The sequence below is a fragment of the Mercenaria mercenaria genome, chromosome 2 (assembly GCF_021730395.1).
Source record: "Mercenaria mercenaria strain notata chromosome 2, MADL_Memer_1, whole genome shotgun sequence".
NCBI lineage: Eukaryota > Metazoa > Mollusca > Bivalvia > Venerida > Veneridae > Mercenaria > Mercenaria mercenaria.
In genome coordinates this window covers 110,478,226-110,616,230 of record NC_069362.1, presented here as the reverse complement: position 1 = coordinate 110,616,230, position 138,005 = coordinate 110,478,226, and the positions used below count along the sequence as shown (strand labels likewise).

The 138,005-nt window shown below is 34.3% G+C and overlaps 6 protein-coding genes across 8 annotated transcripts; 2 read left to right on the top strand and 4 right to left on the bottom strand.

The window, feature by feature from the left end:
* Nucleotides 1-16,532: 16,532 nt before the first annotated feature.
* Nucleotides 16,533-22,329, bottom strand: LOC123564897 (uncharacterized). The gene is made up of 2 exons (XM_045358813.2): nucleotides 21,364-22,329; nucleotides 16,533-17,765 (listed from the first exon to the last, which is right to left on the bottom strand). The coding sequence occupies exon 2, from the start codon at nucleotides 17,726-17,728 to the stop codon at nucleotides 16,703-16,705; it is 1,026 nt and encodes a 341-aa protein (XP_045214748.2). The 5' UTR covers nucleotides 17,729-17,765; nucleotides 21,364-22,329; the 3' UTR covers nucleotides 16,533-16,702.
* Nucleotides 22,330-24,952: 2,623 nt separating this feature from the next.
* On the bottom strand, nucleotides 24,953-38,313 carry LOC123564896 (uncharacterized). Of its 3 annotated transcripts, none has more exons than XM_045358812.2 (2): nucleotides 38,228-38,313; nucleotides 24,953-26,917 (listed from the first exon to the last, which is right to left on the bottom strand). In XM_045358812.2, the coding sequence occupies exon 2, from the start codon at nucleotides 26,907-26,909 to the stop codon at nucleotides 25,695-25,697; it is 1,215 nt and encodes a 404-aa protein (XP_045214747.2). In that variant the 5' UTR covers nucleotides 26,910-26,917; nucleotides 38,228-38,313; the 3' UTR covers nucleotides 24,953-25,694. The 3 variants fall into 3 exon arrangements, with proteins under 3 accessions (XP_045214747.2, XP_045214746.2, XP_045214745.2); XM_045358811.2 differs by lacking the exon at nucleotides 38,228-38,313 and adding an exon at nucleotides 30,723-32,247; XM_045358810.2 differs by lacking the exon at nucleotides 38,228-38,313 and adding an exon at nucleotides 29,021-29,109.
* Nucleotides 38,314-42,199: 3,886 nt separating this feature from the next.
* On the top strand, nucleotides 42,200-43,834 carry LOC123564895 (uncharacterized). The gene is made up of 2 exons (XM_045358809.2): nucleotides 42,200-42,714; nucleotides 42,892-43,834. Exons 1-2 carry the CDS (start codon nucleotides 42,413-42,415, stop codon nucleotides 43,832-43,834), a joined length of 1,245 nt encoding a protein of 414 aa, XP_045214744.1. The 5' UTR covers nucleotides 42,200-42,412.
* Nucleotides 43,835-44,841: 1,007 nt separating this feature from the next.
* On the bottom strand, nucleotides 44,842-45,950 carry LOC123564894 (uncharacterized). The gene is made up of 2 exons (XM_045358808.2): nucleotides 45,735-45,950; nucleotides 44,842-45,546 (listed from the first exon to the last, which is right to left on the bottom strand). Exons 1-2 carry the CDS (start codon nucleotides 45,828-45,830, stop codon nucleotides 44,842-44,844), a joined length of 801 nt encoding a protein of 266 aa, XP_045214743.2. The 5' UTR covers nucleotides 45,831-45,950.
* Nucleotides 45,951-58,649: 12,699 nt separating this feature from the next.
* Nucleotides 58,650-86,871, top strand: LOC123564892 (uncharacterized). The gene is made up of 9 exons (XM_045358806.2): nucleotides 58,650-58,682; nucleotides 59,060-59,219; nucleotides 63,056-63,195; nucleotides 69,492-69,600; nucleotides 76,058-76,244; nucleotides 77,566-77,681; nucleotides 78,481-78,605; nucleotides 81,525-81,657; nucleotides 82,840-86,871. Exons 5-9 carry the CDS (start codon nucleotides 76,188-76,190, stop codon nucleotides 83,081-83,083), a joined length of 675 nt encoding a protein of 224 aa, XP_045214741.2. The 5' UTR covers nucleotides 58,650-58,682; nucleotides 59,060-59,219; nucleotides 63,056-63,195; nucleotides 69,492-69,600; nucleotides 76,058-76,187; the 3' UTR covers nucleotides 83,084-86,871.
* A 10,218-nt stretch (nucleotides 86,872-97,089) lies between these two features.
* Nucleotides 97,090-114,233, bottom strand: LOC123564891 (ankyrin repeat and SAM domain-containing protein 4B-like). Its single transcript, XM_045358805.2, has 3 exons — nucleotides 113,732-114,233; nucleotides 101,755-102,045; nucleotides 97,090-100,098 (listed from the first exon to the last, which is right to left on the bottom strand). The coding sequence occupies exons 1-3, from the start codon at nucleotides 113,899-113,901 to the stop codon at nucleotides 99,108-99,110; spliced, it is 1,452 nt and encodes a 483-aa protein (XP_045214740.1). The 5' UTR covers nucleotides 113,902-114,233; the 3' UTR covers nucleotides 97,090-99,107.
* Nucleotides 114,234-138,005: the final 23,772 nt, after the last annotated feature.

Below are 138,005 nucleotides of genomic sequence, written 5' to 3'. Positions count from 1 at the left end.
AACCGGTCCAGATGCGGCATGACGTAATATCGAGAAACGACGTTTAAAGTTGCGCCAAGTTTACGCGCGCAGCTTTCTTACACATGTTTTAATTAGCAAAAGTTTGACCGTTAAAGTACGACTGCTTGTTACATGATTGATGACAGCCTACTACAGAAAGAATATTTAGACATCAGACCTGTAAATAAATAGTGGTATTACGCCTGAGACAAAATACTTCGTTCAAAATCAGTTGTTTCCCCTTCGCTACTGTATGTTTCCGGTTTCGGATTTTATCAGGGAAGCATGTGAAGTTTACTTTTGTTTAACTGCCTTTTGTTCAACGATGAAGGGATCTGAGACTTGTAGTACTGTTTACTGATTTGGTAAGTACTGTTTATAAACAGTTGTTAATGTAGATTCTCTAAAATATTTTAAACTTTCACTGAAATAAGTCTGTCTTTTTACCCGGAAGTGAATCCAAAACATACCGAGAGAATTTATGAAATTTTACTTGTGGCTGGCCACTAAACACAGATGATTTTCATTATGCCTGTGTATTTAATATAAATGGCCAGTTGGGTTGTCACAAAGATTATTGAAGGCAGGCAGCTTCTTACTCAAGGTGACCAGGATTCAACAAATTATTTCATTGTCCATAGTAAGCATTAGTATGGAAAAATACAAAATACATGTAGCTATGATAATTAATAAATTTGATGCAGTCTTATAGATGCCTGCCTATTTCACATCATTTCTCGAAAATTCCCCTCTCACAGCAGTAGCAAAGGTATTTTAAAAGGAAATATGTAGTTGTCCGGTAACCAGACGCCTACCCTGCATTCTAGCTGTCCGGCAACAAGACGACTAGCCTCTCCGCGAATGTTTTTCTAGCTGTTCGGCGATCATTTTATATATGAATACTGTAATGAATAAATTTATTGTATCATATATTTTTTGCATACTAAGGTTTGAATATTCACATGTAAGGCTTATTCAGACAATATTTAAAATTGATTACCAGACGCCTAGAAACCCCTACAGGATAAGATAGGCTAGGCGTCCTGTTACCGGTTGGCTAAAACATGGCTATATTATAGGTTTCTGGTTACCGGATGTCTAGACGCTTCCATTTATAAAATGGTAACTGTTTTTGCTGTGGGTCTCATAAGTCATGTTATTTCTGTCTGGTGACTACTCTCTTTCCATTATTGTTGATTCAGAATGTTTTGTAACAGGATGATTGTAATATGGATAGTGGGAATTTATGTTATATATAATGAAAATCTTTTTATTTTTTAAATTTTTGAGCCTTGCTGTGTGTAAAACAATTTATGATCCTTTAAAAAATAGATTCATAGTATAATAACTTTTATGTATTTTGTGGTAAGTTAATGAAACCTTTCACAATCACATTATTAATTAAGTATTCAGTTTTTGATTTTTAGTGATGTTTACAGTACATGTATTATATCTTCTTTCAGATAATATTCCTTGTTCCTTTGATGGTTCATTCTACTACAGCTGGTTCATATACCCTACAACAGCCAGGAAATTGGTCTGTTTACTTTAAGATCAGAAGAAAATGTAACATATTTTGGATGTGCTTGAGGAATCAGGTAAGTAACATGCAGCTAATGGCTCTATTATAATTTAATGCAATATATTATTTAATTATACCTCTGTCTAAGTTTGTTGGAGCCTATACAAAATAAGTCTACTTCTACACTAATGATTTGTACAATGTATGTACATGTACTATGACTATTGAATGGCTTAAACTGACAAAACTGGCATTATTGAAATTCATTTCAACAATCCCGGTTTTGAGGAGGATCAGTTTGTGAAAAGTCTTCATTACATTGGCTATTAGCCTGAGAAAAGTCTGTGGCACTCAATAGTACATGGATATTTGAATGCTAACACTACATGTACATGTGTATAAATTGATATCTCATTTAATTGTAGAAGAGTTCTAAATAATAGGAATTTTAATTAATTATTGAAGTAAATCAGTTAATTGTAATTTAGTTTAATTGTAATGTGATTTATTTTCAAATTTAATTAACCCGTTCTATGACTTAGAATTGTGATGTGATTGAATTTTTTTACCAGTTTTATTGCACCAAGAATATGGATTAGAATGAAGGCTGTAAGGTTCCTGAGATACATGAAGATAACAGATACTTTTACCAAAGACTTTTAAATCTTTTTTCAGGAGAGCAAGTGTTTCCTCTTGTTTATGAAAGAAACTCAGTTGGTTAAGGGGCAGACAACTTGTGAGCATGGTACATCACTACCTGTATTGGTATTCCATTTTGACAATGCTGCTAGCTAGAATAGAAATAACTCTTGCTGTGGTATGGTCTGTGGAGAGTTTTACTAGGTAACAACCATTTTTTATAGCTGTTAAAACAGTGTATACTTTTAACCCTTAGGGCTAAATGAGGCAGCTATGTCTGCCTTTGCAACCAGTGCAGATCAAGATCAACCTGCACATTTGTGCAGTCTGATCATGATCTGCAGTGTTTGATATTTAGTCAGCAAATTTTCTATGAGAACCCCCTATAAGCTATTAATGGTACTGTCTCGTATTTAAGATGGAGTAGTCCATTTTGCAAATTTAGCAGGTTAAGTGTTAACACAGTAAATGCAAAAAATGTGTTTTAGAACATCCTATTTGCAGTAATCAAAATTTACAAACAAAAGTACATTTTATATACTGACAGCACGCTGTTGTCAGTCTGTCAATATTTTAGAGCATTGGTTGTAAGAATCATCTATTATCAAATAGTGATAACTCTGCTTTTTATAAATAAAGCAACTCCCAGGTTAATTTTTTAAAATAAAATGTTTTACTTATTTGTTACAGGATATCACAGATCGATTGAATATTCAACAATGATCACAGACCATGCAAAGTTTGAATCTGACCTGCACTTTTGAATTTAGAAGAATCTGTGGAGGAGGGTGAATGCTGAGACCTTTAATAATACATGATATTGCTGACACAGTGTGTCAGTCATCAAAGAAAGGTCATAACATTGCGCAGTTGGTCAACAATGATTTAAATCCTGTCACATTCTACCAGTGGAGAAATATCTTATCACAATATTTTAAACTTTTGAAGAAGATAACTAAGTATTACCACTTTACCATGTCTGCAGAAACACTGGATTGTTAGTGTTAAAAGTGACAGTCAGTTGAGACAGTTAACTTACTAAAATATACTCCCCCTTGCCAAACGAATATTACTGACATGGAATGACACAAGCCTGACAATGGTACCTGTATGAACTCCTAAGAGAATAGTATTTGTCTGAAAAGTCAAAGGATTCTGTTTGTCCCAGACCACTTGAACTGAAAACTGAAATTGTGATTGACGAGGATTTTTCTGAGAACTGAAAAAAGGAAGTGAATATAAAGATAGAAATTGTTGTAGAATTCAAACGTTTTAATCACACAACACTTTAGCCTGTTTTGTTGTTCATATAGATGTGTTTAGCTGTTAAGGTTAAACATCAAGTAAAGGTTGTAGTTTCAGTTACCTACATTAAAGTATTGGCTGGAAATAAATATTTACTTTTCACCAGAGCTTGTAGCAGTGTAACCTTCATCAAAAGTTAAGCTATTGTGTTAATTATTAAAGTATTTTAGAAAAAAGGAATTTAGTATGTATGTTGCCATGGTAACATAATTCAAATTATATTTCATTGAAATTATGGATTTGTATTTCAATAAGGGATCTACAGTATATAATGTAATGGTAAAAGAATGTTCACTTTCTTCATATTGTCAGTTATAACTAGCCAGTGAAAAAAACAGATTATGAGGAAAGGGATGACTGAAATGTTTATTCTTACGATAACTACTTTTGTTACTTTTTTGTTTTGTTATTTTAATAGTTTTTATGTGAAATTTTCAGATTTCTTTCCTGAATACTTATACTTTAAAATATTTAACTTATTAGAAATACTTTTTTAAAATAAGCTCTTGTTTTTAGGTATTATTGTAGGAAAAGGGAATTTAAAACATATGTCGCCATGGTAACACAATTTTCTTAGAAAATATGGAAATTTTTTAATTAGCTGTACTTTCTAGTATTCTACTTTAAAATAAGCATAAACAATAAAAAAAATCAGTAGTAATATATGTTTCATTTATTTCAAAATAGTCATTTATTACCAACAGGTAAAAGGCAAGTTATGAAGAAACAATGACAGAAATGTCTTATTCTTATAGTTATTACTCATGTTACAAACGCTGTCATAAAACAAAACATTTTAATTTTTTAACATGGAATTTGAGATAATATTTTTTAATACACACCACTTGATAATATTCAAGTTATCTGAAACACTTTTCCAAATTTAGCTCTTTTTTTAAAGTATTATTATAGAAAATAGAATCGAATGCATATGTTGCCATGGTAACATAATTTAATAATGTTTTTATAGAAAATGTGAAGGACTTTAGCAGCTAGATGTTTGCACTTTAAGTGAATATCTAAATATTCTTTGTAAAGAAGATTCATCTATTTAAAATAGCCAGTGATTACCAATAAGTGAAAACACAAACTGAAGAAACAAGGACTGAAATAGTTTATTCTTGTGGTTATTACCCGTGTTACGAAATCTGTCATAAAACCAAACATTTTATATCTTTTCACATAAAAATTTTCAAATTTTACTTACGAATACATATACTTCGGAATATTTCAACTTATAAGAAACATTATTTCAAATTAAGCTTCTATTTTTAAGTTCTATTGTAGAAAAAGGAATTTAATGCATATGTTGCCATGGTAACACAATTTGAATAATGTTTTCATATAAAATATGAAAGATTTTAATTAGCTGTATTTTTGTGTTTTAAGTAAGCATCACAAGAATAAAATTTCATAGTAAAAGAAGGTTCATTTTTCCCAAAATAGTCATTTATTACCAGTATCTAAAAGACAATTATAAAGACACAATGACAAATCTAACTTATTCTTATGGTTATTACCCATGCTACAAAAACTTGTCATCAAACCAATCATTTCTTAATATTTTCATGTGAAATTTTCAGAATATTTTTATAATTACATATGCCTTCTAATATTTTACTTTTAAAGTCCTTACTTTAAGTGAACAAGTCTTTTTTAAAGTTTTATCATAGAAAGGGAATTTAATATATTTGTTGCCATGGTAACACAATTTGAGAAATATTTTTATAGAAATTGTTGTAGATTTTAGTTTATTATCATTTTGTGTAATAAGAAGGGGTCTAATATATATCATACAATTGTTACAGAAGATAAATTTATTTCAGAATTGTTAGCCATTACCAGTAAGTGAGAAATAAACTAGAAAGAAAGAATAACTGAAATGTTCTGTTCTTATTTTTAATATCTATGTTACAAAATCTGTCATAAAACTGACAATTTTGAAGATTTTCATCTGAAATTTTCAGGATTTATTTCTGAATGAGTAAACTTTCTAAATATGCAAAAACCTGAAAATGTCAAATTTCCTCATCTGGACCCATTTTCTCAGTCACGGTCACATATATAACATTGTTTGATGAACTGGCAGATGGGTTTAATTTAGCTCCATCCCACGAGAATATTAGCAACCGATATAATTTGATGTAGAAAATAATGTCAGCTGCAAATACTATAAAGAAGTGCACACAATTTTATATAAACGATATATCATAAATTTATTTAGTTAGATATTAAAAACAATTGTGTTATTTTTTGTTTTAGTACTGTTAACACTAAGCTCTTACCTATCAAAGTAGTCTGAAATAATATGAACACTTATTTATACATCTTTTTTGGTACTAGCAAAAATTACAATATCACCAGCATATAACCTCCAAAACATTTTAAACATATCATTACCTTTATTCCATCTATACCAGATATATCAATACCGATAAAAGTATCTTATAAACTAGGGATAAGCACTCTCCCTGTCTTTCACCTCGTGTACATTTTAGTTACATATATTTATGGAGTATGTATACTTACTACAGAAAACATCATGGATAATTGGATTACAAATCAATTTGGCGAGATATTCATCAGTTTCGTGACTTGATCGAGTGAATTTTCATGCAGTGGGTGTGATCAGTCAACATTTTTTAAACATTACCTGTCAGTTTCATCTATTATATCACCATATACACATATTTATGTTAGACTTATCGTTTAACTTAAATGCACATACAGTGTAAAGCCAAATAATGAATTTGAAGACGATTCTTACCTTTTGCGTGTCTGTTAATTGTTTTGATCACTCGCAAGAGGAAGAGGGGGAATACAGTCGTTTATAGAGTGTGGACTGCACATGCGCTCAATACCATCGCTGTAATTGAAAGATCAACCGTATAATATATATGTAGGATATAAAGCTTCCTTGTCAAACCTGCCAGTTAAAATGTAATGCTCAATTTTTTATGTGTCCTGTTCTGTTGCTATTTTTTTTTTTGCACATACGAAATGGGGAAAAACAATATTGATTTCATCCGAGGATGTCCATATAATGCCAGACCTGGCCATACTATTTAATGTGTTAAACAAGGTCGTAATTTGAATACACCTTATAGTTTCTAAATCATTAAATGATGCTCCAAGATGAGAGAAAACAGAACAATATAAATTCGTAAAGCTATTAGTCCTTCATGAGGGGTAGAATGAACTTATTTCAGTCGAGGCATGTAAATGAAAGTACTCTTCAAGCGCATTTTACAAGCAATCATAATTCAACTGTGCAGCATTGGACACAATATAAGATAAATTGTACATATCGTTTTAAACAGATTGAGCTTATACCAAACTGAACATCGTCCGATATGAATAGTAATACCAATCAATATATAAATTTAACATGAGAAAAATGCAATTATTCACAAATGTGATAACAAATACATGTATACGTGTACAAACAACTAAATATAACATTATATATAACATTGTTTGATGAACTGGCAGATGGGTTTAATTTAGCTCCATCCCACGAGAATATTAGCAACCGATATAATTTGATGTAGAAAATAATGTCAGCTGCAAATACTATAAAGAAGTGCACACAATTTTATATAAACGATATATCATAAATTTATTTAGTTAGATATTAAAAACAATTGTGTTATTTTTTGTTTTAGTACTGTTAACACTAAGCTTTTACCTATCAAAGTAGTCTGAAATAATATGAACACTTATTTATACATCTTTTTTGGTACTAGCAAAAATTACAATATCACCAGCATATAAACTCCAAAACATTTTAAACATATCAACATCTATTCCATCTATTCATATTCAAGGTATATCAATACTGATAAAAGTATCTTCTAAACTAGCGATAAGCACTCTCCCTGTCTTTCACCGCGTGTACATATTTATTCATCACGAGCACGTCGCGGAGAAGGCACAGGGCATTGACGGATGAATACCATAATTGTATTTTGATGCAGCCGTCAGTGTCCCGACTAAGACCGGAAGGAGTGGCTCTACTAACGCCTTTGGACGATGACGATGGGCCATACAGACTCTCGATGGCTCTGCACGGCGGAATCAACTATATTTATATTGTCACAAAAAGGCTTCGATCACCCGCTTTCAGTATGGTGTGGTTCTATCGGGACTCCTATATGGCAATAGACGGCACAAACAACGATGAACGCGGCGGTGGACATCTTCACAGGACACCTCGAGTGGCACGGATGTGTTCTCCGGAAAGAAGACCTACCAGTTCACCGGCGCTTCATCAGACGGCATGCAGAGAAATCCTCAGCCTCTCAAGCCCTACGCTTAACGTGGGGCGTGAGAGAATGGGCATAAACACCAGCGACGAGGGACCAGTCTCCGCCATGTTGCGACCAACCGCACTTGTAAGGGCGAACTTGCTTCTCTTACCTTCTATATTATCTGCAACCACACCTCGGATCTCTGTCGTTTATGGTGTCATTGTCCGTTACAGTGACCCACATTTGGCTTTAAAATTACTCGAAGTTTTGGATTATAGTCTACGGAAATTGCGTAGAGGTAAATTTTCTTCACCGTCTGGCTGCCCCACTGTGTTCCTTTGTTTGTTCGTTTTGTCCTTGTGTGTTGACTTTGTGTGCGCGCGTGTGTGTATGCTTATTGTTCGTCTTGTCCTTATGTGTTGGCTTTGTGTGTGTGTGTGTGTGTGTTGTTCGTTTTGTCCTGATGTGTAAGCTTTGAGTGTGTGTGTGTGTGTGTGTGTGTGTGTGTGTGTGTGGTACACGCGTTTGCGTGCTGGGGGGTTCGTTTTGAGGAGGCTGCGCTTTTGGTGCGTGGCATTCCCTGTTTGATATTTTTCTTTGTTTTTTTTGCTTCAGACATTCTCTCTAACGGCATGGCTGTTGACATTTCGGGGACCCGTGCTCTTACATAGCTTAATTGCTATATTGTGGCTGTTATAGCCTTATGGACCTTTATTAAACACGAACACTCACTCACTCATTATTTTTTTCTTACTCTTAATATTACTGATATAAACATTGAACTTATAATATTTAAAAATTGACTACGTATTCCAAGCTTAATCATCTTATACCACAAATTGTCTCTAACAGTGTAATCATAAGCCTTTGTAAAGTCAATGAAGCACAATAGAGTTGTCTCCCACCTTTATTAGTCATAGGCTAATTAAGCCATGTAGCCATACTCGGCCTAAAATCTGCCTGTGCTTCGACGTGGACACTGTATTTTTTATTAAATATAAAGTACAACTTTTTCATATCACAACCTTAATCTGCCATTTCGAGTATATATAGCACAAGCATCTACCAAAACTATTTAAAAGAACTATTAACATTCAGTTAAAAGTAAGCTATCTCGTGTAGATTGATTGGACATATGCAATTCAATTCTTCCTACACCACTTAGCGCCCCAAGAATGATTAAGAAAGGTACACCTTCGCATTGTAATCATAGAAGCAGTGCGTGTATTAAATTTAAATTCTATATATCTTTACATGTCATTTCTGATTATTGCAATGCGTTCCTTTGGTAACTGTTACTTGTGTAAGGGATTCGCCTGGCGGGGAGTAATTCAATTTACACTGTCTTGTAATATTGGAACATGGTCGTGGCTAAAGAGTAAGGTTTGATGCAAGTAAACTAGTTTCGATTCCCCAGATTCAAGGCGGCACCCTGTTGTGTTCCTCCTTCCTCTATGTATGTGTCTGATTATGTAAATTATGTTAATGTTATCGCATTTGCTTGAGTTGATGTGTACAAGTCCGCTGCCGCTGTTTACGTATATATTAAGTTTTGCATGGGGATATTGTATATATATATTGGGGTCACGGCCAACCTTCGTGCAGTTATGAACTCTTTCACCAGAGAATGTTTCAAGCCTAATAAGAATGCAATTCATAGAGTAGCTTTGGTGACAAAATGATTGAAGGCAATAACCATTCCAAATTAAGGAACTCTGCCCTGGCGGCCATCTATGGGATCAGGCCATACTTTGTAAATGTCTGAAGTCAATGCACAGCCAAAACAACTAATAAACCCACCAAAGATTCCGGTGATTCTCGAACTTAGTTTCAATGGTATGTACAGAACCTATACATAATCCATTGTTACACGTGTCAGCACGTTTCTAATTTCGCAATTATTTTTCAATGTTTTTAGTTTTCATATTGCTTTGAAATTCAATACACATTCGTTGCCAGTGACTGTAAGCGCATAACCAGTATCACTAACCTTTTTTCAGTATCTTACGGGAGATAAATCATTTTTGCAGCTTAAACTCTTGACACATGTATATAGATGAATAAACAACAATGAAAATAATACGTCCGTAATGTAACACTTATGACGCGCTATATAAAAGCACGTTTACCCATCATCATTTAAATTGCGCCAACCATAAATATTTCATATTACGTATTGTTAGAATAATTGTTTTTATCTGTTTTGAGAGAAATTAAAACATTTTATTACATGGATATCTTGAAAGCTGATTAAATGGCAACTTAATTGAAATAATGTTAAAAGCTGTTGGTATTGTACTGCTCATGTATGAAAACAGCTGAACTTCCAAACCGCACTATGAAGCATGTAGGAGCTACAAAGTCCAACAATGGTATTTATGTGCAAATATTTACATTCGCAATATATTTTGTATGGAAATGAAAAAAAGTCTCTCTTCGTATACACAACCTTGGTGTTATAATATCAAACGAGATTGTACACGCAATCTGACGTCTTTCAAAATCTGACGCCAATACTTCAAAAAGAACATTAAATTATATATTTAACTAATTTTTCTTATTGTAAAGGTCAAAATGAAATTGACACGACTGTATAATTTTTTTAAACTGGATTTAACGATATTTTGAATAAAAACCAGGAACTGTATTTTCATCGGACGGCAAATTACAATTGAAAGTTGGCGTGTCTTTTTGGCTGTTCTATTTAGATGTTGTTAAGATCGACTTCAATTTTCTGAGACTCATGGAAAGCAAATCACTTATTTTATAGCAAGCTACCGCAAAATGTGAATAAAAGACTCGAATGCTACTTTTTATGCGATTATACGGATATAAACCACAGTGGGACTTCTTGCAAATCCTCCAAGAATCGCTACCCGAAGAAGTCCCGATGTGATTTATACCCGTATAAACGCATAAAAAGCGTTTATTCCTAAGTAGTATTTATTCCCAGTTAAGAACAAACTGAAATGTTTATGCTGATTTATTTTATCTTAATTATGATGAAAGCTTCAGGATTATTGAACCACTCTCTAGTCCGCTTCCTGGAAAAAAAGTACTGCTGTCATATGAGAAAAAGAAAAAGGTGGTAAAAGAAAAAGGAAAGGACAAATAAAATGTTTGTAAATATTGTAAAAGAAATCAGTAGTCGTTAAAGCTTTGTTCAGAATGTCATAAAAGATGGTCTTTCTACACCCGCGATCTTTTACAAAGGTTAATATGAAGTGAAAGTTTTAATTTCGGAATAAAACAGAGGTCTATAAATTCAGATGTGGTATGTTTTTATGTGGCTTCCAGTAAAAACAAAAAGCTATGCCTTTGAAAACCAACAGGTGGTCATATTTGTAGGTAGTTTTTATTTAGATAAACTGTATAGAAAATAAAATAGAAATAAAAGTTTGGAGATAAATCGTTATACAAAACTTGTCGTTTTGGAATGAATGCCTTGGCCCTTGAAGCAGATGTCCACCTGCGCTGCGGGCAATAATGTGAAATGGAATTACTTTGGAATGCTTTGTCTATCACATTATAATTATACAAAATAATAAGTTCAAATAAAAGTGAGAACATGGTGCACTATGAAATTTGCTTTGTTATAATTTCACATTGAATTAACCATTACTTTGTAACATCTGGAAGCTTGTAAAATGTTTAATTAGTGACACTTTCAAATTAATAGGGTAACACATGTGAATATTTGAACTAATAACGAAATAGAACCGAATGAAAGAACAGAGCAGAGGTCACTCGGAATACTCCATATTTACTGATGTTTCTTAAATATCATCACAATTGGTTCAGAATGTATGTATTTACAATGTGATAGGTGTATAATGTACAGCATGTCTACCATCAGTCATTTGAGTACAAATAAATCTTTCGAAGAGAGCAACTTTATATTTTATTAGCAGAAATTAGCATCTGTAGTCAATTTACCACTTTCTTGTCTAGTGTTTATAGCTGGAAAAATAGGAAAATGCAATAACCTACTGCTTATTATGCACAGAAAGTTCAAGTTTGCAAAGTAATTGCTCGTTGTGCTGTAATACGTTCGTGTTACCTGCATTTTTGACTGATTTGGAATATATATTATGTAATTTTTATCATCATACTTCGTATTTTTGTTCCATGAGTAATATTCTGTATATTGGAATGAATAATAAGGCGTTTTACACAGTCAAAGTCTTCTTGTAGGCCTGAATGGTTCAATGATTAATATATTGCACATACATATAACACAATTTTTTATTTCAATTTTAACACGCACGCTTAAGTGCAGACGTATTCTCGTCTCGTCTTTGGTTGCTTCCATCCTCCTATCCGCCGTAAAAATGCATTTTTTTTTTTGTCATTTGGGTTCATTTGTCAGGGCATCATTCACAAACGTAAGGGGCAAGTGGAACCGTCGTTGTTAGTGGAACACCTATATTTAATACAAAGTGAAGACAAAATCGATTTACCTTGTTGACAAATCCCCCAAACCGGGTTGAATCGAAAATATCGACGCTATGTTTTTCGTACTTTTGATCATTTTTTTGCACACGACACGAATATCTTTGCTGCAGTGTATTTAAAGTACACCTTTGTAAAGATGTGCAAAACGTATGGAATTGAAAAAAAAATGGCGAAAAAAAAACGATTGTGATAGTAGAGTCACCGTGTGTACTTTCCTGTACTAACGTTATAGCATGGATTGGAAACTACATTTTTTGCACCATAAGTCAAGTTTTTTTTACTTACCGTAACAAGGCGGTGTCTCACTGTGCTTCTTAATGACATATATTGTTTCTTTTGTCTGTCTAGGGTTTCTTTATATATGTATTTTACTTTGTCCATGCATTTTTGTGTACATGTCTGCCATTCATGCATCAATTCATACACTGTTGTAAAGTACTGGTCGGAGGGGTCTGCGATCCTGGAACGTGGCTGTCCAGTTGGATCTTTGTTGTCGTTTCCTGTACGCTGGAGATAGCTGTATATAGATATAGTTCGATACCTAACAGAAAAGCCCAACACTCGTTACATTTTACTTACGGTTGCAGCTGACTTCCCGATATGTGTTCAGAGTGACAAATAACACTATTTACTGAGCTTGGTAAACATGGTATTTCTAATATATTTATATAGAATACTGGGAAGTATCAACTAAACTTTTTGTTACATACTTTTTACAGGTGAATATATCTGGTACTAGTAAAGTACTGTCAAAGTTATTTATCACTTATAGTCACATTATCAAAGCTACAAAATACTTTTGTTTAAAATCATTGGATAGGCATGAAATAAAGAAAATTGTTTGTTCCTGTAAGATCAAAATATCATAAACAAACGTGAATTTAGTGCATTTGGTGTTCACTAGAAGAATATTTTAATCTCACACGGAAACTAACAAGTAATCTCTCTATATATGTAAATATTGCAAAGAATTGTTTGGACATTGAGGAAAACTTATACGGTTCTACAACTTCTATTTCATACTGTCGACATCTCATTCCTGACTGTATCTATCGCCACGTTGGTTTAAGGCATAGTTTTGTAGACGTATTGTTAAGAGGCAGTCAAGGGAGTTACTTGCACTTTTTCGTGACTTGTAAAAAGTCTCCCCGTACTTTGATTCAGTGTTGTTATATTTTCTGGTCCTTTAGGATCATGGAGTCCATTTAAAATATGTGTAATAGAGTACCGCTTAAGCTGGTGCTAGGGGTCGTGAGAGGTGTTGCATATTTTATTACTTTCCTAAGCAGACTCAATCAAACCGAGTCTGCTATTATTCTTATTTGGTTGCATTCTTTGCTTCCAAGGGATCATTTTACAGATTTTATTGATTTACATTTTTTTTTACTTTTGTACTTCTGTCATAGGGTGAGAAAAATGTGCATTTTGTCCGAGCCTCGAACCCGGGACTCCTCGCATTGCGAGTGCTCAACTGAGCTAACCGGCTGCCAGACACATTTTCTCTCCTAGAGTGATCAAGTCCGTACTGTGACATACAACCCCACAAATTGGAAATTCGTCCTCGAATTCCGGAGGTACATTATATTGCAAGCGTCGATCGACTAACCAAGCAAGCATGCCACGGCCCTACGTTTGGCGCCAAATAACACAGGGTAAGAAAAAGAATCGGCTCGAACCCAGGACCCCTCACTGAGAGAGCGAGTGATCTACCGACTGAGATAACCGGCTTCCCGACACATTTTCACCCCTAACGTGACCAAGTCCGTACCGCGACACTTCCCGAAATGCTAATCCAGTCTAGTATTTAATGATAAAGAGTTCAGCAATAAAGTGACAATATTTAAAGCAACTAAGACATATGACTGTTTGTAGAACACATGAAACAAATAAAAATCTAAAGATCAGTTTTATGTATTAACGTTGTTAAATTTTTCTTTCAGGTTTGTTGGTGATATTTCTCTTTGCGATAGGTTTTTCTGTAAATATTGGTAGCGACTGTATTTTTGGCTTTGAGCTACGGCTCCAAATATTGTTTTCGATTATTTTGCCTCCCAATATGTAGTCGTGTCTACTATAACAAGCCGGGAAGCAGAATATATCCAAGCGGCAGGATGTAAGGAGTCTACCGATCGGTCACACCTACATTCTTCGGTCCAACAAGTGTTTTCGTTTTATGATAGTCTATTATTATAACTCGATGGTGTTTCACGAACAATAATATGGTAACAAGATGTGAATCAATTACATATATTCAGATTTTATTGAAAATGAAGTTCGTTTCATTTCTGACCTTACATATTTCAGTTATTTTAGTTACTATTGTAAAGAATTTATGGAAATTTAGACCTGTCATAGTAAGCACACCCCTGAAATAATATAATCTACCAAATGGGTATCTCAGAGGAAAATTTGCCACCAGTTTCTGCGCTTATTTTGTGGCCGGGTCCATTAGTGTTACTAGGGATATCTGTTTTTAGACTGCTTCTTTGCATGTTTTAACTGCTTAGTCATATTTTCGAAAATGACAGAGAAGTCGACTACTTCCTGGTTTCGTCGGATTAATCATTTGGACTATAATTAGAAGAAGTGGACAAATCGAATGTTTTTACACAATATTATGCGAACTGTTTTTGATAATAAACTGCTATACTTGCAGTCTTCGATATAGTTTCTAGATTGCAAAACTAGGCAAGCCTTTCCTTTTAAAAGGGAACTTTATAAGACTTTACGTGGGCAGCAAATCGGACGAAAAAGGCGAGTACGTCAGGTATTAAAACGATTGTTTTCCTGTACGCGCGATGTTTTTCGTAAAACACAGAAATCCAGGAGTATGTTTTTAGTTCACACTTTTTAATGAAAACAACACCCTTCATAAAATTAAATAAATGCACATATTGATATATTGATAACATTAGATATGTGACATAATATGAATTATTATAATACTAAAAGTTTGTTAGTGTTATGATACGAAAATATAACTTAACCTAAATACATGTCCATGTGTAGTCGTACATCTCTTATATACATAGTGCTCCAATTTTCCTTTTATCTTAACGACACGATAAACATGGCACAAAGATTTTGCTGACGTATGAAAATCAGTTTTTGTTTCGTTTTCTGCATCACATTTGTATGGCAATTACTAATTCCTACGTAAGAGATATAAGTCCAACGTAGGAGACAGCATGTCCTACGTAGGAGATACTATGTCCTACGTAGGAGATATTAAGTTGTACGTAAGACAAATTTAAATCTCTCTGCTGGCACCGGGACGCTGCAATACATTTGTGTCAGTTGATGTTAGATTATAGTGTCTATTTTGTGCTGCTAGTTATATCAGAGTGCTGAATTTTGTATTCTTTTGTTTCCAGGGTGGTAATTATTCAAGATATATATCGTATAATTGAGGAATAACATTAACACACATGCCGCTTTTCTGGATGTTCGTCCCTCCGTTTGTGTGACACGTATCTTAAAAAGTATTTGGTATTATGAAACATTAGTATTATGGAAATGTTATTTATCACATGAATTGGTGGTTATTGCTTTTTTTTTCGGTGATTTCACTCCGCCAAGCCAAAGTTACGTTCCTTGACTTAATCAAAGATATGCATAAGGGCTTAAAAGCTTGTGTCGCAAGTATATCAAAAAGTATATGACCTGGCTTAATGAAACATTATAGAAATATTTTTTAGGATGTGAGATGGGAATGTTTTGTTTTGTTTAGGATTTCCCTCAACCAGACCAAATTATGGTGCTTGAGTTTGTCAAAAATATGCTTAAATTGCCTTAAATGTATGTGTCGCACATATCTCAAAACGTCTTTGACCTAGAGTCACATAACTTTAAAGGATTATTATTTAGAATATGAAATTATGTACCTGATATTTTGTGTTTTTATTTTTCTCAGCAATACCGGAGTTACGACCTTTGACTTGGTAAAATTATGAATAGCCTAAAAGTTTGCGTCGCGAATATTTTTAAAAGTATTTTACCTGCTTCGTGAAATATTAAAGAAATATTTATTCAGGATGCGAAATTGTTCACCTAGGGGTTTGCCTTAGAGTTTACTCAGACAGACCCTGAGACCATAATTACTAACATTTTCTCTCTGTTCACCGTTATGAAAGTAAAAAAGAAAACAATGTATAAGTAATCAATATTGTTGAATTAAGACCAATAAAACCCCGATGAAGCCTTTTTGGCATGCGCGGAACTTCAATTATGGGCTCTCTGAATATTGGTTTCTGGCCTTGTCTATGGTATACTTCATATAACAGGGGCTCCTATTTACTTGTATATTTTCAATTTCGCTTTGTTTGGTATGAGAGCTGGTGTTTTCACCAATCATGTCTATCATGTGCCTGTGCTGTACGTCAGCTAGAAAAGTACAATATGTTTAGGTCTTTGAGCATTACTCATTCGGCTAAACTTTGAAAAGCCATAAGACAAATATTCAGAAAACTGCAACAAGGTACACGGCTGCATTATAATATCAATGAATGTACTAGTTAAACACATATTTATATTAACGCTTGAATTTTAATCCCTCCATCGAACGTTTTAAACGACGCCGATACTGACGTCTCCTTTCTAGCCTTAGCCAACGTCTAACATTAATCACTGGACGTAGCGGCAGTTTTTCAGTTACCAGTGCTAAAACTAACAGCAACAAGACATACAAGCTAATGGCAAATCCGAGGAATGAGAGCTCACTTCCATTAGGTAAATCAGAGCCATAGTTACTGCTCCAAAATGAACCGGAGTATCCATTAGATATAAGTGATATATTGAGTTGTTTCATTTTCTCAATAAGCTGTTCTATCTCATATTTTAAGTAATTCGTGTAAAAATCGTGATCACGAAACACAAACACTGTAAGAAGAAGAAATGTGAAGATCATAATGAAATATACACAGTGGCCTGTTTGCCTCATCATTTGTTCTTCAGGTAATGTATGTCCTATGAAATTTGAAGCATTTTCGTTCGTAGTACTTTGTTTCATAACATTTTGATTTGTTGATATGTCTTCTTCTATACTGCTTATTGGTTCTACGGTCTGTGTTCCTTTGTTAATGGATTTGGTCAACCTTGATTCATCAGTTTGAATATACCTGTTCTGTAAATTAATGTCATTGCCTTTTGTTTGTACAGCTATATTAGCGGTTTTACATCGTTTGATCTGTGTTCCAAGCGTGCGAGTCTTTTTCCTTTCTGTTTTAGTTACTGTTTGTGTATGTTTTTCAGACGACTTGTTCTTGGTCATAATGAATGGTTTGTAGATATCTTCTCTTCGAGTTTCTAACAAAGTGCTAAGCAGGTAATTTGTTGGAAACGAAACGTCAACGTCATCTTTCTTTTCTAACAAAACTTCATGTCTGCACAAAGGACAATGAAATGAATGTAATCGTCCGATAACACATGTTCTTTTCTTTTGAATAAAAGATAGGAGGCAGTCATTGCAAAAGCTGTGTTGGCATGGTAACATTTTGGGGTTTTCAAAAACGTCCATACATATGGAACAGATTAGAATATCTTCGCCTATGGTTGCCATGTGTGTTACTCTTCAGAATGTTGCTGTTATGGAATACCTGTAAGTTGAAATTATATTTCAGAAAATAACCGCAGATTTGTAGTGAATAACGTAAAAAGTGACGTTTTGAGGTATAATACATATATGTATCAACAAAACTATTTCAAATCTACTCTAAGTGCAATTCATTTGTTTTATTTATAGCTTGGTGTACTCTCAAATTTTCACTGAATATTGAATAGATTTTGCAGCTTTAGGTCTAAAATACTTCTATAAAGTGAACGTTCCCACAGGGTCCCTTTTCACCCAAGGGCAAACTTGGTAGAGGACATCTAGGCAATGCTACATACCAAATATCAAATGTGGTTTCAGAAGAAGATCTTTAAAGTTGTCAGTAACAAAATCTATTTTAGCTCCTGTGACCTAGTTGTGCAATGGGCCGGCACTTAACTATCTGTTTGATAAGTTAAAATTTCGTACTCAAAACGGATTTATTGCGGCGGTTGTCTAGACAGCCGGTAATCGGAACCCTTGACACTACCTTATTGACATACATTCGCTTTATTTTTTTCTGTATAACATCCTAATGTAGTAATTTAATGCGCTAACAGTCTACGTCCTCACTCGCAACAAACTTAGTGGTCATTGATCAAGTAATTCGTGGCTGTAATTTAGTAGTATCTGTCCTAATCTCGTGAGTGTGATATCCGGGCATTCGATTCTGTTCTCTTCTGTGGTTCACATCACAATCTGACAAGATTTAGCTTACCAAAAGGTTCCTTCTAGGGCATATTAAATATTCTTTTTAAGGGATCTTTAATAAAATAATTATGAACTATGTGTTTTGCTAGTTTACGTGCATTCTTATCTATTCATTATAAGAATACTTACAGTTATTTCACACAACCATTTATTTAACTTAAAAAAAAAACACCTTTTGATGAGCGATCCTACCGGACAATAATAAACTGATAAATACCATATCTCTGTCAAAATTTCGGAAATCAGTGTCGACAGCTGTGCTAGTGGCACAGATCAGAATTTAGTCGTATGTTTCCCTGTTTTAATTAGCAATACAATGGAAGTATGCCAGTAATTGCATTGCATGAATGGATACAGCTCCAGAACCATTAAACCAGCAGAAAAAGGACTTTTATATAAGTCGGCACCAACAAACTGATGGATTTGAAAAAGTGCGTACAAAAAGTTCACAACTTAAAAATTAGAAAACAATTAATCAAAAGGCATGAAATTACAAAGTTCGAAATATTTATAGCTCAGTAAAGTGAAGAAATGCATTATACTGTTCTAGATAAAAACAAGGGAAGTAATTGAAATGTTGTTATCCGGTGACGGTACGTATCGTGCAATAGCATTCACAGACAAGTAAAAAATCTTGAATAACTTTATTAGTACAGTATGTTTTGATGGTTATACTTAAAATGTCAAAGTAATAAAGTTGGTATGAAATAAAATCGTAAAAAGAACCTCTGAAGGCAGCAAAGAATGCAACCGAGAAGAATAATAGTAGACGATATTTTTGGGCGGGAGTCTATTTTTAGATGATGAATATTCATTTAGTTAATCTCTATTCTACAATATGACATGTAAGATTTAGGAGTTAGATAGTTTAAACTAAATTATTGTTTTTTGGAGGTCTGTTTATTACGTAGTTGTATTTCACTAAAGATTGACTTAAAGATGCGTAAAAACACATTGGCAAAGAGGCTATTTCTAATGAATATGCATGAGTACAAAATGGCGGCGCCTACTGGAATTCGGATGCCTTTGATGATACCCTTATATTAATTACCTGCTCAGTCAAGTGTGACATGTTCACCCTAAGTGTTCCTTCTCATGAGAAGGAACAATAATGCAAGATGACAAAGTTTTCATTACCAACTTTTAGTAACATCTCTGAACCGATAAAGCGGGACAGGTCTACCTATCATAAAAATCAATAAAACCAATAATCCAATATCAGCGCTACCTGACGGATTCGTTGATTTCCATACTAATTGTTGTTGTTGTTGTAGTAACACGGGGTGGGTGGTGGGGTCGGGAAGGGGGAATCGATAATTAACAGCTTTGGTCATTAACTGATGCATTTACAGGCGGGCGGTTTGCTAAACGATATACTTGAATCAAGTTTTAATAATATTAAAGTGAAATCGGAACAAGTCGAAAATTTATATAATACTTTATTAACTGTCAAATAAAAGTAATATTTAAGAATATGAATATGTTACCTAAAATATTTAGAAACCGTTTAACTTAAATTTACTTTCTTTTTAATACATGAAACATCATGCTAACATATATCTATGTACAGAAAAGAAATATTTACGCACACGAAACTGTTGTAAATAAAATAAATATTCAAAAATATGAATATGTTATCTAAAATATTTAGAAAGCGTATATACTTCCTCTATACGCGCTTTCTTTCACATATTATGAACATTAGAATATGAGCTTTTGTTTCTAAAATATTTTCAAAATTCTAAATCACTAACGCTTTTCGATTTTCATCGTAAAAGGTAGTAAAAACAGCAAATTCTCATGTATTTCCGTAACATAAAGTATGTCAGTAATTAAGTATTGAAGCCTTCACAAGAAATATAGCTTTTTTTTTTCAAGATGTCTAAAAAGTATATTTTTGTTGTCGAACGATCTGGAGGCCAGTCGCTTTAAAGAAAAAGAAGTATAGAAATAAGACTTATACTTTTAAAAGAAAATACTTAACCATTACCATGCTGGACACGATTGGTTCTTCCTTTGCGATCAGTGTAGATTATGATCAGCCTGCACATCCGTGCAGACTGATCATGATATTCACTGTCTGTCATTCAGCCAGTAACTTTTTGGTATATGCACCCCGTTTCATAATTAATAGTACTCTCCAAATTGAAAGATAGACAAGTTCATTATTATAATTTAGCATGGTAAGGATTAAGTTTCTTATATCGTGCTTAAATAGAAATATCATATTTACATGACTTGAATAAGTGCTGCTGACAAATACTAATACCATAGTATACTTTAACTATAAATATATTGTTACAGGAAAACATTAAATAACAATAACTTCAGCAAAATCTCAATTTTAGAAAAGCAGACTTAACTAAGTAATAACTGAAGTTTTTTCGTGAAATTTGGGCCAGGATCTTTACTCAGTAAATATTTACGGAACAACTCTATTAATGATGTGAATTCTAAATTTGTACTGATATTTCCTACATTCATACGATTCATGAAATAAGGGTAAAAATCATAAAAAAAAATTCCTGAAAGGGAAAAGACTATATAAAGACAGAAGAAAGTGAAATATATATAATATTACAAAACAAAAACCATAAAACCATAAAAATACCTATCACTTGTAGTAAGTGGGGTAACACTTATTTTTTATGACCCGGTTTGAAAAAACACTGACCGGATATTGTTTACCCCTAGGCAATATTGTAATGCACAATAAAAGTCAAAGGGTAATTTTAAAATATTTGTTACAATTAAATTATTTTATGCTTTATGTGATTGTGTGCAATCTTGGGACTAAAACAAATAATTATAGATAACGCAATTTTTTAAACGAATGATTAGAGAATGTACCAAAAATATGCATTAATTTAAGAATACAGAATATTATTACATACTCGTTTCTATTCCCCGTTTAGTTCCACTGGTACCGGAAACGTCAATATTTTTCCATACACTGACGCCTGAATTTCATATCGGGTGCGTGACGTAATTCAGTGTTTGTTCTTGCACTATTTTTTTCTATTAAGTCCAGTATCGTCAATCCTATTCAGGCTATTGAACAAATGTATGATATTTGCATTATATTTATACGTGTAGATGTGTATGTAATAAAAAGGTTATTATCTTTGCATCAGGAAATATGCACTCGTTCTTCAGCGGAAGCATATTGCGCTCCTTCCGCTGAGAACTCGTGCATATTTCCCGATACAAAGCTAGTAAATTATAAATATATACAAAGGAGGTTCGGAAAGAAGCAGAATTATCAGTTCATCAAGGCTATCTTTCAAATTAAAGTTTGGTCATATTATGAATAATAGAAAATGATTTTTTTTTTCAAAATTTTTACAAAATCCCATATGAAGAAAAAAAGATGACCGCGTCGGGTATCGGACCCGGACCGCCGCGGCAATAAAAAAGTCTCCAGATCGTTCGGCAAAAAATAATATAGGTATCTGGAAATTAATCATCGCAATATTCCTCAAGGATGCTTTGAAACTCAATTACTGACAGACTATATTTTACGGAAACACACGAAAATTAGTTCTTTTAAGTATTTTTTTGCGATGAAAATTAAAAGCATTTGTATATTTAATGCGAACTGAACACTAAATCCTCCATAGCGTTATTTTAAACGACATACAAACTGAGAATTTGTTGAATAAACTAACTTGGAAACTTGGATCTAGGTTTCGGCGTTTCTGAGTTCAACAATAAATTTGTTTTAATTTGTCGAATTACAATCACAGTTCTTTTTTTGTCAATGTGAAGTTGCCTACAATTCATAGGCTTTTAGCTATAACAATTTGTACCGACAAAGTCAGGCTAGCAGACGACAATAATTTCCGTAACAGCTTCCGAGTACTTACGGATAACGGCGGAAAAAGCCGGATTTTTGAAGAAATGTTCACTGTACACACTAAAATGCAAAAAGGACCAAACAAACCATTATTAAATTTAAAACAAATTACACATAACGAAAACTGAATAATTTTTCTACATTTTTAGGGGTATCGATTTTTTGATTATTTGCGGAAAATATCTCATTTTATCTGTTATATTTGAAAAAGTCAGTTTTTTTACCCGTTTCCTACAGAGTCTATATGAACTGAGGTGGGTCTATTTAAAGTCAAAAAGGACCAACCAAATATTAAAATATTTTTTTTAAAAAGTATTCATAATATCCGGAATAAATTAAACTTTAATTTGTGGGGTATCGAATTTTTGATTTCCAAATAGAACTTTTTCTATTGAAGTTTAAGTAATTTTTTCCTTCTTTGTTTATATAGGCAAATTTATCGATTTTCCGATAGATCGATGTTACTAAAAGTTGGTAATGTTTTAATGCCACAATAGAGTAATTATTCGCAGTCTCCGGCCAAATAACAAAACCAATATGAAATCACCTAATTAATAAAGCTAAAACATAATTTTGTTTTAGATTATATACATTGCTTAATCATGTATGAAACGTTGAAATGTTTGTTATACTTGATTCATTTACTGCCTTGATTGGTTTAAAGATAGATAACTTTCATAAAGGCTTACATACAATTCAAAAATATAAGATATAAGAAAACGACCTAGCAGACAGAGATGTTGTCGTTCCCTTTAAGAAAGAATGTCACGTCGAAGTGAAGTGGAAGATTTCACTCAGTTTTGATTTATCTGATATAAAGTTATAGACTTCCATCTAGTACCGAACCTTTACATTTTCGGGTGTCTATATAAATGTACATACAATGTTTGTTTTATTTCGTTATCAGTTCATGAATATTTCAGTAGTAAGTAAATATGTACCGTTTTTACTATTTAACCAAAAAGATTCATTGACATTCATTGACATTCATCTGGCATAAAATACTTTAATATTTCGTCAATGTATTAAATTTGAATATGAACATAGGCCCAGTTTAGCATGTCAAAATCGATTTTGTGTTCAAACATGGCCCAAATTAAGCGAGTTACCAAAGATTCGACTAAAATGTATGACCCTATTTTAAAGTTTATGTTTTTATTGACAGTATGAGCAGTTTGAAATACAAACAGTTCTAAATAGACATAGTTATATGAGCATTTTGAAACATAATTTAACCAGTTATAAATATACTTAGTGTCACACCGACACAATTTAGGTTATACGACGACCTTTCCAGCTTTTGATGTTAGATGAAGGCCTCAATTGCCCCTCCGAGCATTGTTTAAAACATGGGTTGATACATGGGTAGAACCACCGCAATCTAACTGGATTACTTCCTCACATGACGAATTATACAACTAATGCGAGGTTTCCTATTGGGCAAGTGATTTGAAGTCAGCTGTCTTAACCACTTGACCATCTAAATAGACTTGATCCCGATTGTCTTGAACAAAAATGCATGTAAATTTTGTGTAAATTGCTTTAAATAGATTATTGATAATAAAGTGTAAATCATTTTTGTATTAACACATTAACACATATAACAATGGTTTAAGGCAACCGGTCCACAAATAAGCAAGTTCAATATAACAGTGCTATCAAAATATATCAAATGTTGATGTCTGGTAAGCTAATATTATTTTGGTATCATTTGAAAGTGTATTGTCTACTGAAAAGAAAATATAAATTACATGACAGAAATATGTTATAGTATTGTTATTTTTTTTACTTATAGTCTTCAATGTCACTTCAGTAGAAATCCAGTTATTACAGTGTAAGATATATCATTTCGCAGTCACAAAAAAAGGTGACTGTAATGATTCTTGCATATTATTTACGGTCATCTTATTTAATCATTCTTGTTCAGCAGACACAACTCTTTCAAATGATACAAAACATGGTGTTACCAGGCATCAAAATATTACCTTTTTGTAGAAAGGATACCTTAATTCACTTAAGAACCTTTGTATGTAAAATTAGCTACCAATTAATATATACCCGCCCGCTTAGCTCAGTAGGTAAGAGCGTTGGTCTACGGATCGCGGGGTCGGGCGGGGCGTATTACTATTTGTCCGTTACTATTTGATAAACGACATTGTGTCTGAAATCATTCGTCCTCCACCTCTGATTCATGTGGGGATGTTGGCAGTTACTTGCAGAGAACAGGTTTGTACTGGTACAGAATCCAGGAACACTGGTTAGGTTAACTGCCCGCCGTTACATGACTGAAATACTGCTGAAAAAAGGCGTTAAACCCAAAACAAACAAACAAACAAATTAATATATCCTAAACTCAGTTTAGGGGAGTTATTTGAAAGTCCTACCTCGTAAACAAAACTTTTTATCCGTTTAATACATAACAAATGAATTTCATCACTTTGTAAACTAGGACTGTAAACATTTGCTTGAGAATACATAATAACACGACAGTACATGCGCTAAAGAATTGTATGCAAAATCGTCGTAATGAAATGTTATACGCTATATAACTTCTTAAGGGTCATGTTCTTCAAACCTGGATAAAAATTTAACTTGAAGGGACAGAGACAAACGAAATTGAGACTGTAGCAGTTAAAACTTCATATTACACGAAATACAAAAACATGCTGCGGTTCAACTAATTTGAATTTACCCTTGTAACAAGGTATCCTACCTCCTTAATACAAACACAGAAAGGTTGATACAAAAACATCACCACATGATCTCAAAGGTTCTGAAAATGTATCAACACAGGAGACATTTAACGATAGCCACATAGCACTTAAAGATGTTGTTGTATAGCTAGCGTCCATGGAGATGAATTCTTAGTATGATGATGTCTTATCGACAATTTCAATATTTGATTAATGTATGCAATTTTCTTCAAATAAACAAACACATTACAAATCAGTATTTGTCTTAATTTTGTGAACATTTGTTTTACTGTCGAGTATATAGTTGTTTTATTGGTATTGCGTAAGCAATACTACTGTCCAATGACATACCGAGGGAAATTATTCGCCATTGTTCTCTAACACTCCTAAACAACTGGTGCATTATCTAATCATATTCCGTAACCTATGTGCCCTGTAACTGAAATTTAGTTTAACGGAAACTAACATGTAGAACAACAATATTATGACATGACAAACCAATACGTAGAAACTAATAAAATTCTTACAATTAACATTTTAAAGCGGTCGCGATCTCATCACAAGAAAAAATTTATAGCACTATTACACAGTTCTAGGTGTTTGAAGCTGGGTCAAACATTACGCAAATTACCAAGTATTGTAAGCAATAATTAGTAATATTTTTTATAATTGCTGATCATCGTCTGCGGCGTGCATGTACGACATGCATGTTGTTTCGTCTCCCTTGCTGATTCATCCACTGCCCTATGAAAGACCACAAGCTCTCAACACATGATAGCACAAGGTTAGCTAATGTAAATAGTCCTAGGACGACATACCACTGCTGTTGAATAAACCTATAAAAATCAACGTAAAATTCCCTACTCATAGCATTTGTGTAGACGACGAAATCCGCTAGAAGTTCCCCTAGTTCTCTTATTTTAGTTTCATTATCGATATCTAATGTCGTATTAAATTCCCTGACCTGTACATTCCCAAGCCGCCTTCCGTCGAAAAATACTGCTTTTTCTACATGGTGGAATCCATGCTTTTGGTATTGAACAAATTCGCAAACATAAACGGCCAAACCCAAGAACAATATGCACAATATGTAAACCGTAACAACGTATGCAATGGAAAAACCAGCCAGAGCATATATACGTTTCTTTATCATTGTTACATCACATTTCAGTCGTACAAAAACCACTTGCATTAAAATTGACAAAACGGAAATATCTATCAATATCGATTCCCATTCAAATACAATAGAGAATAAGCCTAAAAGCAGATACATCATAACACTGAAGATACACAACAGCATTGTCATCACTTTCCTCAGTCTATGGCTTTCAATTAAAAACAATGGCCCTATCAATTTCTGTAGTGCAAGTTGATACAAGTTTGGAACATTGTGAAAAGTGAAATATTGAGAACAGAAATCATTCTCCATTAAAACTAGTCTATTTTCTTTCAAATTCATCTTCTTTGGCGGATTTGCAAATCTGATTGTAGTTGTCTGGCGCACCCTTTCTTCATTATCTGTTTGTGTGGCTTTAGATCTTGTGAATAGTTTTTTCTTTATTTTTGACATTACTCCAGATGCAGTACCGATATCTTTAGGTAGCTTTTTCTTTTTTATTGTCTTCATTAACTCTTTTGAATCCAGTAAGGACTGGATGGTCAAATTGGCTGGAAATACCTCACCGTTAAATGGTTGTTTACTCAACGCTGTGTTAGCTCTACACAAAGGGCATACAAAACTTGGTTTTGTTTTCGGCTTATTTTTCGTATTGCTATTAATATAATCTGAGAGACATTTTTCGCAGAATGTATGTGCACATGGTAGCAGACGTGGCTTTTCAAACAGTTCTATGCATATTGAGCAAGTTAGGATGTGCTCTATATCTTCCATATCTGTAACTGAAAGTAGAAAAATATGTAAAGTGTATATCGTCATTATAATATATGGATTTTTTTAAATGCACTATCTAAATATTTTAAACGTGTATAGTGTTTTCAAATTATGACTCGGAATGATAAGCACTACTCTTACAGTTCATCATGTCATCAGGTTTTCTTCCGATAAGATGTTCGCGTTTTGGTATGAAATATATGAGCAAGTTAGTGTCCACGCGTTTTTAAAATTACATCCATGTATTATACCAAAAGGGAAAGTACTAAAGTATTATTTATTCTTTATATTTACGGTTATGTTTTCTTTATCTTTCACATCCTTTTAATTGGTCCAATGTTGTATACTGTTGAAATTATGACGATATGTCCTACGTTAACAAATGTTGTGATAGCTATGCTTTCTCCTCGTTCACTTATAATACTATTTGATAAGAACGCTTCCATTCAGGATACAATGACAATTATCAAGGTCACATATTACATGCGTCTGAATTTCTCAATTTTATTACTTCTAAGTCATGAACTGCATGCAGATCTGGAGAAGCTATACAGTCACATCGGCTGTAACCGAGAATAGATGAAATTTCATTTTATGATTATTATCTCAGTCTTAAAACTGCGATATAACTATTGTTACACATTCTTACAATTTCTAAAATAAAAACTGCCTTTACACGTATCTCTATTGATCAAAGTTTTGCAAAGAAACGTGTTTTTTCAATGTCAGTGATACCGGGAGCTTTTCACAATTTGCAAGAATCGTAATGTAATGTAGAGGTGCTCAGCAACGATACATTTTGCTTGATAAGAGAATTGCTTGCTTGAGGCAAGAGTTGTCATTATTTTGCGAACACAGTTATAAACTTAATATCAGAACTTAAGTTATGGACATAAACAAAACTTTCATAACATTTCTATTTGTAAAATTGTTTTGGATATTTGATGACTTAGAAATCGCTTTTAGTCTTTATTTAATATGTTCCTGTCTTTGAATATTCTATCTCTAACGAATGCTTAAGACTGGATCTAGTATTTCAACAGGTTTAAAATCAATTAAATTTTTTGCGGAATATGTGCATTACAAATTATTTCTGTTCTTGTCATGAAATATAACAAATATCATATCATTTTTATCGGACGGTTGGGCAGTAATATCATTAACATTCTATGATAAATTCTCATCCTCGGCTTCGCCTTGGTTGACCCATATTCAATATTTACTGTCCCACTCATAGCAGTGTGATATTTAAATAATTGCAGTTGCAAATTGTAAATGGCAGTGTTCCGTGAACATTGACTTTCGTTATTAATTTCGTTATTAAATAGTTGATTTTGACAATTGAATTGTGTACCTTTAAAAGCTCGAAATCTAGGGGCGTAGCCAGGAATTGATTTTACCGAAGGCAGATTCCCAATGTTGTCCCCCCTCCCCGCTAGTGATGTGAACTATAGTCGCCAAAGACTTTTGTTCCTGAACCTTTTCAGTTTTGTTCTTTCAACAAATATCAGAGTACAGACAACAATTACTTAACCCTTTAAAAAGTTTACTTAGAGATGTAAATTACTAACTAACTAACTGAACAGTATAATGTTTTAAACGATACTTTTTGGCAACTATCTGGAAACAGTACTTTTTGTTTGTGCACTGATGAAATATAATACATTGTTCTAGTAAAGATCTATTAATACTGAAACGAATATTCTTCAAGGCTACATCTACACACTGCTACATAATATTGTTACTGAAGTTACTGAAATTCCCATAGATTTTGTTACTGGAGAACTCTTATTTAAGTAGCCCGATTTTATCAAAAAGCAAGAGAATTAATAAAAACAAATAAACGTCAAGGCAAGTGCCTCCGTTTGCCACAGTGTGGCTACGGCCGTGTAATCTTTAGTTATGTAGAACACAACTACTTCCTGATACACTGTAATACAATACCACCTGAAATCAGCGTACTATATATTTCATTTTGTTAAACATGATGATCTCTTATACCGTGAAATTTTCCCTACACAGATTGCTTACTTATGTATAAAATTGTACTTTTGATTCGGTATAAAAACACATATCGGGTTTAAAAATCATAGAAACATAACCTTTCCTACCTTTATTACAAACCTCTTTTAAAGAAGTTCGATAATTTCCAACACAAATAAAACTTTTTATTGAACAACTGTATGGAAGCATGTGGCAACAGTGGCGTACGTAGGCTTACAAAATGAGAGGTAGGCAAAATTCAAACTTTTTCTAAATTTTTCTGCCTGTTTATATTTACTTGTGAAAATTAATACAAGCCGCAGTTTGACAGAATTCATATAGGAATATAATAAAGTTCAATACTTGAACTACTGCCAAGCTTTTCGTGATAATTCTTCTTTTCTGGTTTCATTTCCTGCGAAATCTATCGTAACTGCAATAACGCAAGAAATATTTAAACACACGTAATTTATAGTAACGTTTCAATCACGATGTTTGTTTTTGTTCTTGCTTCGTTTAGAGTCACTCTGACACAATTTAGGTTATATGGCGAGTTTTCAAACTTAAATGGAGGAGGAAGATCACAGACGCCATTCTGGACATTTAACAGGCATAGGAAAAGACCTGGGTAGAACCAACGACCTTCCGTAAGCCAGCTAATTGGCTTCCTAACAGGACAAATTCTACACCCCAAACGAGGTATCGAAACAACTCGGCCATGGAGGCCCCTTCAGTCATAATGTTTCAGCCCGCTATCTTATCTGCTTATATGTATATTGTTCATGTACGAAACCAGAATAAAATGACCGACCAGAAAATATAACGAGTAACATTCTATACACTTGATTGAATGAAACATTTAGTTTCACTTGGAGTAAAGTCGGAAGAATTATTTGCCTACACGATAAAATGTGTGTTTGTAACTGCAAAGGATGAATACTGACATAGTATTGACAAAAATAAAGATATATGTTGACCGTTTTTGTTAACAATATCATTAAAGTGTAACTGACTGAACGACCAACAGGAAACCAAAGAAGTAAATCAAACCTCTTGTTGAAAAATACTATTGTCAAATATCACATTCTCTTGTAAATACATGATGCTTAATATATTTTTTAGTGTGTGTGTGTGGGGGGGGGGGGGGGGGGTGGGGGGTGGGGGGTGTTAAAGTCACACCAACACAATTATACATCATATGGCGACCTTCCAACTTCTGATGGTGGAGGAATGGAGAAAAACTCCAGGTGTCCCTCCTTGTATTATTTCATTTCTGACGGGCACATAGGTGGAACCATCGGATGAATGGATTGCTTCCTCATACGAAGAGTTCAACTCGCTGGGCGAGGCTCGACCCAGTATAGGTGAGAGGCAAGTGATTTAAAGTGAGCGACCTTAACCACTCGGTCACGGAGACTCCTTGAAGCACAATAAAGTACAAAATATAATGTTTTCAAATTGTCTTTAATAGGGTTTGTTCGTCATTGCAATTGATATGTTGTTTATGATTCAAGCTGAATATTGTCCTGTACATTTCCTGTTTTCAGTCACTAGTGTTTAGTCAGAAACAAGAACATTTATCTATTCAAATAGCAAAGTAGTAACAGAAAATGCATAATGGGTAATCCCCCTTTACAGTATATTTGCAGCTGTACATCTTCATCCTGTTGTGAAAACTCATATATAAACTATTTTAGTCGAGTTTCATGTACCATTGTAAATTCAATTTGTATGGGTATCAAATTATAAAACTTGTTGTTCATTATTGATTATGACATAGGACAATAGGCTAATAAAAGTGCATCCACACTAAATGAAAAACATACTTACAGCCATAGGTAAATAGTGTCATAATCCATTCTTTTTATCCGGATATTCAATTTGAAAACAGAAATCACCGTGAAATGTTTTAAAGGTCATAATTGTTTTGATAAAAATGGCCGACTTCCTGTTTAAACTGAGCAAGGTCAAAATAATGTGTCTGCGTATTGATACTAGTATGCCTTCAATAACAATGACAATAGCCGAATAAAATAGTGTAACTGGTAAACAATTAGACCTGTGTGTTTATTGTTACAAATGAAAACGCACTTTTCTTTTAAGGATGTACTTCCTATTACCTATTGTTCTGATGATTAATTAGAAAAAGTGGAAACTCCACAGGTCGCTCAACACAACAAAAACGAAAATGTTGCAGGCTCGGTTTGATTGAGCCTGTTCATAAGTCATAAATGGGTCCCTATTTTTTCATGCTGTCACTGATAAATGATGTAACTTGATTACTGACATTTGTTTATACATATCCATTAAAATGATCAAACTGCGCTTCAGTGACGAGTATTCTAAAATGTCCTTTAAAACAAATAACTTTGAACTTGAAAAGCAGTGTGATACGTACTAGGAATCGGTGTAATTGTATTTTCTGGTGGAATCATCAGTGAAATGCATCTGTATAATGATAGAATTCCGCTTACACCGGTAAGGGTGGGGTGCGTGAGCGGTGTTCCACATTTCATTATCTTTCATTATTTGGTTGACTTATATGCTTCCAAAGGATTTTTTCATAAATACAATATAATAAAATCTAAAAGACGATTTTGGAACTAAAGAATGCAACCAAAAAATATAATAGCAGACTCGGTTTGATTGAGTCTGTTCATAAAGGTAGTTGGAAGTGCAACAACCTCACGTCCCATAACACCGACTTAAGCGGAATTCTATTACATAGATATTGAATGGACTTCATCATCCCAAATAACCAGTTTTACAACATAAAAGCCAAAAATAAACTATTAGCAAAATACACAGCTGCGTACAATGTTCATGAATTTACTAGATACTGGACCATTTATATACGCACTTAAATTTGAACTATATGAATTATTATCTCTCTTCCATATTTTTAACCATGAACTTTGAACTTAGGAAAAGGAATTGATTAAAATACCTTCGATTTGTAAGCATGTCAAGATGCATGACTACATCCCCTGAATTGTGTCAAAATTGTGGCCCATCTTAACTTCAATAAAAGAAACAATACATGTCTAACCTTATTTAGTTTGTATAAAACTAACAAGTCTGATGTCGAACATACCAGGAGATAAGAAAGAAATCTTTAAGTAAAGATATGTCAAAGCCAAAACATGTACAGCTATAATATATGTGGTTTTGTCATGCAATACATGTTACTAAATAGCGTGTTTGATAATTTCAAACTTCTTGTAAAACACTTAAGCGCTTATCAAAACGCTTTGGTAGGAATTTGTAATCATTTTCTTCAATATATATGAGACAATTTACTTGTGATGAACGAATATGACTAGAGTTCGTCAATGACCTCTGAGCTTGACCTTTTGACGTTTATCTTGAACAGGCAGTGAGATAGTCCAAGCAAATGTCATATTTTGTATGCAAAATTAGATATCTATCAAATTAGCAATTATTTAATGAATGAATACAAAATATAAGCTTATTAAGTACAATGGTCAGGTTTCGCATCTATTAAAACAGGTTCGAATCCCGTCCTGATAAATTTGCATTGATCGTCGGCGTTTGTTACAGTTTTTGTTTAAGGAGGTAGGTTACCTTGTTACAAGGGTAAATTCAAATTAGCTGAACCGCAGCATCGTTTTGTATTTCGTGTAATATGAAGTTTTAACTGCTAAAATCTCAGTTTCGTTTGTCTCTGTCCCTTCAAGTTCAATTTTTATCCAGGTTTGAAGAACATGACCCTCCAAATGTATTTCATATTGAAAGAAGAAGGAAAATACGGATATTTAACACTTTTCAGTGTATTTTAGTTTCATTGATATCCGTAGAAGTCAGCATAATCTATAATTTTACTAGTATGCACGTTAGCTTTCTAATATAAGCTTAAAATGTATATGTCGCGGGCCTCGTGTTTCCTTGGTAACGCATTTTCTCTCATTTTTAAACAACTATGTATAAAAATAGGGGTTTTCGACGGCTTCAGTGCCATTTTGTTAATGACCAACATGGAATATTTGGGTAATATTATTAGCAAAATACCAAGCACTATACATGGTACCCTATTTTTCTTAAAGTTTAAAGTAACCATGGCAACAGAGATGTTTAAAATGGCTTATATCTTGCTTTTTGTCGTAATTTCTTATAAAATAATATTGAATAAGATTATCTTTCTAGTTGATGTAGCGTTAAAACATATCATTTCTAACGTAAGTTATATTTTCGTGTTATCTGCATTTATTCAAACAAATTTCTAAGCTTAGAATACTAACAGCAGTACCCCTCGTCTGGCATTTTTCATGGAAAAATCGTTCAGCATGTACTATTATTCTCATGGATATTGTTGAAATGAAAATAAAAAGCCGAAGCTGTGTTTCTTAAATAGACTAGTGTCAACGCTTTTGAAATTTACATTTAGATGCATAGGTCACGGGCTTCGTTTCCATGGTAACATCAATTCAATTCAAGAAACCACAATTTTCTACTGAAATTTGAACAATTTTAGATTTTAGTTTTAGTATATAAGTAACAACTTATCAACGGAATCTGAAAAATAGGTATTACAAATCAAACTGCTAGATTTTTTATTTGAAAATGACCGTAACAAGTAACCTCTCACCCAACTATATTCCAAATGGCAGTGGTTACCATCATCCATTTTCTTACATTCCTCATAACATTTCAATATAACTACATAAAAGAAGTAAAATATTGATTATTATTCAGAGCAAAAGACTCATAAAAAATATTTCAGCAAATAATGGTTATTTGAAAATAGTTTGAATAAAGAAAATGCACAGAATTACGTACTTTCAAGATAAAAGCTATTAATTTTGCGCGGTAACTAACACGAAACGTCATGACGTCAATGACGTCATTTTAAGACAACATTGTTTTGAAGCGTTTCTGCGGCAATTTATTCATTATTTCTGCATTATTAAACCATAAAGCGTCAGATCGAAGACAGGTCTATGATTTGTTTTCAAAAGAATGAATATACAAACACATTTAGTTTGTCGTAAACGTCGTCGTTAATCGTCACGTTAGCTTCCGGTTGGACATGCGCACATACAAATATAAAGGTAACCTTCCTCCTTAAGACCACTTTTGCTCGAAACCTATAAGACCTGTAGCATTGAAACTTTGCTCACTTGTTTATTACCATGCGATGACTACAAAAACTAAAAACCATACCTCTCGCATTTTGTCAGAATCATGACCATAATAATTGTACTTCGAGAACTTCTTTGTTAATATTTTTGTTCAAGTTCTTTATTCATGAATATTTTACTTGTAATAGCATTGAAACTTTTCAGACTTGTTTATTACCATTAGATGGGTATGTTGGCCAACAACCATTTTGTCAGATTTATCACCCTTTTGTACTTAGAAAGTTGTGATTTCTCTGTTAAATGTTTGATGAGGCCGAATCTTTTCGTGAACATAAAAATATTCGTTTATTGTTATTTCCTATTTCTGGTAATTGTTACCCCAGATATGTGTCGTTGTTTAAATATTTGATTGAGGATGATCAGACTACGGAGCATATACTTCAGAAATGTAAAAGGCATGACCAGGAGCGAGCTGCGACTTGGCCGATAGATACCTCAACTATAGCAGTGCGACGTGTCACAAAAAAAGCTGAAAGATATTGACCCGGGCGGCAAAGAATTGTTAAATAAATTCGGTATCGGGCGGGAGACAGATCTTTAGCCCATGTAAATCCTTGAATAAACAATGATGTCAACATTGTATGACCGCTGAAAATGCCTTATAAAACTCGGTGTAAAAAGGAGATTACTTAAAAGTAAAGTAATCGGACTTGAAACTCCTGACAATGTGAACATGCCCATTTTAGGCTGAGCTTCGTTTTAATTTAATGTAAACTGTAAAAGTTGAAGGTAATTATAATACTGAAAAGTCCGAAAAAGGACATAACTAAAGAAAAACAAAAACGGACATGAAAGTCCTGAAAATGTGTTCATGATCTTTTAATGTCGATGAGGTACACCAAATTTCATTTGAATTATACAAAAACTGTAATTGTTACATTAAAAGTCAAAAAAGGGCATAATTCAGTAAAGAAACATCGGACATCTGACTGGATTCATTGACCTCAAAGGTCGACAATTTAACTTTTCATTAGTGTTTGCAATTATCTTCAATAAAATCTGTAAAAAGATCCTTTGGAAGCAAAGAATGCAACCAAGAAGAATAATAGCAGACTCGGTTTGATTGCGTCTGTTCATGAGAGGTAATGAAATGTGCAACACCTCTCATGCCCCCTAGCACCGGCTTAAGCGGAGCTCTATTACACATATGTTGAATGGACTCCATGATCCCAAAGGACCAGAAAATATAACAACACTGAATCTAAGTACGGGGAGACTTTCTACAGCCGTACACGGCACTTAAAGATTGCTTTTGTGATAGTTGATAAAATCTGTAAAAAGATCATTTGGAAGCAAAGAATGCAACCAAGAAGAATAATAGCAGACTCTGTTTGATTGAGTCTGTTCATTAGAGGTAATGAAAGTATACAAACCAGAAAATTAACATTACAAATTAACATTTTGTCTTAATTTTGTGAACATTTGCCAGTTTCTTTCAAACGTTCATTTGTATACTGCTACTTTTGTAGTATCTATCTGCTGTGTTCAGTGTACTTTTACAGTCGAGTATAAATTCTTTGGTATTACGAAAACAGTCAATAATATTATCCAGTTACATACCGAGGGAAACAATTTTCCACTGTTCTCTAACACTCACAAAATAACTGGTGCATTACCTAATCAATTTCATTATCTATATGCCCTGTACCTGGAATTTAGTTTAATAGGAAACTAATATGCGGTACAACAATATTATGACATGACAAATCAATACGTAGAAATTAAAAGTCTTACAACGAACAATTTAAAGTGCTTGCGATCTCATCATAAGAACATGTTTATGACACTAACAGTTCTGGTTGTTTGAAGCTGTATCAAATAATAAAAATAAAGAAAAAAAAACAGAAAAGAAAAGACACAAATTACTAAGTATTTTGAGCATTAATTAGTAATATTTCTATCATTGCTGTTCATCGTCTGCGGCGCACGACGTGTATGTTGTTTCGTCTCCCTTGCTGATTCATCCACTTCCCTATGAAAGACCACATGCTCTCATCTCAACACATGATAGCACAAGACTAGCTAATGTAAATAGAACTAAGATGGCATACCAATTTTGTTAAATTGACCTGTACAGGCCAATGTTAGATTTCCTATTCAAAGTATTTATGTAGATAACGAAATCAGCTAGCAGTTCCATTTGTTCCTTGTGTTCAGTTTCACTATCGATATCTAGTGTAGTATTAAACTCCCTGGCCATTACTTTTTTAAGCCCTTCGTTTGTAAATACACTTTTTTCCACAAGGTGGAATCCATGCTTTTGGTATCGAACAAATTCGCAAGCATAAAAGGCTAAACCCAAGAACAATATGCACAATATGTAAACTGTAACAACATATGCCAGTGAAAACCCAGCCAGTGCATACAGACGGTTTTTTAGCATTGTTATATCACATTTCAGTCGTACAAAAACCACTTGCATTAAAATTGACAGAACGGAAATATTTATCAATATCGATTCCAATTCAAATACAAAGGCGAATATGGGCTAAAACTAGATACATCATTACACTGAAGATACTCAACAGCATTGTCATCACTTTCCTCAGTCTATGGCTTTCAGTTAAAAACAATAGTCCTATCAATTTCTTTAGCACAAGTTGATACAAGTTTGGAGTATTCTGAAAAGTGTAATATTGAGAACAGAAATCATTATCCATTGTACCCGATTTATTTTCTTTCAAATTAATCTGTTTTGCCGGACTGGCCAATCTGGTTGTATTTGTCTGGCGCACCCTTTCTTCACCTTCTGTTTGTGTGGCTTTAGATCTTGTGAATAGTTTTTTCGTTATTTTTGACATTACTCCAGATGCAGTCCCAATATATTTGGGTAGCTTTTTCTTTTCTATTCCCTCCATCAACTCTTTTGAATCCGGTAAGGACTGGATGGCCAAAGTGGCTGGAAATTCCTCACCGTTAAATGGCTGTTTACTCAACGCTGTGTTAGCTCTACACAAAGGGCATACAAAACTTGGTTTTGTTTTTTGCTTATTTTTCGTATTGCTAGTAATGTAATCTGAGAGACATTTTTTGCAAAATGTATGTTGACATGGTAACAAACGTGGCTTTTCAAATAATTCTATGCATATTGAGCAGGTGAGCACGTGTTCTATATCTTCCATAGCTTTAACTAAACATATAAAAATATGTACAGCGTTATGTATATCGTCATTGTAATATATGGATTTTAATGCACTGTCTAAACATCTTAATTTCAAATCTTATCTCAGAATGATAATCACTACCCCTACCTTTCATCATGTTATGTATTCTAAATCTGTGGGTTTTCTTCGGGTAAAATGTTCAAGTTTTGGTATGAAATATATGAGCATAGTAATTTAGTGTCCACGCGTTTTTAAATTACGTCATCTATTTTTACTTATGTACGATTTAAACGAGGATAGACAAATTTTTTTATAATCATTATCTCAATATAAATGCAAATGAAAAACTCCGATATAACTAATAGTACACATTCTTATTATTTCTATAATGAATACTGTCTATACATGTATCTCTATTGATCTTCCTGTAGCGCAGAAGATTGTCAATGCATTTTTACTATCTGTGATACTGGATGTGGAACACTTGTAATGCAGAGATGCTCATTCACGTTATACTTTACTTGACAAGGAAGTAAACTAATAAATGTCTGTGCTCTTTATTACTTGCTTCAGGCAAGAGTTGTTATTCTTTTCTACGTTTTTCATATAATAGAGCAATTACGTTTTATTGGACGTTGGGGTCAGCAATATTGTTAACTCTCAGCTTTGACTACGTCTCTGTTGACACTATCAAACATTTACTGTTCCACTCAAACACAAACAGTGCGATTTTTACATAATTCCAGTTGCGTGTTTCCATGTAAGTGGACTGGACTTTCATAAAATATTGTTAAAAGGATGATTTCAATAACAAACTTGTTTTCCTTACAATCGTAATCTTTATACGCGGAACAGAATAACTTCTTGTTACATTGTAATACAATGTATCTCGTTTCATCAAATATGTACTAAAATTTGATATATTTCAAATACCGTGAAGTTTCACTATACAAACTGTTTACTAATTTATAAAACCGTACTTTCGATTTGGTGAAATATCACTTATCAAGTTTACAAGTCATATATTATATCAAAACCAAGAAACATAATCTGTTCTACCTTTATTACAAACCTGTTTTAAATCAGTTTGATAATTCCCGAATAAAAGTATTGACACAAATACATTTTTTATAGAATGAGTAAAACACAAACCATGTGACAACAGTGGCGGATGTAGGCTTACAAAATGAGGGGTAGTCAAAATTAAAACTCAATTCAAATTTAAATGTTACATATTTATTTAATTTAGAAACCCCTTCTGAAAATTACCAACAAGATATACGGCCCTAATTTGCACACACTGTCCGTTGAGCAACAGGATATATGCCCCTAATCTGAACACACTGTCCGTTGAGCAACAGGATATATGCCCCTAATCCGCACACACTGTCCGTTGAGCAACAGGATATATGAGCCTAATCTGCACACACTGTCCGTTGAGCAACAGGATATATGCCCCTAATCTGCACACACACTGTCCGTTGAGCAACAGGATATATGCCCCTAATCTGCACACACTGTCCGTTGAGCAACAGGATATATGCCCCTAATCTGCACACACTGTCCGTTGAGCAACATAATATATGCCCCTAATCTGCGCACACTGTCCGTTGAGCAACAGGATATATGCCCCTAATCTGCGCACACTGTCCGTTGAGCAACAGGATATATGCCCCTAATTTGCACACACTGTCCGTTGAGCAACAGGATATATGCCACGTACCTCAACAATTACACTACCCTTAAAATATATAGGCCAATAAAGCTCGCAAATGCTGTGCAAGAATATATACTCAAAAAATCTTCAAAGGACGGGATATGATAAGGACCAAAAATGGCCCCCACTAAATATGCATGTAAAACAACACCATTCCATTGGTAATTAACTATATTTTTCAAAATCCACCAAGATATAATGACCAGACGTCGGTAATGACCCAAAAATAATTAATTATTACACCTATCTAAGACTTACGCTGAAAAGATATTTGATCATTTAGAATGGGGGTATAGAAAACTATTTTGCAATATATCTTAGTTTATATTGCTGAACCCTATAAATTGTATGTCGTCACAATACTCAGTAATCCAACTTCTTGAAACGAATTTTTATTTTGTATTCTAAGACAGAATGATCGTGCAAAAACAAGGAAAACAAGGGAGATAACTCTTTCATGTAAGGACGACCGAAAACTCTTTTAAGAAATAAGATATTTTTTTATTTTTATACATCTACATAGGCTTATTCTTTAACTATTATGTCTGTTTCGTTTTATTTCGTATCAAGAAAATTTCTAAAACTAAAATCCAAAACTTTCATTTCATATGCGTTACCATAGCAACATAGAAACAGTTTTGCATTTTTTGGATTTGTAGTGATTTAGCGAGTTATTTCACATACTTGATGAAATATTAACTTTTAAAAAACATTTTTTGTTTGCTTCTGTATCTCCTTACATATTTAGTGTTGTTTTCTTTCTTTTTCTTTTTTTTTGTTTCGTATACGGAATGTTCTTCTTGTATAAAACAAAACCTCCGTCGAATAAATCAGGAGGCAGGACTTTGTCTTACAAGTTTCCATTTTTCATATTTTCGGTGATTTTTTATTTAAATATGTAATGAAGTATTTTCATCAAGCAAGTTGAAAAACGACAGTGCACATTTTACTTGAATAAATAATATACCAATTGCATATTATTATTAAATCCTCACCACATAATTATTTAAAACACGTACCCGCAGAAACGTAGCCGGAACCGAGTTAGATCGGTATTACAACTATGGAAGCATATGTATGTATTATTTAATTTCTTGGATTAAATCAAAAACGTTTCTTTTGACACGAAACTATAATATCGATATGAGAAGCACAAAATATACATTAGCGTATGTTAGTTCATTATGGAAGGACTGGCATGAAAGGCACGTGCAGTTTCCCGCCAAAATGCCCTTATATATGTAACGTAAAATGCTTCCGATTTCCTGCAAAAGATGTTTGGTTATAGATCAAAGAAAACTATTTGATTTTACTCCATTATGTTATATTCCGATTACAATTGTTGCATTTATATTATATATTGCGTTTATATTAAAATCAGTTTACAAGACGACCTGGGATAACCCAAGTTGTAACATTTGTATGCACGCATGAAGACATTTGATATTATTCTAATGGTATTGAACACAAATTCGTTAGAGCAGTAGGGATAATTTGTTTTTAAACAAAATAACAATAGGTCATGGTTGCACACTGAGAAGCAGATGGCCAGGCTTTTCTCTGGATTACCGCTTTTCCTTTCCTCGAATAGAAAGACAGACAGATTCGAGACGAAACGGCTGCAGCGATAAAGAACCGGCATGCCGAGTGTTATGTGCGCAGAGGTATTTTTACACTAATACGTGTGCAGATGTTTGATACTATTACGTGCGCACGTAACACGTAACGTAATTCTAATTACGTGCGCAAGTAATAGATATTACGTGAGCACGAAGTAACTAATACATGCGCATGTTTCAGTATGACAAAAACATCCATTTTTTTTTAATCATTACTGTTATTCTAGAAAAGAAAGAGAAAAAACACAACACCTGTATATGTGCCTTCATTTCAAAAGCGTATTCATTAACAGTGCAGAGAGCATAGCTAGTCCGGGCCCGCTTCGACTACGGGGGGTGGGGGCTGGTATTGGGTTTGATCTCCGGCCCCGTCATACCAGAGAGGTGAGAAATATTACCAGTAGCTCCCTTGCTTAGATGCTTGTCATTAAAAGGGAAACTGGTTTCTCTGCTCCTACCCTGATGATGGATTCATCAGGAATGAAATGTCGAAATTGATTTATATAAGTTATATAACGCTATATATATAAGTTGTAGAATTTGCTTCACAAGCTAAGTAAGGACACCGCTGATGCGCGATCCCCGGGCGAGGCTTTTCTCCTCCGTGACGATTTGATAGGGGGTATAGTGACTATAATCATTCGTCCTCCATCTCATGATTAAGTGGGGAAGTTGACAACTACATGCGGAGATCAGGTTTTTACTGGTACGAAATCCAAGAACTCTGGTTGAGTTAATTGTCAGCTACTGCTGAAAAAAACAGCATTAAAACGCAAAACAAAACAAATCACAATCAACCTATAATAAATTATTAAAAACAATAAGATGACGCGTCTTTCGGTGTTTTAGATATTCTTTAAACACAAATATAGCTTAGCTATTGTGTTTGAAAAAATGGTTATATAGGGATTTTATCTTTTAATCATAAAATAAAATATTTCACACCGGAATGACATGTCAGTGACATTAATTACTTAACATACATTTATTTATGAAACTTCGTATGGCGATGAAGCGGAATATTTTAAAATTGATGAAACAATTCTGAGTTGTTGACTTACTATTTTTCATATGTCATAAAAAAGAAGTATAAAAACACATGTTTATAACTTTATCACAGACATACATTAAAAGAATTATTGACTAATTATAGAAATAACGCGGTTAAATGGTTTAAAATATTTTAATTTGCGGCTAAAAATATAAAATCTAAATATGGTTTGCAACTCACGATCAAAGAATAGTACTTTCTGTCGTTTTTGACTGAAAAAATATTCTTGCAGGATTTGCTGGGAATCGATCTCGCATACCACTAACACCAGGCATAAAATGTCCTTTCAACCGTCGGGCGTACCGATTGCGCCACAGACACTTCTGTATAATGTACGTCATCATTTATACATAAAAGAAGTATCTACATGTGTCTACTAGTTGCGGTGTGCATGAGTTATCTTTTGTTGTCTCTATAACATTTATGTAAACAATAAAAAATTTCTTTTTAAACAACTTTAATTACACGTTATTATTTCTTTTGAAATGCCGCTTAAACAAAATCAACTTGCATATAATCCCGAAATACAGTTCATGTAGATCTAAAACACGTAACTGATCATTAAAATGTCTAGATCTACTTTCACTTTCACTTTTGCCGTAAACTTGGCTCTAAACATTTAATTTTCTTATAAAACAACTCTTGACTATACTCCGTATCGACAGCCCTATCACGTGATCTGAAACAGGTAAACATTCTCACTACACTGCAGAGAGAATGCCTCTACAATGAGTTTACAACCATGTCAGATTAATAACCACAGTTAATCTATTTCTTATCACTTGCTAATAAATAAACAATTAGACCCTCAACCTACACAGAGTCCTAATTAATCTCAGTCTTTACAATATTCTACAGAAAATTACAGAAATGGCCTCTAGTAGTTCTTTGAATTGGAGTAAAAAATTAAATGAAATTCCAAAATTTACTATTTTACAAATTGCTGATTATATAAAAGTAAGAGGAAAAAACAGGGCATTTGAAAAAGGATACAACTTTTTTATTGAAAGTTATGTACATGATGCTTTTGTTTGTAAAACAGACAGTAAATTTCTTGTCAAAGCAAAATGTTGGCGAAGTCAGAAGAAAAATGAATTGCCACATATATTATCGGCAGAGATATGTTTAAAAGAATCAAACGTTCTTGATGGACAATGCAGCTGTATTGCTGGGTGAGTGAAAATTATGTACTTTTTTAAATGATTGAAACTTAATTTGATTTTTGTGTATGAATTATTTTGTCTTGTATTCCATTAAAACTATACTGAAGTTTTCAAACAAATGTCACTAAAAGAATAATGAATATTATCAAATAAATTCTAATTATATGATTTCATTTATGCTTTCAGAACCGGAGGAGTTTGCAACCATATAATTGCATTGTTATACAATGTAAATCACTGGAGTAGCAAGAGAATGACAGAGATCCCAGCAGATATGTCATGTACAGAAGTGAGCCAAATATGGCATAAGCCACGTGGGGACAAAATTGAACCAGAACCAGTAATGAAGCTCACCTTTGCCAAAGCAGCAACTGACAGACAGCTACGTAAAAGGGAACCTGTGAAATGTTATTTGTATGACGGGCGTGCAAAAAAAAGTAAAGGAACTTTGGCACCATCAAAAGAGGAGGTAGCTACTATACAAGAAATAGTTGGAGCACGCAACAGTAACATTCCTATAGTGTATTTAACTAAAGACCACTCAACAACACACTCAACTGACACATTATTTGGAGAAGTTCCTACTGGTTCCCCACTCAGCTATCAACTCCAAGACTATCACAGCTCTAAGTCTGAATTTTCAGCGTACATTCCCAGCAAAGTTGATATTGTTTTGCAAGACAACCTTCGCTTCCCTGATATACCTGTACCAAATTCAAGTCTTAACATAGACTTAACTCAACTTGATGAAACAAGCAAAACATTCTTGCAATCACTGGACGTAACTAAAGCCAGGTCTGAGGAGATTGAACAAATCACTATCGATCAGTCTCAGAATAAACTATGGCATGAGATGCGTAAAAATAGACTTACAGCATCAAAGTTTGGCGACGTTATAAATAGAAAAAGTGAACCAAGTGAAGCTTTTGTCAAAAATTTATTTACATGCAAAGATTTATCAAGTGTAAAATCAATTTCACATGGCAGAGATAAAGAAGATACTGCACGAAAATTGTACACTAAAAAGATGAAAAACAATTGTAAACATAATGTGTCAGTATTTCGCACAGGACTCCTAATAAATCCAAGCGTCCTTATCTTGGAGCTTCCCCAGACGGCAAAGTTTTAGACAGGTCATCTTATGATCACTTCGGGCTGTTGGAAATTAAGTGCCCATATAAATATAGAAATACTACACCCGCGGAAGCAGCAAGAAATACAGACTTCTGTCTTGAAATAAGGGACGAGGAGCTGCATTTAAAAAGGTCTCATAGTTACTTCTACCAAGTGACTGGACAGATGGCAATAGCCGGTGTAAATTGGTGCGACTTTGTTGTTTTCACGAACAAAGGACTATTTGTAGAACGTATATTTTATGACAAAAACGTGTGAGCAAGAATTTTCCCAAAGCTTGCTCAATTTTACGTCAACTCAGCAGTGCCTTATCTTAAAAACAAGCAGACGGACGTTTAAGTGAGTACTTTAGTCATCGTCAGTTGAAGTTTTTGCAATAAGAGGGTCCTGGAAATTTGACAAAAGGCAACAATCAGTCCATATTTGGTTTACAACACCAGCAGATTTAATAGGTAATCTTCTGTCAAATATATGGAAGTTTCTAACTTTTCCTATGGCCCTTTCAACATGTATCCGATGATGAGCTATTACATGTGTATCCTGTACATTTGCAGCAGACAATCGTTTTCTTTTTCCAAGGAACGGAGGAATGTTTAGACGGAGACCTATCTCGTTCAATTCGTTTGCAATTGTAAATCCTTTATCTGCCATGATTCCGTCTCCACGTTTTAATTCGCCAGTCTCTATTTTTTGTTTTAACAAATCAAAGAGACCACTGCGTTGACAAATTACTTTGTCTGAAATTCCACCAGTGTATAAATGTGACACAAACATTATTCCTCCACGACTGTCTACTCCAACGAGGCCTTTATATGTTTTGCCGACTTGTAGTCAGAATACGTTTGTGACTTTCGTACTAACGAAGAAGGCATTTGTATTTTAACTCAGTGCAATCAATAATTAGCATTACATTTGGATACTGCTTTTTAAAATCATGTGTCATATGTTTTGATATTATATCACGATGAGGAAAAACTTTCATAGAACCTAGTCTTATGTAGATTAAATTTTCCATGTATTGAAAATTCTTGACACCATTGATAACGAAATTTGAAAACGGTTTGCCAAGTCCTTGTTAAATAACCCCAGTCTAAGTTTCATTACAGTCAGTAAGAATTCATCCTCCAAAGAAAGTTTGTAAGTCCTGGATGCTTGAGATGCATCAAAATCTTCTTCATCACTGCTTTCACTTTCTGACATTTCATAGTCACTTTCAAAATATTCAGCTCCAGATGTGTATGAACTACTTTTGCGTCGATCCCAGTATGTTATTGAACTTCGGTCCTTCTTTGGCACAATCAGTTCTAAAACGGTATTGAAAACTGCAATAGTTGCAAAGCCTGTATAAAAACGTAACAAATTCAGCTTAGGATTGGAATGTACGATGTTATTCATTGAGAATCTATGAGTACACGGCATGACTATATTAGCCTGTACTTCCTGATGCACTCTCTCCTCGCCTTCTGATGCAGTGTCTGTCTCATCGCTGTCCTCAAACTTTCTCTTTCTCGGTGACTTCCGCTTTGGTGTGTGAATCCATGTGAAAACAGATGGAACTGCATCACACTTTAAACGTTTCTTTGCTGCATCTGGGCAAACATAGTCTACAGATTGGAAATGTTTTGAACAGACTCTGGTGCTGGCTGTTACTCTAAAGTCATCCTTTGTAGCCGATGACCCTGACCTACGTATCCTGTCTTTCCACACCTAAAATTAAAAAGAAAACACTATTTATCAGAAGGCACTCTTAACAATACTTCACTTTTCCTTGTAACAGCAGCTGGGATTTTTTTTTGATGAATTCTGTATGTTCTTTAAACAAGCAACATTTCTATCTTAATATTTTGAACACTGAACTATTTTTATAAATAAAAAATATGAAATAGCTTTCTTACCTTAATTTGCCTTTCATCATTTGGAAATTTATGCATTGATACATTTTCATCAAATCCTGAAGATTTACAATTGGGAACACAGCAGTAAAACACCATGATTTCAAGATAATACTAGATAATCTTTGCAATGTGTACATGCGGTATGTATATAAACACACTGGCTGGGAAACTCTCTGTTTACCTGTTTCGGGTCACGTGATAAAATTTGTCGATACGGAGTATCAGTTTCATGATTAGAACAAAACTCCCGCGTATCTGTTTGATACTCGGTTGCTTAGAGATGAGCACGTTATCCTGTTTCCTTCAAATAAAAGTGGGGCTAAAAATTGCGAAAAAAGTGGAAAATCAATATGAGCCGGAGCGGGTGTCAAGCTGATTTTGTCTGAAAATGTATATTTTAGTAACCTTATTTTCTCAGCTAAACTTCAGCTTGACACCAGGTCCGGCTCACAATGAAAATCGAGCATGTAGTATGTAAATTGAGTGTAAAAAGGGTAAAAGTCACGGACCTCGACTATTTTAAAGGTCTGAATCGTACAAATAACTTGGTTTTGAAGTTTTTAAAAGTCATAGTTTTAACGATTATGGTCTTCTTTTTTGTTTTAGACAGTTAAAATTTCAATTATAGAGTTTTCATATTCTAATTATTTAGGGGGCCATTTCGCATATCTTATCATATCCCGTCCTTTTCTAAAGCATTACTTAGTGTTGCCAGTATCTTAAATTTTGCCTACAGATTGCATCGATAACCTAGTTGTAGAGCGTCCGCTTCAAGTGCGAGAGGTCGTGGGTTCGATACCCGGCTGCATCATACCAATACGTGAAAATTGATACCACCAGGTCCCTTGCATTGCTGTCAGCATACCCTCGTGGAGATGGATTCTATAAGGAATGTGGTGTTGAGAATGATTAATATGAGTTTTAGAACTTTCTTCACAATCGACCTAAAATAAATTAGTATAAACATTTCTGAAATTTGGCATAGGTTCAGTAAACTATATGATGAAGTTGATAAAGAAATTATAACAAAAAAATCTCATATAAATGTTTTCATTTATGATTACACTCCATCTTTAAAAGATCACAAAATACATAAACACATTGAATTTTATAAACAAGTCAATTTTAATTTAACAAATAAAATAATACAACATAAAACATAAGGTAACACCATTATTAGAAGTAAATTTTGGGAGGTGTAAGCGTCTACTTAATCAAGGTTCGCTGTTTTAAAGGTAGATGTATACACTTTCAGTTACTATATGGAAGTCTTCATCTGATATAGAAAATTTGTCCTACCCTCATAGAAGATATAGCGCAATATCGGGCTGCCTAATAAACTTTTCTTTATCTAGTCAGTGTCAAGATATCACTTTTGCGGGAACTTTTGAAATCACTTATTTTATCAAAATTTTGCATTTAAATCATCACCATTGTATTGGAAATGTCTGAACTTGGAAAAAGAGTGGTCAAATCAAAGTTTTTATCCTGAAACAAAAACAAATATTGCTATTTTTCACTTTTACAGCACTTCAGCCGGAAATTTTGAAAACCATTTTTTCCGAATTTTTCATTGAAACTGTTAACATTGTATTGGAAATGTTCTAAGTTCTAACTAAGAAAATAAGTGGTAAAATCAAAAGTTTTATCCAGAAACAAAAGAGTTATTGCATTTTTTCAATTTTCCTCAAACTGAATTACACTAGCAAACGTCATATTATATGACGTCAAGTCTGCACGCTGTTGCTCTTTCCAACGACATTTTCCTAATTTTCTGAACAGGTAGGATAAATAGAATATTAGATTACTGTCTGAATAAATTTAAATTTATTAGGCTTCTTCAACTCGCCTAATAAATTTAAATTTATCAGACAGTAACCTAATATTCTCTATAGATCTTACACTCAAAAATACCAATAGAAGTGAAACCTTGTAATAAGCGTTTGTCAAACACACAATTTTCAGATTATTCATCCGTTCAAAATAGTCTTGGGACGAGTAACCTCCCTTTGGCAATGTGGTCAAATTTTACAAGTTCATGTCAGAATAATTACTTAACATTCACATTCAAAAGGTATAAAGACCAATAAAACTTTTGTATATTTAAGGATTAATTATGACGGAAAACTTCGATACAAACTTCACATTTCCTCGTTATCCTCGTGTCTTCAAACATTTTTATATATCAATTTCAGACAGCCTATAAACAAGAACAGTATTACTTCGTCAGAATTGTATGGCATCTAGGAATGTATCTGTTGTTTCCCTAGCAACTTCAATGTCATCGTCACAGTTTCCTTTCTTTAGCCATGGCCTTTTTCAACTGAATTAGGCATGCGATAAGTAGATACATGTATATCCCTCGCTTTCAAAATTATAACATATTAGCAATATGGAAAGATCACCAATATATTCCAATACTTATTTGAGTGAGTGAGTGAGTTGGGTTTTACGGCGAATCGACACAAAATGGTCATATATCGCCGAGAAGAAGTCATATTGCAAACGCCAACTGTAAAGCCTAAACATTGATGTAAAAATGTAAAGAATACCTAAAAACATCCATGTAAAAATGTAAAGAACACTATGAATAATGTAAAACATATCTAAAAGCATCCATGTAAAAATGTAAAGCATATCTAAAACAGTAATGTAAAAATGTATGTACGTGTGTGTTAAAATATCAGCTGCAAACATAATAATATTGCAAGATGTAAATAAAAATAAGAAGTGTTAGATCTTTTGATATATTCCTATCTGCTTTAAAAACGATAAAATATTTCCAACTGAAACGTTGTCAAATAATTCTCTCAAAGATTGAACGTCATAATATGTAATACTTATTTGAACTACTTCCCTGCTTATAATGACAATTCTTCTTTTCTGCTTTGATTTTTGATCAAATCTATCGTAACTGCAATTAGGCAAGCAATGTTTAAAACACACATAATATATGGAAATATTTCGATCACAATGTTTGTTTTTTGTTGGGTTTAGAATCACTCTGGCACAATTTAGATTATATGGTGACCTTTCCAGCTTTGGTGGAGGTGGAAGACCCCAGGTGGGGCCCTTCTGGGCATTATTTCAGGCATGGATGGACATCTCGGTAGAACCACCGACTCTCGTAAGCTAGCTGGATGACCTCACATGAAGAATTCTACATCTTAAGCGATGTTATCGAACTAACATTGGTGAGGTGCAAGTGATTCGAAGTCAGCGACCTTAACCACAACGGAGCCCCTTCAATCACATTGCTTTGGCCCGCTTAGATAAATCAATATCTAATTGATGTGATAATTGTGCATATACTGAAAACTAGCTAGCGTGTTACCAAACAAATAGTTTGACAGCTTTGTTCAGGTAACTCCTAAAAACCTAGAAAGTCTGTTCATGAAAGATAATGAAATATGCAACACCTCTGTGCGTTTATTGTTACAAATGATCACACACTTTTCATCAAAGGATGAACCTTCTGCTTCTATTGTTAAATCATAAATAGGTTTTTACTTTTTATAATTGTTGTTTTAACTTGATTATTGACATTCTTGATACATATCTGCTCATGTGTCTTTTAAAAATGTTCAAGTTTCACTTTAAAATTGGTTATTCTGAAATTGTCTTTTAAACCTTAACAACCCGTAACTTTAAACTTGAAGAGCAGTGTGATAGCCGTAAAATGTATCGACGTACCAGGACGTTGCACATTTCAATATTTTCCATTACTTGGCTGCGTTATTTGCTTTCAAAGGATCTCTTTCTATTTTTTTCAATGTAATAAAATCTAACAGACGATTTTTGAAACCAAAACATTTAACCACGAAATATAATAGCAGACTCGGTTTAATTCAGTTTGTTCATAAAAGGTAGTTGAAAGTGCAACACCCCTCACGCCCCTAGCACCGACTTTAAAGGAATTCTCTTACAAATATATTGAATGGACTGTATTATCCCAACGAACCGGACAGTATTACAACATAAAAACCAAAAAATAAAACAAAAAGAACTATTAGCAAAATACACAGCTGCGTACAATGTTCATGAATTTACTAGATACAGGACCATTTATATACGCACTTGAATTTGAACTATATAAATTATTATTTCTCTTACATATTTTTAACCATGAACTTTATTAACTTAGGAAAAGGAATTGATTAAAATTTCTCCGATTTGTAAGCATGTCAAGATGCATGACAATATTCCCTGAATTGTGTCAGAGTTGTGGCCTATTTTAACTTAAAAAACACTTTCCTTGAAATCCATAACTTTGAAACTTTATGAATTTCTTTAATCATTAGTAGATGGGTAAGTAAGCCGAGGTACGCCTTTTAGGATCTCAGTGTATAAATACCTTTTTTCAAATTGTTTAGATAGGGATCGGTTCACAATATCTTTTCATTTCTTTCAAATATGAGCTATATTTACTCATTAAAGAAAGCTATGCCTATCCGTCTCTTATAATTCTGTTAAGAATGGCATATGTATTTTCATAAGATTATTTTATGTTTTATTTAGTTATATACATGTCATGAGACGAAAGGAAACTATTTTCATTGAACTGAATTGTAAAATGATAGAGAATTCTGTGACATGGTCAGTACTAATAGTATTAGGAAATTGCAATTTGTAAGTTGTGCTATACAATGGCTTATATTTCTATTGTTTTAATGAAATTGTATAGTTGTATTTATAGGTTAATATTTGATAAATGTCAATGATAACATGCAATTTATTATATACCTTCTCCGCCTAATATATTATTGTATGTATATACTATACACTGTCTTGTTGTAAGTCCTCCTTATGCAATATTACAAAAATAAACTCAGTAATCTTATAATATAGTGCAATAGAGTTGCTTTACAAACAAATGTCGAGTTTAAAATCAGACATATCAAACAAAGGAAATAAACATGTCTTACCTTATTTAGTTTGTATAAAAATTTACAAGGCTGATATCGAACATAGCAAGAGATATTGATTTTCTTTTGTTTTCCATAATAGTGACAAAATTAGTGCCAGTCTTTACAGAATCTGATATTGTCTCAGAGAAGTGATGGTAATGTTGGACCTAGGATAATATAGACTGGCTATATTCACAACTTTAAAAACAAAAATTAAATGAATAATATCATAGTCAGAAGCTAGTCAACGTTAGATGTTGCAGGAAATTTTAAGAGAGGACCATGGATATGCATCACCTTAAGATGTTAATAATATGTGGTTACTTTATTCTTTCAGAATATTCATTAACTCAAATGCTGCCTCCAGAAATACTGCATAAGCATAACCATGGTAACTATGGTTATTATTACATTTTAAACACCAACTCCCCACAACTGCAAATCAAAGCTTATATGCTGTTATATGTCTGCTTAAAGATATATATAAAATAGTACCTTTTAATAACTGCCATGTGAATTTAATTATGGTATCATACCTAATATCTGATAATCATTCTAACAAATGGTTACTTTTTTCAGTCTAAATGCCTGAAGATTTAGATTTATCCAGACATCTCTGTTACAGCTATAAGTTGAACTTGGATATGAATTTTAGGCTGCTAATATACATGCATTTTAACAATACATTTTTGATAATACAGAATTTAAGTATTTCAAACATTTCCAGGCGGACACGCTCTGACCCACCTAACAGAAGGGGTTACCCCCTTCCGTACTTAACCCCACTAGGCTCGCCGATGCCGCCTTCATTCTTAACTGGTGCCGCTCCCCCTACCCAAATGAAATATTTTTGGAACCATGTCTGTTATACATACACTTTATATTCTTAAAACGATAACTGACATCTAACATATTAATGTACTGTTTTATAATCTCAAATCTCATAATGCAGCTTTAGCGAATATAAATAAATTCTGAATTGAGGGTTTGTTCGAATAGAAAGAAAATTGCTTCTAAAACTCTTTTCCACTGGCTTAAAATAACTCTACGTTTTATAAGAGATGTCTGAAAAGTATTTGTTGTGTTTTCGTGTTTTCATGTTGGCGGGGCGAAACGCAAAAACTCGACAAATAAGGTATTTGTCGTGTTTTCGTGCCGGTGAAGCGAAAACACGACAAATAAAGGGCGCCAACACGACATATTTATACCCGCCAATACGGAAACTCGACAGACAAATTTGTCGTGTTGGTTACCTCTAAACGTCGACTTTTCGCGTAAAATGTGTCGTGTTTTCGTGTTTTCGCCCCGCCGACACGTAAACTCGACAAATTAGGCATTTGTCGAGTTTTCGTGTTTTCGTGTTGTCGAGTTGTCGAGTTTTCATGTTGTCGTGTTTTCGTCCTGCCAACACGCCAACACGAAATGGCAGAAATCAGCCACCATACTTATACCATGAAATTTCCCCTACACAAACTGTTTAATCTATAACATTGTACTTTTGATTTGGTATAAAACAAATACCTTGTTCAAAATGATATAAATCAAATGCAAGAAACATAACCTGTCCTAATTTCATAACAAAGGTCATACCTGTTTTAAAGTAGTTTGATAATTTCCTACACAAATATTGTTGATAGGATGACTGTAACACAAACCTGTGGCAACAGTAACGGATATAGGCTAACAAAATGAGAGGTAGGCGAAATTCAAACTAATAAAATATTGCAGATATGTTCAATCTAGAATGCCCATGTTTTTCTTCTGAAAATTATCAAAAATATATAGGCCACTTTTCTACACACACTGTCCGTTGAACAACAGGATATATGCCACATACATCAACAATTACACTATCACTTGTGCAACAGTATAGAGGCCAATAAAGCTCACAATCACTGTGCAACAATATATACTTAAAATCTTCAAATCTACTAACGCAACTCTTAATGTTGCCATTATCTTAAATGTTGTCACAATAGCCTTGTTGTAGAGGGTCCGATCGAGTATGGGAGGTCACGGATTCGATACCCGGCCGCATCTCACCGAATACGTGAAAATGATACAGTAGCTCCCTTGATTGGCGGTGAGCATACCCTCCTGGCGAGGGATTCTCTGCCATTACATATTTTTTCTCATTTTATGATCACACTCCGTTTTTAAAAGGTCACAACACATAATACGTTTAAAGAATATTCTTGAGAGAAGTAGGTATAGTCACTACAGCGTTGTGTCTATTAATAAAGCTACATGCATACACATCCGGTCGTCTTCATCTGATGTAGAAATTGTCTCTAATACTGGAAAATAGCGAAAGAAATGAAATGAAATCTTGTAATAAATGCTTGTCAAACATACATAAATGTTAAATTCATCCATCCGTTAAAAAGTGTCTTGGAACGAGTTACCTCCCTTTTCGTAATGTTGGTCAAACTGCACAAATTCATGTCGAAATAATTATCTAACATTCACATTAAAAAGTGTATAGGCCAACAAAACTCTCGTATATTTAAGGATTAATTGAAATATATTTTCTTTCAATGACGGAAAACCGATACGAACTTCGCATTTCCTCGTTATCCTCATGACTTCAAACATATTCATTTATCAATATCAGCCAGTCTATAAACAAGAAAAACATTACTTCTTCAGAATTCATGGCCGGACCACTTTTTTGGCCGAGTACGATATCGTCCGTACCTTTTTTTTCGTAAAAAAAAAATTCCAGCTTTTGCTTAGATTAAAAGTGCCGAAATATTGCCTTGCTAATTATCCGCAACGAGAGGTATCTGTCATGATTGCCCGCGGGGTGTGAAAACTTCGGCACACTTCGTGTCAAAAGTATCGACCCTGCTTGATTGGATTAATCATAATTAAATGCTTATCTGATATATCTTTAATCCGGTATGATCTAAAGGGCGATTTTTTATAATCTACATTAATTGACTTGATGGGGAAAAAATAGTCGTAATATTACAATTGTGTTTTTCGTGGTATAATAAAACAAAATTAACCGAAAGCTAATTTCTTCTAATTATTTTGAATTATCTTAAATAATTGCTTTAAATCAAATAAAATGCCGACGTACATCTCAACTATAAAGTAATATAAACTTCGTTTCTATCGACTCTAAATTCTGAAACCGTATGCTTAACTTGTTGCTTAACGTATTGCTGCAAAATGGACATACCTGAAATTCCAAATCAACCTCATGTGTGTAGACGGCAAGTTGTCAAGTTCGAATCTTGATAAAGCCTTCATTATAAAATTGACTGAAAATCTTAATGGAAAATGCTTTCAAGATGCAAGGAAAACGTACTTACGGGCATCCCAAATCTTAAAATTTTCTCGGGGGAGACCCCCCCCCCCCCACACACACACCCCCCAAACCCCGCTTACGAGAGGGGGAAACCCCCTCTCTTGCTCTCCCCACTCTCCTGCCTTCGGCACTCGCGGAACGCCTTAGACGTCCCATGGCCGGACCACTTTTTCGAAGCCGGCGACGGCCCTGCATTGTATGGCATCTCGGAATGTATCAGTTGTTTCCCTAGCAATTTCAATGTCGTCGTCTCAGTTTCCTTTCTACAGTTATGGTCTTTTTCAGCTGAATGAGGGTGCAATAAGTTGATACATGTATATCCCTCTGTTCCAAAATCGTAACATAGGCAAAATTATATTTCCATACTTGCTTCCGCCCTGCTTATAATGACAATTCTTCTTTTCTGCTTTGATTTTCGATCAAAACTATCGTAACTGCTATTCGGCAAGCAATGTTTAAAACACACATAATATATGGAAACATTTCGATCAAAATGTTTGTTTTTGTTGGGTTAAGAGTCACTCTAACACAATTTAGGTCATATGGTAACTTTCCCAGCTTTGATGGAGGTGGAAGATCCCAGGTGCCATTCTGGGCATTATTTCAGGCATGGGCGGCCACCTGGGTAGAACCACTGACCTTTCGTAAGCCATCTGGATAGCTGCCTCACAGGAAGAATTCTACACCCTATAGCGGAGTATAGAATCCACATCGATGCGGAGCAAGTGATTCCAAGTCAGCGACCTTAAACACTCGGCCATGGCCCCTACAATCACACTGTTTTGGCCCACTTAAATAAAAACAATATCTAACTGATGTGCTTATTGTGCATTGTACTAAAACGAATTCATCTGTTGCGAGGTACTCTTGACTTGAAACAGGCTACCGTGTTAAGCATATAATGAAAACAAATGCTGGATGCTACTTCATGTAAAATGGGTTTGTACTACCCAAAAGAGAACAGAATTTCTAGTTTTACGTTTAGCTTTTTTATTCATGTATATGCGAATTATCATGTATTTATACAGCCGTATGAATTGAGAGACTTTAAATTGTTCTCGTAAAATCAAATCATCTTTTGCTTGTACTTAGTTTAGTCTTATAGTGATGTTATCCTGATGTTAAACGTTTTGCACGTTATTTCATTTTTAAGTCACCAGATGTTATTTCTTTCATCTGAATAAGTTTTCGGATGTGATTCAGATTAGTCGAACTTCACTTGCCTGTAAAAAAATCTTGATAATCAAGATTACAAAGTTAAATATATGGTTGATGTAATGTATTAAGACTTTTGGTCAGCAAGCTGCCCACTGCTATGATAAGCCCCGCCTACTGTAACTGCCTCTCTGATACCAATATAATTGTATGTTGTTGAATTTTAGAATTAGAATAGATTTAGTAACTATCAAAGTGACTTGTGTCTTTCTAGTCCAATGACTATACAAGATTATGTCATATAAGAACCCACATGAACATTACAGTTTTAGTATTTCAATTGATAATCACAAATTCGCTTCAGACAGCTAAGTTTTTAGTAAGGATACATTTCCGTTTAGTTAATTTATACTAATTTATTTTAGCTGTGTGATGAAACCTCTGGTGTCAAATGAGAAGGTATGATTATTCATGATCCTGACTTCTGAGCTGAGCGGCCGACACTTAAAGCACCAGACAACCGCTCCAAGTAGGTAGAACCAACTTTGAAACTTAGGCTGATTTTATATAAGAGCCTCATGTAAACCTTTAATATACCTTAATTTGATTTAAAACAGAAAAAAGTGGAAACAAAACATTTCATAACTTAACCGGGAAGAAGGAAGTACAAAAATTTTAGGTGTGTATTTATGCATTCAACGAAGGCCTGTACCTCTCAAAGCCATTCAATACAGTGTGTAATTGGAAGTAACCGAAAACAAGGTAAACAATTAGTAATCCTAAGCTAATTATGATAATAACATACTTTAATGTATTCTTTTATTTCTTAAGTTATTTAGCTTTTCAATTTTTAAGTACGATATAAGATTATGAGAGTCATTACTATGAGTGAAATAGCTAAGTTTAAATGATTGTGCATATTTACGGTTCCCGTAAAATGACATGTGAAACATTTTTTATTTCGTAAAACGAAATAACATTTCGTAAAACAAACGAATTATTATTTCGTAAAAACGAAATCTTATTACGTAAAAACGAATTATTATTTCGTAAAAACGGATTATTATTTCGTAAAAACGAAATGTTATTTCGTAAAACAGAAATGCTATAATAAGAGGATTCCGTAGAAACGAAATGTATTTCGTTAAAACGAAATGCTACTTCGTAAAAAACGCGAAATGGTTACGTACGATAGAACAAAGGCTTTCGCAATGAGCCTTATCGAGGGCGCCGGGCGGAACCGATATGCTGCTCCAATCTATATCGCCGAGATTAAAGTCTCCACCTAGTTTTATGATACAGTTTTTATATTAATATTATTTCCAATTTTAAGTAAAGAATTATTCAGTTGATCAAGTGCGTGTAGAGATGATTTTGGTTAACGATATATAGATCCGACAGGTATCTCTTTCTTTGTGTCAGTAGTGACCTTCAACCATTTCAGTTTACAATCAACGTCAAGACCGAGACATACCTCGCAATCGTATTAGGGTTTACTAAAGCAAGAACTCCGCCACCTCCCTTTTTTGGAGATAAGATACGATCTTTACGAAATACTTCGTAAATATGATTAATATATTATGTGAGAATAATTCCGCATCATTGAAAGAAGGATTCAAATGGGTTTCATTTCCTAGAATGATGTCCGGTTCAAGACTAAATTATATGAAATTGCCGGTCAAGATATTGAAAGAGGACGGGTTGATTTTGTTTTGTCGTTAGTTGGACCATAATACGATTAGGAAGAAGATAGGTCCGGGTCATCACTAAGTAAACTGCCCACGTGAGATGATACGTTCGAAATGTTCATACTGTTATCTATTATTTATGGGGGACGGACTCGGCTTGACAGGTGTAGATATATATTTGGGTTGTCAGCAGAGGAACGATCGAAGACATTAAACTGGTTTGTGCTTTCAAAAGATGAAATATCTAGACATTTGCTGTAGAGACGTTCGGGATTCAGCATTCAAGCAGATCCATGTTTGACTCGATTTGCCATGATACATACTATACAAACTGTCAGAAATGTTTGTACACTTGTTATGATACCAAATATCGCAACCACCGCATTGTAAAGCTTTTGCATTCCAAGCAACATTCTTGGCACATTCACCGCACGGATAACGGACTGGTCCAGGCTGTACCTCTACATCACCACACTGGATTAACAACATATACATCAAGAACAAGGAAGAATGTTTACAGTTTATTTTCATTTTGGGTAAAGTTACAGACCGAGTTTTGCTTTTCACAGCCAAGCTGGACTGAAAACTAATTAGATCACTTGTTCCATGATTTACAGATTAAGGTACGATGTCCGATGATGACAGTAAATGTTCAGGATAATAATGAGAGACACTATAAAGACAACGTAGGTAAAAAATGAAGACTATATCTTCGGAACTTCCGATTGTTGCGCGAGCAACTCTACGCTGAAATGGTGGGTGGGGAGATGGTAAAAATGTTTCATTCGAACTTCAGTGAAATAGAGAAATTCCTGTTCCGTGTATATTCAAATCGGTTTCTAAATGTTCCCGGTTGGGTATTCAATAGTAATATCGGGTAAATATAATAAATATCACCCATTTAAGATTAATAAAATATTAAGAAAATATTGAAAATATCGACACTACGAAGAAGACAAGATTTAACTCTGCGCATGTGCAATTCCTACATGTTTGTCTCTGTTTGTAATTACTGTTATTATTATTGCGTTGGTTTGTGTTAATTTGTACATATGCTAAGATGTTGCATATGTGTATACATTTACACACGCACCCTTTTTCCCAAGTGGAGTGATCTATTGGCGGCTGCATTTTTTTAAAGTGGCTTTTCCTTTTGTCCTTGTTTATTTGCACAAGTTTTATGTACACTCAAACTGGCAATATGGAATTTTTCTTTCAAAAATGCAACAAATTTGAGATAGCCTTTGTTTTAGACAGAAAGGCGATTCCCCTTGATACTTTTCTCATTGATGATTTTTAAAAATATTATTTAAAGAATATACTTACGTTACCAAAAATCTTTAAAAAAATGCGGATAAATGATTTACTTTGTTTTTTTCCTTTTTAAATGTAATTGTTTATACAGCTACTTTGTGTAGGGATATTGCAAACTGCATCTGCTTCGGAAATATGTGCCAGTTACATTTGAAATATTTTTTTCACTTTCGTTTCCCTTCGCAAGTAGATGACATTCACAGTTCAAGATGGTGGAAGCACCTACATCAATAATTTTTCATCACCAATGAAAACACACATTCATTTGCTTTGAAAAATGCTACTTATAAAATGATATCGTTTCCGTTTGCTATCAGGGCTGTCATTGTGCAGTTCATTAATGTTTCAAACCTAATAAGAATGAAATTTAATGTACGGGAGGATGTGGTCGGCCAGATTTGGTTAATTACCAACAATAAATATGTCTTGAGTACAAGCTGACGTGACCCCCAATAACTGTATAAAAATGTTTCTATAAAACTATTAAGAATTTCCCCAAAAAGCAGTTCATGACACCGATTCTTTCTACGATTTCAGATGCCAGTGATTCTGGAACTGTTCCTCATTGGTATGTATGGAGAACCTTATAGTTTCAAGATAAATGTCCATTTGATATAGTTGTCAACATGTTTCTCCACCACAATTCCTTGGATTTTTTTTACAATACAATACACTTTCGTTACCAGTGGTCGTACATATAAACGCCTTACGTCTATCAAATTCCTTTCTGGAGATAAATCAAAATTTACAGCTTGAAACTATTTCATGCGACTTTTTCGATACATATATATAGATGTTTATTCATACATTAAATGTACAAACAAGGAAAATAACTTCCTTTTTTTTTTAAATTAAAGAGAGCTAATAACACCTGTAATGTAACAATAAAACAAATTATTATGTGGCGCCATTTACTAAAATAAGAACAATAAGATTTTTTTGTAGTAACGTGTTTGGTTCAGTCCTCAAAAACTGAAGTTGTTTGTGACAAGAATGCAACATTACAAGACTGGAATACATGTTTCAGCGTCTATGAGATGCAATTGCAATATCTTTATGACACTAAATTCGACGACGAATATAAATGGAAGAAGATATGCAAAAGGTAGTGTTTATCTGTCTGTTGAAAAAACATTGCAAAAGATAAAAATGAATTAATAAGTGTTATCGCGTGGAGCGGCAATTTTCCTTTGATCATTACAACACAATAACATAGTAATATACAATTAAGACAAAAACTGTGCTGATAGATAACAAACCTGTTTTGTTATATATATGCACGCTTTCTCTTCGTGCTTTAGCATTATGGGCTATCATAAACATGTTTTGTTAATTGTGCTCCACGGTACCTAAAAGGAGCCAGCCATAAACATTTTGATATCAAGTATTTGTTTTGAGAGAGTTAACAACATTTTATTACATAGATATTTTTGAAGCTGATCAATTGGCAACTTAATTGAAATAATGCGCAAAAGCTGTTGTTATTCTACTGTACACCAATGAAAACATCTGAACTTAAAGAAGCACTTTCGGTGAAGCACGTAGAAAGCGGGAAAGCCAGATAATGGTATTTATGTGCATATGATATTTATTCCCAGGAAAGAATAATTTGAAATGTTTATTTTCTGCTAATTTATTTAGTTTGAACCCCCTGGAGTCTGCTTCCTGGAGAAACCAGTACTGGTGTCATATGAGAAGGCGGGGACGTGATCCCAGTGGGGCTCGAAACCATGACCCTTCGGGTTGAGCGGCCGACATCTTAACCACTAAACTTCTGCTCCCCTTTCTTTCAATAATTAGAAAAAAGAACAGGAATGGGAAAGAGGAAAAAGAAGGAAAAACTATAATGTTTGTAAATGTGTAAAAGAAACTAGTAGTAGTTAAGGCAAGGAGGGTTCTGTTCAGATAGTCAAAATGTGTTTTATTTCTACACCCGCGGTCTTTATTCAAAGATTAACATGAAGTGAAAAGGTTTAATTTCCATATAAATTAGTGGTCTGTAAAGTCAGATGGGTTACGTTTAACTGTGGTTTCCAATAAAAAGAAATATCAGTCTTATCTCTAGGTGGTTTTTATTTACAGGCTTAGATAAACTGAATAAAAAAAATAAAATGTAAATAAACCTTTTAGAGATGAAGTCATATATAAAACTTGTCTTCTTTGGAATTAACACCTGAGCCTTTGAAACATGAGTCTACAGCAATTTTGATATGATAACAATAATGTGGAAGAACTAAACGTGCGTGTAAATAACGTGTAAGTCATAACAAAAACACAACTACTTGTTCTTCTACAAAGCGGTGATGGTATCAGGTTTGTCTTAAACACTATTGAACGTTTATGGCAAGCCAATTGTCCAATAATTACATGAACCCCAGTTCACGGTCGAAAAACTAGGATTAACGATCGATAAACTAGGTTTTTCGAACGTAAAACTAGGTTTTTCAAATACTAACCTATATTTTCGGGTGAAAACATCAGATACCGGGCGTAAACTATAGTTTACGCTCGTGAACCCGGGTTTACGTTCGATAAACTAGGTTTCTCGATTGAACTATGAATTTCGGTCGTTATCCTATGTTTACGACCGTAAACTTGGGTTTACGAACGTGAACCTACGTTTACGAGCGTGAACTATGGTTTACGACGTTACCCTATGTTTTCGCTCGAAAAAATAGGTTAGTATTTGAAAAACCTGGTTTATCGAACGTAAACCTAAGTTCACGCTCGTAAACCCAAGTTCACGTTTGTAAACATAGGTTCACGCTCGAAAATATAGGTTCAGGTCCGTAAACTATGATTCACGGTCGTAAACATAGGTTCACATCCGTAAACATAGGTTCATGGTCGCAAACCCATGTTCACGCCCGAAATTCAGTGTTGATTCTATAATCCTAATATATCGACCGTAAACTATGGTTAACGTTTGATAAACTAGGTTTCTTGATTGAATTATGAGTTTCGGTCGTTATCCTATGTTTACGATCGTTATCCTATGTTTACGCTCGTAAACCCCGGTTCACGCTCGTAAACAAAAGTTTACGAACGTGAACCTATGTTTACGACCGTGAACTGGGGTTTACAATCCTGAACCTATATTTACGAGCTATGGTTTACGGCATTATCCTATGTTTTCGCTCGAAAATATAGGTTAGTATTCGAAAAACCTAGTTTTACGTTCGAAAAACCTAGTTTATCGATCGTTAATCCTAGTTTTTCGAGCGTGAACCTAGGTTTACGGCCGTGAACTACAGTTTACCTTCGTAAAACCGTGTTTATCGATTTGTAACTATATGGCAAGCCAATTGTCCAATAATTACGTGAACCCTAGTAAATATAGGTTCACGACCGTAAACCTAGGTTTACGGCCGAAATTGATAGTTGATTTCATAATCCTAGTATATCAATCGTAAACCATGGTTTACGTTCGATAAACTAGGTTTCTCGATTGAACTATGAATTTCGGTCGTTATCCTATATTTACGACCGTAAACTTGAGTTTACGAACGTGAACCTACGTTACGAGCGTGAACTATGGTTTACGACGTTATCCTGTGTTTTCGCTCGAAAAAATAGGTTAGTATTTGAAAAACCTGGTTTTACGTTTGAAAAACCTGGTTTATCGAACGTAAACCTAAGTTCACACTCGTAAACCCAAGTTCACGTTCGTAAACATAGGTTCACGCTCGAAAATATAGGTTCTGGTCCGTAAACTATGGTTCACGGTCGTAAACATAGGTTCATGGCCGTAAACCCATGTTCACGCCCGAAATTCATTGTTGATTCTATAATCCTAATATATCGACCGTAAACTATGGTTTACGTTTGATAAACTAGGTTTCTCGATTGAACTATGAGTTTCGGTCGTTATCCTATGTTTACGGTCGTTATCCTATGTTTACGGTCGTAAACCCCGGTTCACGCTCGTAAACCATAGTTTACGAACGTGAACCTATGTTTACGACCGTGAACTGGGGTTTACAATCGTGAACCTACATTTACGAGCGTGAACTATGGTTCACGGCGTTATCCTATGTTTTCGCTCGAAAATATAGGTTAGTATTCGAAAAACCTAGTTTTACGTTCGAAAAACCTAGTTTATCGATCGTTAATCCTAGTTTTTCGACCGTGAACTAGGGTTCACGTAATTATTGGACAATTGGCTTGCCATATACGTTGACCACGATTTCAACATTTGTCTTTACTCTGTTGTTATTATGTATGAAGTATATATTAAATGGTGCATCATTTTATATAAACTCCTAACATAAAGTGACGTTCAAGGGTTAATCCCCAGAAATACCCACCTATTTGTGGAAAACAATTTCCTAAACAAAACCAAAACAGCTGAAATCAGGTAGAATCAAAAAGGTCAGCAAATTATTAAGACACGTGCATTATATTTTCAGATTGTCAGCAAATTATTCTTTCATGAAGCTAGTTAATGCAATAACACTATGTTAACATCGGATAATTCCCCTTTTCTAACTAAAAATTTAAGCAGTGACATAGAAGTCCATAGAAATCTTAATTCTGACAGCAGTACCCTCTTCCTTCAAGCAGGGCAATCATTTTTTACTAGATTAACACTTAGTCAGCATTTTACCTTGGAATGATGGCAAACGCCTAAACATTCACGCTAATACTCGGTCAGCAGTTGTTTCATATAGATTTAAAACAAATACATCAAAACCCAGTGCACCTTTGCCAGAAATGGGGTAAAGAAAATTCGTTATCCATAGTACATTTGTTTAAACAGCCGCACTTTGTCAATTTAGATACCATAATTAGGTATCTGTTTTATGAAATCGCACGAGCAGAAATGTCAGCCATTCAGCTGAGTGTTTCAGCAGAGCAAATTATACTGCGCTTTTACAATGAAATTCAATGGTACGATTATAATAAAGTTAAATTTGGCATAAAACTTTTCTTTTCTTTTAGTTCAGAATGCCTCATACAGTGCGTGACTGACGTTATGAGTGATTGTGTAAAAACTAAAGAAGTTCTGGATGGTGGTTTTGCTGAATATGATGCTGACAAGGTTAAGTTGTACTACAGGTTCGCTTGTTCAGAAATATCACGTAAGTTTAATGCTTAAAGATTATAAGATTCTTTTACTAGTTGTATGTGTAGATGGGAATATCTTGCTCGAGGGTAACTGTTTAGGCGGTAACGAGGCTCCGCCGAGTTACCGCGTAAACAGTTTCCCGAGAGCAGATATTCCCGTCTGCATCTACAGCCAATGATCGAATTTTTTTCTTGCATACCATGTTCACGAAATTATTGTAAACATAAAATCAATGGAACGACTTTCTTTTCAGAAATATTTATCATGGCTGCGTATTTAAACAAAGAGCGGGAAACGAACGTCCGTAAACAGGAAAAACGTCATGAAGTTTCAAAGACAAATGAAAAAGCTTAGTTCCGGTTTTGTTTTATCCGTTGCAGCGTAACGTTATGACTTTTGGATAAAATAACGTTTTTGAATCGAGAAATATACTATCACGAACAAAGAAGTTGGATTTTTATTCCGTTTTATGAAAAAAAGTATAAATTACTACATAAATCTTCTACATAATATGTAGTTCGTAATATGTCATTTACAGTACGAGGCATCTTACAGCCCGGAAAGTAAAATCATGGATTTTTCCAGCACCGGTAAAAATACCGGAAATCCCCGTGTGGTATGCAAGAAATGGTTAGGCCATAACGTCATACATTAACTCTGGTTCCAAACAATAAACCGAATTATTTGAGCCTCTAGAAGAATCGTTGGAACCAATTTTGAAATACTCAGAGATTATAGCATTGATTAAAACTAGAATCAACCATTTAATTTTAAATGAATTGGTATATTTCAGTTCAAGCAAATTTTCCTGTTAGCATTCGACAAAATGTTCAGTAAATTCACTAAAATGTGACAGGTTCAGCAAGCTAATCATAAAATATTAAATTTCTGCATCAAATAGTTAATACCTAGAGTGTATCTGTCCTTGTCCTAGAGACTATTATAAAGAATAATGGGTAGAATTAAAAGAACTCAAAATATACATATGTTGAAAAGTTTCCGCATGTCCAAATAACAGAGTTTTCTAGCTCTAGATCCTGTGGATGGCGCTATATACCACACAGCAACCTGCAACCGGATGCAAAAAGTGTGTGACGTCATTTCTTGACAGTCAACAAACTCGGCCAACGGTCCGACAAACGAAGCCACCAGTACAACACGTTACATTAAAATATGCATAGTTACATGTTTATAGTTTTGATTGATTTTATTATAGGAGGGATAAAGTGATTGCTTCAAATAGAGCATTTTGAAAAGATATTTCTGCTGTTCAATGACAGACTATAAAACGTTTTAATAATTTTTCGTATTTTATGAATATGTTTTTTTAAATTATTACATAAATAATAAATGTGGTGTTTAAGTGTCAAAGTTTGTCGCTTAACCTCTGTGCTCTTCATCAATGAATTAGCAAAGTTTTTTGCAATGAATAGATATGAATAAAACTAAAGAAACGAACCTATAAAGTTGAATGTACACGGTGCACAATCACGTGGTCTATGACGTCATGATATAGGTATCGCGCCAAGCATTTTTTGTCAACAAAGCGTCGATTCAAGAAGAAAATTCGTCGTAAGTATTTTGTTACGAATTTTTGTAAAATGTCTTTAGTATGTTGCAAGTCTTTTTATAGATGCGTACCTCCGATCACACAGCATCTGCCCGTGTCTGCTTTAGTTTGGCTGGAAAACGGGACAAACTGACCAAAATCTCAAAATCGCTCTTGCTGTTGCTCCAAGCTGATTCCAGAACCGCATTAAAACCAGCTTTCTCTTGCTGAAGTTTTCAAATAGCCGTTTTGTTTTGGTACTTTTTCTGTTCAAACATCCGCTGATTGATTATTTTTCATGTTAAAGGTGTTATTTTCAGGTAAAAAACAAGGATAAAGATATGATATTGCGGCAAGTTCTAAAAGATAAATGTTATCGCAACAAGCTGAAACTGTTATATACAATGACGGTGGCTTGAAAGGTTTGAGCTAGATTTTCAGGATAAAATAAAGGCTTTGAAGCATAATAAATATGTTTATGTGTTAATATAATGCGGTATATTCGCGAGGCTATTATTTTTTTTATATATGCGATTTTCACTTAAGCACACATTCAAGACACAAGCGTAATACTTATTTCTTGCTTAACGCCCCGCTAAATATTCAAATTTTAAAAATCTCGAAAAAATTACCTTCGCAAAATCAACCCTGTTTACAGCTTTAGTATTCAATTTCCAAGTTAGCTTTTTTCTCAATCATATTAAGATGGCTAACGGTGTTTTTTATTTGCAGATTCAAACGAATAATGGCTGATGTAGCTAGGACAAACGTGTGCAGCCAGCGTGGCAAGGCTTTCCGCCAGAGGCAAAATTTGCATACGCTCGAGAAAAATCACACAGAAACGTTTCCCTAGGGGTTTCAGCTCTCGATAGGCAATGGTAACTATTTTCTGTAATTTTATATCTGTGTAGCAAATGGACAGAAAATGGGCCATATATGCGAAGCTTGAACTTTTAGTTTTGATAACATTCAGAAGCTTTTGAAAATAATGTGCATTTTCTTAAAAATTATATCTTTATAAATTTTATACCTTGGACTCTCGAAGACGTGTGACACACTAAACTCATGTAGGAATAACTTAATGACCGAAGAACTGTAGAGTATGAATCAATTTATTACAGGAGAATAAATACTGAAATTACAGCTAGTTAAAAATGAAACTGTTTACTTGTAAAACAATGGAAAATTATCAATTGATCCTCTACGTGTTTTGAGTGTATTTACGAAATATTTGATCTGTTTATCCTATGCTCACTTGCATCAGCATCAGCAACATTCAGAGGACGGCCGCCATACAAGCTCTTGGCCTCTCCTCTTGTGAATACGACAATTCTGAAGAAAATGTCTATAATTTGGTATGTATCTACGACATGGTTCCCAAATATGCAGATAATTAAGAGAAAAGTGCATAATATATTTTATTTAGAATTTGGAAAGTATCACAGCATTATTTCTATTAATTTTCAGATGAAGAGAGCATAAGTTCACACTTAAACGCTCACGACAGGAGAGGGAACAATCCTCGGACTTTCAGTTCTGACATTTGCGGCTATCTGGTGGTGACCCGTTACGAACTCACCGAGCACAGTCATGAAGACAACCGGAGTCTGCCTGCATACAATGTGGTGCATTGAGTAAGCACAGGCCATTCCTGAATCGGGATATAAGGCAACATCGCAGGAATGTGTGTAATTTAAACCAGTGAATACTTTGAAAAATTGATGAAGACATGTTGATCTCGAATGTTTAGTGGTGCATTCTGGTCATTGTGTCAAATAGCATTTTTGGCATGATGCAACCCTCGTGCCTCTCTATTTTTTTGTTCTTAAACGGCTTTTAAATTCAAATATCTGTTACTATCAAAGCCATTGACTTGTAACATAAAATAGTTATTTGCTATCAAAGTCTACACCAATGAAACAATTCCTGCTTCTTTGTTTGAATTTGACAGAGTTATGTCCGTTTCAACTAAGAATGTTTTGGTTAAAGATTTTAATAAAGTCAAATATCGCTGTTACTATCTGATTTTCTGACTTTTCTGAATTTTCCGGACATAATACATTATTTTACAATCGTATTATTTTACATGAAGTTACATGTCTTTAAAAATAATAAAATTGAAGCTGACAGTTCTGGAATGTGTTAGTTGTAAAATGTTACAAATATTTAAACGAAAAGTTCAATCTACATCATGATACATGGCCTTAAAGGCTTAAGAGAGTTAACTGTGTAATAACTAAAAATTTCAACATAAAGAAATTCTTCAAATTTTGTCTGTTGACTCATGATAATGTCTGAAATCGAATTTTGAAAGAAACTTCCGATGTCAGCAGTCTGAATTTTTACTCGAAAAGACGAAATGTCAATACACACGCCAACATGCTGTGTATCATCAGTTGTCGAGTCCAATTCTTACGCTAATTTCATTCCGCCTTGCACAACTGTCACACGAAACACCAAGGGATCCTTTTAACAGCATTCCTGTCTATGCTCATAGTAGCTACCTTTTTTATGCACAAGGCCCTAGTTCTCTTTGAGCGATCAAAGTCGTGGTCCCCTGTAACAAACAAAACAGTAAAGACAAAAACTGGTAAGTCTTATAAGATTCAAATAAGACTTATTATAAATGCAGATATGACGTGTCATGTGCCTGTTATAACATGTCGCCACGTATTTAACCCCAAAACAAATGAATACATACATGTACTGCTTACGGCGTTGCCAAGGGCGTCGATAGTTTGTTTTGCTCATAGTTCCTTATGAACAAACTCAAATCGAGTGTTGGTGTTGTTTGTCTTGCTTTCGACTGGTCTCTTCAGAGTTTATTCAATTATTTTGTACTATGACGCCGTTTCCTATGAAGTTTGTTTGTTTTGCCGGTGCAAAGGTTATTTCAGTAAGTTTACAGACTAGAATTTCCCCTATTATTATCATTATAGATAATAATTTTGGTAATAGTATTATTACTATTATTATCATCATCATCATTATTATTATAATTGTTATTATTATTTCAAATGACTATAGGTTACAGTACAACCTCTCCTGAGCGGCTCTCTGTTAAGCAAAACCCCCTCTATAACAACATATCAAACTTTCCCTCAGCTGAAATATACTATCGAATTTACCTCTCCAGAACAACAACCTCTACATAACAGTCAATATTTGTATCCAAAGGGTCTTGCTCTACAGAGGTTGCATTGTATTACCTGTCTTCCATATATCAACGTTTATTAGTGGGCACACGTTGTATGAACCTGTCATCTTCTCGTCGCTCATATGTGTCCATCAGCTTGAAAACAGTCTCCCGGCTAGTTCGATAGTAAAAGGACCTGTAAAACAAGAATAGCTCGTATAATCCAATGTATTATATTTTCTTAAAATAAAAGTATTAAATACTTAATTTAGCATTTGCATTTAATTTATCATTTAACCAGCTTTGTTTTTTTCTTGGAACCCCATACATGTATCTTAAAATAATGATTTTCTCAGATGTATTGATTAGCCATTGAAATTTGTCATAATCTGTACAGTACTTTCTATGCGATATTTGATTTATATGACAATATTGGCTTAAGAAAGGTTTAAACCTGTAGCGATATCATTGCTCTTTCTCAGTAGCATAATCTTAGCTCCCTGCTTTTGCCTAAAAAATTCATTTCCAGTAGCTGTATTTCAGTGAAAGAGTACCAAGCGGTAATTGTGGAAATTAATGGGAGCAATGCCTTCAATTCCAAATTAAAATTTTAGATTGTTGTAACATCATTTATCTTTTAAAACTAGCCGCGATGGCATATGTTTTGCTCCGTGTTTTGCCTATAAACTCGCATTATACACAAGATAAATTCGACTGACAGATCGTGTTTAGATGAAAGAGTGATATGCGTTGATTTACGTATGAAAACTGATGGGAAAACGGACTTAAAATAAGATTATCGTTTCAGCTTGTTGCGATATCATTTATCTTCCAGAACTTGCCGCAATAGCACATCTTATTATCTTTGGTTTTATCTGAAAATAACACCTTTAACGTGAAAAAGTAATCAGTCAGCGGATGTTTTGAGACAGAAAGTACCAAACCAAAACGGTCATCTGAAGACTTCAGCAAGAGAAAGCTGGTTTTAATGCGGTTCTGGAATCAGCTTGGAGCAACAGCAAGAGCGATTTTGAGATTTGGGTCAGTTTGTCCCGTTTTCCAGCCAAACTAAAGCAGAGACGGACAGATGCTGTGTGATCGGAGGTACGCATCTATAAAAGGACTTGCAACATACTAAAGACATTTTACAAAAATTCGTAACAAAATACTTAAGACGAATTTTCTTCTTGAATCGACGCTTTGTTGACAAAAAATGCTTGGCGCGATACCTATATCATGACGTCATAGACCACGTGATTGTGCACCGTGATGTATTTCAAACTAAATACTTGTTTATCATTTGCTTAAGCGCCTCTCAGTCGATGTTGCTTCCTTGCACATCATTGATGGATACAGCAATCTTTGCAGCACTCCATCTTGACAAATGTATTCCTTGTACATCTCAGACAAACCAGTTCCATCTTATGCATTGTTTGTGTTCTGTAAAACTAAGACAGATTAGGCGTCGCTGCTGGTTTATCATTCAGACTAACGTCCTATTACTTCTTGAAGTAATGCAATTGATTGGACTATCTGCAATGGATGGAAACGACATTTTCCTCTTTGTACCTGTAGCCTGAACATCTCAATATGGTTAACTTACTGTTTTATTGTTGTTTTTCAGGTCTTAAGAAACTCAAGTTTTGTGCATTTAACCAAACTTGTTATGGGGAGTCATACAGTCTTTCAGAGTCCCAATATCTTGACCTATACAAGACAAGGCAGATATGCAAGTATGTTTCTTCTTTTATTGTAAAACCGGGTTCAGAATTTCTAATGGTTTATGCGTTTTTGTGGCGGTCGACATATAACAGTACTGGTCTGACATTCAAATTTTTCAATATTAGTAGCGAAGCAATATATACTTTTTACTGAGTCTTAGCCAATTATTTACTAGTATGTTAATTTTGGTTTTATAGAACCTTTATGAAAATATATATTTATACCTGCATTTCTTCTTGAAACACCTGTTTTTTATGAACTGCATACAAATCAAATGTTAGTAGTGCTGGGGTAGCCTTACTGATTTGGCTTATCAGGATGACTTATCTTATGATGTGTTATTTTATTGTTGTCATCCATCTGATCATCTGATGGGACAGCGACTGTCAAAAGATATCACGCTGTCCCAAAGCGTCATATTATTTGGACAAGTGCTGGGGTATCCGACTTCGACAATGGTAACGACTCCTGCATTCACTCTAAGTATGGCACAATGATCTGATTTATGTAATCAATCATAGTTTCTTAATAGCAGAGAATAAAAGTGAAATACATCGAGAAAAAATCCAACAAAGAATTTGAAAAAAGGGTAGTAGAAAAGAAATAATTCGATAATTCGCCCCATCCCCCACCCCATCCCCTCCCTCCCTAATTCGCCCCCCCCCCCCCCCTCCCTTCTCCTACTTCCTTTTCTGTCGATATTCGGGATTTTCTAAATAAAGTACGTTTACAGTATATTAAAATACTTAAAGTATCAAATATGCATGCAAAAATATAATCCCTGGCATAAACGAAAAATAATTATTCTTGTGCAGTTTCATACCCATAGCAATTGGGTGAGATTGCACAGTTCCGACAAGGAAAGAGCTTTTCCTTCTCCTTTTTATTATTTAATATGAAGTAAAATTTCGAATAACAGTCATTTTACCAATTTTTACCAAATGTTTCGGGACCATCTTTTCCTCTAATCTGAACGTGTCATGACATGAAAATGCTTCAAATTTGCCTTAGTTCTGCTGTAACGGCGTAGTCGTAACGCTTAATGAATTTTGTATTCTAGTAACCATATAGGTTACACTCTACCAATTCAGTTCCTTCTTTATTTCATATAAAACAATGAATTCTTGAGACCTCATTTTCAGTACTTTAGAGCATTTCAGTGATATGAAAACCATACATGATCATTTATGTATATAGTATGACATGTCTTCTTATCAAAAATAGAAAAATATTTACATGTTATGTTACATGTAAGAAAAATAATCTGTTCTGAAAAACATCACCCTCTGAAAATGCTCCCATGAAAATAGCCGTTTAGCAATTACGCGTATGTAGACATTTTCTCAAAGAATAAAACTAATACCTGGAAATTCACAATGAAAATGGTCTAGATCTTTTCTCAATACAATAAGCAATAAAACTAAGCCAAATTATAACTGCCAGATCCTCATATGACTCATTATACCAGATTTCATCAACAGCATGGAACTACATTTTGGACTACTTCACATGTAACACTGAGTAGTCACTTCCTGTTTGGTGTAATCAGTCCTGTACCCGTTGCATATATTGAAACATTAACAATCATAGCCACCCAACTCTGTTTTGGAGGGCCATTATGAAACATTAGTATACTGTACATGTACTTCATATTTTTCGTTGTTCTTGTTTCATATAGCTGTTGATACGTTTTAGCGCCAGTTGCACGTTATATATTATATTGAAATGTACTTAGATTTTACTTATTAATATGCCTTTCACCTCTGTTTTCACATTATAAGCGTCTTGTCATGGAACGAAATGTTTGTTGTTGTTTTGTATAAAGGTATTTAAGGACCAGTAAAACAATAAATGGTGCAGCTGCACACTGGATAACCGGCTAGTATCCTGACGCCCGCTAGAAATGTAACCCTGCTGGAAATGTAACCCAGCTGTAAATCGGTAGGTAAAGTTTTTCATTTATTTCTATTAAAACGAAGCCAATTCTTGCAAATCAACTTGACAGTTTTGTCAAGGAATGACCATGGCTTACATTTACAATTTCTGGGCCAAAAACGATCGTTATGTTTTGAGATATTCGCTAACAATTTCTTCAGCTTGAAAAAAAAATTGAGCAAAAATCCAAAGTTTTTTCCAAAGCTGACATGCAGTACTAATGCCCAGGTAATTTCAATTCGTTAGAAAGTGCTGAAAATTTACTCCACAATAGCAAAAAAAAAAGAAGTCCACGCGCATACATTTAGACGGGGTGACCCTGCGCGTGACCCCTGCCTATCTACGAATCAAAATACGGCTTTCGTTTTCAAGTTTAGCATTTCTACTTTCATTTTCTTTACTTCCGGAAATAGCTGAAGTTCGAGTGACACCATTTTATGTGTTGTCAAAAACATATATATACCTCTTGGCGCTCAGCATTAAGAGGGTAGTGCTAGGACTGGTCAGCCCGGTGTCAGTATAATGTGTCTGGGTGGGGTATCATGTCACGTGTCTACGGCGTGATATTCCAGTGAGGCAGCACTATAAAGTTGGGCATTGTGCTCACTGCTACAAGTAGACACCGTCGTTTATATGACTGAAATATTGTTGAAAAAGACGTTAAACCCGAACACACACACACACACACACCTAGCAGGATCGCATAAATATGTGCTGGCCGTCCTAAGGTTATTTAGAGTTATGGCCCCTGAAATATGCAAAAATGTACATTTTCACATTGTGACGCGCCTAGCTCAAAAAGTATTTCATATGAATTGATTAAACATTGTATGAGTCTTTATCATGATATGAACTTGTGCACCTCCTAATTTTGTCTGGCTCCGCTCCCTATTTTCAGAGTTATGGCCCCTAAAATAGTCAAAAATGCACATTTTCACTTTTTTGACGCACCTAGCTCAAAAAGCTTTTAATATAAATGGTTGAAAACTTGCATAGGTCTTTATCATGATATAAACTTGCACACCTCTTATTTTTTGGCAGGCTCCTCCCCTATTTTTAAAGTTATGGCCCCTGAAATAGTAAAAATATGCACATTTTCAACAAATTATGCGCATAGCTTAAAAAGTATTTAATGTAAATCCATGAAACCTTGCTTGAGTCTTTATCATGATGTGACCTTTAACACTTGGCATTCTTCTTGAGAATCTTTGCGCTTATTACAGAGTTATAACCCTTCAAATAGCCAAAATAGTGGATTTTTTGTTTGTGATGCTCATAGCTCAAAAATATATGGCCTAGAATAATGAATCCTTTTCATAAAATGTTTGTTTAGGCTAAACCCCATTAACACTGCAAACATTTGAATTATTGCCCCTTATTTGTGACAAATGTACCAATGGGGGGCACACCCTGTGTCCTACAGACACATTCTAGTTGCGATTTCTTTTGTCTTTCATTTGTGTAAAATGTGTATACTTGCAGTCAGTAAACAGTTTGTATATCCATATGTATGGTCCTTATTGTTATGTCGAGTAATTCTGGTTGATTTCATTTCAATTGTCCTTTTGGTTTAGGGTCTAAAAGTTGCTTAGTTCCTTTCGCCCGTCCGTCCGTCCGCCCGCAGTGTCTTGTCCGGGCTCTGATGCTACATGCATGGACTGATTTTTAAGTATTGATTTTTAAACTTCAAACATGTGTTACCAATCATACAAGTATTAGTTAGGCCCATTCATTAATGACCACCTCCATTAATCGTAAGATTGTAAACAAGCAAAGAAGAGTTCCGATCTACCTTGTTATATGTTGATTAAAGCTATATGTGGCTGCCATGTTAAGAAATAACTGATTAACAGTCATGTGAGATTTTGCAAAGTTCTGCTTATTTAGATTTGAAACAATCGTTTTCAATCGTTTGCCTCTATACATCAACAACTTGCAGTTTTAGACCATGAATAAACTGGTATTTGTTGAAAAGGTACTTATGAATAAAACAAAATAGCAGATTTACATTAGGAGCAATTAAATAATTATGTATGAGCAAATAAGATTATACACCTATCTAGCACCACACTAAGAACACTTTTCAAAACAAAAACGGGCATTTGAGATTCATTAAAGATACTGAAGTCTTCAAACGAAATTCAAAGGACTGACGACCAGAAGCAATCATTTGCACTTGCGAAACCCGAGGTGAAATTACTTTCTGTAGTAGCCCGGAGGCACCTGTAGTTGTTTTCCTCCACCATCAAAAGCTGGCAAAAAAATGGCAATATGTACTATATTGCTTCGGTTGAACTGCAAAAAATATATGGTTGGCTTTCGCATGGCGGAAAAATGGCAAGAACGCGTGAACTAGGTTAAAAGTCAGTCCGGGTGTGAAGGAATATAGTCCTAAAGCCTCTTGAAATGAAAGTGCCATTTTTGAAAATAAATAAGTTTCCGTCAAATCACTGCCAGTAATACTTTTTTTTTCAGGAATAACGTAGAACCCGGAAACTTCATACAGGTGTTCCAAAAGGAGACATCTTTTACAGCAGATGATAAGTTTTCACAGGTTGTTCATAAACAAAACAATTTGCGCAAAACTTTGGATTTTTGCTCGATTTTTCAAACTGAAGAAATTGTTAGCGAATATTTCAAAACATAACGATCGTTTTTGGCCCAGAAATTGTAAATGTAAGCCATAGTTGATTTGCAAGAATTGGCTTCGTTTTAATAGAAATAAATGAAAAACTTTACCTACCGATTTAAACTGGGTTACATTTCCAGCTGGGTTACATTTCCAGCGGGCGTCAGGATAGCCCGTTATCCAGTGTGAGCTGATAAGCTAAACTCAATGGCCGAATTATGATGTCTCTCGAACGTACCTGCAGACTGTCGAATTACGGCACTACACAAATTACGCATGGAGGTGGGAGAAATAAAATCACATGTACCGAAAAACTTGAGTCGGTGACCACCCAATTTTATTTGTCATTTGGACTCGGTATATATTTTAAAAACCATTTATTGAAAGAAAAAAAAATAATCAAAAATTTAATTCAGGGATTTTTAATATGCCAATTTAAAGCCGAAAAATGCAGCGAAACTGAACGTCAATTTTTAGACAAAAACGACGTTTTCCTTTCCATTTTTCAAATATTTGTCGGCGTAAAACAATAATTTTTATATTAGCATAAAGGAAAGATTACTTCTCAGCGGACAGTGTAGAATATAAGAAAATATGTTGGCTGGTGCCGTTGCAGTACCCGTAACAGTTGCCAAGGATACGCGGCGACGTCATTTTCAAAAACGGGCTTTGGTAGTCAACTTTGACGTCTCGTGTACAAAAAATGGTTAAATCTATTGGCATAAAATAAGCTACACAATGTTTGAAATGGTCAACTTCACACATGCCAAATTGCAAGACCCTACTCGAAAGTTCGTGAAGTGCCGCGTTCTACCTTAAAACACAAATACAATGTATACATTGTATTTAATTTTGCTAAGTACAGTTAGCTATGACACTGTATATTTTATTTACAAAATAGAACTGATGAACAGAACAAAATGTAAATTGCTATGTATATGATATCACCAATCCCAAACATAAATGTTTTGTAAACTATTAATAATAATCCAAGAGTAAAATATACACATGTGCCAGTGGACAAGGGATCATATCTGAGTTACATTCAAAGAAATAACCTATGAGAGCTTTCGTAATTGATTAATTTTCTTTATTAACAAATATTATAAGCGCAATGATTTTTATCTTTTCTAAAACATTTAATCGATTAGAAGAAGGCAGTAGCAGTAGCAGCAGTAGCAAAAACGTGAAGTTTGCAATAGCAGAAGAAGTAGTAGCAGTAGCAAAAACGAGACATGGGCAGTAGTAGTAGAAAAAAATAAGCAGTAGCTGTAAAAACGATAAAACTGACAGTAGCATTAGAAGCATCAGTTGAAAATAAACAGTATTAGCAGTGGAAGAATAAGCAGAAACAGTAGCAGTAGAAAAATCGTGAAACTGGTAATAACAGTAGCAGCAATAGCAGTAGCAAAGATGTGAAATTGTACAAGTATCAAAAAGAAACAGTAGAACAATAAGTAAAGCAGAAAATTTAAACGGTAGAAAAATCCGGAAACTGGCAATAGCAGTAGCAAAATTATGTAATTTGCAGTAGCAGTAGTAGGTACCGTCAGTTTCACGTTTTTGCTACTGATACTGCTGCTATTGTTACTGCCAGTTTCAATATTTTTCTACTGCCACTGCTGCTTATGATTTACCTAAGTATATTTGTTACTGCAAATTTCGCAAGTTTTCTACTGCTACTGTTTGTGAAAGTTACACAAATTTTTTTCTACTCTTATTGTTGCAACTGCTACTGCCAATTTCACTTTTTTAAATTTTTCAACTTCTCACTGCTACTACTAACTTCCTTTAAGCAAATGTTTGTTCCATTGAATAAAAATGCAAAATAAATTTACCCATTCGAGACCCTTGGTCTTTCTAGATCAGACGACCGTGTTATTTTAAAGTGTTTCTGGTTATAGGTAATATGCAAAGCTTCGTCAATGTGTGACAGTAAGCCCTTCAGAAAACTGTACTGAATCCGACGCTAGATCAGCCACAGTCCTTTCAAAAATTCAATACTCATTACGCACATTGTGTGGAAACGAGGACATGAGCCACATATACAATATGTACGATGGGGACGCTAGGTGTACTGATCCTAAAGTGGTGAGTGACGTCAAAATATTTAAAGAGATAGTAGTATGTACAGAGAGCAACACAATTAAGAATTATTTAATTATATCCAATGTGGGTTTAGAGACCGATTAAAACCTTCTACTTTTTTATACAATCTCTTAATTTGAGCTATTCGGGAACTTGTTCATAGAAGCCGGTGTTTGCGTAAAATTTCATGATGGTTTCCTATATCTTTCCGCCGCAGTTAGAATAACAATATACCTCTGCAATTGTTGTAATCAGTCTTGAAGTGCAAATTGTTGTAGGAAGAATTACACTGCAAGTTTTCCATCAGACTACACGTCAAGTGTTACTGTTTACCTTTACCCTGCTAAATTTCTAAAATGGACAGGTCCATCATTCAGCTTGTCAGTATCACTTATGATTCAAAGGAATGGTCTGACTGAATAGCGAACAGTTCAGTTCATAATCAACCTGCACGGACGTGCAGGCAGATCTTGGTCTGCACTGGTCGCAAAGGCAAAATTTCATGACGCCAGAAGGCTAAATGTTAATTAGATGTTAATATTTCCCTTGATATAGTTTTATTAGATGTTTCTGCTATTTAAACTCCATTAAGTCAAAAGAATTTACGACTAATGTTGTGATATAGAGATAGACCCTAAAATTTTAAATGATAGAAATACATTAAATAAAGTCTAGAAATTGATTTCTAAGTCCTTGAAATAACCAAAAATGATTTCACAAATGTGAAAATTATGATAGTTTTGTTAATATCAATAACAGAAGTTTCAAGATTTAATTTAAAGTTGTGATCCCCAAAGAATGACAACTCTTGCCTTGGGCTAGTACTTATAAGCAGAGATATCTATTAGCTTACTTTCCTTGCAGTTACACAGTTGAGTGGAAAATGAAAACTGTTTAAGACACAGTATAATACTTTTTTGCACAACAAAAGCATTTAGGGTTCATTCACATGTGCTTGATTTACCCATCAAAACCTGCTTCCTATGATTCTGTCAACTTACTTATGGTAAAAAAAATAACTTTTAACAAGCAGATATTAAAATGTAATACCAGTAAGTATTTTATAGTGCAGACAATACAGTTTGGCTTGTATCAAAATGTCACAATAGAAGCACTTTTGTAATACAGAACACCTGGTAGGATTAGTAAAGGTGCAATTATATTGATATTGATCTCTATTTCCTATGCCTACACTGTGATATAAAAAAGTACTTAATTTATAACTACATTGCCTGTAAATAAGACTATAGTTTTTTCTCTTCATACAAACTAAGTAAACTAGACATTTAAATATATTTATCAAATATAACTGTCTATTCTCTAGGAGAGTAAATGTTTTGAATCACGAGTAACGTCACGTATAACACGATGTTCGGCTCTCTCCTTGCGGACTCTTGTTGACCAGAGGTTGCCGCCAAACATTATCGACTTCTGTGATAGGTTAGAATTCACCTTTTAACTATTTATTGATTTAAAGTGGTTTTGCATTGAAAAGTAGCAGAATGTATGTTTTTTTATGACTTATTAATCTAAGAAAGCCATAATGATTAGCTTCAACTGAAACAATATTAACTCTAGTCTGCTATCATTTGACTGTGATACAGGATTACAAATAATCTTCTTGATATAGATTCAAAACAGTAGTCTTTTAATGATACGAAGCGGACGTAAAATTTGATCCTTTGGGAATGGGATCGTAACATTTAGTCCTTTGTGACTTAGGGTAATATTTGGTCCAAAGGGATCGCGCTGCTAACATTTGTTCTTTTGGAACTTGAGTCGTATTATTTGGTCCTTTTTGATTGGGCGTAACATTTAGTCCTTTGGGCTTTCGGTCGTAACATTTGGTCCTTTGAGTCAGTTCAGTGTAATGGTATACTTGTTCCTCTTAAGCCTCTGCTATAGGGCGTTGAATATATCATAAACATAATTAGATAGAAAAGCTACCTTCCAAACATGTATCCTCCCGCCTGCAAATAAAACCATACAGCACTTCATATACTTGAGCTAAGAACGTAAACATCAATCCCCTGAGGGATAACTCTGTCCTGACATACGATCCAGTAAGTATAGCCACAAACCAAGTATACTATTATTTTTACCGGTTGTGTTATCTTCTTCTAAAGGTTTTCCTTATGATGTGTTAACCTATGTACATGTACATGCAATATGATGACAAAACTTTATTCAATCATTTGATTTTAGAGTAAGGTGACTCTGGGTGTTATTTACATTACAGACAAGAATGCAATATAAAATGTTACGAGGATGCTGTAAGCCTCTGTAGCATGAAGGATCAGTATGTTGAGTTGGACCCAGTCGCTGTTAAAGTCTCATACAGGGTATCATGTGATAAAAAGGAAGGTTTGTAATATTGTGTAAAATCTCACTCCACTATTGACGTTCGGGACTAAAAGCCAACCTTGCGTCAGTGAAAAGTTAAATTCAAATTTAGATGTCGTCGCTTGACTTTTATAGTGATTCAGTTCATTACTAAAGCTTGACCAGACTTCATGTGAACAAAATGTAAGACGTTGCTTCAAATTTTGACAAAATGAAGCTACGTCCAAATAGAAATCCCTAACTACCTGAAAAGTAACAAATGTCAACTTCTATAATTGTGAATGAATGGAGCATATGTGACAGTACTCATTTTCAATACAAAACCTGCAAAGTAAAGGCTTAAGAATCTTTGATTATGTTTTTCTAACAAAACGAAGAAAGGACAAAGATCGCGACGCTGAATCTTAGACAGGAAATGATGTAATGCACGTACTGTTATAATTATATTGCGTTTGCTTGGCATGTAAGCGCGTTTGTATGATTACAACAATTAGCTTCGTGAACACAGTAACAAATATATTCAACTATCAATGTGTTTTTATCTTTGTCAAATATTACCTTTTGTGCTGTTAATATCGGACAAAATATTTCATAATTTGGTTTTAATTAAATGTAAAAATAATATGATGGGCCGTAATTTTACTTATGACATTAGCAGTGAGATAAGGCACCATAAAATACAAGACCACAAAACTTTCCTCTATCAGATGCCAAAAAGATGAATTCAAGTTATTATAAAAGTTCAAATATAACCCTTTAGTTGATGAATTTCCAGGATAAACAGTAAATATTTGACATGTGTTTACAAAACAACCGTCTATAAATTTGGTCACAGTATTTCTGGACCATCAGCTTAGCATTTGATTTCCTGGCTGTCAATAATTACAATGTGGTCATCCAAGGCTCTAAGAGGGAGCGTTAATGGGAATTATATTGCTTTGAAGTAACCAAAATTATATAGGTGATTTTCATCAGGATGTCTTAGTGGAGAGGCCTAATTATTTGTGAAGAAGTATTTATAGCGTTCAAACTCTCAACCTTTTAATACATGGAATGCAAGAATGAAGTAGTCTCATTCGTTGGCAGAAAAGAAAACAAGGGAAGTTCATGCTTTGGTGAAGATGGGGCCTAAGAATTTAATTCATATAATACATTTTCATCTTTTTCTCAGAACAGAAAGTCACAACTTGGTATGTTTGATGTGATTCAACTCCTGTATTCATAAAAGAAATTGCGTAAAAAATGTTTCTCGAAGGGTGTTCTATAAAATTGTATCACAGTTTTTTGATAAATGATACCATTCTTGAATTACATCACTTTTAATTCATTGAGAAGGAAATAGATATCCAAAAATAATTGATTTTTCTGTCATTTTGATATGCTACACATCATGTTTTTTCTTCAGCATTGTGTGGAGAAATATCATATTAAATCAGGTCATACCTCCACCCCTTATAGTGATAGTGTCGTTAATTATTATAAATACATTATTGCAATCACAAGCCTATTAATAAAATTTAAAATGTACATATGTTGAAAAGTGTCCCTTGACTAAGTAACAATGTTATCTAGCCCCAGGACAGCTTGAGAAAGCAAAATCTTTCACTCCTGTTGGCACAAATCGAACATACCACAAAGTGACCAGCAACCAGTAGTCTGGCTACCGACTAGATAATCTTTTTTTTTTTTTTTTTAGAAAAAAAATCTGTAAGGCATTCCGACTTCATCAGTCCTGGCTCTGATTATCTAATGTTTTGAGAAGAAAAGGGACATAATTATACAGAATTTGAATAGCCTCAAGAGTTCTCTCCTATGAACAAAACATTAGGTCTGAACACAGACTAAGCAACCAGATGCACAGTGTAAATCACTTTAGATTTCAAGTCCCTATATTGACAATCAATTTAACAAACGATGCTCAAGGTACAACAGGAACTTGATCCCACATTAAAAAAAAAAGAAAAAAAAGTAAAACACGCTATGAAAAAAGGGTACATGTAAATACGCGTGCACACCAACTGATTACATATGTATGCAAAGTATACTTGAAGCAGAGTTTAACAACATCAAGTTTACAGTTTGATTGTAGGCTAATGCCATGCCAATTGTATAAACTATAATTGAATAAAATCTTTCAGAGGACAATTTTTGTATCATAAAAAGGAAACATACACAACTTATTGTCGTTCGAGATAAAGAAAATATACAGCCTCATAATTATATATCTAAATCTGCTTTATTGTTTTTATATAATGCGTTTGTTTATTTGTTATAGATCGAACTCCAAAATATACATATATTACAAAAAAACTGTAAAGACAAAATCATGAGTCTTAAATATAAAGATCAAAAACTGAACTCTGTACAACCTCACTTGCATCAGGACATACATAATCTCAATCGCCAGCTGAAATGCGGTCAGTCTAGACTTAAATAACCATGAAACCGTTGGATACTACTAAACTGATAATTCATCCGCTGTTTTCATGGAACTAGTTTCAGTAGCGCGTTAACTTATTTTAGATGTGGCTAGAATTATGATAAGAAAATAGTAGAGTCTTCAGAAGTAAATCTGGTAGCGGATTAAAGACTGCTCCATCCCCATGTCCGTAACAAGCGAACACAAACATATATAGAAAGAACATAGCATGGCACCGCCTTTGAACGGTCGATGGCGGAATTTAAAGTACTTTACCGGTGCCATATCTCACTCTTTAACCTAAACCATAGTTCAAAATGTAAAACAAAACTTCATGTCAGCTGAATGTATATCCGAGTTTTATCAATATAATGCTTAATTAAGTGATGTTTACTTACCATGTCCAATTTTCATGAAAACAAAAGAAACATCAAAAAGTAAGGTTAGGAATTGCAGAAGTTGTTGGAGATAGAGGTTCTTTGAGAACAGAAAATATATTTTTATTTTCATAAACTATTCAGAACTCAAAACTGCGGTAGCAGAATGTACTATCCGGAACATGACATGCTCTGCGGATTTCCAAGACCTCCAGACAGAAGCAAACAAACTTCTGCAGCATACTAACAACACGGCATACAGACAAGCTCTCTGCAGGTATAGTATGACTGTAAAAAGGAAGGGACATGGATACATTTATCCATGACAGTGAAAGCGACAGTTCGTACTGTGGAACAGTGCATTATTTTTTTTAATAAAACGAATAGACGTATTTCTTAGTTATTTATACTCAATCGCTTATTATTAACGGTTCCCTTACATAAATAACTGTTGTACGCTTGAATCAAATTTCCTAGCTCCCTATATACGATCTGGTCTAAAAACTGTCAGGTTGCGTAAGTTAGCCCATCAATTCATGGAGATTCAGCTCAAATTAAAAAGAAAAAACGTTAACACTTGTGAGACACTTTTCACACTACCAGTTTTAGTCTTTTACAAATAATTCTAGATAGGTCTCACTCTGATAGTCATATCTCAATTATATGGTTTGTATACTGAATTGATAAACTGTTTTGTATATGTAATACATTAGCTCTACTCTATCTTGAAATTTCTTGAAATTGTATTTTTCTTTGCCAAGTATCACACAATATAGCGGACTTTTCAGTTAACTATTCCATGTCTCCATGCAAACTCCAACACAGTGTTACTTCCCCTTATCGGTACAGTTGATGATTGTTTGACAATATTCCTGCGCGGAGGTTGGTTCCCATGAGGAACAAAAGAAATATACTGGTATAGTTTAAACGGCCAGTCTGCCAGTAACATTCTTGTTTCTTACCTATCTCTAAGATCCTCCATGGTTTCGTCCAAACTTTTCCAACATTAAAGTTGCGCTGATATTTTGTATTAAATAAATGAATTAATACAATGTTTTTCAAGTTATTAGGTATTTACTGTCGTATCTCGGAAATATTTGGACATCGGTCTATTAATTGTACAGTTTTTGCATCACTAGTTAACGTGTGTGTCTGGTTCATATGCAAGTTAGTTTCAGTTTATGACGCTGTGTAAAATATAAAGCATATGTAATTCTAAAAGTAGTGACTTTTCAACCATATAGTTATGCATAACATCTATCTGAATAGAAGTTTTATCACCTTTAGCATGAAATCAAGAGCCTTATAAAACTTTTAATCATAATATCATTTTACAATCTTACAAAATACCTTTCCGCATTTTTCGAAAAAAAAAATATATATATATATATATATTTTGGTAAGGATCCCCCAATTTTTTGCAACATTTATTTCAAAAAATGATTATTTATTCATACAGGGCTACCTCGAAATTTCTCGAGTGTTTGGACTATGTTGTTGCTGGAAATTGCACTAACGAGATGGCGACATTAATGAAGGATATAATGACAGTTGCGTTCAGCTATGCTAAATGCGGACCACAAGACCACGCCTACTTTTCTAAATATGGCGGCGATACTAAATGCGTCACTTCCGGAAGCTGGAAATCCATGATAAGCATCTTGCTCTTTGGAATGACAGCGTTGCTTCTTGTACGACTTTGAACAAACAGTTTTTCATTTGGAATAAACATCACTGAACAAATTGTTCAGTGTCCAAATATTCAGAGTACAAAATAAGAAAATCAAGTACCCACAATATGAATATAACATGTAGTTATTCGATCTTCCAATTAGCACTGATCGTTGTGATTTAACAAAACCATTTCATTATCATGCATTTCACAAAATCCTGTGTACTTTTGTGCATTTGTTCAATTTTAATGATAAATTGGACATGATAAAGTATAAAGTCAGATGAAGAAAGAAGTGTTATAAGTTTTGACAAAGATTCGGTTATGTATGTATAGAAACCGGGGATTCGCGCTTATTGCTTTCAGACTATGCAACTCAATTCTATTCAAGACTTGGTATATCGATACACTAACTGCAAAAGTCCATTTCTTCTTTCATCACGTCTAAAACCGATTTAGACAATTTATCTCGTATTTTATATCTTAATTCATTTGTCAAGTTTGCTTTATGTCTGCATCTTTAGATCTTGATTCGTTTGTATTATTTTGAATGTGTATACGCATGAAAAAATGTTGTTTAACAATAATTATTCTGTTCCAACGCCAAACTTTGCTACTGTTGTAAGGAAACAAACTGGTATCAAAATGTTACAATTTTTTATCTAAATTCGCAGAATCATTGTACATTTAATTACTTCGAAGTTTTTGTTTGCAAAACATGCATGGAAAATCCATTTACAGTCGTTCTTTGTTTGAGACCCACAGAGCTTGCAAGTAGATCTAACATGTTTCCTATTGTATGTTTAACACAATAAATCATTGATCAATTCCCCATAATTATGCAATATCTTGGGAAATAAGCATGGAAAAACAAGAAAAAAACAGAAATTTATTTATATAATAACAGTGTTGGCACGACCTCATCACAGTCATAATAAAAATAACAATGGCAAGACGTATGCGATGCGAGAAAAAATGGTAACACTATTTTATCACATGTTTGACGTCGCTGGAGTGTAATAAAGCCATTAAATAAAAACGATAATACACTAGTGTAATTAATAAAGATTTGACGTCGACGTCATTTATAGTATAGGCGACGTCGGTCAAATTGTCTTGTTTATATAGTAAAAGAAAGTCGATTTTTAGCTCACCTGTCACAAAGTGACAAGGTGAGCTTTTGTGATCGTGCGGTGTCCGTCGTCCGTGCGTGCGTCCGTCCGTCCGTAAACTTTTGCTTGTGACCACTCTAGAGGTCACATTTTTCATTGGATCTTTATGAAAGTTGGTCAGAATGTTCATCTTGATGATATCTAGGTCAAGTTCGAAACTGGGTCATGTGCCTTCAAAAACTAGATCAGTAGGTCTAAAAATAGAAAAACCTTGTGACCTCTCTAGAGGCCATATATTTCACAAGATCTTCATGAAAATTAATCAGAATGTTCACCTTGATGATATCTAGGTCAAGTTCGAAACTGGGTCACGTGCCATCAAAAACTAGGTCAGTAGGTCTAAAAATAGAAAAACCTTGTGACCTCTCTAGAGGCCATATATTTCACAAGATCTTCATAAAAGTTAGTCAGAACGTTCAACTTGATGATTTCTAGGTCAAGTTTGAAACTGGGTCACGTGCCATCAAAAACTAGGTCAGTAGGTCAAATAATAGAAAAACCTTGTGACCTCTCTAAAGGCCATATTTTTCATGGGATCTGTATGAAAGTTGGTCTGAATGTTCATCTTGATGATATCTAGGTCAAGTTCGAAACTGGGTTACGTGCCATCAAAAACTAGGTCAGTAGGTCTAAAAATAGAAAAACCTTGTGACCTCTCTAGAGGCCATATATTTCATGAGATATTCATGAAAATTGGTCAGAACGTTCAACTTGATGATTTCTAGGTCAAGTTCGAAACTGGGTCACGTGCCATCAAAAACTAGGTCAGTAGGTCAAATAATAGAAAAACCTTGTGACCTCTCTAAAGGCCATATTTTTCATGGGATCTGTATGAAAGTTGGTCTGAATGTTCATCTTGATGATATCTAGGTCAAGTTTGAAACTGGGTCACGTGCCTTAAAAAACTAGGTCAGTAGGTCTAAAAATATAAAAACCTTGTGACCTCTCTAGAGGCCATATATTTCAGGAGATCTTCATGAAATTTGGTCAGAATGTTCACCTTGATGATATCTAAGTCAAGTTCGAAAGTGGGTCACGTGCCTTCAAAAACTAGGTCAGTAGGTCAAATAATAGAAAAACCTTGTGACCTCTCTAGAGGCCATATTTTTCATGGGATCTGTATGAAAGTTGGTGTGAATATTTATCTTGATGATATCTAGGTCTAGTTCGAAAGTGGATCACGTGCCATCAAAAACTAGGTCAGTAGGTCAAATAATAGAAAAACCTTGTGACCTCTCTAAAGGCCATATTTTTCATGGGATCTGTATGAAAATTGGTCCGAATGTTCATCTTGATGATATCTAGGTCATGTTCGAAACAGGGTCATGTGCGGACAAAAACTAGGTCAGCAGGTCTAAAAATAGAAAAACCTTGTGACCTCTCTAGAGGCCATACTTGTGAATGGATCTCCATTAAAATTGGTCAGAATGTTTACCTTGATGATATCTAGGTCAAGTTTGAAACTGGGTCACGTGCCTTAAAAAACTAGGTCAGTAGGTCAAATAATAAAAAAACCTTGTGACCTCTCTAGAGGCCATACTTTTCATGGGATCTGTATGAAAGTTGGTCTGAATGTTCATCTTGATGATATCTAGGTCAACTGGGTCAACTGCGGTCAAAAATTAGGTCAGTAGGTCTAAAATTATTAAAATCTTTTGACCTCTCTAGAGGCCATATTTTTCAATGGATCTTCATGAAAATTGATCTGAATGTTCACCTTGATGATATCTAGGTCATTTTCGAAACTGGGTCACGTGCGGTCAAAAACTAGGCCAGTAGGTATAAAAATAGAAAAACCTTGTGACCTCTCTAGAGGCCATATTTTTCATGAGATCTTCATAAAAATTAGTGAGAATGTTCACCTTGATGATATCTAGGTAAAATTCAAAACAGGGTCATGTACCTTCGAAAACTAGGTCAATAGGTCAAATAATAGGAAAACCTTGTGACCTCTCTAGAGACCATAGTTTTCAATGGATCTTCATGAAAATTGGTCAGAATTTTTATCTTGATAATATCTAGGTCAAGTTCAAAACTGGGTCACATGAGCTCAAAAACTAGGTCACTATGTCAAATAATGACGTCATACTCAAAACTGGGTCATGTGGGAAGAGGTGAGCGATTCAGGACCATCATGGTCTTCTTGTTTTATGTTTCGACAAGAAAGGCTAACATGTGATAAAAAGAATATTACATGTGTAACTTTCCACATTGAATTTATTAAACTCGTTTAATAAAATTGATAAAATGCTCGGCAGAGCCTCGCATTTTATTATTTTATTCAACTCGTTTAATAAATTCAATATAAAAAGACACTCATGTAATATCCTCAATATTTTTGTCAATCCCAGCATAATTATAAACTAAACAAAAATTGGTACTAAAACATAAATCTTCTCCATTTGAAAATAACTTCTACTGCCAATGAAGATGTTTGCTGACAGGACGGACACCAAATAATTTGCAATCATGCCAGATACTTTAGATAATACAATGGCGGCAGTTTTAAAAACGTCCTTATCAAACTAAATCAAATAACATATTTAAAAAAAAATGAACTAAGTAAAGTTATTTGTTTACTTTAGACTGACGAAATAGTATGTACAGACTGAAAACAAACTGATTAAAATAAAACAAACATATCATTTTTTGTTTGTTGTTTTTCTACTTTTTTCTCGTTTCTTTCACATTTTTAAAAATAAATAGATCTAGTTAATATCAACCACACATGTCTATTATTGCTCATTTATGTTGTGTACACTGATGTATTTTTTCTACATCAAATCCTCATGATATCATTTGATATTCTTTGAAGATTATATGTGTTTGTGTATTATAAAATATATCGTATATGCTTAATGTATGCTTTTGTCTAAACATTATGAAAAGATGAAGTTCACTTTTACCCAAATGGTATCAGTTTTAAAGCATAGAAAACGTCCTTCATGTGTGTCAATAAGCAAAGTTGTGCGCAACCTGATACATACCCATAGCCTTTTTCTGTGTACAGAAGAATAAAACATGAGAAACGGGAGTTACGGGACGTGGTAATGGTTGACAGGTTTTCACACGCGTCAGAAATATTTACAATTTTAAGTGTTTTAGGACGTTTTTGGACATATATTTGTCATTCAAAGTTCTGGAAATATGACATCTGACTATAAAGGTAGATATGCTGCTTTAGATGAAGGGTTTACGTCCGTCGTTAGAGAAAAGAAACGGAAACGACACTCTACAGGTGCCACGTCGGCAGGTCAGTCGCCATCTTCAACACATCGTTTTCCTTCCAAATCACAATTTGCCGATATGGATATGGACAATAAAATGTCTGCTATGTTTGAAATGATGCTTGACTTTGGCCAGTGTAATCGAAAACTTGAAATGTTGAACAATTTTTCGTATGCACAACACGCAGTGAATGAAGTCAGTGAGGCCCGTATTAGGCTATTAGAATACAAGTCGTTGGACTTAGAAACCAGGCTCTTACGGAGCAATCTCATATTTAACGGTTTCCCCGAGTCGAATATCGATGAGAGATGTCGTGATATGGTCTCTGAATTCCTGAAGGACAAATTTGGTCTTGACAGTGTTGCCATCGCCGACGCCTATCGTATTGGAAAAAGGAAAGTTGCACGTGGGTTTGGTAATGGTAGCCCACGTAGCAGAGCTATTCTTGTAACATTCTGTGATTTGCGCGATATTGAAACTATCATGTCTAACGTCAGAGTCTTGAAAGGCTCCAAATTTGGAATTTCTCATGACTATCCGCTGGAGATAAGGGAAGCGCGCAAGGAACTTTGGCCTGAGTTCAAAAGAGCCAGAGATCAACATGGTTTCCGCAACGCCAAATTCGTGTTCCCGGCTGCTATACTTGTAAATGGGACTGTGAAACGCGACTTATTTCCCGGCTGGCACGCCATTCTACGAGGTTCGCGTAATTCCAATGTCAGGGCCCGGGTGGAGGAGAGTTATCAACGTTCAACTCGAATCTCTTCTCCATTAACCAGGGATGAGCAGAGTGCGCCACCCTCCCGTCAGCCAGAAAACACTAATATTCAGATGTCCGATTCTTCTGAATCTTCAGATGACGAACCGGTAACCTTAGGGGAACCTTCTCAGGATCCAGTAGAAATTAACACTGCTCCTGGCTATTTACTTGGAGTCCACCCACCCATCCAGCAATCTGTACCTCCGGAACCCTCTGACAACGAAGATTCAAACATTGACAACAAAGCCTAGGATCACGTGGGGAACGTGACCTACTTCTGTGACAAATGTGTAAACTTGCCGTGTTCCTCCAACCAACTGTTCTGTATTCATCTTTCTGAAAAATATAAAAGTGGAATTAATTCTTTAACTCTTGGATCTAAAACAGTCAAAACTGGAAATGAGGAATTATTTGTCAATTTGGATTTAAACAAAAACTGTGAAAATGCATTCATCAGCAACTGTGAAAATCGTAAGTCAAAAGAAGCTTGTGAAAATACTTCCACTAACTTTGAAAGTGCCACACTCAGTCATGAAAACGTTTTAACTTGTAATTTATCCATGGTAAATTCTGTATCAAATAACTGTAGCCCAGCAGGTAATGAAAAACTTAAGATAGGCTCGCTGAATGTGTGCGGCCTTAAGGCCAGGATTCCGTGATCTTCGCGCGCCCTGCGAATTCGTCCAATCAAAACAGAGTATATGCAAACGTAGCTACTTCTATATTACACAACAAAAATAACGTGCCATATAATTTGAAAGCAATGTTTGTTTTTTGTTGTTTTATTTTTCAACTGCTATTTTTGCTTTTGTCTTTTATTTCTACTTGTTATTTAAATCTGACATTATGTTATTGATATTTTTCATCGTATAGTATCATTTTTTTCTATTTAAAGTGTCTTCTTGATTTTATCACTTCCCCTTCAGAAATTACCACTCCCGTATGAACTTTATCAGTTATGTGTATTTATTTGTTCACATGTATTTACACCATGTAAACTGTGACTCTGAATAAAAGTAATGACTTGACTTGACTTGACTATAGTATCATTTAAACCACTCTAAAACAAGAAAAAGTAAAGTATTTTTACCAGGTTTTCAAAAAGCCCGGTTATGCCGTTGCCCGGATGTGTAGGCGGGCGAGCAGCTACAAATAAACTAAAATTTTCACATAGTAACTTTAGTTTGGGTAAAATCTTGAAAAGACATTTGGCTTATATCTGAAGAAGCTTTCGTGTGTACGAGCCCTCCGTAAGGATTTTAATTTACCCAACATACAAAACTTTTTCACCTATATAAGAATATAGTTCGGCAACAAATGGAGGTTTTAAGATCGGTCGTAGAAATCTAGCGGTGTGCCGTAACCATGGAAACGGCTACAGAAGCTGATAATCGCGGAAACTAAAAAACTTTCTTTTGTCATATTTCAAAAAGCAATGGTATTAGAAACTTGATTTTTTCATATTTTTATTAAGTTATGAATACCTATTGTTTGCAGTCATTATATTCTAAATATCTTCTTAAATGTCTTAATTGTCGTCAGCACGTGCAATTTTAGTTATTGGCACGTGCATTCAGTTGAGAACCAACAAAGTGCCTCTTTTAATCAGAAAATGTTTTCTGGACTTAATTACAACTATGGCTGATTTTTGGCTTGAAAATGTTGCATAATACGCATGCAATTAAAATTCTAAACATTTTGATACTTCAGTTTAACACCATTTCATATATCAATGCAGCGGATTGCAATTGCATGCCATATACGTTATTCATTCGCTTCCTTTTTCAATACACATGGACAATGAAGTTAGGGAAAAACTCGTTGAATCTCGGCTTGGAATATTTAACATATATAATAAGAAAACAAAAAAAGATTATCAAATTAATTGTTGAAAAACATGTGAATAAATTATGTTTTTTATGTGACATTGTTACCTGTCAGTATTGTATAGATACGCTTAATATATAATGCATGCATAAAATTGTTCTTATTTTTGTTGATATTTTTACTATTACTGTAACGAATTCAAGTATTTTAGATTCCATACTTCTATCACTTTAATGATTAATCATATAACCGGACTTCTCTCCATAATTTAGCGGTACAATAATGGGAGTTAACTAGGCCTAGAGTAAAGACTTCCAGTGTGTGTAAAACGGTTCTACCAAGGTGATGCTAACGTACATGCTTATATGGAAACCTGGTGCGCCATATCAGATAACAATGCTAAATGCCAAACACCTTATGCAAAATGTTTTGAAAACGAAATGACATTTATTAAGTACTATGGAAGGCTATGGAAAGCCGGTGTGCCATGCTAATTGCCAAATGCTAAATGACAAACAGTTATTGCAAAATGCTATTTGCTATATGCCTAATGTCAAATATTGCCTATGAAATGGTACAATTGTAATTGTCAAACAATAAATGATAATTGTAAATTGCAAATACAAAACAATAAATGCCAAATGCGTATTGCTAAGTACTTATTCAGATAAAGAGCTGAATATATCAGTGTATAAATGCATCCTGTAAATAGTCATTGGCCTTTGTAACATAACTTTGTCTCTATTAAAAATATTTCTTAATATTTTAGAGTGAAAAGCTTCGATCATGTCATCTCATAACACTAAGAACATGTTATTGCTTCAAATCAGGCTGATAGAACTTCATATGATTTCACGTGATTAAAAGTAACATTCGTTAGTGTAAGGGATACAGATTATTCACTCACAAAGTTAAAGCATTTGACGAGTAGTATGTGTCATTTGGCAATAATTATAGGCATTTAGCACAAAGGATATGGCATATGGCATTTGATATGTATTGAAGGCCAGTGCGCCATGAATACAGTCAAATGTTAAATGACAATTATTTAATGCAAAATGCCAATAACTTAATGCTCAACCCCAAATACTTAATGCTAAATGCCAATCACTTAATGCAAAATACCAAATACTTTATATAAAATGCAACATACCAAATGCGATATGCCTATGGAAGGTCAATGCGCAATGGTAACACCAAAATGTTAATGCAAAATGCAAAATGCTATTTACGAACTGCTTAACTTCAAATATTGGCTTTCGAACGGTAATTGTCAATGATAAATGCTATTTTGATAAAACAACAAATGTCAAAATACTCATTGCTAAGTTTCCATTGAAATAAAGTGCTGAATATATCAGTTATATAACCATTGCTCTTCGTTACATAACTTTTTTCTCTGTTACATATCTTAGTCTATTATATGATAATCATTTTACAGCAAAATGTTTCGGTTCCATGTCCCTGTAACATCTGCAACGTTATTGCTTTAAATTAGACAGGCAGCACATTTTTTCCAAATGAGTAAAAGTTACATTCATTAGTTGAAGAGATAAAGATCAAGAAGATTGATAATTTGAGAATTACCATTTATCATATGATAAAAAGAATTTGTTTTTATTTTCTTCTTCTCGTTCGCAACTACATTGTCAGACCAGTAGCCTTGACGGTTTGCCGCAGATCCGCAATGCCCCCATACAGTTTCTGGTGCATTGAGGTACTATCGGCCAAGTCGCAGCTCGCTCATGGTCATGCCTTTTTACATCTCTGAAGTATATGCTCCACAGTCTGATCTTCCTCACCACATGAACAAGTTGGCGATGGTGCCAGTCTGTATTTCTTGTACATGTGAGCATTGAGCTTGATGTGCCCCGAGCGAAGCCTGACCAACATCACTTGTTCAAGGAGATGAAAAGCATCTCTATCCTTGGTCTCGTTAGTGCCTTGATGATGGTGACTTTCTTCTTGTAACTCACAGGTTTTGTTGGTTGTTCTGACTGGGCTTCTAGCTTAGCCAGTTGGTCTGTCTCTTCATTGCCTGCAAGTCCACAATGGATGTAATCCGCTAAAATGCTACTTTGCAGGTTATACTCAGGCTCTGCATTCTCCTGGCTAGTGCGGAGCTTTATTGTTGATCAGAACTTCCATAACAGACAGTGTATATGTGAGAAAGACGACTGAGGAGCTTTCTTCTGCCGAGTCTTCCACCATTGAGACAGCTTTTATGAGTGCTTCAGTCTCTGTCTTGTAATTGCTGCACTATTTTCCTGTGGCTGCATGTAGAGTTTTTATGACATTTAGTATTTTGTATGTAGCATTTAGCATTAAGTATGTGACATTAACATTACGCTATTGACATTAAGCATTGAAAACTTTTTATTAAGCATTTGGCAGTTAGCATAGCGCATCGGTCCCCACTAACTGCGCAGGGACAATGAGCCCCAGTGTTACGAAAAGAGAAGTTCGCCAAGCATGTAAGATTATGTTAGATGATTTGTTTTTGCAATTCAAAATGTAGTTCTATGTTGTTGATGATATCTTGTATATGAGTCAGATAAGTATGTGACAGTTATAGCTTTGGCTTAGCTGTATTTTTTATTGTATTGAGAAAAAGATCTAGATCACTTTGACTGTGAATTTCCATGTCTACATGTGTTTTTATATCATTGAAACGCTGTAAAGCACTGAAAATGAGGTCTCAAGATTTAATTGTTTATATGAAACAAATGAAGAATGTAACCTTGTACCATTTCGGTCTTTTCCCTATAAGCAAATTGATTCTAATATAGTGTGCATATTGATAAGTATCGGAACAGTCGTACAAAGTTGCAATAAAGAATAAATGCTTGCACTGAGACGTCTAAGATTTATTCAAGTTGCTCAATTTGAGTAAGTGGTTGTGGGTGGGGTGGGGGATCAGGGGTTTGGCCATCCGCAGTAACTGTTATTCATTAACACTTGAAATTCGTCCTTACACATAGTCCTATACTTACGTTCTGTTTGCTTTTTAAAACGAGGTTATGGTATGTGTATGTTTTTCAATGTTTAGAATGTAAGTCATCATAGTAAAACGATCATTTAGATTGAATGAACTGTAAAGTGTTTTTTATATAAAATAACTAGAAATATGCGACTTATTGAAGCAACGGAGCCGGACGAAAATGTATAAAGATAACATTGCAAACTGTAACTTTAACATATGTATTTTTTCTTTGTAACCGCATGCAGAGGATGTATATTGCTACTACAAATGTGCATGAAAGAAATACAGACATACTCTTTCAAAAGCATCGTATTTTCCTTGTAATTTTCCATCCGGTCTATATACAAAATATATAGTACATGTACTTGATAACATACCGATGGTGTTGATATCTCCGGAAAGTGTATTGCATAATACGAGATTTCAACAGAGTAACAATAACTGACCAACCCCGAAAAATAAGAAATACGCAAAACATTATTAATTTTTTCGCAAATTTCATCGTGCATTCTTTCTACATGTACATTAGCATCACTTTGGTAGAACCGCTCTACACACACTGGAAGCCTTTACTCTAGACCTAGTTTACTCCCATAATGGTTCCGCTGAATTATGGAGAGAAGTCCGGTAATATGATTAGTTATTAAAGAAATAGAAGTATCAAATCTAAAATACTTGAATTCGTAACGGTAATAGTAAAAATATCAACGAAAAAGGGAACAATTTTATGCTTGCATTATAATATGTTAAGCGTATCTATACTATACTAACAGCTAACAAAAGGCAATGTCACAAAAACAATTTATCCACATGTTTTCCAACAATTACTTAAATAAACTTTGTTGTTTTTCATATAATATCTATTAAATATTCCAAGCCGATATTTAACGCATTCTTAATTAACTTCATTGTCCATATGTATTGAAAAAGGAAGCGAATTAATAGCCTATATGGAATGCAATCCGCTGCATTATCATACAAAATGCTGTTAAACTGACGTATCAATTTTTTTAGAATTTTAATTGCATGCGTATTATACAACATTTTCAAGCCAAAAATCAGCAATAATTGTAATTAAGTCAAAAAAACATTTTCTGATTAAAAAAGACACCTTGTTAGTTTACAACTGAATGCACGTGCTTATTACTAAAATTGCACGTGCTGACGACAATTAAGAAATTAAATAAGATATTTCAAATATAATGACTACAAACAATAGGTATTCATAACCTAATGAAAATTTGAAAAAAGCAAGTTTCTAATACTACTACCTTTTGAAATATGACAAAAGAAAGTTTTCGAGTTTCCGCGATTACCAGCTTCTGTAGCCGTTTCCATGGTTACGGCACACCGCTAGATTTCTACGACCGATCTTAAAAGTCAGTTCTTACTTTACTTAATTGTTTTATCATAGTAAAAAAGTTTTGTATGATGGGTAAATTAAGTATGGCATATATTTTGAAAGATTCCTCGTACATTATAGGTAGCTTATATTAAAACTATGGTTTGGAATGCATTTATATGCACAGTATTCAAGGTCAATGCCACTGTTACTAAAAGCAGAAAGAAACAGTATCTGCTCAATGTCTAGCTTGGACTGATGTAATGTAATTAAACTTGACAAGTAGGTAGGTTATAGAAAAAAGGTTGGAATTGTATATGGGGGTCTATGGGGTCACGTTCAAGGTCAACATAACTTAACTAACTTGCATACTTTGAATATTCTACCGTGACGCAGTGGGCTTAGGAGGCGGTCTAATGTACCAGCGGACTGGTAGTTGCTCTAATCCCAGTACGACCAGAGTATTTTAGTAATTAAACAGAGTCAAGCAGATGCAATGGGGTAAAGGTCAAGGTAATTAAAGGTCCAATACTAAGGAAAGTGAACATTTTAATTTCTTTTAAAAAGCACAGAAACTATTTCATTTTATTGGAAAATGAAAGTTGGTATGTAGAAATTCGAAATAAATCGCAGTATATGTACAATTATTTTTCTATGAAGTATGAAGAAAGTTAAAAAGACCTGGGGGTCATTCTGTCGATTCATTGAAATTTCAACATAATACACATACATTTCTTTGAGTTCCAAAGACCTTCTGTAAATTTTGACCTGCCAATCTTCATTATTTAGTGTCTTGCAGAAGTCTATGCAGTGGCTATGAAAAAAATTGCCAACTCACTTTCCCTTAGTAATGGACCTTTAAAAAAGATTGTTTATTTAGACTCGATCACTCAAGAATAGAAACGTTCTTGGCATATACTTATGATGGACGTAGGTCAGCAATTCGAACGTTTAATGAATTTGTCATAAATATGTATGAATATGCATTGTTGAAGATATTTCTTCGTTAAAGGGGTCATTCTTGGTTTAATGTTTTTATTATTAGAATGTAATGACAATTTTCAAAAGTAAGATGCTGTTCAACTTCAGTTTAGTTCTTTCACTTGTTGTAAATGTATGAACATTTGAAACACGGCCACCATGTCAAGTCTGAAAAAGAAAGGGCAACACGTGGGAATTCAATTGAACTATATGTTTTTGTACGTTACTTTTTTTTAGTAAAAGAGAATGAATACTTACGTCAGAAGAATGTAGACTAGCGAAATGTCTTGCCCTGTTCATACCGGGTCAATGTCTTTTGTAGATAAACAAGGTATCAAAGTACTTAATACGTGATAAAACAGTATTTCCGGGCTACAAAGAAGCCCTCATATTACACAGTTTGAGTGGTATTTACATGAGTTATGTCAGCAAGTTGCTGCTATATTTCATTGTGTCGTAGGGTAAATAGTGGTACCTATAAATCCTTAATGTTTTAGTTGTTTTATTTCATTTTCCCCGTTAATGTCCTGTCTGGTGTTCCGTACTTTTACCAAATCCTCCAATATTTATATATAGTATAAGGGAAGTAAATCATCGCCTCCTTTACTAATCTTACTAATATTTATGCATGTGACTTATTCCAACCAATCACGATCTGGTCACTCATAAATGGTCAATGTTTTGAAAACGTTTATTTGTTGATACTGTGCAAATAAAACCAAATATCTTCGGATATATTCTACATATATTCAGGTAATTAGCATTTATGTACTTTGTAATCATATTTCTTGATATAACTGAAATTCTGTATTGATATTTCATGTATTTAATGAATTATTACGAGTTATAAATTACTGTGTTTAGAGCGGTCAGTTACGCGCCACCACACCTATTGTAATGCTCGTTTGTTTACCTTTTTGACAGCTGTCATCTGTCAAATGATGTTTGTTATTTCTTGTTTATATTTACTATCTGTTGTTTTATATTTTCAGAGTACATCTATGATAGTAATGAAATCATATTGAACATTATTATTAAACCCATGATTGAACATTAAAAATTCTTTGTCATCCGACCCACCCCCTCATACAGCCATGTAGCCAAGTCATCTACAACTATAACATACTTGAGCTAGTTGGGAGCAAAAAGAAGGGTGACAATTGTAAATCTATAAGTAGATTTGAGTACATTTATAGAAATGTAAACAAACTTAATCACACACGTGCTTATATTTTAGCTGTCAGATCTTATTGTTTAAAGGTCATTTTTTGGGAAAAAATATTTCTTTTTAAAATGGACATTGCTATGTGTAACAGCTATATGTAGTTGTTAATTTTACTAGACTAGAACAGATCGCAAAATTATTTACTACTGTAATACCTTTAAACTTTTGCCTAAAGCAGGTGGTTAGGTGTAGTTGTTCTGGAATCTAGAACAATCTGAGGCAGGTAGCCTCCGAGTTTGTTTGAGCCGAACCATGAGAAAACCAACAGTTTGGTCAGGATCCATGCTGTTCGCTAACGGGTACTCTACTTGCAATATGGTTTGAAAACGAACAGCATGGATCCTGACCAGACTGCGCGGATGAGCAGGCTGGTCTGGATCCATGCTGGTCGCAAAGCCACTATGTTGGTTTTCTCATGGCGCGGCTCATTTATTAACATGTTACTTAGTATTACATCTATTTGGTTTCTTTCGTCATAACCATGTGTAGACATGAGGATGGTTAAAGTCACGGAACAGATTATTTTATGAATCTTTATTTCGAACATTTATTCCTTAACATCTAAATAATACTCAATAACATTTAACATAATAAGCTTGAAAAACATGTTACTTAAACTGATACACAATCAATACAAATATATATATACACACAAAGCATATATAAATAAGATCCTGCTGGTACCGCAAGGATGTCCATTGATATCTTAAAATAATGATCAGTGGGAAGTGATGTTCTTCTCTCGTAAATTAAAACTAAGAACCTTTGTTATGGCTAGACTGGTAAAGTAATAACGACAAAAATATTAAAAAGAACGATGACCTTGGTTTTACCAATGCTACTAAATACAACAACTTGAAGGTAAGTACATTTATTTTTATTGGATATAGTTTCGTAATCTTATGTAGGGAATCCCCCGCAATCAATATGTCACGTCCTGTTATCTCACCGCTAAAAGGTTGGGTTTTTGTTGTTGCTTTTTTTGATATGCAACCATCTAACGTTTTTCTCTGTTGGTGAGCATATTGTAACATTACCTTTAAAATCGATTAATCAAATATCTCGTGGTGTTTTATTGTACTATACATCGTTCACTTTGTTGTACTTTTACGTACAAAAAAAAAACACCTGGTAATCAGTCTATCTGTGTATAAGCGACTGTAAAAGTAGAATACAATTCCGTCAATGTGCACGTGTGTCACGCTTTCAGAAAAAAAAGTCAAACGACTCTTAGAAGATAGTATCTAATTAATATAAAATGCAGTAAAATGCGAATATGCGGTCCAATACTTCTGGCATGCCTTCACAGTGACAGATTATATTATAGTATACAAAAAAATAACAATTTATCTCAGTATTTGCACGGGATTCTTACCTTCTAATCTTACAAAAAGAATCATAAATTCTACGACCTCTTTGTTGGGTGAATAGTCTTCATAAATGACAATGTCTAAGATCGAAGTTTCATAAATTAAGTTTATTGTTCAGGAAGTTAATATGTGAATGAAAAGTCGAAACAATAAAACATTTACCGCTTCGGAGTGGCGGGTTTAACCATATATATGTCTGTATAAAGAGAATGATGTTGGGAGAAAAAAAACCCGTTAATTATATTTAATATATGTTTATGTTATACAATAAAAGTGGCAATACACCATTTTGTACGTTAACATGTGCAGAATCCATCTCACCGAATCAGACTGTTACATATTATAATCCAGTCCAAGGGCTTCCTCAGAAGTTAATGCACGAAATCTGTGAATAATCCTTTAACGATATCATCGTTCGAAAACTTCACAAGACAGATAAATGGAGTTTGAAAATCAGGTTGAAATATAGCTTGGTTATAAAAAGATATAATGCATGTGTGTTCTACATAGTCTGCAACTAATTAGAACAATAATGTCGGCGATAGAACGTTAGTCAGACGCATAGCTTTTGCACGTAACTGTAATGTAACCTATTTTATGGCACGTTTTTACATCAAAATATGTTGCGTATTCCAAAAATACACGGAAGATACATTGTGTATCAAACACAATTTATGTCATGTGTAATATATACAATAAACAGACACGTCACCAGTGATGTCAAGCAATGTCTCCGAGTAAAATATCTCATAGGTGTCTCATCGACTAGGCGTTTGCCGTAGTTTTCCCATTTTATCACATTCAATAAATTTTCTGGTTAGCACAGTTTTCCATCTTTGTACACATTAAGACTAAAAGTATGTAATCATTTACCATCATGTAGAAACGTAACATAAAAATACTAAATGCAACAAACAAGAGTGCAGGTTTGACACGGAAGACTCTTACACCTCTCAGTTATTTGACCTATTTTTGTTTTCAAAGCAAGTCGTGCTAAGTTTTCCAAAATTAGACCAAATATTGTAACACATCCAAGACTGATATGAGACAACGATAATTATATGTACGTTTTCATAGTCTTATTAAAAGCCACAAATATGATAAGTGACAAAGACAGGTTTAAAAGCAGATTATGTTGCGATGAAGTTTGTAGTTTATCTAGTCTGATTACAATTGACTGTCATACATTTGAGCAGGTTCATTTAGAACAATTCTTCTTTTCTGAATAGCATCCATAAGTTTTCGTCTTGGTCCAATCGGGAGGCCCATGTCTTGAAAATCTTGGTTGGTAAGTATCATTAGTGCGTCCATGTCAACATCATCGTTTAGAAACAAATGTGTATAAAGTCTTAGTCCACAGCCTTCCAAGAACATGATGACCGGTGTGTATTCAGAGTCATCATCTTCATCATCCAACTCCTCAACATCTTCAGCTTTCCATGGTAAATCCTTATCTCCTTCTACAAGACCAGCTGAAGATTCTGTCCCACTGCTCAGTCTCTTTGTATCATTAATGTCTGCTTCAAAACCGTTCTGCATATCATCACCATTTTGATATCCTGAATCGTTTTCATCTAATGAAATATTTGCTGGGTTTTGAAAACTGTTTGTGTGTTGGAAACGATTAAGAAAAGATATGTTTCCGAAATTAGGACGGTTAAACATTCCAGGCGTACTTTCGTCATCATCAAAGCTTTCGTCAACACCCGAATCTCTTGAATCACCACCTACTGCTGCGCCAGGAAATACGTTTGTTAAAGCAGGTCTTGCGCTATTGTCGGTTACTTTTTCATCTGGACCATCAATGTCAATGTTTGCCATGTATATAACTTGTCCATCTTTCCTTGAAGCAGTACCTCTTACTGATCGCAATGTTCGCCTGCCACTGTCATCAAAATCACTTATATTAAAGTCATTTATTTGTCCGTCTGATGTCCTTGCATGCGAGCCTCGGGTTGTCCCATTCACCAAGTCTGAAAACGCCGCAGTTCCACGCGTGGCCTTCGATTTTGTAGTATTTCCTTTTATTCTTTGTGTCAGGGTCTTTACGAAACTTGCCTTACTTGGCGCTTTGAAGTCATTGCCATTTTGAGTACTTTCTTGTCTTTCCATTTGTCGTCTTGTCTTTTCCAACTCTTTGGAAGCCTTATTCTGCAATCTGTAATGCCAGTAATAAACTACATATTAGATACACATGTTTATTTGAGTCTGAAAATTATTTCATGAAAATTTTCAAAAATACACATGTCTAAGATTTGTTTAAATAATCTAGAAGTGCTTTATAGAGAATAACACCTTTTCATTTCTGATATATTGTTGTTTGTTAGTTAAACGTGCCATCGACACAACTATAATCTGTGGGACTTTCAGTTTGATTAGGAAGTAGTACCCGTGGTCATTTCATCATGGCTCGAATCAAAGGCGAGGCAAGGTTCAAGTGTGCGTTTACCCTCGATAACTGAGGAAGAGCCCCGTAATGATTTGCTGCGTTAGTTTTACAAAGCTTAACACCTAGTCTGAAGAATTAATTGGAAAGAGAAAAAAAAATGTTGTGAAAGATTTTTGGACAGTGAGCACACAGGATTACAGATGTTTTATGTAGCTGCTGCAAAAGAGATCGTTTTGTTCGATCCAATTGAAAATCTATTAACCACTAAATATTGAAATGATGTATAGCTGACTGAAATCAAATCTCCCATATAACAGGGGCGTCGGAAGTGGGGCCCCAATAATTTGCCCAAAAACGATTTTTTGTAAATTCATAAGTCTTGTGATCCAAGTCGCGTAACCCAGTATAATTTGTAATAGTATATAAATTTTGCTGGTTAATACAATACACGTTTCAGATTAGTGTGTACCGTGTTTATGAGTGACAACTAATCGGTGTGATTAATTGAGTCGTACAACGTTCGTATTGACTTATTACGCAATGAACAATCACATGTTGTTTAATTGGCATGTCTTTAGTCAAGGGACGAGTTTCAGCTATACCCCCACAGCCGCAAAGTCTATGGTATTACCGAACTGCGCGTCAGAGGTGCTTATCAATGTGTGTTGTTTTCATGAGCGGCTCAGTTTATGATTACACTTACCCTTCGATTGTAAGTTATTATTTTCTATGCTTTTCTTACTCAAAAAATGATATTTCTAAACAAAAATCAAGAAATATTAACCGTGAATGATATATTGTCATACATAATACAAAAATAAAGATTACATCAGTGCCATTCACTATGATATTGCGTAACTAGACATTATTAATCTCTGATAAAATTGATTCAAATTTATATCTTTGCTTTATCATTAAAAGATATAGAATTATACTGAGACTTGGATGCAGCATTCGGTAACCCTTAAATCAAAATGATTTATTCGCCTGTACAACAGTAATAGCTTATACTCGAAGATACAAAACTAGACTGCCCTTATAAAGACGTGAATATATTAATCGCTTTGTTGTTCTTATATAAAAAACAGTAACAAGTAATACTGTCTCATAAGAAAACGGGCATAAAGTTTAGTATTTTTTCAAGTAATGTTAGATTCTGATGATACATCATCACTCTCTGAATTTATATGAGCCGTGCTATGAGAAAACCAACATAGTGCGTTTGCGACCAGCATGGATCCAGACAAGCTCTGCGCTATCCGGCAGCTGGTCAGGTCATGTTTCCTTTCAAAGCACTATTGATTAGAGAAATCCATTAGCGAACAGCATGGATCCTGACCCAGACGGGGATGCCATCTTTGATAATGAGTCGCAAAAGCTTCATTTGGTTTTCATCATGTGCGGCTATATCTACTGTTACATTACCTTTCGTATTGTTTTAAGTTATTATCTGCGTCTCTCATCGCCTTTTCTTTCAACTTCTGGATAACTTTAGGATTTTTCCTTATCTGTTCATTTTGCGCCGCATCTAGTAACTTAACAATATCCTCTCTGTTCTCCAACGCAGCGATATCTAACGCCGTGTGCATATCATTGTCCATTATCCAAATATTGGCGCCAAAACTGATGAGGAATGATATACAGTTCCAGTGGCCATTTCGAGCTGCATGATGCATTGCTGTGAAACCTAGGAGGTCCATCTTGTTGACATCACCTCTGAAATTACAAAATTTGATTCAAATGTCAATATATTATTGCTTCCTAAATAGGTAATTTAAAACGAGATATAGATTTATAGATGTTGTGACTGGTCTATGCAGCTTGTGCAGTGTAAACCTTCAAATATATTTTGTTCGCCATGTAGCAAACAGTAATAGCGTATATTACTCAAAGTTGACAAAACTAGATCTGCCTCTTTTAGGCTATTTATTATCTGTCTACTTTTGGATAGGCTGTAATGCTAAAAATAATCACTCTATCCCAACGCCAACTGTTCAATTAAGGTATTAGACCCGTAATAGAGTACCTCCTTTTTGAAGAGTATTCAATTCCTAGCATAAACCTACTTTGACTGCAATTTTCAGGGTGGCGTAGGTTCAAGCCCCACTGGGATAATTTTTTCCCCTTATTTTCCATTTTTCTAGTAAGTTTTTACTTCTTTAAAGACTTATTATTGATTTTTTGTACAAAAGCGGAAAATGTTCGTTTGATAAGCGATTTCTTGCTGTTAAAATTGAATTTACCTCTGAAACAGAAGGAGTAGAATTAGACATCTTTAAATATACTGAGTTACATGCAGTAAAAGTTCCCTATTTTGCCTTCACTCTTTAGATTACATATTGTGGAAGAAATGTAGGTAGGTTTTACTTCTGCCCCAAGGTTATTTTTGAATGAAGTGAGCAAAATTCAAAACAAACCCGCAGGATTCGACCTTAATTTTTCAATGTTGGAGTTAGAATTCTGTTTCATTAAATCCGTTTACTTGAGGCACCCTAGAAAAAATGATATTGACAGTCTTATTTTGTGTTTTATAATTGTTTACCAATAGTCTGATGTTTATTTTATCAAAATTAATGGTAGAATGAATTGTCTGCAAACGTTTAGGATAGTGGCCATCACTTTGAAATTTGTCTCTACTTGAGCTTGAGGAAATATCACGAATTATACAAAAAACGGCACGGTAAAAGTTGTTTAAAAATTGCAACACAGTGCGAAATACGGTCAACTTTAAGAATGTACCAAGCAAATGCCATTCTTTAAACATTACTATTAGGGGTCCAATACCTTGAATTTAAACATTGCTTTTAGAAAATTGACATCTGGACAAAAAAGACAGTAAAACACGATGGCTTGCTGTTCAATAATCTGAACTATTGCCCAATATCAGATGGACCTAGTGCGATCTGACTACTGGCCGGCAAACCATTGAATAAGGCCTAAAAAATTCTTTGTTTCCGGCAACATGCTCAAAATAATCAGGGTAGGTAGGTCGGAATTTTTTTTTTTTTTTTTTTTTATTTTTTTTTTTTTTTCTTTTTTTTTTTTTATTAAGTGAGACTTTTCGGAAATTAACACTGTTTTACGCCTAAAAGTTTTATTACATGATATCAGAAATAAATTTTCATATTTTTTCTTCAAGATTTTATTTTAGTCCATCAAAATTGAGCGTTGAAAAGTAGACCGGCCAGTACTAGCAGCAGAAACTATAGAACAGCGAGTTCTATAAAGAGTTAATAATAACTGTTAATGTCTAAAATCTTTTATGACGGGGCAAAGGGATTCCAATTTTCAATATCTCCCTACGCATTTATTTAAAGGAAGTTGGGTTGAGTAATAGCAGTCAAAGTTTTCTACATCAGGCAAGTTTATAAAGTCTAAGTACTTAGTGACCTTGTACATCCAAAATGTAATTATCTGCATGTTGGTTTAGCTATAGCATACATGTATACATTTGAAGTACATCACATCATATGCTGTTATCTGTATGTAATTGATTTCTTATCTTTAAGTACAGCATGTTCTGCACACTCAAGTACGCAACATAGATAGTTTGCCAGACATCCCTAACTCTGAATTAATATCAAACAATTTATGAGAGTATATACGAATGCATGAGAATAATCAAGAAGAATGCAAGGGCATTTGTATGATAAAACGAATCAATGTGATATACAATAAAACCTTTAAACATCTATCTTAATGTAAGCGAATATTTCAATCTACATTGGAATGGGGTTACCGTCTACCACTGACAGCGATTTACCACTTAAAAGCCGGTCAAATTATTATGTTGTTCGTAAAGATTCGCGAAATGCACTTTAGCATGCTGCAAATGGTATGTAATGACGTAAATGACAGTTATATTTAACTAAAAATATTTAGAAATTGGACCACCAATTAAGGACAAAATTTCGAACGCAACTCACGGTATACATTTGTTATCTTATTTATCGAATATGCATGAATAAAATAAAACCCATTAATTTATTTCAATGTATGGCACTTCTTTTTACATCGTTAAATTTTTTTGGTTCAAAGGTCACTAGTTATTTCGGCAAAAAAGTTATGTTAACTACGTAGATCCGACCAAAACTGTTTCGGCACGAGAACTATCGGTCCCAATGTGTACTTTTCTGTCAGCTATGACTTTTCGTTATTTTGTTTTGGGTTAAATAAGAGTTGGGTAGATAAACAGCCTAATAGAATATTATTTTCCAAACTGGTAGGCCGAAATTACTGAATTCTAGGGTAAGATGAAAAAGCATTCCATTTGGTAAAACCATAAAAAGAAGGGAGAAACTTTAATGATCTGTGGTGAAGAAAACAAACAAAAAAATCTGTTGGATTATAAATGGTGATTAATTTTTCTACAATAACATCTTTCTTATCAGGTGTATACATACATTTGACCTGTAAAATGATAATTTTATCAATAATTTTATCAAACTGTTATTATGATGTTATTTTGTACATGTACGCTTTTAAAATATTTATTTGAAATGGTATTTGTGAGAATTAAAGAGTATAAACCTGAGATTAACAATCCTGGGTTGCGAGAATAGCTAATAAAACAAAGTTTAAAATGGAATTTGATAAATTTAACAGCTACTTGAAAGTAATCCCAATAAATTTTTGTTTGTCAATGCAAGTGAAAATGTTTGTTCCCTTGAAGTCTTTACGATAAGGTGGTCCGTTTATAGACGAAACATTCACTCAAAACAATGTCATTTAAATACTGTAGAATTCAAACCACATATTTTAATCCCAGGGTTATGCCGTTCATGCAGTGTTAATTATCTTTTTTTTTCATTTGTCGTCTGGGTCATACGATATTATACATACCCATCTAAAATGCATTTGTATATATTCATCTAAAATGCACATTCATCTCTTAGGTAGACACATGCAAAGCTTTATCCCTTATCATGCTGGGCCTTTGCGACCAGTGTAGATCATGATCAGCCTGCACATCTGTGCAGTCTGATAATGATCTGCACTGTTTGCCATTCAGTCAGTATATTTCTGGTATGCACCCCTTCTAACAGTTAATGGTACCATGCAAATTGAAAGATGGACAAGTTCATTATAGAAATTATGCAGGGTAATGGTTTTTTTTTCCGCATTTTTTCCACATGTATATAGGCTCTGTAAGAAACAAATACTCTGCTTTGGAATGTCTTGATAAACGCACAGCACGACAGAAAATAAGATCTTCTAACAATTTACTGTATCGGGACAAAGAAACAATGTTATATACGCTATTTTATGAATAAATTACTTAAGCTTTAGACAGTGAACCGAGCGGAGGTTTAACATCATAAATGGATCTAATCCTTTGAAGTATGATTTATATTAAGCGGAATAACAAAATTTTAATTCTTATAAATTTCAAGACACAGCATAAAAGATAGTTATCTGCCCTCGGCAGCACCCCCCCCCCCCCCCCCCCCCCCACCACCGAAGCTTACTGTATACAGATTAAAGACTTTTTGTGCTCCCATCACTCAATGTAATGGAGGGGGCATATATTGGTCTTGTTTACTTAAATTCAGGCTTATTTTTCGATAATTTTAGATAATACCAAAAACGCGGTTTTATAAAAAAATTCTCTTTTGTTTAACCGTAAGGCAAGAAGTAGCCGCTGTTTAATGTATAACCAATTGTTGCCTGTTTTACATTTTGTTTATTCGGAAACATTCAACACTTACAAGTTTCCTACGATTACGGTAGGCAGATAAAATGGCCGTTTATGGAGTAAATGGTGGTAACTGCGGAATGGCGTGCGATACTTTGTCACTTTGACTGTCAATAAAACTGACATAATATTTGTTTAGGAAGGAGATGGATTGACGGCTGTTCGGGATCTGTATTCATCAACTATTTAGACTGAAACGTACAGAAAAAAGCGCGCCATATATTTGATTTTATTTGCCAAAATTGCATCTATGGTGTGTCCATACCGCTGAAGTTTTGGTGAAGCTTAGGTCGCTGTGGGAACCATATTTAGGATGAGTTTAATTTAAGTATGTGCACTCCTAGATGTTGCAGTCAAAGATAAAATCTTCACACTTTTAACATCCATTATTAAGATAAAGCGTGTTTTAATCAATTTAAACATGACGAGGTGTTTACGTCACGCAGAATAATATCACGAGGGCGTTGTCTGAGTGACGAATAACCGATTTTAAGTCTTTAGACTAATGTAAGCCATATTTTCTGTTATATAAATAATTCAATACTTGCATGACCCATATGTAAAATAGTAGGTCAATTACCGTGGTCAACGTGACGTCAGCGAACGCGTGTTCTATTAAGGATTTATATTATAGAACCATACATCTTAATCAAAAATAGAAGACATAGGAAAAGACTACTGTTTATTAATAATCATAATTCAATGATGCATTGTTGGACACAATATTAGATAAAATATTCATATCATAATACAAAACGCAACTGAGCCAATATAAGAAAATCAGGGCCAATATGATGAAATAAGGACCAATACGGGATTCAAGCATTTTGAACTTTAAGGGGCCAAATCTGCAGTTTCATTAATCAGGTGATTTCGTATTCACCATGGTATTTGTCCTTTAGCAGTCGTTTCGCCCCTCAGGTCAATAAGACCACACTCGAACAAATAAAAAAAAAATGCCCATTAAATCGTTTGGTTTAATTCAGAACTTGAAAGCATAAAAATTCAGTGGGGTCATGAAGATTCGTATATGTGTGTAGCGGCCTAGCCTGGCTCTCTGGCTGCACGGTTATTTTTTTAAAATACTGCAAACCTTTTATAAGTAAATTTTAAGCCTTTAAAATAGCACATTTTATCTATTGGCTAAACCATACATTCGGAGCCAGTGACAATAAAAATGTCAGTGCAGAAACAACCTGCTCGTGTTACTTCCACTGTTAATGAAGAAAATTTATATATGAGAAATGTGATATTACAAACATAGGGACGGGAGCCAGTCTAGTGGCGGAAGTGACCTGGTTTAAGGTTGGTATGCTGCCTATAGTAGTATTTGAGGAAGAGGTTAGGTTCAAAAGGAAGGAAGTTATATTTGTTGTTTTTCACCTGTCCAATTAAAATACTGGGGTAAAAACGATACAAAATAAGACAAAAACTTCCTCATGCAATCAACATACGAACATGGTTTATGGTGCGGTATCTCGTTTAATCTCGCATAATCGCGACATCATTCTCATATGACGAGATTGTAATCTTATCTGGCAAATATCGACAGGAATGTTTGTCCGTCACGAATGAAATTTAAATAGCTGTATTGCATATGTATCTGTTATTTAAATATATGTATACTGGCGATTCAGCCGTTAAGATTTACCGTAATTTACATTTACACACCCAATTTGTTTTGATATAAGTCGGGTATTTGTGGATGGTAGATAAATGTTGATAAAATTATCACAAAGTTTGTCACTACAGTAAGATCATCTTTCTGTATCCAATAAAGGATTAAATGTCTGCGCAACCAACTAATAACTGGTTCATACCATCTGCACGTTATACAGAAATGATATTTTGTAAGAAAAATTCAGACAAAATAGTAGTGAATTTAATTAATCGATTTAACAATTACACAATGCCTTCGGACATGCGCATTCGCAAACTCGTGACAAAGAAAGTAAATTTTAGAAAACGAATACTTGTCAAAGAACAGATAAGATTTTCGTTTTCCTTATGTACTTCATGATGACAAGGAGTTAAATTTCTAATTCCTGATACATTCTATAAGTTTATTTTTTGTTTCTTTTAGTTACTTAATTTACATTTTTTTCCTTTTATTTCTTTGATTTTCTCCTATCTAAAAAGGAATAATTATTTCCTAAGGCTAACAATAACAGTTATACTGAAATCGAACAGTTTTTTTAATATCAGAAAACGCATCTCTGGCATTGCATTTATAGCTCGATATCACTCTATCTGGCGATCGTTTGTCAGTCTGTGAGACATCCTTCGTGCTGTTGTTGTTGTTTTTTTAACCAGTCCCTTAAAATGCTGTAAGATAACTTCCCAGCTTTAAAATAATGACGAAAGAAAAAGAAACCACATCAATGAATTCACGCCTTGCCGTTTCATGGCTACATTACATACAAAGTCATTTTAAATTAAATGATGTACCAAATAGTTTTTGTTGCTTTTAGATATAAAAAAGTCGAGCCAGATATCAAGTAGTACGTGCATATGCATAATTAATTGATCTCTGTCGCATTGTTGACTTTTCCTACATCTTTCCTATGAAATGTGAAATTCAGTTAGCTACATTCTATGTTACACAATCATTAACTGTTGAGTCAGATGATTTGTTTGTTTGTTCGTTTTGGGCTTAACGCCGTTTTTAACAGTATTTAAGTCATGTAACGGCGGGCAGTTAACCTAACCAGTGTTCCTGGATTCTGTACCAGTACAAACCTGTTCTCCGCAAGTAACGTCAACTTCCCCACATGAATCAGAAGTGGAGGACGAATGATTTCAGACACAATGTCTTTTATCAAATCGTCATGGAGAACATAGGTCCCGCCCGGGGACTGAACTCACGACGCCGCGATCCATAGACCAACGCTCTCCCTACTGAGCTAAGCGGGCGGGTCTGAGTCAGATGAAGGCACTGTTGATCACTGACTTATTTCTGGTGAATATTAACAGTTTTCTTTTTTGCTATCAAATCAACAGCTTCCATGGCGGCTGAATTATATTTGCCATGTTGAGTTGTCGTATTTCCGGGACAAAGCCACGACAACACGACAGCACGATTACGAGTCATTTACAGAAAGTGTCTTGTTGGCGGGAGGTAGACAATACGACAACTCGACAAATAAAAGGCACCAGAAAGACATTTCTGTACCTGTCAACACGAAAACTACATCAGCGACCTTCATTTGTCTTTATGTCGAGCTGTCCGACAACAAATTAAATGCAAAAATCTGGCGGGGTAAAGACACGACAACTCAACATGGCAAAAATCAGCTACAATAATAATCAGGCCAGTAAGTATATATAGGAACCAGCCTTTGCAACACAGGGGAAATCCCCATAAACGTTGAATACGAGACATGAAACAAAAATTTCGTAGTTATAAATGGTGTAATTGTCACTAACCTTAAAACATAACAGTTACGTGTTGTCACATTAAAATGAACATTTTCCCGGAAAGAAGTTTTGTGAATTTGCATTTGTAATTGTGAAATAACTTTAAATCATACGTTCTTGTTAGCTCAAAAAGCTCTGCCTTTTGTAAGACATGAAAAACCTAAATTTTGAAGAAAGAAGTGCAACTGAATAGCTCTCCAAAACGCTTTTTGAAATAAGCTATACATGGATTCTTTATTTATTGCTGTTAAAAAGACTCTTTTTACAATGTCATAATAAAAAACGCTGATCCTACGATATCTGTACAAGCTGATAAGAATTATCGACAAACCTCTTATACGGATTTTGTAGTAAAAAATCGATTTCAAGTGCACGGTTTTAAGATCAGAAGGGCCTTATAGCTTTTTTATTGCAGTTTTATACAAGTTTGGTATGCGTCATAAATTAGTATAGATTTTTTTTTGTTTCGTATATTAACTATGTGTACATGTGCCATTTTAATAATATTATCTGGCGACTAGCCAGAGGCTGAATTCTGAATTTACCCTCCCCCCCCCACCCCAACCCTCCAGATTTTTTTCATCGCCTGGTAAACTTTGGCCTGTTCAGCGTTTCCATTATGCAACATTCGAATGATCACAGGGGACCGTTCTTGTCCATGGGCGTTACCAATAAAGACCGGGGAGTAATTGTTATAAAACAAGACTCACAATAGCTAGAATGCTAGTTAATAATGAGTTGTATGGCCGCCATAGTGAAGGCCAAGCTACACATAAGAAATGACGGTAACCATATACCTGAAAAAAAAAACGCACTCCAAAAAAGCTACTAATGGCCGTCTGTGAACCATTGTCTAAATGTTGTTTAAAGACTCAGTGATGTTCATATAAAGAGTCAGAACATGAACTACATAACGACTGCGCGGATGAACTTAAGCGAATAAGTGAGCAGCAGTATCAAAGTATTAAAAAGAACTTCTACCAACACATATTTAACCTTTAGCCTGCTAGCGGCAAATGGTTTTGCCTTTGCGACCAGTTCAGACCAAGATCAGTCTCCACATCCGTCCCGGCTGATCACGGTCTGCACTGTTTGCTATTCAGTTAGTAAATTTTCAGTGAACACCCCTTCGAATAATAAATGGTATGATGGACCAGTCCATTTTAGAAATTTAGCAGGCTAAAGGTTAAGTGACGCAACGATTGGGTGAATTATGACTAGATTTCAAGACATAAGCTACAAAACGCCTGTCTGTGTAAAACATGATCAGACCAGAACCGTACATAACATGACCATATGGTATTTTTAACATTGTCAACTAGAATCTGGCCGACATTCTGCCGCAAAGTCTACACAATTCAATGTTTTGCTTTTAAGATAAATTAGTTTGGTTCAAGTGTGGTTTTGAAATATTATGTCACGGTTTTATTCCAATCTAGAAATCAATACACGTGATTGATATAATTGTATTATTGGCTGTCTTACAGACCAGTTTGCTTGGATATGCAAACATTTCATTTGTTATAAATGAATCAGTGTTTGACGTTGAGCCTAAAAAGAACTAAATCGAGCGTTAAAATACTTACGGTAAATCTGTTTGGCAAATCGATTTTTGTCTAAAACATTCATTATTGAATAGATAAGGTTGAGACATTTAAAGACATTGAAAGTTTCTTCCTGATATACTGTTAAAATTTTGTATCGCATATCTTTAGTAGGGCTTTGATTTTTATATACTGATCAATACAACAGAATTTGTGAAAATCTGATAAACATTGCATTAATTTTGACAGTTTTTGCTGTTAGTTCAATATGCCAGTCCAATGTTAAAACTCAGTAAGTATATAAACGCGAATTGCGAATATTCCGTTTTGTATGTAAAAAAAAAGTCCTGTTATGATATATGCAACGCGAAACATGGAGGCATCGCCTTTGGTCAGCTGTAGCTAACTGGTAAGAAAACACCCAGTGATACTTTGGTCAGCCGTAGCTAACTGGTAAGAACACACCCAGTGATGTTCTGGTCAGCTGTAGCTAACTGCTAAGAAAACACCCAGTGATACTTTGGTCAGCTGTAGCTAACTGGTAAGAAAGCACCCAGTGATGTTTTGGTCAGCTGTAGCTAACTGTAAGAAAACACCCAGTGATGTTTTGGTCAGCTGTAGCTAACTGGTAAGAAAGCACCCAGTGATATGTTGGTCAGCTGTAGCCAACTGGTAAGAAAGCACCCAGTGATACTTCGGTCAGCCGTAGCTAACTGGTACGAAAACACCCAGTGATGTTTTGGTCAACTGTAGTTAACTGCTAAGAACACCCCGTGATACTTTGGTGATGTTTTGGTCAGCTGTAGCTAACTGCTAAGAAAACACCCAGTGATACTTTGGTCAGCTGTAGCTAACTGGTAAGAAACTGGTAAGACAGCACCCAGTGATATTTTGGTCAGCCGTAGCTTACTGGTAAGAAAGCACCCAGTGATATTTTGGTCAGCCGTAGCTTACTGGTAAGAAAGCACCCAGTGATGTTTTGGTCAGCTGTAGCTTACTGGTAAGAAAGCACCCAGTGAGACTTTGGTCAGCCGTAGCTTACTGGTAAGAAAGCACCCAGTAATGTTTTGGTCACTGTAGCTTACTGGTAAGAAAGCACCCAGTAATATTTTGGTCAACTGTAGCTACTGGTAAGGAAAACCTGTGATATATCTACGCTATATTCAAGCGTAAAGAACCCTAATATTGGTCAGACGTAGTTTCACTTAAAACCCTGTGCTTATCGTCAAAGATAATTGGTTTTTTTTTTATTTGTCAGTCTTAGATTATAGTTCATATACTCTTCAGTCGAGCGTCATCAAGAATGAGATGTGTTTCATTGTTCAGAAACGCCATATGCTGCAATAGTTCTCTCTGGTATATGTTAGATAACAACAGTAGCCGGTAGTTCTACAATCAATCCAGGCCATGTCAAACAGAGAAACAAATCATATCTTATTTGCGTTCCAACGATCAAGAGTCATTTGAGATAACAGATTGATAATTGTTAATGTACTTCCACTTTATATTCACCGAAACTAAAGATAACATACGTTTAAATGTCATTACTCAATTTTGTTCTTCTATGCAATTTTTAGAAAACATGGCTAAAAATGACATCAATAATACTTTCAGTTTTTATGTTATGTTATAAAATTCACGTTTTCCTTCTTTGATAGAATGAGTGCAATATTTTAACACAGTGCATTTTTCACTATTAATTTACCTTTCTGTGAAAAAGTGAAAATCTTTTTAAAACAATCAACGTCGTTTAGTGCTTATTAAACAAAGAAATAATGTTGTGTTGCGCTATTGCTGAGTTTTAGTAAAGCGTTTGACTGGTACGCTATGGCTTTGCTTACTAGTAGGCCGCAGCGAATCTTCTGCAACTAAAACAGAATAAAGATGGTTTTTTGCTCCATAACCCAAGAAACGTGCATGAGAGTCACGCGAAGACTTATTGCGTATGATTATTTGACCATTGAATGTAAGTTATCTATTGGATATTTTTACGGAAAGTTTGGACGAATGTTTGTTTCTTTAGATATGAGAGGCTAATCATTTCCTTGTGTGACAATGCACACGGTTGCAAGATTTCTTGACAAGCCTGATTCAAAAACTAGGACACTACTTTCTTCTGTAACAGTACATGACTCAATTTTTTGTTGTTTTTTTTTTCAAATTTTCAAAACAACTTTAGACCCGATACATTTTCGTATCCGGTAACTGTCAGGAGGTAAATAACTTTAATTTCTATAGTTAACTAGCGTTTACTACTCAATCCTCTATTGCTGGAAATAGTAATTTTCTTTAATAAAAGATGCAGAAATAACAATAAAAAATGCATAAACCAAAATAGCAACGTGTAAACAGATAAGATGATGCAAACTGGAGATTTGCTTATAACTAACAAGATCGAGACGTTTAGTCCTGTTATTTGCAAGACTAGAGTTTGAACTAGATACACTGACCGTCAAATTTGATGTGTAACATTTCAAAAGTATTTTCAATCTCTACAGAATGGTCGTTCACACACATACAGGTAACATCAAATACTATCACATATTTATTTTTTAAATCACATTGCTTTAACAGATCATACATTTATTGTCTTTTATTATATTATGTCTTACAGCATTAGATATAAGGACATTTTGCATTATGTCGTGTTCATTACGAAGATCATTCTCATGTAAAAGTGGTAGGTAGACAATAAACGAATTATCTCCGATTTACAAATTTCCGTCTGCTTAATTTAATGACCTACCCTCGGGTGATAGTCGTTCTCAATGCCTCCAGGTTACCATGCTGTGCCGCTAACATAGGGGGCGTACATCCGTCCTCGTCGGGAGAGTTCATCTCCCTCCGATTAGCCTCCCTCAGAATATCCAGATATCCATCCCTGGCCGCGCGGTGGTACTTGTCCCTGTCCGTCATTTTTTCTCACCAAGCTAGAAAAAAAACTTGTTCAGCAAAAGTCAATCCTTTGTTAGGTGTTTAAAACGGCAACATTTCTGTCTTTCTGTAGTTTTTTTTAACCAAGTTCAGTAAATCGCAAGTTATATCTAATAAATGTTACTGTTAAAACACTGAAACTAAAAAAAAAACGAATGTAATATCCGGACTTTTTAAATGATCTGAACGTTTGTTAACTCCCGTAACACTCCCATTTATGAGTTTATTCAGTTAAACTGTTCACTGAAAGAGATCTAGCCTGTTGGAATATGGCCAATCGAACTGATAACGATAAAACCGTGCGCTATCAAAATGGTCGCATAGCATAACTTGAGGCCAACATAACAGATATGATAATATCGTTCACATTGCTTTCACCTGGACGGTCGAGTTAAGATTAGCATGTAAATGAGATAATTTTGAACAAGAAAATGTACATTTACGTCAAGGTCAAAGACAAAAAAATGTCATGTAATAAAATGTTTGCTGATACGATCATGGAGCATTCTGCTCGCTGAAACGATTCAGTCATTATATATATGCCTAGCATTAATTATTAATACTTCTATTTAAGTTAATGATTACAAAGATAGGTCAATAAATTTGAAAAGCTTGAATGATTTAACTTTCCGCAAATCACGGGGTCCAGTGTAGGCCTATAAAAGTTGTTCAAGTCAAAAAAATCTTTAATAATGTTTGTTATGTTTTATTTCATATTTACATTCATTTGACATTTCATTTTCTAAAAATTCTTTATCTCTAAGTTAGAGATAAAGTCAATGTAAAACTTCAAAGATGTCCAGTGCTGTTAAATATGACATTGTGACAGAGATATTTATATACATGAACTTGAAGAAAAAAACTCAAACGGTTGCGACAAATATAATATTAAAAAATTATGATCAAAGTTAGTTATTGTTTTGTAACATACAATACTGCATAATATAACCAATATACAGTTCCTACAGAACTACATTTAAACCTAGCCCATCAAATTTTACAATCAATGAACTTTAGGACATTGTTTCCTAATATCTTTAATTTCCAACACATGCCATACATTCGTTTGTGTACTAATTTAATTTGACTACGTCTTCATGTATTACTAAATTAAACCTTAGTGTGATGTATGCTCTTAATAGTGTACATTAAATATGTGTTTACATTCAGTGTGGGAGAATTAATGCCAACCGGCCTGCTAAACAAGGTGTTCGTCCTGCAGGGAGTTTTGGGAGAACAAGCGGGTCAAAGATTTGCTTAAGAAAACACATTCTTTCAAATCTGCCTCCAAAATTAATTACTCTCAAAATTTATCTGCTATTTATAGCAACATGCTTGTACATTTCTTTAAGAACATAAATATTAATATTATATACCCTTCTCAAATGCTCTCATTCGATTGGTCGAAAGGGGTGCATGCGCGGGTCCGCAAAAAACGATATTGACCCGCAAAAGTGATAATGACTTGTGATATCACTTTTTCTTATATGTATGAAATATGAGCCAGTCAAATGAGTGCATTTGAGAAGGGCATATAATATAACAATTATAGACTTATGTTTCGGTCAATATATGTTTTTACGGACCTGTAAAACACATATCGACCTCAACATAAGTCAATAACTGTATAATATACGCTGAACAAAAGTACAGTAAATATTTAAAATTCACACACACTTTAAAGGCATTTGAGAAGGAAGACGGGAGACTAATCAGCTCAATGATCGAACAATATCAAGTTTAAGTTATATCCCTTCTATAAACTCTGCAGAATTTATCAAACGAGTTGGAAACAAATGGCTCTGTCGATCATTTTATTAATTTCATTCAACGAGTTTAAGAAATTCAATTATGGAAATACACAAATGTAATATTCTTTTTATCACGTTAGTTTTTCCTACAGAAACATCCAAATGTCTTCTTTATTTACCTGTGATATGCCAAGTCAATTCAACCAACGCCTTCTATACTTAGAACGATGTCAACACCATTCTTTATTATAGTAGTGTAAAATTATGCAATGCATTTATTTCACTGCCACGACGACAATGTCATTTTGTAAAAAGGGTTTATGTAATGAGTATTCAAATCTACGCAACATGCTAGAATTACTACTCCGTAAAGATAGTTAGAATTGTACGAGTAATTTAACCTATTTACGCCCTGAAGTAGACACACTATACTAGTACCTTCTTAAAACAGGACAAGCAATTTACAGTGCTTGCGTAATCTAGATATGGTGCAAAAGGTTACGTTTTCAAAATGAAAAGTAAAGTGAAAAACGGTAGGGCATATCGCTTATCTTATGATAATAGCAATATTTTGACATTAACATGAGAATGTTTGACAATGGCACTGGAATCTTTGTTCTGTAAAAGAGATGGTTATTATACAGTTATTGACTTACGTTGAGGTCCGTAAAACACATATTGACCGAAATATAAGTCTATAATTGTTATATTATATGCCCTTCTCAAATGCACTCATTTGACTGGCTCATATTTCATACATATAAGAAAAAGTGATATCACAAGTCATTATCACTTTTGCGGGTCAATATCCCTTTTTGCGGACCCGCGCGTGCACCCCTTTCGACCAATCAAATGAGAGCATTTGAGAAGGGTATATAATATTGCTTTATAACTAACACTGCATTGCAATAACAGAAACTTCTGTAACTGCAGTACTGCAAGGTAAATGTGATTAGTCGAATGCAACCTAGTACATGGTGCATACCATAAAAAGTAGAATGACCTTTATCGGTTAGTTTTTTTGTTGTGTCAGAATAATTTTATGTGCGATGTATCGAAAACGTATCACCGATAGCAACTTCCTCCCTTTTCATTCTGCCATTGCTATAATTAAGAAATAATAAGTTCCAAAACGTGGTTTATCGTAGAATAACCCGAGTTTTGAGTTCTTATGCGTAAGAATATAGCCTTCGTGATATACTGTTTTGCATAAGAACGAAAAACTCGGGTTATTCTACGATAAATCACACATGGGAACTTATTATTTCGGTTCTAACACGACTTACTAGTATCAACAGTGTTAGAAAAAATGGTAACTACTTTTTACGGCCGTGTTACGCACGTAGATCGGATGACGTCATTGCACGCGAGTGGTTATTGCAGAATAACCCGAGATAGATTTTGCTCTACATGTATGTATGTTATTTGCTAGCCATGTTAGAATTATAGTTAATTGTTGTTAATAATAAGATTTTGGTTATTTGCAATGGGGGACAGGCAGGCTAAACCTATCCATATTTTCCCGGATTTTTTCTGACAACCAAATCTTCCCAATATTGACAGGCGCCCCTGCTCCTACGCCTATGATATACAGGTTGAAAATCGGGAAGATGAGACAGAGGCTCATATTCTTGTAGCCTACTGAGACAGTAGGAGAGTTCCAGCTTACAGACGAGGTTCAGCGTTTATGGCAAAGTACAGCCAATGCATCGTGACTATACCTACATGGTAATTCAGTTCTATCTATTATAGAACACAGGCGTGGAGCATCAAGGAGTCAATATCGAGTTGCAGCTTCAATTAATATGACAAAGGCTGAACATCTATGCGACAGAACTCGTATTTTGTTGATTCAAATTAAGATATCGTCTGACGGGAACTTCAACCAAAATATCAGTCAAGTACACACAGCTTATAGGAGTTTGAGCTTAATATACACGTAATCGAAGGGAAAAGGGAAACTGCAGATGTTCATTACACGTGTAATACCTTTAGAATATTATGTACATATTTAGTATATTACCTGGACACCAACTGGTTTGCAATTATGAGGGTTGAATCGTACCACAGTTATTATTAAGTAACTATCTCTCCTGTATTTGGTCAATATGCCACATGACGAAGAATGAATTTCTCCAAGAACGGATAGGAGTCTACAGATGGAAAAGGAGTAACTTCTACTATACATGGTACCACTGCAGTTGAACATCATAGTATTTTAATTAACAAGACAGTGTATTAACAGGACAGGACATAAAGTAACGATGAGTGTGGTATGTTATCAAACCTTATTGATCAGGAAAACAGGACTATCTCTAAACAAGACATCAAACTAGTCAATACAAAACATGTTTGACGTGTTATTTCATACCGGAAGGAAAATCTTTAACTAACGAAACGGCAAAATATCCATTAGTTTACAAAATAGTATAACAATTTTTCACATGATATGACATTAAGTGCACATAATACTATCTCAAATTAAATATTGGGACGATCTCGAAAGACATTATATATATCAACAAGATAATATATCATTCTGAAGTGGTTCTACTTTAACTGAACATACATGTATAACATTGACATTCAGATAACATAATGATATATGAGCCGCGACACGAGAAAACCAACATAGTGCATTTGCGACCTGCATGGATCCAGACCAGCCTGCGCATCCGCGCAGTTTGGTAAGGATCCATGCTGTTCGCTATTGCAATAGGCTGGTCTGGATCCATGCTGGTCGCAAATGCACTATGTTGGTTTTCTCATGGTGCAGCTCATATTATATCCTCAACAGATAAATTTATCAGTCTTACAATTTTTTCAAAGTAGAACTATTACTAACAGTATACATATTGTAAATAACGCCTGGTAGTGTATATCGAAAATAAGTGTAGCTTGAGAATAATAATTCTACAAGGCGAGATATACTAAATCGAAATGGGTTGATGAAGTGACATCTCATTATCTCTTTTAAAGAACGCAATTGGAAAATTTTATGATGTCAGTCGTGATATAATGTATAGAGGATATTTGTTTGTTTGCAGTGAGATATCGAAATTTTAACGAAGGCGTAGCCTGAGTGAAAATATCAGAATTGTCTCCCTTATCGGTGATGATATATTTCGATATCTCACTGCAAACAAACAAATTTTCTTTTTAGTTTATGCTAGTTTGTGAAGATCAACGAATTTTCTGTTTATTACGTGCATAAATGTTCATATAAATCCAATATTTCATGACGAAATTCGGATTTATTTAAGCTACCGTGTTACATATAATACATCCGCTAAATTACCATGGACACTTAGGCACATTAATATCGAATATTGGTGATTAGGTTTATTAAATCAACACGACGCCATTTTGTTTTTAAAAACAAAAACTGCATTTAAATATTTTGTGTAAAAATACACAGTCAGTCCGCGGCTAACAGAGACATTGACAAATGCCGGTAGTTAAGTAGAAGCATATTTAAAACTTTTCGGGTCAGTCCGTCAGTTCGTTGAATAACCGGAAGCTTGCTTTGTTTACCAAAACACACGCTGAAGGTCAGGGCCCGTATTCATAAAGAATCTTAGAATCACCTCTAAGATATTTCTTATCTTAATTTTTTAGACTTAGTTAAGAGATATTCTTAAGTTCTTATTCATAAAACGACTTAGAAAAATCTTAGCGAAAAAAGTATAAGAATAATTTTTTCTTAGTTTCATTTTTATGTCTGTATTTAATAAGAAATTAGGAAAGCCTGTAACAAGTTAAATTAAGCTCAATATTCTAATAAGTCTATACAGTAAATATGCAATTTATGAAAAACTGTTAATTGCGGTCATTGGCGTCCATTCTATTTTTACTTTTCTAAGATAATTCTTAAAAGTTAAGATAAATGGCCACCTATCTTAAATTTTAAGAGAAAAATCACCTACTTAAGATAATTTCTAAGCCAAATTTTGTTCTTAGTACAATTCTTAGGCAAAAGTGTTTCTAAGACACATTTCAAGCCAAAAATGAGAAAAACTTAGAAAATGTTGACTTCTAAGAGATATTTCTATCTAAGATTCTTTATGAATACGGGCCCAGATTAAAAAAACAAAACGAAAATTCTAAACAACTGTGGAATATGCGTAAGTCCTTGGAAAATCAAGCTGCAGAATTAAATATCATCATGGATTCAATAGAAATAGCTAGGAAATATTGATCTAGGAGCTGCATAGCATAACAAAATGGATGGAACTTGGAACACAACTGGCTGGGCTTGGAGTTGGAGTGGGAAAGTACTTCGACGAAAATGCTGGCATATTACGTAAGGTTGAGTTGATGTCTTGTGATAATTAACTAAGACAACAACCAACTAAATGTGTTGTCGCCAGTAAAATCTACCACACGATAGTGAACCAATGGAAAAAATGTAGAGGAAACACACAATGACACATATCTAGCTACATGAATGGCAAGGCCTAGCAACCAAGCTGACAAAGGTAACATAATTATAGATAGCCTGTTCTATATAGGATTGTCTAGCAGTTCATGACTCGTGTATGGCTTGAGTATTAGTATAATCCAGTAATTTTAAAGGCAGCAAAGGGAGGTAATTAAAGAATATATTTCAAGGGAGATAATTTATCTGGAAAAAAAGAAGTTCGGCACTGTGAGTGATATCAATTTATATCTCATTGCTATTTTCCAGTATTTCACCAATAAGCATAAAATAAATAGAGGATATTTGTTTGTTTCAGTGAAATATCAATTTTATTTCACAAGTGAGCATCAAAAACAGATATTTTCACGAGTGACGTAGCCACGAGTGAAAATGACTTTTTTGGTGCTCACGAGTGAAAAAAACCCTGACATTTCACTGAAACAAACAAATTTTCTTTTTATTTTATGTGTAAAACTTTTCTTTTGTTGCGTAATTTATAAAATTCGAAAATCGCGAAAGCATAACACAAATGACGTCATTTAAAAGACGTCATCGTCATTATGGTCCCCGGTATTAATAACGCTCGATATACAGTTTGACTTCAATCACGTCGGAGACCGGAATTAGATCGACAAAAACAGTGAAAAATAAAAAATAAAAATAATCTACTGTTTCAAAACTGTTGATTATCACTTTTATTTCACTGAGAAAACTCTATAATTCACTGGAAAACATAAAATAAAAAACTTTATTTATGATTAAGGACTTTATTTGCAATATTGTGTTTTTATGATATTTCGACCTAAAATACTTTTTATTCCATCTTCAGGTTTTGAATTATCTGAAAAAGTAACTTCTGGTGAAATATATATCACACCTCAAACGACAAACATATCTGTTTAATCGAACAGAATGGCAGTTGCCCTGTTTATTTATTTATGTTGTTGGGCTAAACGTCGCACAACGTCGCACCGACACAATTAAGATCATACGGCGACCTTCCAGCTTTGATGGTGGAGGAAGACCCCAGGTGCCCCTTCATGCATTATTTCACCACGAGCGAGCACCTGGGTAGAACCACCGACCTTCCGTAAGCCAGCTGGATGGTTTCCTCACATGAAGAATTCAACTCCCCAAGGCTCGAAACCACATCGATGAGGGGCAAGTGAATTGAAGTCAGCTACCTTAACCACTCGGCCACGGAGGCCCTCGGCAGTTGCCCTAAGAATAGTTGATACCATATGTACATACATATATGTAACAGTGCCCTGCTTTATTGTCAAAGTAATTCTAATGTTTATGTAACTTGGTCGGTCCTATTACTATTACCGATTATGCAGCTTACCGACTAAGCAGCTTACCGGTTATTCAGCTTACCGATTATGCAGCTTACCGATTTTCAGCTTACCGATTATGATGCTTACCGATTATGCAGCTTACCGATTCAGCAGCTTACCGATTATGATGCTTACCGATTATGCAGCTTACCGATTATGCAACTTACCGATTATGCAGCTTACCGATTATGCAGCTTACCGGTTATTCAGCTTACCGATTATGCAGCTTACCGATTATGTTGCTTACCGGTTATGCAGCTTACCGATTATGCAGCTTACCGATTATGCAGTTTGCCGGTTATTCAGCTTACCGATTATGCAGCTTACCGGTTATTCAGCTTACCCACTCTGCAGCTTATCGATTATCTAGCTTACCGATTATGCAGCTTACCGACTAAGCAGCTTACCGGTTATTCAGCTTACCGACTCTGCAGCTTACCGATTATTCAGATTACCGATTATGCAGCTTACCGATTACGCCGCTTCAAATATAAAAGGCAGTGTTGTGTACCTGCAAATTAACACTTGATTAATATTTTTTTCAGTTTCAGATTGAAACTCCAGACCTATACAAAAAAAGTTAAAACTTTCATCGGTAATGGCATGTATGAGGTCTACGCAGACACAAACATACTAAAAGCTTACTAAATCTAGATCAGAATATAAAAAAAATGTCATTTGGTGGAAAAAATTTAATGATCGTAAATTTCGAACTGATACAATTACACAGTTGTTGTAATTTTTATTTCAGCAATTTAAACTTCTGGTGAAATATATATCACACCTCAAACATATCTGTTTAATCGAACAGAATAGCAGTTGTCCTATTTATTTATTTATGTTGTTGGGTTTAACGTCGCACAACGTCGTACCGACACAATTATAGGTCATACGGCGACACTTTCCAGCTTTGATGGTGGAGGAAGACCCCAGGTACCCCTCCGTGCATTTTTTCACCACGAGCGAGCACCTGGGTAGAACCACCGACCTTCCTTAAGCCAGCTGGATGGCTTCCTCACATGTAGAATTCAACTCCCCAAGGCTCGAAACCACATCGATGAGGGGCAAGTGAATTGAAGTCAGCTACCTTAACCACCCGGCCACGGAGGCCCCCGGCAGTTGCCCTAAGAATATTTGATACCATATGTACATACATATATGTAACAGTGTCCTGCTTTATTGTCAAAGTAATTCAAATGTTTATGTAACTTGGTCGGTCCTATTACTTTTACCGATTATGCAGCTTACCGATTATGCAGCTTACCGATTATTCAGCTTACCGATTATGCAGCTTACCGATTATGCAGCTTGCCGATTATTCAGCTTACCGATTATGCAGCTTACCGACTAAGCAGCTTACAGCTTACCGACTCTGCAGCTTACCGGTTATTCAGCTTACGATTATGCAGCTTATCGATTATGTTGCTAACCGATTATACAGCTTACCGTTTATTCAGCTTACCGACTCTGCAGCTTACCGGTTATTCAGCTTACCGACTTAGCAGCTTACCGGTTATTCAGCTTACCGATTATCTAGCTTACCGATTATGCAGCTTACCGACTAAGCAACTTACCGGTTATTCAGCTTACCGACTCTGCAGCTTACCGATTATTCAGATTACTGATTATTCAGATTACCGATTATGCAGCTTGCCGATTACGCCGCTTCAAATATAAAAGGCAGTGTTGTGTACCTGTAAATTAACACTAGATTAATATATTTTTCTGTTTCAGATTGAAACTCCTATACAAAATAAGTTAAAACTTTCATCTATAATGGCATGTATGAGGTCTACGCAGACACAAAAGCTTACTAAATCTAGATCAGAATATAAAAAAAAAGTCATTTGGTAGAAAAAAATTAATGATCGTAAATTTCGAACTGATACAATTACACAGTTGTTGTAATTTTTATTTCAGCAGTTTAAACTTCTGGTGAAATATATATCACACCTCAAACGTATCTGTTTAATCGAGCAGAATGGCAGTGGCCCTATTTATCTATTTTTATTTTTTTTTGTGTGTGTTGGGTTTAGCGTCGCACCGACACAATTATAGGTCATATGGAGACTCAATATCTTTATAGGAACATGTGTATCTTTTTGATCCGATGATAATTTATAGTACGCTGCAATATTGCTGCTATACGTATCTATTTACTAATTTATAGGTATCAATTATTTACATGTACATGTATTTTTTCATCATAACACGTTACAAGTAATACATGTGACGTCCGTCACATTTTTACTGTCGTTTGTTTCCCGCTATTTTAGCGTCACGTAACGTACTGTGTATGACGTTATTTCCGTTGTTTATTATTATTATTATTCCCTGATGAAGGCATGTAGCTGAAACGTCGGAACTATAGTAAATTTTGAAATTGACAGCGTGTTTGGTCTTTATCTACTTCATTAATGATCGTAAACAAAATACAAATAAATTCATTGAAGCTAGAGTATCAAAAGCAAAGTCATATTGGAAATTGTTAAAGGAGTGTACAAAAATGTTTCAAAACCAAACACTAGTATGAATAATTTTGCAGCTTATTTTAAGTCCACTATTAATCCGGAAGATCGTTTCTTCCAGACAGATGAAGATATCTTGTACTTTAATGAGCGCTTTCTAGATGGGGAAATGAAGGTTATGTTCGCTGAGCTAGATTCGGAAATCACTATTTACGAAATACGCAAAGCTATCGAACAATTACGCCCAAATACAAGTGGAGGCCCGAACTTATTTCTGAATGATTTTTTATACATGGGACGGATGCTTTGATATATTATTTACATAAATTATTTAATACATGTTTGAACATTGGATATTTTCCAGAATAAATGGTCTGATGGGTTTATAATTCCAATTCAAAGAGGGGGTGACGATAATGATCCTTCAAATTACAGAGGGATTACATTACTTAGCACATTAGGAAAGCTATTCACACGTATTTTAAATGAAAGATTGAATTGTTGGGCTTAAAAATATTTTGTTTATATTGAGGCTCTGGCTGGTTTTCGAAAAGGGATGTGCACGATCGATAATATATTTATACTTAATTCTTTAATAAGTCTATGTATTAAGGGAGATAAACTTTTTTGCGCTTTTGTTGACTTCCAGAAGGCATTTGATTTTGTTGTAAGGGATATTTTATGGTATAAACTAATTAAATACGGGGTGAGGGGAAATACAACAACGTAAAGTCAAAAATCAAGAGTTATGACTCATTAAGCGAAAGTTTAGTATGTAAATTAGGGGTCAGACAGGACGAGAGCCTGTCCCCCTTTCTGTTAAGCATATACCTCAGTGATATTGAGGAGGTATTTTTATTAAAAGGCACTGAAAGGCATTGACATCGGAACTATAAAGATTTGTTTACTTCTATATGCAAATGATATCGTTTTATTTTCGAAAAGCGCGGAAGGGTTACAAAAGTCTTTAGATGTTTTAGTTGAGTATTGCGATAGATGGAAGCTGACGGTAAACGCAATGAAAACAAAAATCATGGTTTTTAGAAAAGGCGGTAGACTTAGTAGAAATATAAGATTTATTTACAAAAATAAAGAATTGGAAATTGTAAGTAAATTTAACAAACTCATATTACCAATGCTTAATTATGCTTCTGAAATAGGGGGATTCAACAAAGGGACGAATATCATTTTGTTATGGAATGTCAGGATTTCTTAAGCCTACGAAAACAGTATATAAGAAATTATTTCTGGCGCCATCCTAGCCTTTTTTTAGTTTTTACAGTTACTTAAAGTAATAATATAAATGGTGTACGTATTTTTTTCCATTTATATATAGAAAGCTTTTGAAGCAAGAAATAATACAAATAGGGCCTAAAGGTATGTAGACGTACATTTGTGATATACATAAAGCTGTTGTCTTAATTTGAATTTTACTTGTTAACTTTCTATTTTTGTATGATATTTAATGCATATCAACTACTTGATCGAATACATGCAGTCTCTCCCATTAAAACAATTTATTTAGACAGTGAAAGTAATATACAATTTGTACTTTTTGTCATCTTGCCAAACCATGTTTTAGATTTTGAATTGTATATTATCCTATGCTCCTGAATCTTGTCAGATTTATTGCATGATAAAACTATTCATATTCATATTACCGATACTAAATAAAATGTAGACTGATGACTCAATTTATTCATTCAATTCCAATACTCTAAAAGCCCATGAGGACATAAACATGCACAATTTATGACGAACAGTGAAATTAGCATGCATTCATAATATTCGCATATGTATCCATAAATTTTGAGAAGCAGTAATAATAGATTAACGTAACATGTACTAATTATGAACAGAAAACATATTCTAGTCTTATGAATTAAGATATATTCCAGTATTTAGTTGATCATTAATGAAACGAAACAATAGGATCAACAGATTGGATAATCGGCTGTTTGATTCTGTTTCAAGTAAGACTACCATGGAACATAAAGTCATATTCAAATATCAACCGTATTTGTTTTGGCTGGAATATTTTAACGGGAAAATAAAATATTGCTTAATGATACATATTTTCATTCCTTTCTGTAAAAGTTTGGAATATATTCGCCTAACTTTTTAATGACTTTCACGGGCCGAAAACGCGTCAGAAATATTGTTTTTCTTTCTGGTAAAATCTTTCTCCTATATTTATCGAAGTGAAACTCTTATTTTAACCAATTGCACTCTTTAACATTTATTTAAAGAATAATACATACAGATTCTGCAAAATAACTGAACTACAAAATAATGTTAAACAGTTCAAACAGAAGCACTGAAAGATACTGGGTGTGAAAGGAAAACTCGCACAGAATCCCCAAACTGGGCACGGGGCCTGTACGAAGCATTTTGAACCACCAGCTGTGGTAGGACACCCGCAAACACCATTACAATATAACAAATCTAGAAATTATTAATAACCGTTTGTTATTAGTAATTTATCAAAACATGTCCACGCACACAAAACTGGTCAATCTGTAATGGGATGTCAATGAAAAAAGTCAATTTTGGTTATTATCTACTTTCAAAGACAACGCATGTAGGGCATTATCCATGGTCATTTTTGGCTATTACCCATTTTTCATACACATATCAATATAAATGGTTTTGACATTAAAACGGCAAAAGTAAACAACTTACTGTAAACTATGTCAGATAGTGAAATGGTAGAGTCGTATATACAGTGAATTACAAGCATGAAAAACAGTTCAAAATATTTTTTTATGATTTTTCAAACTAAACTTACATGGTTTTTGTAAACTATTTAACATATTGTGTATTGTATTCACAAAATACAGTAAAATAGTTTGAGTTCCATGGGAACAAACCGCCATTCGTTCTTTTTGCAACACCTGGGGGTTAAAATCTCTTATCAAGCCACAGCAACTTACCGAAAAACGTGAAATTTTCAAAATCGTTGATCGGCCATTTTATAACATGTTGGAGTTATCACATCATTTTGTATTATCCGGGTAACAAGGGTGTATTTGGTCGTCTCAAAATGTTGATGGGATATATTGTTCTCTTGACGGCATAACTTCAAAACTAGTCAATAAAGACGTCTTAAGTTTAAATCATTTTAAATCAAGTGTTTCTGCTCTCTGATATTGTTACCATGAAGTTTGTTTGTGATATGATCGTTTGTTTTAGTAAGGGGTATGCGTCAGTTATGTCTTCATAAAGTCAACGTTGTTTACAAAATGCTTCGTAACTAATTTGATAATGTTTTTTAATCTACCGAAGATATACTGAACAACTTCCGTGATTAAACTCAGTGTATCATAAGAACAATAAGAATATTCATTTTTTACAAGAAATCACTCTCGGTTAATGTAAAACATACATTCAACTGAAGCATGTAGATGTTGGATTTTTATGTCATTCATTTCACTGGAATTCATAAAACAATGTATTTACAGGTGTAGCATGCTGACATTATTACTGATGGATGATTGAGCTATCTTTTAATGTCAGTTAAAACTTTTGTTAACGTTTCTGTCGATGTATTACTAATTCTTTGTATTCTGTTATGTTTTGAGTTCTATATGTCTTTGTGACATCATTTTATGTGAAGACCGCGTAAGACTGCCTTAGACAAAAAATGTATATATTTAACTCGACCGGCCCATTGACTTTACATTGTACGGAAACAACGTTTAAATATTTAAACGGTGTTTGTAAAACTAATATTGTACAAATTCGTATGTATATAAAGCAATAAAGATAACGTATGTAACGGATGTTACATTTTGTTTTGACATCTTTATTTATGCTATGAAAACACAATGAATGGTTATTAAATGAAAAACAATTTACTAGCACGTAACATATATCTGTAGGCATGAATTGTATTCATTTATTAATTATGTAACGTATGTAACGGACGTTATGATTATTACACTTTATCATTAAAATTGTCAATCAGTGTGTCTGTGTTTCTAAAACTAATAAATGAATAATATACTGACTATTTAACTACAAAGTTACTATTATTTCCTGATACTGGACAGACATTAACAACTTTTAACACAATGTGTTGCGAAAATAATAATTTATAAAGAAATTATTGTGTAACGTAAAGTCACGACTTAAATCTCAATTTTAAAACTGGCAAACACTCGGCAAAATATACCTAAGACATATAGTTTTCAAAATATAATAATGATTCAAAATCCCAAGGGAGAGAAGGGAGGTCTATGGTAGCCCGGGAACTATTAAAGATATATTCACGATGACATTTTCTTTTGCAAAAAGTTATATACATTTATTTGCAGTTATTTACGTTTTTACTTTTAAACCGTCAAATCACAGACTTTTTCTGTTTATTAAATAACTTGTAGTTTTATACTAAGTCTTTATGATTTCATTCTATTTTAATAATTACAGTTGCATGTAGACATGTTACTGGTAATAACGGTACCAGTTATACTAAATTGCACATAAAGGAACCCGTCTACGCCTTTATTGAACAGCTCTCGTAAACCTGTCCTGTTGCAATGGCCGTCATCAACTCTATCAGGTCGCAGATCTGGAAAGATATATAAATGGGGAATTTGACCATAGGTACCATTCTACAAGTTGGTACAGAACCAAGTTTTGAGCTATAAGCTGCATATGCATTTTTTCGACATACTCTACAGGTAAAAATGTGACAGTTTGACATGATATAATTTCCAGTGAACATGATACCATTCATTTTTAGCCCACCATCATCAGAGATGGTGGGCTATTCAAATCACTCTGCGTCCGTGGTCCGTCCGTCCGTCCGTTAACAATTTCTCGTTATCGCATCTCCTCAGAAACTACTGGGGGATTTTGACCAAACTTTGGCAGAATGTTGTATTGGTACCCTAGTTGTGTCCCCCTGAAAATCAGACTGGTTCAATAATTTTTGAGTGAGTTATGGCTCTTTGTTAATTTCCATAATTTACATAGATTTATATAGGGAAAAACTTTGAAAATCTTCTTGTCCAAAACCACAGAGCCTATGGCTTTGATATTTGGTATGAAGCATCATCTAGTGGTCCTCTACCAAGCTGATTCAAATTATTTCCCTGGGGTCAAATATGGCCCCGCCCCAGGGGTCACATGGTTTATATAGACTTATATACGGAAAAACTTTGAAAAACCTCTTTCCAAAACCACAGGGCCTAGGGCTTTGATATTTTGTATGTGACATCATCTAGTGGTCTTCTACTAAGATTGTTCAAATTATCCCCCTAGGGTCAAATATGGCCCCGCCCTGGGGGTCATATGGTTTTCATAGACTTACATAGGGAAAAAGTTTTAAAATCTTCTTGTCCAAACCACAAATCCTAGGGCTTTGATATTTGTAATGTAGCATCATCTAGTGGTTCTCTACCAAGTTTGTTCAAATTATCCCCCTAGGGTCAAATATGGCTCCGCCCCGGGGGTCACATGGTTCATATAGACTTATATAGGGAAAAGCTTTTAAAATCTTCTTGTCAATAACCTACAACATTCAAATTTTGACCACATGTATAGTTTTGAGTGGCAAGATGAATCTTGACATGAGTTGACCTTGATTTTGACCTAGTGACCTACTTTTACATTTCTGTAGCTACAGCCTTCAAATTTGGACCGCATGCATAGTTTTGTGCACTAGAAAAAAACTTTGACGTTGACATTGACCTACTGACCTACTTTCACATTTTTTAAGGTACAGGCTTCAAATTTGGACCATATGCGTAGTTTTGTGTTCCGAAATGAAATTTGACCTTGATTTTGACCTAGTGACCTACTTTCACATTTCTCAAGCTACAGCCTTCAAATTTGGACCACATTCTTAGTTTTGTGTACCGGAAAAAACTTTGACCTTGACATTGGCCCAGTGACCTGCTTTCACATTTTTGAAGGTACAGGCTTCAAATTTGGACCTCATGCATAGTTTTGTGCTTCAAAATGAAATTTTACCTTGATTTTGACCTAGTGACCTACTTGCACATTTCTCAAGCTACAGCCTTCAAATTTGGACCACATGCATAGTTTTGAGTACAGAAATGAACTTTGATCTTGAGAATGACCTAGTGAACTACTTTCACATTTCTGAAGCTACAGGCTTAACATTTGGACCACATGCATATTTTTGTGTTCTGAATTGAAATTTGACATTGATTTTTACCTAGTACCTAATTTCACATTTCTCAAGCTGCAGCCTCCAGATTTGAAGCACATACATAGTTTTGTATACTGAAATGAACTTGACCTTGAAATTGATCTTGTGACCTACTTTCACATTTCTCAAGCTACAGCTTTCAAATTTGAACCATATGCATGGACCACATGCACAGTGTTATGTACCGAAATGAAATTTGACCTTGATTTTGACCTTGAGCTAATCTTGAAATTGGAACATTAAAAAATGGCTCAATGGTGATCTCTTGTAACAGTTAATGGTACTCTCTAAATTGAAAGATGGACAAGTTTATTATAAAAATTTAGCAGGGTAAGGGTTAATGAAACAACAAGAAAACGTCTATCTGACAAGATACTACTGAAGAAGACAGTGTACTCATAAACAAAATAATAAAACTATTTACATGATATTATCTAAAATGAAAATAATAACATTTTAATTAGTATTACAATATGTTACCCGGAAAAGATAGCATCCAGTAAACCAGATAGTTATATCATTTTATTATTTGAACAATATTGCGTGATTGACTTGTTTACACTTGACATGTCAAGCAGTGCATGTATGTTATCTCAACAAGATTACTCATCAGTCAACATGAATTTACTGATATGTCAAGCAGTACATGTATGTTATCTACCAGGATAGCACTTAACCCAACAGGACACAACATGATAAGTCTTCGTGAAACATTTCCAAGGGGAATTGATGATTATTGTTATTAATCTTCGTTTAAAAGTAGCACACGTGATCGTGTGTTTGTAACAATAGATCAGAAACAAGAAAATGTTTATCCTTTACATGCTGTTGTTGGAATATCGGTTAAGACTTAAGAGTAGAGGAATGTTAGATATTGTTTAAAGTTTGGACTTTTTCAATACTTTTGGAAAAAAATACCATCACAAATTCGTCATACATGATTTATGAGGATTTCGTGCCAAGAAAAGGGTAAACAAGTGTTTTGAAGATAGCCAGCATGTCTTCCTTTCGGAGAATTGTTTGCAGAAAAGACGTTTAAATTGAAAAATTGTACTTTTAATTCATTTACATTGTTTTCGTATAACGACACATCCGAATCATATTACGTGCTTCTATGAAGATGATACGGGTCAAAACATGGCGTTTTATCATCAATATAACTATATATAAATAACCTGAAAGATATTTCTAAAGACTTACTCTTAATTTTTGTCGTCGATAAAAATCCAGCAGTTCTGAGATGTCAGCTCCAGCTGAAAACAATAGCACTTTTCACATGTATGAATAATTACCCGTATAGCTTATGTCTTGTCTGTAATAACATATAAGCTGCCGAGTTATAAATCAAGACACCAGTCGTGGTCAGTTTTCATTTAGGTATGGCATACACGCGTGTGCTGAAACAAAACCCACTTTAAATACTACATGTATTTCATGCTGAAATGATACTTGCTTTAGCCGCGATTCATCTGTTTTAATCACAATGTTGTTTTTTTTTTAATCTCCTTTTCACTTTTAATTTATTTAATTTTGCAGGATATTTAGGGACCTTTCCGGGAGTTACTGTGCAACCAAATGTGCATGCAGCGGCCTGTCTGCTACTAATAGATTCCGTTTTTCGTTAAATAAAAACAAGTTGAATTATTTTCAGACGGTATCAAAAACTTCGCGTTTAATGGAAACAAGCCATTTATGATCATGTTTTAATCGGTAAAAAGAAAAAGATAATTCGTCAGTTTATATTTAAAGCGGAAAAGAGACATATGCCGCTATGAATGACGGTTAAGTTCTTATCAATGTTAAAACATGTTAAAGAGTACCACCGCGGATAGAAACAATGCAGATAGAAGATTAAACAGACGGATAGACGAGTCATGGCCCATGTCAAAAATGAGAGCAAAATTCGAGAAATATCAAAATATCACGGAAAGAAGCATGGATACCCATAATGTTTATGGTTTCTTTCAGATTATATGGCATAAGCTACTTATACAGTAAAATTAGAGGTATGTTAAAAAAGATAAAAAGTGCATTTTTGCTACATTTTTCATATATCCAAGAGTTTCTCATGAATACAAATTAAAGGAAACACGGTTTTGTTGTTGTAATTTTAGAATTTATAATAAATTATAATAATATGTGTCTTTCTGTGTGGTGAAGTGAACTTGAAATGTAAGAATAGTAAACCTGTTAGTCATGAAATTTAAATCACTTCGTTCAATTCCTGAATACCCATTTCAAATTGGTCATGCATTTATCCCGTCCATATCTTTAAAACGGGCATGGTGACATACCCTAATGATCGCTGAAATTGATAGAGAATGTATTGAAGTAAAACTATTATATATGGAAACTTTTAAAAAATCTATCCTTACAAAAAGATTATAGGAAAGAAATATTCTCAAAATAATATTTCAAAAGAAAGCGACATATTCTTCCACTAGCAAGAATTGAAACAACAACACTTTCAACGTCACTGCATATCGTACGTTTTCCTTCACATTAGTAGCACGCAAGGCAACGCGGGCATTTTCTGATCAGTCTGATGTCGGAAATGTCAGAGTAGAATGAAATAATATATATTGCTATATCGAAGGAAGCGCATTTGGACTATGCATATTAATCTGATGATATGAGTTACCTGAACTTCTTTGTAAACATAAAATATTATGAGCCGCGCCATGAGAAAACCAACATAGTGCGTTTGCGATCAGCATGGATCTAGACCAGCCTGCGCATCCGCGCAGTCTGGTCAGGATCCATGCTGTTCGCTTACGATTTCTCTAATTGCAATAGGCTTTGAAAGCGAACAGCATGGAGCCTGACCAGACTGCGCTTTGATAGTTAGAAACCCAATACACGACTAACCGTATCATCAATATGATACAGCGATTTGGTGATATATACAGTTATACTTTCAAACCCCTTGTAAAGTAAAAAAAGATGTTAAGTAAAGGCATGCAGGCGATAGTTATTCATAGTAAATTACTGCACCGTTGGTATATTTTCAAAGTATGTTGAACTATTTTTACTGGGCATGAGTACTTGAAATTTGTGACCAAGTCCACGGCTTCCTCAAAGGTGGTGACAGTTCCGGTCTGTAACGATAATGACGTCAGAGGTGGTAAATTATTCCGCATTGAACTATATTGTACAGCCGATAGGTACGAAATAGTTGTGAGACTAATAATATCTGTCATGTGTTTACGAATCGGATAGAAATATCCGTCCCGAGGGCACCTGCGCATTGGGCGGTAACGAGGCTAGCCCTAAAGTTCCCCTTTAATTTTATCGTTTCTAGCGTAACGGTATGTTCTTACCGATTTTTTCGTATGTTACATATTCAATGCATGAGTTGCTAGTTGTCATGTCATAATAACACGAGAGTCATCTGGCATGGGGGGAGGGGGCAGATTGGTTTTGCTGGCATGGGTAAAATCATGAAAGTCTACTCCTGATTAAATTCTGCGCGGTTACATAGAGAAGGTAATTTTGTTAAATCACCTTCCAAAACAATTCAGTTACTGTGAAATGTTTTCCACTGACCGTAGTTAAAATATAAGTAATTAACATAACATCAATGTAAACAATAATGCACACTACTGTTTGAACATATATTAATGAATAAGTCGTTACCCTTTTGCAAGCAGTTGTGCATGAAACAATTCTGAGTCAGCTAACCCGAAACACCTGTAGAAGATCTAAAAGAATAGTTTACCACAATGTTCATGATCTGTAATTTATAGCTCTTTGACAGCATTCAAAGCATTGTATATCACACTATGTGTCCAACCCACATACACATAAAATTGTTTTCATGCATATGACCCATAAGATTATTTGACTAAATCTTGAGTAACGCATATTTTGCAATGAATAACAATAAAGTCTCGGTTTCAAAAGAACAGCAAGCAACTCATTACCGTATTACAAGAATAATTAGCATCCCTTTTGCCAAAGAAATAATTTGATATCGGCGTAACAGAGCTCTTACAACTCGCACTAAAGATTGGGTCAATTTTACGTTTTTTATTTGTATAATGTCTCTTAGGGACTAGCACTATTATTATAGCTGTAATTATTTATATTTTTGACGTCATAGCCCAAGTCTGAGACCGCAATCAAAGGAAACATAAGCAAATATTTTTCTTATTTTCCCAATAAAAATACCCAAGATGTGATGTTCATTTTCTCATAGTCCTACTGGTAGCATAATTCTCCTTATCGTTTATATACGTCAGATTCGAAAACAAATAATTACCGTCTCATTCGTGCCTTTTTTCTTTGTGTTTATCATCAAGACATTTTGGAAAAACAATAGTAAGAAATAGAAAACATATACATTGTGTTTTCATAATGGTTTTATTAGATTGAGGCAAAATTTTCCTGAGAAGAATATGATTTGGCTCTCATCATGCCATGAGATACATTTAAAAGAAGTGACAAACAAAAGAAACTAGACAAAGCTTATTGTTGCAGTGTTTTAAAAAGACTTATCTATATCTTAAGAACAAACCTAGCAGTTATAAAAAGAAACTGTACTCATTTTTTTTAGAAGTAACGTAACTCTGATTTGTAAGAACCCTGAAATGTTTATACTTTATTCTACCATATGTGAAATGTTTTTTTGTTTGAAAACCCCCCGATTGTTTTTTTTTTATCCAATACCAACGCGTCAATCATAACAAATCAAGACACGGGGGGAAACTTTAAAATGTTTTCCGGCGCTTAAAAAAGGAATAAAAGGTATCACCTTTGGGCAGTCTTGTGTTAGAGCAAGAACAAACGTGATAGGTTTTGATGCGGATTAATATTCTAGGGTTTGGGGGTTTTACTTTCACATAAAAGATCAAAAAACAAACAAAATTTTTGGTAAAAAAGCACTCAGTGCCCCCCTTGAAGTTGTTTTGGCAGCCCCAAAAGGGGGGAAGTAAAACCGTTATTGGCATCATTATCCTAAACCCCCCCCCCTTTCCTCTATTGCAAGAAAATGAAATTTGAACTATTCCAAAGAACACTTTTTAAAGCTTTTAATATGTCCACGAAAAGAGATCTTTTTAAAAACAAAGGAACTTTTTAATATATTTACTAAATAAATTGCAAAATTCAGAGTATTGAGGGAAACGCCGGCCGTTACGGTCTAAATAGGATAAAGGACATGAAGGAAATGAAGTTAGTTGACTGGTTGGTTGATTGTTAAATTTGTGACATCATGTGAGAAAACAATACATACATGTTTGATACATATATCACTGTCGCAGTATCCAAAACATCAGTTTCCACGCTTGTCGCTCAGCATTAAGAGGATAGTGCTAGGACTGGTCAGCCCGGTGTCAGTATAATGTGACTGAGTGGGGTATCATGCCACGTGTCTACGGCGTGATATTCTAGTGAGGCAGCATTGTGCTCACTGCTACAAGTAGACACCGTCGTGTATATAACTGAAAAATTATTAAAAAAGCGTTAACCCAACACACACACACACACACCACGACACACAACACCATAAAACACAGTTTTAAAATTGAAAACCAAAAAATTTATAACACTGCCAAATCGAAGAAAGTTTGTACATTATAAAATGTTCTCCCCAATATGCAACCGAGTTTCAGGCTTGTTTATTTTGCCCTCAGAAGCATTGTTTTACTATTTACGAGTAAAAACCATAAAACAACCGACGATAACATAACGTACAACATTAGAAGAAAGGGGTATTGCAGGGTTTAGAGACCTTATCACGTTTTTAAAACCCGGTCAAAAATTTTAGACGGGTTTATAAGGACATACTTACAAGAAAAGTAAATTAGGGTAAAAAATTTTTAAATTTTTTACGTTTATATTACGATTACCACACGTGTGATAATCACGCGACACCGTTATGAAATCAGTAAAAAAAAAAAACGGGAGGTATTGCAACATCCCCAAGGGGTCAGAAATTTCAATACTCCACAGAAAAAACGGACAACCAAGTGGGTGTTAGAAAATTGTTATAACTTTGAATTAATTTTCTGTGTTTTTGAAAATTGTGATATTGTCTTAAAAAGGCATTTCAAAATATACACAACAAGCAAGATAGCAAGAGCGACAGTAAATATAAGCTTGTTTTCGTGATTAAGAAAAATGTCAGATTTTTCTTGATTTCATGATTGCATCGTTTTTCCTTGCACGAGAACAGATGGTGTTATGTGCAACTGAATCTACTTGTTCGCCAAATACACCCATATATAAAACACGGGAGAAACATGTTTCACAAAATTGTTGCGTTGAAAACGCTAAATCCTTTATAAATTGTTACGTTTTACACACAAAAAGATGTGCCCGATTCTGTTAATCAAATTTTTTCAACTTGAAAACTATAAAAATTGATTGTTTTCACGGTTTGAAATTTTAATTACTGTACTATATTATACTTCATATAGCAAAGTAAAATGTTTATACATAATTAATTTTTATTATAATTTCCCATGTTAAAATGTGAAATTTTTATTTTAAAAAAAATCATGCATTTACAAGACCTAATGTAAAACTTCTTTTTTCGTTGTTCTTTTAAAACTTGAAAAAAATTTTACACCGGATCAAAAACAAGAGATATTAATAAAGACAAGAGTAACAAAAACAAAGTCTTTGAATGTTTTTTTTTAATTTTTGAGAAAAACAACTGATAATAACAATAATGCCACGGTTTTGTTATTTCACGCAATATGTCAGCTATATCCACATGCAATACTCGCTGTAGGTAATTTTCAGCAATCGTTGATTTGAGGTTATTGTTATTTATAAAGTGTTATTATATTTTCTGGTCCTTTGAGATCATGTAGATAATAAAATTTCGCCAAGTGGGCTGGGGGACCGCGAGTGTGTTGTATTTTCCGTAACCTCTATGAGCAACACAGAAAACCCATTGCTATTTTTTTTGTTTTGATTTTGATTCTAGCTTCAAAGGATCGCAATAGTTTTATTACTACTGGTATTTTGAAATTCAAATTTAATTTTATAGATACATTGAATCTCGGAACTTAAAAATATAATTGTTTGAACAACAATTGTCATTTTTGTCCGTCTGCTTTTTCCGTAAAGCAATTTGGTTTGCTTTACGTAATGAACCAATATTTTGTTGTGGACCCAAAGCAAAAGGATTTATGTCTTAGCTCCCCTTTTTATCGACTTCCAAATGTTAAAAAGATTGCATTGATCAACAAATATTGCGTGTTTAATTTCCACAAAAAACATCAAAATGAAATAACCAGCCTTGTTTCTCGTATAAACAAAACCCGTTTAAACCCCAGAGGGGGGGGGGGGCCCGTTTCCATTCTGATTTAAGACGAAATTACCATTTTTGATCCCTTTTTCCATTAAAATTTTGCTGAAAGAGTGCATATTAGCTCTTCTTTTCTGATATCCTTTCAAAGTATCCATTCAAGGGGCTATGGTGTTAGATTCAAAATTAAACAATAACATGGGGGTAACTTATTTTCAGGATTCCCGCATAATTAGGTGTAAAAACATAAAACTTATCTGAAAAAAGTTTTGAAAAAGGGCGGTTTAAAAAAGACCTTTTTATGCCATGTTTATTTATCCTGACGGGTTTTCATGGATTATATCTTTTTGGTAAGACAAGATAAATACAACAAAAAAAATTTTTTATAAATACGGTTTCTGGGAGTTTTCAAAATTTCCTTTTTCTGTTTTGTGTGTATTCTTTAACTTTGAAAACGGTTTTAAACAAATCGAGCGCTTTAAAATTACCTGTTAAGTTTTTTTATCATACTGTTTTTTTTTTTTAACCATGAGGGTTTACGCGGGCTGAAAAACATCATCTGTCCCGAGTAGTTTCTCAAGCCAGACCCGATATCAAACATTTTTTTTACTTGGTTTGAAAAAAATTTAAAGATGGGGTCAGACACTGCTATTGACTTCTCCATAGGCTTCCAT

What these genes read in the sequence shown, in the direction of transcription:
- LOC123564897 (XM_045358813.2), bottom strand. Translation starts at nt 17,728, where the DNA reads ATGGCAACCATAGGCGAAGATATTCTAATCTGTTCCATATGTATGGAC.
- LOC123564896 (XM_045358810.2), bottom strand. Translation starts at nt 29,102, where the DNA reads ATGCTTCCATACAGTTGTTCAATAAAAAGTTTTATTTGTGTTGGAAAT. An exon ending in AAAAGAGGTTTGTAATAAAG is followed by an intron (nt 26,918 to 29,020) that starts GTAGGAAAGGTT and finishes TTCTACTTTCAG; the next exon opens with TTACAGATATGGAAGATATA.
- LOC123564895 (XM_045358809.2), top strand. Translation starts at nt 42,413, where the DNA reads ATGGCCTCTAGTAGTTCTTTGAATTGGAGTAAAAAATTAAATGAAATT. An exon ending in CAATGCAGCTGTATTGCTGG is followed by an intron (nt 42,715 to 42,891) that starts GTGAGTGAAAAT and finishes TTATGCTTTCAG; the next exon opens with AACCGGAGGAGTTTGCAACC.
- LOC123564894 (XM_045358808.2), bottom strand. Translation starts at nt 45,830, where the DNA reads ATGGTGTTTTACTGCTGTGTTCCCAATTGTAAATCTTCAGGATTTGAT. An exon ending in ATGATGAAAGGCAAATTAAG is followed by an intron (nt 45,547 to 45,734) that starts GTAAGAAAGCTA and finishes TTTTAATTTTAG; the next exon opens with GTGTGGAAAGACAGGATACG.
- LOC123564892 (XM_045358806.2), top strand. Translation starts at nt 76,188, where the DNA reads ATGAGCCACATATACAATATGTACGATGGGGACGCTAGGTGTACTGAT. An exon ending in GGTGTACTGATCCTAAAGTG is followed by an intron (nt 76,245 to 77,565) that starts GTGAGTGACGTC and finishes TCTATTCTCTAG; the next exon opens with GAGAGTAAATGTTTTGAATC. An exon ending in ATTATCGACTTCTGTGATAG is followed by an intron (nt 77,682 to 78,480) that starts GTTAGAATTCAC and finishes TTTACATTACAG; the next exon opens with ACAAGAATGCAATATAAAAT.
- LOC123564891 (XM_045358805.2), bottom strand. Translation starts at nt 113,901, where the DNA reads ATGACGGACAGGGACAAGTACCACCGCGCGGCCAGGGATGGATATCTG. An exon ending in AGAACGACTATCACCCGAGG is followed by an intron (nt 102,046 to 113,731) that starts GTAGGTCATTAA and finishes TTGTAATTTCAG; the next exon opens with AGGTGATGTCAACAAGATGG. An exon ending in AACTTAAAACAATACGAAAG is followed by an intron (nt 100,099 to 101,754) that starts GTAATGTAACAG and finishes CTGGCATTACAG; the next exon opens with ATTGCAGAATAAGGCTTCCA.